Source organism: Lampetra fluviatilis, chromosome 27, assembly GCF_964198595.1.
Source record: "Lampetra fluviatilis chromosome 27, kcLamFluv1.1, whole genome shotgun sequence".
Lineage (NCBI taxonomy): Eukaryota > Metazoa > Chordata > Hyperoartia > Petromyzontiformes > Petromyzontidae > Lampetra > Lampetra fluviatilis.
The window spans coordinates 5458715-5602893 of NC_136301.1; the positions used below are offsets into that span (position 1 = coordinate 5458715).

Here is a 144179-nt window from a genome sequence, read left to right on the forward strand (position 1 = left end):
GTTTTTTTATGTTATTTAATTTTGTCATGCGCATGGGTAAATCAACTTTTTCTCCGCAGTTATTATTCAGTTAAAAACATAAACCTTAATCTAAAATATTGATTGAGTATTCTTACTTCACCGATTCCGTCTACAATCGATCACTGTCCGGTGGCAAAGTGGAAATGAAAAACAATGCATCACCTAAAAGGTGAAGTTTATTTATAAAAAAAAATTTAAGTCGATTAAGTAAAGGTCAAGTAGCTCAGGGGGAACGTTACTGACATGCTTATTTATAGATTAACTTTTTTTAGTCAAACACTTGGGGGGGGGGGGTTTAGTTTCGGCAATGTCAACATTCCGTGACGTCAGAGCGTGGCCTGATCTCCCCACGTGACTCCTCCCCCACGGCCCAACCGCCCCCTTGACAAAATGTCGCCACGCCCTCACGGCGCATGCGCAGAAGTTGCCACATCCGGGACAACACGGGGCTGTGAAATGGCGGACGCAACCCCCCCCTCCCGCCCCACTGCGCATGCGCACAGCAAGCCACAATTGGGGGCTTGTTTACAATTGTGAGGAATACAAACCCGTTGAGCTATAAAGCTCTTTTGGTCATAGATGTGGGGGGGGGCATGTCAGAAACGATACAATACAAACCAATAGGAATGCAAAGTACAGGAAAGGTAAACAAGTCGTTTAAAAAGATATTTAAATAAAACATTTTTTTTATCTAACCAGGTACGGCCCACTGAGCTATTGACCTATTATTTAGAAGTGACCTGGCCACAAATGATAGCTCAACGAAGTGGCTCATCACGTGGAAATGTATAGCAGCAAAATTATCTAGACGCGTGTTTTTAATATGCTATACCCGTACCACGTTTAATTACGGCCACCAATAAAAATACATTTAACCATTGGGAAGCCTACATCATAAAAAACACAATTTTCTACAGCACTTTCATCCAATAAGTCCAACTTGTCAGACAAGACTGAATTTTAATTGGCGAACGTTCATTTTGGGATAACATTATTGAAAGAGATTAAAACAGATTGAGAAATTTCCCAGTGACCATCACTTTTAAGATAGATCTAAGCAAATCCATGCCTGGCAAACCAATGCAGCTAAACCCATGGCATACAATAACACATTACCCATGGGTAAATCTTGATACATGTACCCCCTTTGTAAATCCATTGCTAATGGGGGGTTGCCTGACCATACTTCACCACTCTGGTCAGTGCTGGAGTTCGTTAAGGCCGTTTTTTCCCTTTACATTTTCATAATCACATATCCTGACAATCCTTACAAAAAACACTAAAGTCGAAACTGCGTTCCCCCACCCAGCCATTCGTGCCTAGATAGTCATAACCACCGCATACCGGTTTCTGTAGTGCTGTGAAATGCGGTTTTAGTCGAGACATACAATTCCACATTGTTATCGCAACGACTCAGAAACCCTATGACTCAAGAGAGAACCATATACGCACACCCCCATACAATGACCCATGTCCATATTTGGGATCCATACCTACATAGGGTGACAATACAATCGACTTGAGACCCACAGAACACCTATTATAATACAAGTAGGAACGTCTACACGCAATACTAATCTAAATCAACATTGCAACACAAGCGGTGTTTTTTACAGCCGTGCTTTTAACAACGATGCAATGTCAGAAGATTTCGTTGGGCCACTGGCTCATGAGCTTTCTTTAGAGCCTAGTCTCCAACAATGTCAGACCAGAGGACGCCACAAGGCCAACAGCACCAAGACAATGCACCATCAGGACGATGAGAGCTCAAGGTGAGCAGCTATTTCAAGTTTCATTTATTTCAAGTTTAATTTATTAGGTATAGCCCTGTGAGCCATTCAGACTCTTGAATCGGGTGCAACCGCAACAAACAAAAAACTAAAACATGAACAAGAAAACATCTTAAAGTGACTATGTGCAAACAGATAATCCAAGAAAAGGCAGAAAAATATTGCAGAAAAGCACTGTACATCAACGCTGTGTGCAAAAATCCCAGTGGGATTCAAGTCAAACAACAACAACCACAAGACAACTTAGATTAAGGCCATCAATCGAACTCTGTACTACAACAAACAAACATGGCCAAACCAAAAAACTTTTCGAAAATCACCATTATTTGAACACTATACTCTTTGCACTTATATAAGTGCACAACTTTGTCTATCTGTGATGAACGCTGCGCTTTTCGTCGTCTCCATGCAGGGGGCGCTGCTAACCTACGCGCCACTGCATTAACAATGGAGGCGCAGGGACAGACGTTCGATCACGTTGGAATCGATCAGCAAGACGGCGGTCTTCTCGCACGGCTAGCAGCTCTGTCGCCTTATCGATCCCCGCGATCCCAACCTGGTGATAGCCCGCATCGAACCGAACACCTCCAAGCAAGGCCATCTACTTAACGACGAGAAAATCTTCTTGTTTCTTTCGGTAAAAGCCACGTACAAGGGAATTAATTAAATAATAATCTAACTAATAATAAAATATCTATTTTGAAAATAACATAAAAATGAAACAATAAAATAAAAAAGATATTTTATTTAAATGTAATTTTTATTATTTTATTATGGTTTAATAATAAATTAATAATAAACCATAGGACATTTTGATTTTTGATTTTATTTCCCTTCTACGTGACTTTAGCGAAAGAACCAAGAAGGTGAATCCTGCAGTCACGAAAGCTTTAAATCGAGACGAGAGAAAATTCACACGAAATGTCGTCTTCAATTAAGTCTTCCAGATGTAAAATGAAAGAAGCTTTTAATTAAGAAATCAAATTCTCTTTCAAAACATCACACAATTCAAAGATGTTTCATTTTAAAACAAGTAAGCTCGTCAACAGCGCTCAAAAGTATTCTGGAGTTAAAATCCTGCTAAGGCGGTTGTCTCAGCCCATCATCTCTTCGGGGGGTAAATTAAGTACCACTTAGTAGGGAAGTCAACACGTGGCTGACTTGATTACTACGTGAGGTCAAGTTATTAATAGAGGAAACGCATTTCATTGGGCTGGTCAATAACTATACGTATTTAGTTAGTACCACCAGCATTGACGAATTAGTACCAATTAATCATTATTAATGCTGTATTTGTAATGGGGCTAGTTAGTGTAAATATCATGTGTATCGAGTGAGTGCCGTACGTCGGTGCTGATTGTACAAAGGGAAAAAAAATCTCAAGCCATTATTTTTAGATTAAAAACGTGGAAACCTTTAAAAAAACCACCTACACTGTAAAGGGATAACATTGACTGTAAAGGGATAACATTGTTTCCCATAAAGTAGATTACAATTCATATACAACTCGAATCTTTCACAGATTCTGTTCCGGACCAGGATGGTGAAGTTTAAAAAACAATCAACATCGAGTGTGTTGAGGTTTCTTTCATCAAGTTGGGGAGGGGGGGGTGCCAAAAGGGTTTCTACAAATGTGTTGTCTATCAGCTGTAAAAGGGGAAAATCAGTTAAATAATAAGAGTTTACACTACACACTGTCAGTACAAAGTCCTACACACACCACCCCCCCCGTGTTAAACATTAAAGAAGTCCCACGTTTGACCAAAAGGACAAGACTAAAACTTTTGGACTACAAACATTAATACAATTACACACAAGTTCTTTCGGCGCCAAATGCAACAACACAATGTAAGCCTTTACACTACGAGACCTCCTTTACCAGTGGCAAAATAGTGATAATATGCACTGTGCATATCATTATCAGAGTTGTTTATTTGTCTGCTTGTGTCGTGGTTATTGCAAACATGATCCTTTGTATAAAGGTGTCAGTTTTAGTACCAGTTGAAAGGGTAAAAACCTACTACAATGTAAGCCATCAAGATACCCTGTCAATAGGGGTTAGGGCCTTTGTACATCATTTAAACCTTTTAATTCAAACATTTAATTTGCATTTTTTTTGTTCTTTGCCGTGGTACTTTAAAAGCGACTGACTCTGCAAGCTGAACGTTTACGTGAATTAAACGTCGCTTGTTAAAACCCATAAAAATAACATATTGATGTAGGTAGAGACATGTTTGCTTATTGCTGGATATGTAGATCAACCAAGCTGACATTTTTACTTTGTAGATGATAAAGTTATTCGCCCAGGAATTAGTCAAAACGTTAGATAAAAAAAATTGGTGTCTTAAAATGCAAGTTAGTGTACTTCAATTAACTACGTAAACAATTAACAATTATAAAAATAGCAACGCTCATCGATGGCTGCGCTTGTTTTGTTTACACCGTCAATTTAATAAAAAAAAGTCACAACAATGTTCGCCTATCTCCTACTAATAAGTAGTAACTATAAGTGCATTTAATGTTGCGTTAATTCCCGTATAGCATCGACATCCGCCCCCGACTACACAACACGGGCGCCAAAAGCAGTTCGCAACAAAGACTCCAGCTTCTCAAAAACAATTTTAAACCACACACGCAGACGTATTTAGCAGAGGAGACAGCTTAAAACATTTTAAGTAACTGTGAGGCAATCGCAATCCTCAACATCGGGTCAAGAACGACAACAAGCGGAGTACCGAAGCAGAATAAACAAAGGCACAATGGCGACCCAACAACCACCACCACCACCACGTCGACGGGTTATCGAAACAAAAAATAATAAAAACGTCTCCTCACAACTCACCTCTCCTCTGGCCCTTGCAACCTTGTCAAGCCGACGGACTTCGCAAGCTACACACAAACGCCTACTAAAACACGACAACGACGACTTAAGATTGCGTTGACGAGTCCACGACTTGAGGCGGCGACCACCGCGGAGTCGACTTCCGCGGCCACCTCACGACGACTACGCCGAAGAGGCGCGCGACGGCGTCTTTTATAGAATCCACCGCGTTTTTTTTCTGACAGTGGCGTCTTCCGGAAGACGATGACCGCATAGGTTAACGGAGCCCCCCCCTCCCCCTCTGCCCCGGAACTTCTACCTCGTCCGGAAGATTCTACCTCTTCCGGAAGACGCTACCGCCACTGAGTGTTTTTTTTTACGGTAGAGTCTTCCGGAAGACGGTGACCGCATAGGTTAACGGAGCCCCCTCCTCCCCTCGGCCCCGGGACGTCTACCTCGTCCGCAAGATTCTACCTCTTCCAGAAGACGCTACCACCACTGAGTGTTTGTTTTACGGTAGCGTCTTCCGGAAGACGATGACCGTGTAAGTGAATGGAGCCCCACTCCCCGCCCACCTTGGCTTCTACCTCTTCCAGAAGACGCCACAGCCACTGCGTGTACGGTATAGTCTTCCGGAAGACGATGACCGTGTAAGTGAATGGAGCCCCCCCTCTCCCCGCCGTGGCTTTTACCTTTTCCAGAAGACGCTACCGCCACTGAGTGTTTTTTTTACTGGTAGCGTCTTCCGGAAGACAATGACCGTGTTAGTGAATGAAGCCCTCCCCCTCCCCCCGCCGTGGCTTTTACCTCTTCCAGAAGACGTCACCGCCGCTGAGTGTACGGTAGAGACTTCCGGAAGACGATGACCGTGTAAGTGAATGGAGCCCCATCCCCCGCCGTGGCTTCTACCTCTTCCAGAAGATGCTTCGGTTTTTTTTCTCCTCCCCCCACCCCCCGGAGGTCGATCCCCGCCCCCGCACGTACGCCTCATTTGCATAACTCGAGCGCGAATTCCGTCAGGGCGATTGTGATTGGTTGCCGAGAAAGATGAGGGGGGGGGGTGTTGTGAACCGCGGGTTGAGATGCGAATTGTCGCTCGTGATTGGTTGTTGCTAACAAAAAAAATGGAATTAACCAATCAGAGTGCAGGAAACGTTTGCTCCCCGCGCTGTCGTCAGGCGAAGGGGGTTGGCGTCGCGCGTGCTGATTGGCTAATCCCCTGGTCACGCGTCGAAGCTTGAGCTGCATATTGTTATGACGTCGGGCACAGCGAAGGCTCCCTTAAATAACTAAACTCATCTCGATGGGCAATGTTTTTCAACGTTTGTTTTAAATTAAAGTAATGCAAGAGAGCATGAGACTTTGCACATTTAGGGTAGAGGTAGGTTGACATTTTTAATGAAATAATGCATTGACACTCTACTATAGCAGGGAAACGGAGTGTACAATTTGCATTAATACGCTCTGCATGAACTTAAAACAGTGCAAAGCTGCAATTTCGTTAAGTCCAACGTTCGGCTTTAACTCTTAAAATTGTAATTCTACGTGTACATTCCACGGATATTTTCCCCAGACTGGCAACGAACCACGTTGCATAATGACGTACAAACGCAGAGTTATCTTTATAGGTCCTTTTATATGTTTGCAACAATTCTAATTTAGCGAAATACAAAATAAAATGTTTGGTCAATCCGTACGAATATGGCCACAGAATCGTCTTAAGCGTTGCAAATGGTCTCGAAAGGATCTTTGTTTTTTACTTGCACATAGTTAAAAACAATGTTTAAATCTTTGCCATGTAAATGCATCAAATGGTCAATAAAAGCTAATGCAACGTAGTTTATTGCTTTCTTTAAACATAAAAGATGTTTAAAAGGCTCAATGAGCCTTGAATTGCCAAAGACCTTGCGGGGGCGGGGTCACGCGCACAGCCGCCAGCGGGTTGTAAACATCACGTGACGGCGCGCGACCGACCAATGGGCAGCGCGGGACCCTCTGTTGCTACCCGGGCGAAGAAGTCTGCCCCCTGCAAAGACGAACGGCGGGGGCGCAACTGTCATCCGATTGGCTGCAAGGACAAATATTGGCTCCGCCCCCTGCCGGAGGGGTCTCCCCCCCCCACCCACAATTTACACCAATCGGATCGGAGTAGCTGTGATCGCCCCGCCCCCATGTCCATCAGAACCAAAACATTTTTTGTACCAGAGGATTCCGATGAGCTATAAAGCTCTTTTCCCACATATGTCCAGAACCTTACAGCAACAAACGATATAAAAAAAAACATAGGAGTGCAAAAAATATGGGAAAGGTAAACAAATCCCTGAAAGAAAAAAATACGGTCCAAATAAAACTAAATAGTTTTTTCTTACCAAGTAAGGCCCACAAAGCTATTAACTTATTTATCAATAGCGACCTGGCCACAAATGATAGCTCAACGCAGTGGCTTATGTGTAAATTTATAGCAGCCAAATATTCTCTTTTGTTTATGGAGGGGGGGGGGGGAATGTTTTGAGGATATAAATCCGTGCTAACCCATTCAACTGGGACGATACGAACACGAAAAAAAAACAAACCCCAACGTAATATGCTCACATTACGCCACAAAATGCATAAAAGACATATTTTTGTGTCTTAATTTTACCTGACGTCTCCATTTGCAAGAACTCTCAAATGCTAAATTCCACCAAATCGTTCCCCGCTCCATTGCTAAGCTCACCACCAAAACGCCCTCGACCTTCTGCCTAGGTTTTATCCATCAATGGATTGATGATGGCTAAACAATATACATCCAAGAATGGATGGAGATATGAGTTACCGTTATGGGAATGTGGAATTACCTCCCCATTGGCTTCTTGAGAGGCCTAAATGCAAAACAATCATCGTGCTGTACATGAAACGTACACCGAACAAACTCAACTCACTTATTCTTAAATAAGAACTGACAAATGTATAATAGTCATCGTTAAGGGCAATAGTCCTTCATGTTCTATGGCCGTTCATAAGCTATTCAGTCCGGGTCATTGCCCGAAACGTCATTGATTATATATTTGTTTATTTTAAAGCCACAGTGTTACCGACGAATGTGTTGAGTTTTAGTTGCACACCACTTGCCAAAGCATCATCATCACCACCACCACCACAAATTGCATCTAAAAACCCTCGGGCAGTGATTGAAGGTGGTTCAAAATGACGGATTAAAGAAAATAATAAAGTGGTGTAGAGTTCCGATTTGGAAAACCGAATTTCACCATGAAAAAGCAACATACGAATGTGACCTTAAGATACGATGGCATTACTATTTGGTTTTTTCGGTAAAGTCACGTTTATCGAAAAAAGAGTATGAATCCTTGCAGTCACGAAAACTTCAAATCTAGAATTGATACGATGGCATTGTAAGTGGTGCATTTGAATGAGCTGCTATAACGAGGATAAGAATTATAATAATAAACACTGACAAAAACATGTTGGGTAAAGTGTGGAAACAAATCTATTTACTTTGTTTACTTTACAATATACCCTGAATATAGAATATTCATATTCTTGGTTCTTTCGGTAAAGTCACGTAGAAGGGAAATAATAAAATAATAAAAATATAAGAACCAATAATATGAATCCCTGCAGTCACGAAAGCTTTAAATCAAAGTAGCTGCTTCAGAATTATCGCTCTGTTGTGAAAAAAAGGTTAACATTCAAAATAATTACCAAATGCAAAGGGAAATCGCACTTGCCGATGGCAAAACGCTACGTGCAAAGTGCTAATATAGCACAAGGTACGAATTACGAAACGGGAAAGTATTACGACACTAGATTTGAAGTTTTCGTGACTGCAAGGATCCATACTCTTTGTTGTTTTCGGTTAAGTCACGTAGGTAAAAAATATAAAATAAATAAAAATGAAAACAAATAAAATTGTATTTGTTTTCATAAAATTGTATTTGTTTTCATTTAAATAAAAATGAAAACAAATATTAAATAAGAACTGACATAAATATATAAATTTTATTTGTTTTCATTTAACTTATTTTAACTTATTTTATATTTTAACCGAAAAAACTCAAAGAGTATTACGACACTGTTAAAGGTACGTTTTTTTTTAAAGAAAATCTCCTTCTCATTTTCTTGTGGAAATTCCCCAGCGAGGCGTGTGTGCGTGTGTGCATGAGACTTTGCTAAATTTAACCACGGGGGCTTTTGTGTGACGTGGAAGTTACAAAGACAAAGGTCCCCCCTGTAGTCTGGAACAGACTGTTGTTTGGGGGGAGGGGCAAGTGCTGTGAGGGAGCATCAGGGTCAGAATATTGATTGATACTGGAGAAATCCGATGAACTCTAAAGCTCTTTTTCACAGATGTCTAGTCGGCCTGTGATGGCCGGGAAAGGCACACGAGGGGGTGGGTGGCCAGCACCACCCCCGGCCGCCTTTGTCTCCCCACTGGTGATGTTTACACACCGAGTCGACCTAGAGGAGGCCCATGACCGGTTTAGATTCATCGCCGTGAGTGGGAATCGAATTCAGGTCACCGGGTTCGTAGCGCAGTGCGCTAAAGCTAAAACTACAGAACAGACACAGACAAACACTCCCCATCTTTAATCAATTGATTGCTTGATAAGCAACCTCCCCACCACAACGTACGAGTAAATGGGGGTTATTTTACCATACTTCACCACGAAGATCAGTTAATGGTTGGGAGCATAGACGTGTGGGGCCATATTCTTAGATTTTTTCGGTAAAGTCACGTAGGTAAAAATGTAAATTAATAAAAGTAAAATAAAAATAAAATAAAAATCACGACGTTTCGGAGGCAACACAAGCTTCCGTCTTCAGGTGGAACCGTCACAGCACGATAGCTGTATCAAGTGAGAGAGTGTGGGGCCATAGTTCAGTAGTGTAGAATTTATTTTGCTGCTGTAGCAAATGTAGCACGTAGCACTATTGACTACCTATTTTGATTTGAAGGTTTCGTGACTGCAGGAATCCATACTCTTTGGTTCTTTCGGTAAAGTCACGTAGGTATAAAATAAAATAAATCACGACGTTTCGGGCGCAACGCTTCGGGCGCAACGTTGAGTTTCATAAGGGCACCACGGGGTGACCAGCCCCTCCCCACCCAGCCCCTCCCCACCCAGCTCCTCCCCACCCTCCTCACCCAGCCCCTCCCCACCCTCCCCACCCAGCCCCTCCCCACCCTCCTCACCCAGCCCCTCCCCACCCTCCCCACCCAGCCCCTCCCCACCCTCCTCACCCAGCCCCTCCCCACCCTCCTCACCCAGCCCCTCCCCACCCTCCCCACCCAGCCCCTCCCCACCCAGCTCCTCCCCACCCTCCTCACCCAGCCCCTCCCCACCCTCCCCACCCAGCCCCTCCCCACCCTCCTCACCCAGCCCCTCCCCACCCTCCCCACCCAGCCCCTCCCCACCTTCTTCTCCCCACCCAGCCCCTCCCTCCCCACCCAGCCCCTCCCTGCACGACGGACGGACGGACACAATAATCCCCTGTGGGCTGGTGGAACCAGTGGGTTCCTACCAGTATGATGCCTTTAGTCTTCTTCTTCCACGCGTTTGTCCCACTCATGTGCCAACCTTCTCCACGCTGCCCTGTCCTGCACCATGATCCTATCGCACCACATCGCCCCCTCCCCCACGTCTTCTGGCTTCCTATTGATCTCTTTCCTTCCACTTGCATCACTTGACACCTTCTGACCCACATAATGTCTCTCCACATGGCCGAACCACACCAGCCTTTTCTCTCTCATCTTCTCTGTGATTTATACCACTTTGAGTCTTCCTCTCACTTCTACATTTCTCACCCTGTCTTTCTTTGCTAGTTTGTTCTCTAAGCCACGTGTTCCTCTTTCTGTGTCAATTTAAAGCACACATGTTCTCGGAATTACATTCGTGATCAATTATAATTTTAATGAAACATGAAAATAATTCCTCTATATTAATCCTACGTCACACAATACGTCACAACAGACTTTTAACAAATAAATAGTGCTCCATACAACATACAGTGAAGACAATATATACAATATGCACTCAATATACTATACGATAAATGCATAGTTTAACACGTAGGCTTTCGCGACCAATATCATTCATAATATAGTTTATTTGGGTTAGATCGCATAAATATAAACGTGTCGTTAAACCCGCCACCACCACACACAGCCAATTAGTAAGGTTTGTCACGTAAAAAGAGCATGCCAATTCGTTACTAGTACATCAACATTACGTGATTTAACCCAAAAAAACCTATAATATGGATGATAAATACGTATAATATAAGATGCACAGTATACTACACACACTGGATAGATACACTGCTACAAACTACATACAACACACACTACGTCTAAATTACGGTATTAGTTGTATTTAGTTTAACATGAAAACATGTATCAGATGGGCCACTAGTGGACATCTGTGAAAAAGAGCTTTATAGTTCATCGGATTCCTCCAGTATAAATACATATTCATTTTGAGCGGAGGAAATCTTGGATCAATGTCACTTTGATGCTGGAATATGTGCCACTTATGATTTTTTGTCCTTGGTTTAAACAAAATGACCAAAATGTTTAACGTGCATTCTTGGTTCTTTTGGTAAAGTCACGTAGAAGGGAAACAATAAAATAATACAAATATAAAACAATAAAATTCTCACGACGTTTCGACTGCAACACAAGCAATCATCATCAGCTGTGGATTTCAAATTGAATTTTTTTTTATTGCTGTGGATTTCACACCTGATGATGATTGCTTGTGTTGCAGTTGAAACGTCGTGAGAATTTTTATTGTTTAATGTTTTAATTATTTTCTTGTTTCCCTTCTACCTGACTTTCCCGAAAGAACCAAGAATATGAATCCCTGCAGTCACGAAAGCTTTAAATAAAGAATGTTTAACGTGCTTAACGCAATGAGTGGTGGCGCCATCCGGCGGACAAACAATAGCATAGTGCGGTACGTATTGCACATCATGTCCCACAAGCTGTGAAGAAGGGCCATTGTTCGAAACGTCGCCTTTTGTAAATATTTGTTTGATTAATTGACGATAGCGTTACCTCTTTTGTTATTAATTGTGCTTGTGCAAGCACTTGCCAACGCATTGGTTCTTCAAAGTTCCAGTATTGATTCAAGCAAGCCTGGCTGTCGATGAGACACTGAATTTTGAAACCGATCAAAGAGTTTTTCTTGCATGGAACAAACACTGATGACATTATGCACTTGCAGTAGACCGTGCGGCTGATAGAATGCGTAAAAATTACGTGGCCAGACATACTGTGTATGGGAATGAGGCGTATAAACTAAAAACTGGAAATTTTTTGTTCACCGGGAAAGCCCCAGTTAGGGGCCGTCCATAAATGACGTCACGCGATTTTGGACGATTTTTTTACTCCCCCCCCCTTCGTCACACGGCGTCACAAAAAGTCAGACCCCCCCCCCTCAAATATGACATCACAAAGCTCTGCCCCCCCCTCTTAGTCACACGACGTCACAAAAAGTCAGACCCCCCCCTCAAATATGACGTCACAAAGCTCTGCCCCCCCTCCTCTTAGTCACACGACGTCACAAAAAGTCAGACCCCCCCCCCCTCAAATATGACGTCACAAAGCTCTGCCCCCCCCCCTCTTAGTCACACGACGTCACAAAAAGTCAGACCCCCCCCCCCTCAAATATGACATCACAAAGCTCTGCCCCCCCTCCTCTTAGTCACACGACGTCACAAAAAGTCAGACCCCCCCCCCTCAAATATGACATCACAAAGCTCTGCCCCCCCCCTCTTAGTCACACGACGTCACAAAAAGTCAGACCCCCCCCCCTCAAATATGACATCACAAAGCTCTGCCCCCCCCCCTCTTAGTCACACGACGTCACAAAAAGTCAGACCCCCCCCCCCTCAAATATGACGTCACAAAGCTCTGCCCCCCCCCCCCTCTTAGTCACACGACGTCACAAAAAGTCAGACCCCCCCCCCCTCAAATATGACATCACAAAGCTCTGCCCCCCTCCTCTTAGTCACACGACGTCACAAAAAGTCAGACCCCCCCCCCCTCAAATATGACATCACAAAGCTCTGCCCCCCCTCCTCTTAGTCACACGACGTCACAAAAAGTCAGACCCCCCCCCCCTCAAATATGACGTCACAAAGCTCTGCCCCCCCCCCTCTTAGTCACACGACGTCACAAAAAGTCAGACCCCCCCCCCCCTCAAATATGACATCACAAAGCTCTGCCCCCCCCCTCTTGTCACACGACGTCACAAAAAGTCAGACCCCCCCCCCCTCAAATATGACGTCACAAAGCTCTGCCCCCCCCCCTTAGTCACACGACGTCACAAAAAGTCAGACCCCCCCCCTCAAATATAACGTCACAAAGCTCTGCCCCCCCAAATAAAACATGCTTCAAATCGCTTTAAACTATTGTCATTGTAGTGCGCATTTAATGTGGCGCTAAACTCTGATGTTGTAGGAGAAAACAAATTTTCTTGCTGTGAATTTCACACCTGATGATGATTGCTTGTGTTGCAGTCGAAACGTCGTGATAATTTTTATTGTTTTATGTTTGCACTATTTTATTATTTCCCTTCTACGTGACTTTACCGAAAGAACCAAAGAGTTTGTGTCTAAATTATTGATTTGTTCACAAAAGGAAACTCTCTCTGAGGAACCGGATCCCAGGCAAGAAGCCCCTTTTCCGGGATCCGGTTCCGGGCGGCACCCGGTTCCTACCTCACGCACGTGTCGCTTTTAAATTTGTCGCTCACGCTGCGACTGAAATAAAATAAAACATTTCCCTTTCTCAAGCACAGAGTCGCGCTACAAGTCACACACGCGTTCAGTCCTTCTCGCCGCCATGCAGCACGACGACGTAAGTTTTTATTTCATCGTCGAATACTGACCGCGCGGGTGTGGGGTGGGGGGGTGTGTGGCGCGGTGCCTTTGGCCGACCATGGGTCGCCTTCCCCGGCAGAGCCGCTCAGGCGAGGCACGTAGGCTTCGGCCTTGCAACCTCGGGTCTGCCTTGATGGCGACTTTAATTTTAAAATAGGCTAATTTCCTTGCTGTTTTGGTCTCGCAGGTGATCTGGGACATTGTCGGAAACAAGCAGTTCTGCTCCTTCAAAGTCAAGTAAGTTGTATTTGAACGTAGCCCGTTGATCTCGTGGATGAAGGCCTCCCCTACGCCGTGATTGCTCGTCGGGATAGTTGGAGCAGGGGCAGTGCTTCACTTTACCACGTTGGTGAGTGAGGATTAGTGAGGTTCGGTGGGTACATGGCAGGTTCCAGAACATGTTCAAATATCACAGGCTCGCTGATGTGAGCCGTGAAGAAGTTTACTTGCCCAGCCCACTTAACATTACAGCGGAGTGGGCCTTTCAGACAGAGTGGGTCATCCAACTTTTCTGTAAAATACAATTCGTATTAAATTTCGATTTAAAGCTTTCGTGACTGCAGGGATTCATCTTCTTGGTTCTTTCGGTAAAGTCACGTAGAAGGGAAATAAAAATAATAAAAAATACAACATAATACCTTTTTATGTTTTATTTTTATTATTATAAAAAAGAAAACAAAGAAATTAATTATTATTTTTATTTTATTATTTCCCTTCTACGTGACTTTACCGACAGAACCAAGAAGACAATGCGTATTGTTTGCGTCTTTCGGTAAAGTCACGTAGATGGGTTCAAAGAAAATACAATTCGGTTTGGGTTCGTGCAGTATCGAGATGCGACCACATCACCGATGCACGTTTATTTTAGAGCGAGGAACAGGCAGGCAGTCGTGGGCAGAGTAATAATTGGTCTTGAGACTGGACTTGAGGCAGGGAGAAAGGGAATTCTTGACCAGTCCATAATCTTTCTGGACGCTCCGATCACTGTCAACCATTACAGTTTTCGAAATTAAAACTATTCTTGAGTCGTTCTATCTGTGCCAGTTCCGTGGACCACTTTCCATTTGCATTGTTGACCATCAGTAGGCCACAGTCCTCGGGTTGGGAACAGCTGTTTTAGAATCTTGGGGCAGCAGATGCGTTTGAGCCACCTACTTGAGCAAAGAAGGTTGACCGATAGCATACACAAGTTGTACCACATTTTAATGTATCTTGTCTATATGGGACAGACGACTTGAGTTTACCAGAGGTGGCCTTATGTGACCAAGAACTCCAGCTGAAAGGCCACTCAAGTTAGATAAAGCAAAGCGGAATTTACGTGATTTGCCGAGTTATCACACGGGTTTGTCAAGTCGTTCCCAATGTAACTTTCTCAGCCAAAGGTTAGGATGGCACTGTTGCAGAATTAATCGTTGAAAGCGAAATAAATACACGATTAATCAAATGTTGCTGCCACCACTCCAAATTTTTTTCTCGTAATAGTGAAATTTGTATAATTTATGGTTACGTAATTCCACACGGCCTCAATTCTGTCGGAGGGAATTCGGGCTAGCCGGTGAGGCAATATCAGCCAGGGAAATTCGTGCTGCAGCCTATATTCAGGGTCCAAATCGAGTTGACGAAAAATGCGGAAACACTGGATGGCAACTCAAGTTCAAACCCTCGTTTTTGTGGCTCGTGGAAACTCGTTAAGAGGTCGCGTGTTATTGTTTTTTCAGGACCAAGACACAGAACTTTTGCCGCAATGAATACAACACGACGGGCTTGTGCAACAGATCATCGTGTCCCCTGGCCAACAGCCAGTACGCAACGGTGCGGGAGGAGAAGGGTAATATTCGCACAAGCACACTTGCACGCACACCTTTACATATGTACACGTCAATCTTGATTAAAGTATATGTACACGTGTATGGATACATGCCAAAACAAATGTGTAGTCCCGCACTGCCACTGATCATCACACACGCTTGTTCATCTCTTCGTGCATCTGAACCTGTCCTGAACATTTTATCATCACTTAAATGAGTACCTAGTGTGGTGCTTGCACATACAAACAAAAGGTGTTTGATCACAGCACTTGCTCCGTTAGTATACGTAGACTACATGGAAATTGCTTGTCTTAATGTGTGTGTATGTGTGTGTGTGTGCAGGTATTTGCTACCTGTACATGAAGGTAATCGAAAGAGCTGCCTTCCCTGCCCGCATGTGGGAAAAGGTGCGTTCGGGTGCGGGGGTAATTTCCATTGTCCTTTTCATTTGTACATCCATCTTGTATTTTGTGTCCGTACCGTCTCATTTGGACCGCACGCTCGAGCAGTACAACTCCATTGTGACCGTCGGTTTACCCCCCCCCCCCGCGCGCAGGTCAAGCTCAGCAAGTGCTATGAGCGGGCGCTTGAGCAGATCGACGAAGCGCTGCTCTACTGGCCTCGCTTCCTGAGGCACAAGTGCAAACAGCGCCTCACCAAGATCACGCAGTACCTCATTCGCATCCGCAAGCTCACGCTCAAGCGCACGTAAGCGGGGAGCTCCCCTTCGCACGACGACTCGCACGCGGGCTCTGTGGGGGCTGTGACACGTTTCGGTTTTTGTCATAGAAATAAAATTGGTGGAGGATATACGTGGCCCAGCGGTGACGCGTATGTGCCAGTGGTAGCACGTTTTCAGAATCTGAATAGTTATTTATACTGGAGGAGGAATCCGATGCGCTTGAAAGCTGTTTTTCACAGATGTCCAGTAGGGGAAGGGTAAGAACATTAGAACAACAAACAATACAAAAACATGATAGGAGTGCAAAGTATAAGAAGGTAAGCAAATCACAAAAAAAAATTTATTTTACCAGGTAAAGCCCACTGTGCTATTAGTTCAACGGAGTGGCTTATCATGTGGAGATGTATGGCAGCCAGATAATCAAAACGCATGTTTCTAAATGTGGAGGGAAAACCAGAGGACCCGGAGGAAAAAATCCACGTGACCACAGTCCAAATATACAGCAGACGTCAGGGTCTGGATCACATCCCCGACCTCCTGTATACCAGGCGAGGAAGAGGACATATATTAGATTGCGTAACTATAAATGTGTCGTTAAACCTACCACCACCCAAACCCGCCACCACGTTTTGTTTACATGACAAACCTGACTAATTGGCTGTGTCGGGTGGTGGCAGGTTTAACGACGCGTAGTTACTCGATCTAAACCAAAAAACCTATATTATGGATGATATTGGTCGCGAAAGGCAACGTGTTGAGGAAGGTAACATCTCTCCACCGTGGCGTTCTTCACCGCTTGTTGCAGAGGATTGCAGCTCGAATATGGCAACGCACGTCCTGGTTATTACTGTGGGTGTATTCATGAAAACATTATCGTCTGCTTTACATTGTACGTAAAAGAACCCCAGTTTTTATTTGAAACAAGAAGGCAATTGTGTGCCCGCGTCACACTCCCAAGTTTGCCAGAAAAAAAAACTGCCAGCACTTTACTCAGTTTAGCATTCGAATCGCAATATCGCCCCCTGCTACAAAACTCCTGCAGACTATGTTAAACTTAGCGCAAGGCTATCAACGCAGACACTATCAGAATTGCACGAGTAGAAATTTACTCATTTTGCAATGATACCCGACCCCTATCCCTGTGTGTGTCTGGTCTGTTGCAGGAGGAAGCTGGTCCCCTTGAGTCAGAAGGTGGAGCGCAGGGAGAAAAGGAGAGAGGTAAGAACGCCTTGTTAAACCTTGGGTTCTCAATGCAGGGGTGCTGATTGTGGCATGGATACCGTGTAGGAGGACTTTTGAATGTTCGCAGGGAACATCGGTGCCAAGTTGCGGGGACGAAATACATTAATGCACAGCTTGAAACAAGTTCCTTAACTAGGACTGTGTTGATTAGAAACGTGGATATGAGCTCTGTGTATTGTGGCCTTCGTAACCATTCGACTTGTTTGGAGGGTCACCATCATACCAAAAGAGTTGAGAACCACGTTGTTAACTGGGAGACACATTCTGAGGGGACAGTTTTGGAATTTCTTGCACACAGGGAGGGAGGTAAAATGAGGCAGAAGAGGGAGGCAGAAAGGGATTGGGTGAGTGATCTGGTGGGGATGGCTACATCTAGATTGAAAACTAATTTCTTTAGAACTTTGTTTTGTGTTCATTTTATTGTCCTTCCCCCGCACCTCCGATTAGCATGCTTGGCTACGTGCGGTGCGAAAGAAGTTCAACAAACTGAACACAAAAAGCAGTTTGGGATTGATAATTGTTTTTTTTTTACCCTTCTATCTGGCAACAAAACTGACACCTCTTTTTTTTACAAGGAGTCATGTTTGCATAGACCACAATACCTGCAGTCATAATGTTTTTTGTTTGCATTATGACTGCAGGTATTGTGGTCTATGCAAACATGACTCCTTATATATATAAAAAAAAGAGGTGTCAGTTTTGTTGCCAGATAGAAGGGTAAAAAAACCAATTATCAGTTTGGGATTGTTGCATGCATACGTATGGGATTGTTGGCTTCCTGCTAATTAATGTAGTTTTCATCATTAACGTCGTGAAGAGACCTCGCCGATATATAACCCGGTGCTTTGTTCGTGACAGGAAAAGGCCCTGGTCGCCGCTCAGCTGGAGAATGCCATCGAGAAGGAGCTGCTGGAGAGGTTGAAGCAAGGAACGGTACGGGGTGACGCGTGCGCGTACACGCACATGCACGCCACTTTCACCTTCTCCTCCCCCGATCGTCTGGGGTAATGCAAAGGCTCCGGCAGCCAACTGCAAAATGCACATTCTCAAGTTGCTTTGACACTACTGCACCTATACGTAGCAGCTGGGCATAAGTCTCCACCAATCATTCACTGGTCATGCCTTGTCAATTAGTGGCCTTAACCTGGAGGATCTTGACCCTGTTTGCCTTCGGCCAGAACTTAATCGTAATCGGTGTGAAGCCGCCAGCGAGACTACTGCACGCCCCGTGTTCGAAGAACAAAACCCATCCTCGCTTTGAACACTTCCTAAAGAGCTCTAGCTCCATACAGAGTTCCTGAAGCTTGTTGTTAAGCAGCGGTTCGCGCGCTGCGCAAATAACCCAGTGACCCGAGTTCGATTCCTGCCGAGGGCCAACATTGGTGATGAATATATATCTGAACCAGGGACTCCCCTAGGTCGACTCAACCTTCAATGAGTACCTAGTGCGTTGTGTAAACTTTGCCACTTGAGAGACAAAGGCAGCCGGGCGTGGTGCCGGCCACCCACCCCCTCGTGTGCAGTGCGAGCCTTCATAGATGCTCGCTAACAGCGCTTTCCCCAAGGGTCTGTTGTGCCTAAAATGGGGTGCTTTGTTTTGGATCACCATTCACCGAGTGTGTGCGTGACCATGTAAACGTGTGTGTGTGCTACGAACCCAGTGACCCGAGTTCGATTCCTGCTCACGGCCAATACCATTCACGATTATCTGAACTGGTCATGGGCCTCCTGTAGGTCGACTCTGCCTCAAATGAGTACCTGGTGCGATGTGTAAACAAAGGCAGCAGGACGTGGTATTGGCCACCGACCCCCTCGTGTGCCGTGCCATGCTGACCTTCACAGGTGCTTGCTAACAGCACTTTCCCCAAAAGTCTAAGGCTACACGGGGGATCTTTGTTCTTGCAGTATGGGGACATCTACAACTTCCCCGCGCACGCGTTTGACAAGGCGCTGGAGCAGCAGGATGCCGACAGCGCCGAGGAGAGTGAGGAGGAGGAGGAAAACGAAGAGGTGAGCGTCCCCTCGCACACACACGGCACACAGATCACAGACCTTGTCGGGCATTGCACCTATGTGTTCTCAGCGGGAGGTGGCAGAGTTTAGACTTCCATAGACTTACACAGCCAGTTATATACTTTATACCTAGATATCTGCAGGCTTGTATAGTGACCCATAGACACAGAGACCCATAGACTTGTATGTACTTGCAAAGCCCTATAAACTTAATATATACACTGGCTTAGACTTACATAGACTCACAATGCAAAAGACCAAAGGAGTTTATAAAGGGAAACATGGGTTAAATTATTTACATAAAATCAGCAACACATTGCGATGTGGAAACGAAGTATGAAAAATGATGATGATGATGCCATTGATGATGCTGTTTAGATGATGATCTAATTGATGATGATGGTTGCTCATGGTGTGGTTATGTCTGTAAATGCAGGAAGGTGAAAGGGAAGTGGAATACGTTGTTGGGGAAAACTTTGAGGAGAGCGACTTGAGTGACTTTGAGGTGAATCATCAGCCTTCATCGGTCATTCATCACACACGCATGTCTCTGTCACACGTGCAGTACAACTATCATCACACATGTACCGCAAATACATCATCAAACTCAACTAAACTATTTTTGTTTTACCACGTAAGGCCCACTAGCGCTTTCAGAAGCGACCTGGCTACAAATGATAGCTCGATGAAGTGGCTTATTATTTGGATATGTATAGCAGCCAAATGCGCCGAATCACACATGCATGTCTCTGTCACACGTGCAGTACACTTAGAGTTAATCAACTATTTTCTGGCAGGTCACATAATATAGTTGGCGTGTGGTGGGCCGAGTGATTTAATAGCATCATGTGTACAAACGTTATGACGTCGCATGGCTGTGGCAACTTCATAATAACTGGACATGTGACCCACTCCTCTGTACTTGTCTGCAGCTCTCTCACCTCTCATTCATCTCTCATCTTGCTATGCACCACTCACAATCTCCTCTCTATACCAAGGATCAGGCAGGACCATCACTACTCTTTGGTTCTTTCGGTAAAGTCACGGAGGTGAAATAAAATAAAAAGACTAAATTTTATTTTATTTTGTTTTATTTTCACGAAAACTTAAAATCTAGAAAGGACCATCACTGCTCGGCGTCATTTCTCCATGGCAGCCCCTGCCATCTGGAAACCCATCCCATTGCACATTCACAGCATTCAATCACTGACCTACGCACACTTTTATGAGGCACTTGAATGCCCCATATCTTTCGCCTGCCTTTCAAGTAACACTGAGCTCAGCTCCGCGCCTCAGAGTCACGGTCATTTATATCTGTGATATATTGTAGACATTTTTTATTGCAGAATTATTATCATAGCTCGGTGGGCCACTGCAATACCATTTGTCCCACTGGCCACTGCTTGAAGAACCCTTTAGTCTTATTTGGCCCGCAGTAAGGAACCGGTTCCTCACTCCTGGGCTAGGCCATGTATGACGGAACAGTTTGGCGACTGGAGTATAAATAATAATAAGTAATATTTAGAAAAACTTTTTTAAAAACACGCTTTAATGAAATGTACCGTACTATATTCTCAGGTTTTTTCGGTAAAGTCACGTAGGTAAAAACATTAAAATTAATGAAAGTAAAATAAAACAAAACAAAAATAAAATTCACGACGTTTCGGAGGCAACACAAGTCTCCGTCATCAGGTGGGACCGTCACAGCCGAATTAGCTGCATCAAGTGAAGCAATGATTCAAGATGTAATCCCTTATAAGCAAGTTGAAGGGAGGTGGAGAGGGGGGGGGAGAGCTTATCAGGCTGTGGTAGCCAATGAATGGAAACGTATCGGGAGGGAGGAGGAGCGGTGATCAAAGACTGCACGCAGTGCTCAACACAATGAATGGAGACGTGTCGGGACGGAGGGCGAGCGGCGATCAAAGACTGCACGCAGTGCTCAACACAATGAATGGAGACGCGCCGGGACGGAGGGCGAGCGGTGATCAAAGACATCACGTAGTGCTCAACACAATGAATGGAAACGTGGCGAGCGGTGATCAAAGAACAATGAAGAGATTACTGTTAAACACTGTGGATGTTAACACTCGGTGAAGTAAATTAAAATAGTGCCTGTCAGATAAGATGGTCCAAAAAGTGTAATTAAGTCTTTTTTGCGTGGTTAATAACATCTTTCCAGTGATTACTGAGTTTGTACCCATCATCACGGTTGAAATTATGTCTGTGTTTGTATATTTGTATGGCTTCGCGTACAAACCTTTGATGGTAGCCCGGAGGTTTGCAGAGAACCTTGATCTCGGAAAAGACAATTTCATGAGAGCCCGCCGAGTTGTAGCAATGATCGGCAACGGCCGAAGAATCAGTTCTGCCGTGTTTCAGATCTGACTTGTGCTCGCGGACACGATCAGCAACATGACGTTTTGTTTCTCCAATGTAGCAATCACCACAAATGCAACTCAATTTGTAGACTCCAGGATACTGTAAGTCAGGAACGACATTCTTCACAGATGGAATCAGATCACGGATTTTATGCACTGTACTGAATCGGACTTGGATCTTATGTTTGTTTAGAATTTTGGAGATCTTTTTGGTCACGCCTGCTATGTATGGTAACGTGATAGTTTTGGTCAGAGTTTCATGTGGTTGTTTCTGTGTGGTGGGAGAGACAGCTTGGCGGATAGTGCGGTCAGAGTATCCGTTCATCCTGAGGGCCCGATGTACATGTCTTAATTCATCAGTCAGGTGGTGTTGGTCAGAAATGCCATGGGCTCTGTGGTATAGCGTTTTGATGAGAGAATTCTTTTGAGATGGGTGGTGGTGGGAATCCGGTTTCAAGTAGGAATTTGTGTGGGTGGCTTTCCTGTAGACAGAATGTCCCAAGGATCCGTCAAGCCTCTTAAACAGAATATCCAAGAATGGTAGTTTACCGTCTTTCTCCACTTCCATGGTGAATCTGATAGATGGGTGTCTAGAATTGATGTGGTCCAAGAAGTGGTTCAATGCTGGGAGGCCATGTGGCCAGATGACGAAAGTGTCATCCACATATCTCTTCCACAGGGAAGGACGCAGGGTGGATGTCTGGATGGCGTCTGATTCAAACTTTTCCATGAACATGTTGGCTATAACTGGTGACAAGGGGGAGCCCACATTCCAATTTCTGACAATCTAAAAACGGTACTGGCCAAAGGACTAAATTTCGCCGTCACCCCTAAATATATACCAGTAGAGGATATGATTTCTCAGATTGATGTAGCCCTCAGAGGCATAGGACACATCCATGCGAATGTAGCAAGAGCTGAAATAGCTACTATTCTTAAGAATGCTAAGAAACCCACTAGTAACATCAGCAAAAACGAACGCTCTGAACTCGCGAATTTAAAAAAGAGAGATAATATAGTCATCCTCTCGGCAGACAAGGGCAATGCCACGGTCATCATGGATAAAGATTCATACAACAACAAAATCCTGGACCTGCTTAATGATGGGAGTTACTCCAAAATTAAAAACGATCCCACTAAAAGCCTAACGACAAAAACCAACAGTATCATCACGAGTTCGACTTCCCTAATCGAACCAAGCAAACGTCCCTCTCTAAAACCATCGGCGGCAAGACCTCCCAGACTCTATGGTCTTCCCAAAATCCATAAAGAAGGCACCCCGCTACGACCCATCGTGTCGACGATAAACTCTCCGACGTACAAACTAGCCCGTTTTCTATCAGATACTCTGCTCCCCTTCACAGGCAAGACCTCTTCGGCAGTACTCAACTCAACCCAATTAGTATCTATGGTTAAGGACATGGTACTATCTCCTGATGACATCCTCGTCAGCTTTGATGTAGTATCTTTGTTTACCAAAGTCCCAGTACCGGACACCCTAACAATAATTGAGGACTTAGTCCAACATGGATTGAATTCTGATGTACCTGCGCTGGTTAGGCATTGCCTCACCAACACCTATTTTACCTGGAATGGCACCTTCTACAAACAGAATGAGGGTACCCCTATGGGCTCCCCCTTGTCACCAGTTATAGCCAACATGTTCATGGAAAAGTTTGAATCAGACGCCATCCAGACATCCACCCTGCGTCCTTCCCAGCATTGAACCACTTCTTGGACCACATCAATTCTAGACACCCATCTATCAGAGTCACCATGGAAGTGGAGAAAGACGGTAAACTACCATTCTTGGATATTCTGTTTAAGAGGAGGCTTGACGGATCCTTGGGACATTCTGTCTACAGGAAAGCCACCCACACAAATTCCTACTTGAAACCGGATTCCCACCACCACCCATCTCAAAAGAATTCTCTCATCAAAACGCTATACCACAGAGCCCATGGCATTTCTGACCAACACCACCTGACTGATGAATTAAGACATGTACATCGGGCCCTCAGGATGAACGGATACTCTGACCGCACTATCCGCCAAGCTGTCTCTCCCACCACACAGAAACAACCACATGAAACTCTGACCAAAACTATCACGTTACCATACATAGCAGGCGTGACCAAAAAGATCTCCAAAATTCTAAACAAACATAAGATCCAAGTCCGATTCAGTACAGTGCATAAAATCCGTGATCTGATTCCATCTGTGAAGGATGTCGTTCCTGACTTACAGTATCCTGGAGTCTACAAATTGAGTTGCATTTGTGGTGATTGCTACATTGGAGAAACAAAACGTCATGTTGCTGATCGTGTCCGCGAGCACAAGTCAGATCTGAAACACGGCAGAACTGATTCTTCGGCCGTTGCCGATCATTGCTACAACTCGGCGGGCTCTCATGAAATTGTCTTTTCCGAGATCAAGGTTCTCTGCAAACCTCCGGGCTACCATCAAAGGTTTGTACGCGAAGCCATACAAATATACAAACACAGACATAATTTCAACCGTGATGATGGGTACAAACTCAGTAATCACTGGAAAGATGTTATTAACCACGCAAAAAAGACTTAATTACACTTTTTGGACCATCTTATCTGACAGGCACTATTTTAATTTACTTCACCGAGTGTTAACATCCACAGTGTTTAACAGTAATCTCTTCATTGTTCTTTGATCACCGCTCGCCACGTTTCCATTCATTGTGTTGAGCACTACGTGATGTCTTTGATCACCGCTCGCCCTCCGTCCCGGCGCGTCTCCATTCATTGTGTTGAGCACTGCGTGCAGTCTTTGATCGCCGCTCGCCCTCCGTCCCGACACGTCTCCATTCATTGTGTTGAGCACTGCGTGCAGTCTTTGATCACCGCTCCTCCTCCCTCCCGATACGTTTCCATTCATTGGCTACCACAGCCTGATAAGCTCTCCCCCCCCCTCTCCACCTCCCTTCAACTTGCTTATAAGGGATTACATCTTGAATCATTGCTTCACTTGATGCAGCTAATTCGGCTGTGACGGTCCCACCTGATGACGGAGACTTGTGTTGCCTCCGAAACGTCGTGAATTTTATTTTTGTTTTGTTTTATTTTACTTTCATTAATTTTAATGTTTTTACCTACGTGACTTTACCGAAAAAACCTGAGAATATGAATCATTGCAGTCACGAAAGCTTCAAATCTAGAATTGTACCGTACTAGTAATGGCAGAACTCCACGACTCCAGGAAGTGGCCCCGAAGCTTGCCATAACGTAAGGGACCGTGGTGATTTACAGCCCAACGTGAGTTGAGCGTGGACAATTAGACCCAAGCCGAAACATAACATGTAAAAAATAATGTTAAAAAAATATATACATATTTTTATTCATCAGTATGACATAAGTATACCAAGTTTGCAGTCGATACCACATTGGGAAGTGGGTAAAAATTGAGTTACAAGATTTGAGGATACGACAACGACAACAACAGACAGAGTGAGTTAATAAAAAACGTGTAAAAACAACATAACTCAAGAGAGGCCTCGTCTTCCACAGGAGATGGATCGACTGGATGAGGTGGAAAAGGAGGGTGAGGAGGTGGCGACAACGTCACTAGCAAAGAGCGAGGGGATCATGCGCCTCAAGCGACCGCACGTCGACATCGAGTACGAGATGGAGATGGAGACGCAGGGACCTCGACAAACATCCTCGTCGCGCTGAGATTTGTCCTGACACATCGATACGGTGGTGGTGGGGGGGGGGGCAGAGATATATAGAGACATGGCGGGGGGGGGGGTGCAAAGAGACACGGTAACACGGGGAGAACTCAGACATGGAGACAAGGGCAGAACAGAGAAACGCAGTTGGTATTGTACGGTGCGATAGAAGTTCAATATACATGGAGACACGAGAACAGACACGGGGGGGGGGGGGTAGGCAGACGGGGACACAACGGGGGAACGCGGAGCAATGTTTAAAGACAGGACCCAGGATCAGAAAGACACCGAGCGAAAGGTGGACAGACACACAAAGACATTGGGGGTGGGGGGGGGGGGGTAGACACCCTTGGACACCCTTTTTAGTATTGTTGTAACTTTCTGACCTGCCTCTATTGGACATATTTGAAAAAGAGCTTCAAGACTGATCGGATTCCTCCAGGAAAAAAAAAAGTTTCTGATTGTGTGTCCCGAGACATGGGGCAGACTGACACAGGGAGCCGGAGTCAAGTAGACAGAGACACAGGGACAGATACGCCTGTTGCCGAATCCCCTTAGACACCAAGACCGAGGTGTACACAGATGCCATTATCTCTGGGTCATTTCAATATCACCAGTAGTCAAACTCAATTCATCTCAGATGTGGCCTTTTCAGGTTTACCTAACTTCTCAAGATGTAAATTGGAGACTGATGTCCATTGCACGTATTGGTCGATTTTGGTAAACCTTGGAAAGCTGTGAGTGCAATGAATGGTGTTTGACGATGCTTGCTGTCAAGTCTGGATTGTGGTGTTTCAGAACATTTTTGGAACGCTCGCTCCTAATAAAAAATGTTTATCTCGTGTCCCCGTGACCTCTTGTCTCATTTATACCCTTTTACTGCCAACTTAGTCTGGAATTCACTTTTCTCAGCCATCTGTGCCATCAACAGGGAGTCGCCAGCATCGAAGCAGCGACAGCACGGGCGGAGGTCCACACACGCTCGACCGGGCCACAACGAGACCAGATGTTGCGTTTGTCGGTACCACCTGAGGAGGTGGCTTAACTTCCGCGGTTCCGATTTATTTATGTGGCCGAGAACAGTTAATTGTGTGATCGTCACTTGAAATTAGTTATTCAAATAAGTTAATCGGTGATACTAATGCTGTGCCACTAGGCGGCACCGATTTCTGCTCTGGCCCTTGAATAACGCAGTACAGGAGGCATGAAACAAGATTCCATCTTACTGCATCGGCAACGTTGCGTGTTAAGTCCAGCAGAGGGCGCAGTACTTTGTGATTGCCAAGTTTTTTTGTTACACTTTCCAACTCAGGATAACAACATGAACTCTATAACAAGAGACATTTAAAGAACAGGCCATCATGTCAATATTTCTTGTGCGCTGTGTCGCTGTCAGGTCACCGTTTGAATTTTGAGAGTTTCAGGGGATGGGTCGAGCATCTGAGAAAGCACGTGGTCCACATGAGGCATTTTGACATTCGTCTGTGTCTGAAGTTAAAACTCATAGAAACATTCCAATGTGAATGCAATTTTAATATAAGGGGCTGTCCAAAATAATGTCGCGATTTTGGACGATTTCTGACCCCCCCCCCCCTCGTCACATGGTGTCACAAAGAAAGCCCCCCCCCCCTCAAATATGACGTCACAAAGCTCTGCCCCCCCCCAAAAATAAAACACGCTTCAAATCGATTAACTATTGTCATTGTAGTGTGTATTTAATGTGGCGCTGCACTGATGTAGGAGAAAACATTTATTAAAAAGTCTTAATTAAGTAGAACGTGTTGTCTATATTTATTTAAAGTTGCGCATTTTGATGTGACGTCACATTTCTCAACCCCCCCCCCCCCTCGTCATACATCGTCACAAATGTCTGACCCCCCTCCCTAGGTGCGTGACGTCATTTATGGACGGCCCCTAAATGTATATTGCCTTGAAGGGACTTATCCTGTAGAATCCTGGCCAAATTAACGAGGCTTGCCTAAAAATATCCAGAAGCCTTCCGGCTCCGTGAGGTTTTTCACCAGACATGGATTACCACCGATCCATGTGTGATTTTTCGGGTCAGGCCACGTACTAGTTTATGTAAAAAAATTATTGTTTTCTCACCACTCGACAAAGATTGTCACGTTTACAAAGATATTCTTGGTTCTTTCGGTAAAGTCACGTAGAAGGGAAATAATAAAATAATATACATATTAAACAATACAAATCAGAGGTGTGGACTCGAGTCATGTGACTTGGACTCGAGTCAGACTCGAGTCATGAATTTGATGACTTGCGACTCGACTTGGACTTGCATAACAATGACTTTGTCCCGCCTATGAGATGTGGACTCGAGTCATGTGACTTGGACTCGAGTCAGACTCGAGTCATGAATTTGATGACTTGCGACTCGACTTGGACTTGCATAACAATGACTTTGTCCCACCTCTGATACAAATTCTCACGACGTTTCGACTGCAACACAAGCAATCATCATCAGGTGTGAAATCCACAGAAAGATGTATTTATATTTTTTTGTGGATTTCACACCTGATGATTGCTTGTGTTGCAGTCGAAACGTCGTGAGAATTTTCTTGTTTTATATTCATATTATTTTATTATTTCCCTTCTACGTGACTTTACCGAAAGAACCAAGAATATGAATCCCTGCAGTCACGAAAGCTTTAAATCAAAAAAGTTTACAAAGATGTTTTATTATTCATACGTGGCCAATGTATCGGAAAAAATTCTGACCGCTAAAGCGCCTCTCTCACGGGTGCCTTAAGGCTTTTCAATACTGAATTTAACGAGGGCCTAACCACGACGTTTTGCTCAAATTGCTTCAAGTTTCAGGCAGTGAGCTCGGAAATCGAGTGGCGCTGCATCAGCTGACTTGGTGCTTTAGGACCTTGGCGTGACATCCCCAGATGCAGTTGCAGGTTTGAATGGGCCAATGCCATTCATTAAAGATTATTTCTGACCTGCACTCACTGAACATCTGTGAAAAAAAGCTTGATAGCTCATCGGATTCCTCTAGCATAAATATGCTATTTTGTGACTGCGTTAACAGTGGTGTATGGATACAAAAATTAACCCGTAAAAACAAAGTTTTTCACTATACATCCTTTATATGCGTGGCATCGGTTTTATTTTATTATTCATTTCTGTTTTTCTTGAGTAAGAGTTTCATTTTTATCACATTGGTATTTTAAATAAAATATGAAAAAAAAAATTTCCTAAAAAGTGGAACATTTTGGAAAAATGTTTTCACGAAAATAAATTGTCACGCACAACGAGTCTGTGTGCCAAAATGTCAGCTCGATTGGATCACGGGAAGTGGGTTAAAAAACGACCGAAAGATTTGCACGGTCGTAAGCGTGCAAGCAAGCAAGTGAACTTAATATAAAGGATTTAAAAAATAACTAAACACGTTCGTCAAAAACTAAACTATAAACATTTTAATCTTGATTTGAAGCTTTCGTACGTCCCACTGAGCTGTATCGCTCAACGAAGTGGCTTAACATGATCGTGTGGAAATGTAAAGCAGCCAAATACTCTAAACGCGTGATGTCGATTTTAAATGTGGAGGGGAAAACCGGAGGACCCGGAGAAAAAATCCACACGACCACACAAAGAGAAGCACGCAAACTCCAAATATAATAATAGGCGACGTTCGCAATGATCCTTCTTCATTGACCAGAGAGGTAGAGTCGCTCTCGTCACTCCCATCTCTCAACTACTATCCTGAACTTTTTTATTTTAAGGTAGTTTTAACACATTTCTGCGGAGGGAGATGGTAGGAACGTTGGGTTGCTCGGTCAATGGCCAGGGTCAACGGCGGCGTGGTGTATTCCGCAAATATGCCCGACTGTGAGGGCGGGCACAAGCCGACGTGAGTCGGTTAAATGTTGAGTTTTATAAGGGCACCACGGGGTGACCAGCCCCTTTCCACCCGGCCCCACCCCTCCCACCCCCCACCCAGCCCCACCCTCCCCACCCAGCCCCACCCTCACCACCCAGCCCCTCCCCACCCTCCTCTCCCCTCCCAGCCCCTCCCCACCCAGCCCCTCCCCACCCTCCCCTCTCCACCCAGCCCCACCCCTCCCATTTTTGGATTCACGATGGACGGACGGACACAATAATCCCCTGTGGGCTGGTGGAACCAGGTGGTTCCTACCAATATTAACTTTACTTTAATCCTTGCTACTTTTAATATACTTCAAAGAAATACATTTCAATGGACATGAATAATAAAAGTCCCATGTGCTATACCTGTACAAATATTTATTTTTAGTTTATTAAAAAAAAATGTCAAAGTAAATTTTTTATACGATTCACATTCCCGACTACTGCCCGGCTCAGCTCAGGCGACTCACACCCGCAGCACGCTCCGCGGGTGTGAGGGCGGGGCGGACTGCAGTCGTTTCTCCCCGCAACGATAAAGCGATGGAAGAAAAAGTAGTGCCTTGTGCGCCTGCGCGCTGAGCAAAGTAATCCCCCGCCCCTTGTACACCCCCCCCCCCACCGGGCCGTGTTTATAAAAGGAAGAGGCCGCCGCTGTTGGTGAGGCAGTTGCGGCACTGCGTTCTGGCGGTGAGTGTGTGGTGGTGAGTGTGTGGTGGTGAGTGTGTAGTTGTGGTGGTGAGTGTGTGGTGGTGGTGAATGTGTGGTGTTGGTGAATGTGTGGTGGTGGTGAGTGTGTGGTGGTGAGTGTGTGGTGGTGAGTGTGTGGTGGTGGTGAGTGTGTGGTGGTGGTGAATGTGTGGTGGTGAGTGTGTGGTGGTGAGTGTGTGGTGGTGAGTGGTGGTCGTGGGGAGAGTGTGGTGGTGAGTGTGTGGTGGTGGTGAGTGTGTGGTGGTGGTGAGTGTGTGGTGGTGGTGGCGAGTGTGTGGTGAGTGTGTGTGCAGTGAGAATGGTGAGTGCCGGTAGCGGTGGGTGGTGTTGTGAATTTTGTGAGTGGTTATCGTCATTGTGCGGTGTTTGACATGTATTTCACAGCACTGTACAAGCGCTTCACTGTGATAATTACGAGAGGGTAAAGATGGTTATTCGGTGTTATTATAATTAATATACAGGACTGTCGGTTGCGTGTTGTGTCTGTCCACCTTTATCACGACGTAAGCTTGAACATATTCGCTCCATGTCAGCCGGAATTGTTGAGGCACGCTGTGCCTGCCATTATTTTTCTTCCCCCCCCCCTCCCCACTTTTCTCTCAGCATTGATCATTCAATAATAACACCATTAGTACGTGTGTGTGTGTCTCTCAGTGCCTTACGCCGGTAATTCACAACGCCACCAAAATGCCTCTTTAGCCACGTTAATTGAAGCCGTGACGACGACGACCCGAAAAAAAAGAGGCTCTTCTTATGTGCCCAGATGGAGAGAGAGGGGGTGGGAGGAAATACAACAAAGAGGAATTTGCTACCGGTTTGACGAAACTGTCCGCGGGTTACTTTAACCACACGCGGGGAGCGCCGATTCACGATTGCGGATGTGTCGGTGCCTCTCTAAACATGCCGGGCACACGATTGCTATAGCGCAGCAGGGGTAGGGAACGTCCGGCCCGCGGGCCGTATGAGGCCCACGAAATCATTTGGTGTGGCCCTGCCAATTTGGTGTGGCCCTGCCAAGGCAACCGCAGGCGGGACTCGAAATTCAATACATCTAGGAGCAACATCATCAATACCAGCTAACATCACACGCCTCGCCAAAGAGTAGCAGTTCCAACCATCGCATTAGGGGCGAGTTAATGAAATGGTTGGCCAAATATAGCAGGCAAATTTTGAAGTTGATAATTTTGTATGGCCCGCGAATGATGTTATAAATATCCAAATGGCCCTTGACAGAAAAAAGGTTCCCTGCCCCTCCAGTATCGAGCAAACCCACGGGAAGGGCAACGGGGGGGGGGGGGGGGGTAACGATTGCTTGTACGGAACCTCGCGATCAAATGTGTAAATGTGTCCACGGTCGAGAGTGGTTGGATCGGCCACTGAACGTGGCACGGGGAGGGCTTCTCTCTCTCGTTGCTTGTCCACGCCCGTAACCCCGTTTAACACGCGCCGAGGGGAGGAGGGGGGGATGCGTGCCTGGAAACGAGAGCGCTGTGTGAATCGGCGCTATACGAGGCCGTTACAGCACAGGCCCTATGGAGATGTGTTCCCGAAAATCGTAATTTATCACCGGCGACCAATACGTTAGGGGTTCATTAGAACAATAATACAGATGATTAAGATGATTTATAAATACTGTTCATGGTACAAAACATTTAAATAAGATAGTGTACTCACAAGTGCATGGTGCGACGCTGATATGGTGAACTTTGCAGCGCCAGGAGACGAGATGGGAGTTCCAGCGTGTGCCTGTATATGTGTGTGTGGAACATCGGCCAGTCGACCCGTGGCACCTGGGTCTGCCCGTGACCTCGTGCCAGCGGGCGTTCGACACTTCACGTGGCCTCAATGTGCACATAGCCTGGCACAAGCGTCGTGGTGACGTCACCGGCACTTGGTGTCGAATGGTGGTTGTTGTGTGTATGTTGAATTTATTTTGCACCTTGCGTGGGCAACTGTTCTGGACAACAGATACTTTTCAGGGAAACTGGTTATTTAGCTTGCAAACAGGTTATTTTCTACGAATCGAATAATACAGCGGCACAACTGAGACTTTGCGAAGCATTTGCCACGGCGAATTCTCTGATGGTGTGAGGTTTCGGGATGTGACTTTGAGTTCCTCTATGGATTTGCATGGATGTGCCAGTGAGTTTTAAGCTGTGATAGTGTTAGAGATAGTGTGTAACAAGTCATCACACCGCCACCACTGTTGATTCAAATATCACAATTCCAGGCCACGAGTCGATTCACTGACGTGGAATCGTGCTGCTGAAATTATGCACACCTAGAAAGAAAAAAAAACTAATTACGCGGAGAGGCGGATATATGAAGGAGAAATAAAGTACACGATGCCGATTGATATTTCAATTCTTGGAAGACTAATTTGCATAAGTCCAAAATTATGCTCGCATGCAGAATTCAATATACCGTAGAGTACACGTGTATTGTAAGCTGAAGAGGTTGCGTCTTCCGATATGGAACGTGCGTGAGACGACATTTGTTTTAACTTTACTCACACTGGGCACAACTTGGGGGTGTGCCTAACCGGAAAGTCTTAATAATCCAGAGAATACAGCAACAGTTGAATGCCCGAGCGTATTCGGGGTTTGGGGGTCAACGGGTCAGGTGGAGCAAATAACACGTGCGATGTTGGAGGTAGGGATGGAGGGAAGTGATGAACTTGAAAGTTGTGGAATTTGAACAGCAAATTTCTAGCTTTAGTGGGTTCACGTTACTAAATGGGCTCGTAATGACTTAAACTCATCCCAGTGGGACCAGTTGCATAACACCGCTTAAGTGACCCACTGGGATATTGTTATGGAAAGCGGTTATGGTTTTTTTTTACGTGTAACATGAATTTCACGGTGAAATTGGTACTGACGTTTTGTGGACAGCTGCTCCATTTTAGGAGAATGTACGATTTTTGGTTTCACATGGGCCTCCTCTGTGCCTTACGTAATTACTATTCTAATTAATGCACTGTACTCTCATTTTTGTTTACACAATGGAATAGTTTCACCACTCATGAGAGATGGCTGCGGATAGTGGAGGCCCTTCATCCGGCAGTGGATTGACCTTGGCCGATGTCGAGACTGTAAAATGTACTCCTTATGTCACGTAATTTTAATTAACTGACCTTTGACAATCCATTGTTGGATCATGGTCGCGTGCTCATTTGGGTTGTTTTGAAACCAATATAAAATCATTGGGCCTCACCTACTCGAAGAATTAGCTACAGTAGATAATGGCCCTGTGGTTGGATGCTTTCTCAGCACACTGCCTAATTTAACTGTCGCCTCTTGGTCATAGTTTCGTGTTGTTTAATAATTACGGTGTACATGAGTGTACTTTGATAAATTTTCTCATTGCAGTATGGTACAATTTACCCTCTAGAGCATGTGGTTTTTAACCTGGGGTGCACATAACCTCCTGGGGGTGCGAGACTTGGGCCAGATTTATTTGGAAGGTAAATCATCAAAAACACAAATTAAGCATGGGCACGTAAGTGCAACTACTTTGTTTCATTAAACCCCTATGTATTTCTTAACATACTTTTTTTTACAAATGAGAACCAAAGGGGTACAAGGCTGCAGTAAAGGTTAAGCACCACTGATCTAGAGAGTAAATTGCTTATTTATGCCACTGTTGGGGGAAGGGCTTCCACGAGTATTTGGCCTACCTACTCTTTTGCTTCTTTGTCATTATTTACCCGCATGAAATGCCTAGATCGAGTGCGTGGTTGGGCAAGTGTCGTGTTTTCATTGTAAAAGTATGATAACAAATATTTCTGGCCAGCTAGGAAGAGTAGGCCAAATTCCCTCCAGAGTGCCTCTGAAAAGTGAAAAAAAACGTTCCTACCTGGTGGACGGACGCCTTAATGCAAAGCAGTAGCATAAGCATAAAAGTTGCATTACATTTCGGAATGTAAAATTATCGATTTCAAATTTGCTGGAATGTGTCCGTTTGGCCTGTGGTGTGGGTGGTTAACGCTGCGATTGTTAACGTGTATATAGGTACACTTAAGACCACATCAAATCAAGATAAATTTCTGCCTACTCTCGCACGCTACCGGTGCCATCTGGTATTCGAGCTTGACCTAGGACACTTCAACCTAACATGAGCAGTGTTTGTTATGGTGCTGGTGTCGTTGTGAAGGTTAGCACTGGAGAGACAAAGGTAGCCAAATGTAAAATATTATTGACACCACCACCACCAACCCTTGATAGAATTCAACGTAAAGCAGTCGGTTGATGATTGTGCACTCGCCAATTGACTCCAGTCACTCGCTCACCGGTGGTCAGTCGCCTCCTCATCACTCTTCTTATCACTACGACCACGATTATCGTTCCCATGAACGTCAGTCATTGATTCCTCCACCAATGTTGAGGGCTTGGTCTACCAGACTGACTCTTTCAACTCCTCCACGCCGTGTTCAACCGCCACCAAGCAGGTCCCAGCGATACACTTACTCGTTCACCCATTCTCACCTGCCCACTCATCCCCAAGCTCTTTTAATAACCTTGTTCAATTCAAGAAATGTGCTGACTACCATACTATCGTTTCTAACTTTGACAGTGCTGTTTGTTGCGGGGCGTATGGAGTTTTGGGCCTTTTGGGACTGAGCTCAGAAATTGTATTTAAGAGAAAAAGAAATATGCTGCAGCTTAATGGGATCTCACAAGTAATATGTACAAACGAATCTCTTCATGCTAAAGAGGGTCCTTTTTGTTTGTTAGTTTTGTATGCTAGCTTTGCACTGTTGTACAATATCGCTTGGTGGTTAACCTGTCAAGGTTTCAAGGCGGAAGAGTACAGCGAGGGGTGCTTGACAGCGTATGAATGAGAATGTGTTTGTGATGCACGTGTGATAGGAGCCTGGTTAGGTACTGCGAAGTGGGTGCACTCATTTGATGTATATTGTGTGGCATGCGGGTTTGAATTATGTTGTACGGAGTTGGCTAGAATGTGGTCTTGGGCTGTGCTATCTTGAGAGTGTGTTGTGGGTCATGTGTGGTATAGGGTCTCTGTTATATCTGATAAACAAAAATAAATGTGTGTGGTGGTGAACTTGTCATGTATGCGAAGCGGTCGTGTAGCAGTTTGCACAATGTACTACAACCCAGCCACCTATTCCTTCTCGCGGCCAACAGTGACAAATGTCTGAAGCAGTCCTGAGCCACCGCTAGATTGACTCAGCCTAAATTATAGATGAGGGTGACAAAGGCGACCGGCGTGGTGCTGGCCACCCACCCGTTCATGTGCTGAGCTGGCTGTCATAGGTGCTTGCTCATCGCTTTTAGGGGCTCTGTTATATCTGATAAACAAAAATAAATGTGTGTGGTGGTGAACTTGTCGTCTATGGGAAGCGGTCGTGTAGCAGTTTGCACGATGTACTACAAACCCAGCGTCCCAAGTTTTATTCCTTCTCGCGGCCAACAGTGACGAATGTCTGAAGCAGTCCTGAGCCACCGCTAGATTGACTCAGCCTAAATTATAGATTAGCGTGGTGCTGGCCACCCACCCGTTCATGTGCTGAGCTGGCTGTCATAGTCGCTTGCTCATCGCACTTTCCCCACCAGGCTGTAAGTCTTTGGCTTTTTGGGTGGACTTTTTGGGCAGGTGTCTGGCATAGGTGAACTTAGGATTGTGTGTCTGGTTATGGTGTGGGTGGGTGTACGTGTAATATATGTGGGCAGTCTTTTTTAGTTGCTGTCGATTGGTTTGCTGTGGATGGACTGAGTGATGTGGTAAATTCTATATCCCCTTACCCTTTGACACAGATACCAGACACCTGATCCTACTCGAAGCTGAGTGGGACACCACGTGACCCTTTAGCGTGGTTTAGTCTCGGCCATAATAATAATTAGCACACGTGACCTTCAGAAAGAATCCTTGCAATCACATCCTATATCTTAAAACGTACAAGCTAAAATAGGCATACAATGTAACTGGTATTAACCAAACAACCCGATGCTGTACCTGCAAATCAGTCAATTGGGATTACACGTGGCAACAACGATTCCTTCTGGGAACCTTTGGTTTAGGACCCTCCTTAAAAGAGTGTTAAGACCAAGGTGATTTGCTGTTCCTGCGTGAACGATCCTTATGAAAAAATATTTGTTTAATCGTTACTTGTGTGTCTCTCGACGTGGTGTGATAGAGTGTTTGACTCGCAGTCTGCAGGTTGTAATTTTACACCACATTCCAGGGCATGACTGCTAATAATTTAGCCAGGTTCACTAAAATAAGTACCACCTTGTGAAAAGGCATAAGTGGTTGTCCTGTTCAGAATTGAACCCACGTTGTGCGCAATTATACGAGTAGCATGCTTGACTTGTTTAGGTTTAGGGTGTTTCAAATCGCAACAGAGCCTCACCTTGTCACATCTAGAAATAGACTTGGAAATGGTGCCCAAGATGAACTTCGATAAGAGATATTTTCAATTTTCTGCTCTGAAAGTAACACTCGAGGCTGCTTTGTTTACCCTCTGTAAAGAATGGCTGATTATCATGCATCCTAGAAGTAAAATGTAGTTGCATGGTATGCACTGATACGAAGAACACTGAATTAATTCTTAACACCCAGAACATATTTCTTTGCAAAGCTACTGGTTTTTAATTCGGTGCAACTGCGTTGGAATGGGCTTTGGAGCTAAAACGTTTGTGAAAATTCCACATTACTACGATGACATGAGCCAGCCTTTTTTTATAGGACAACCACTGGTAATGACTATGCACTCAAAAAAGATGATAAATGGAATCAATCATTGACTTGGTTTTGAAAGCTTCATTGTGAGTAAAAGCAATATGGCTTCTGTAGATGTACATGCCACTTGTTCTTGGTGTTCTGCAGATATAGATGCCACCACCGGCATCTATTGCACGGCGGTTGAACTTACGACTTTCGGTCCGAACACACAATTGGATATGAGGGCAGGTTTGTTCGTACCTCTGAAAATTCGTAAGTTGAATGTTCATAGGTGTAGAGGTTTGCCTGGATTGATGTCCGTTGACTCTGCCTTGTTGCTGTGTTCTCGCACCACGGATTTCCCGTGTAAAATGCTGGCTAAATGGGATCATCCGTGTCACAAATAAAACACATTCCTGCGGAGGGAGCTGGTAGGAACGTTGGGTTGCTCGGTCAATGGCCAGGGTCAACGGCGGCGTGGTGTATTTCGCAAATATGCCCGACTGTGAGGGCGGGCACAAGCCGGCGTGAGTAGGTTAAACGTTGAGTTTTATAAGGGCACCACGGGGTGACCAGCCCCTCCCCACCCAGCCCCACCCCTCCCACCCTCCCCACCCAGGCCCTCCCCACCCTCCCCACCCAGCCCCCCCTCCCCACCCTCTCCTCCCGACCTAGCCCCTCTCCACCCTCCCCTCTCCACCCAGCCCCACCCCTCCCATTTTTGGATGCACGACGGACGGACGGACACAATAATCCCCTGTGGGCTGGTGTAACCAGGAGGTTCCTACCAGTAAAAAACTAAAACTATACCTCCGACACGAAGGGGTGGGGGGGGGAGAAGGAGGCGGGAGCTGCTTCTGCTGCCCAGAGCAGTGACCCCTCACCCAGTTTGAGTGAACACATGAAGTTGCCAAACCCTGCGGGGCTTGAGTAACGGTGATCAAGGATGGCCGTTGTGCCATTGGGCTCGAGCTGCCAGTGTGCTTATTGTCAAACGAGATGGGGTGTTGCATACCGCAAAGGTGGATATTGTGTCTGTTAAGAGTTGTGATGAATTTCAATATTGATTGTTTTTTTTACTCTTAGCCTATTTTCTCTAATCATTCTTATTTTGCAGTACGATTAAATATAAACACCCCTTTAATTACTGCCTTTCAAACAATGGTCAATGTTTTTTTATTCTTCTCCTTCTCGATTGTCTCCATGCTCGCGTCAAGTGTGGGCAGCAGTTGCGTTCGTTGAGCTCATGGAGGAAATCCCCGCGTTGCTACAGGAGGGATGTTGGGCTGAGATTACTCCCACCCAGGATTTGAATAAGCATTGTAACACTGGCATCGGTGTTTATTCTACTTGTCATTGTCTGCTGATGTAAGCGCCCATTACTTGGCCGGTAACATCTTAATACAGAGGATGGCAGAGCTTGGATGTAATTGTTGGCACCAGGGCCCTACCTGCTAGTCTGTGGTTCCTCGTGCCTCTTCGTTTCCTCCTATTATAGAGTGAATCCTGTGTGCGTTACAAGTTGAAATTATTATCATAATGTACCGAATGTTAATTTGCCGTTTCGGACTAATCTTCTGCAGGACTATACATTAAAAAAACATCTTATGACAAATTGGAGTGTGGGTCGTCCCTGCTTAATGGAAACGTTCCTCATAACGTCCGCAAGTAAATAAATAAAACTTCCAGGACACGGGAATCTTTTAGGATTGTTTTAACCAATCAGATAAATCATTCACAGACAAGGCCGTGGGTTTGGTGTTTCGCCGCACCTGGCTTGCGGATGAATTCTAGTGTGCAATATTGTCAATCATTTACATTCACACACACAGATCCGTGGCAAGTTGAACACTGTGATTACCGCATGGGGTGATCCATTGGTTTTGCCACAAAGCGTCACCAGGAAAGTGCTTTTAATAATTTAAAAGCAAATGACACGTGGTCCACCTACGTGCAGCTCGAGTGATTGGCCCTTGGGGTAGGTTTGGTCACCTACAGAGGAGGGCCCCGATTGGTTGAGAATAAGTTAAGTAGCCTCTCCTGATCCCTCGGGTGGATTGTACTCTGACCCAGCTGCCCCAATCCCACTCAACGGTAGCGTAAAATATTAACCTCTCATGGATAGTGAAGCAGCTGCTGGCAGGTATTTACAATTGGTGACGCAATTCCACAAACCCATCAATTTACGATGCCCGAACTCTCTATGAAACATGAATTACAGCGATGAAAGTGGTGATGACCATCATTGTCATCCATCCATGACTCGGTGTTATTGTGATTGTCATCATCATCGTTTGTCATCTCCATCGTCTGCTTCACTTATAAAACATGTTTGGCAGAACAGAACATATGGCTGTGCCAAAATGTTCCGTTAAGAATCGTAATGTTCTGCTCTGTGGTCATGCACTTAACTACTTGATAATTTCAGATTATACAATTGGTTGTTACTGCAGGTGCGATTGGAGGACAAAAGAGGCGGTTTAATTCTAGATTTGAAGCTTTCGTGACTGCAAGGATTCATACTCTTAGGTTTTTTCGGTAAAGTCACGTAGGTAAAAAAATTCAATTAAAATTAATAAAAGTAATAATAGAAATAAAATAATAAAGCAAATAAAAAAAAGTACTTTATTTCTATTATTACTTTTATTAATTGTATTTTTTTACCTACGTGACTTTACCGAAACAACCTAAGAGTAAGAACCTGTTTGGTAGTTAATGAAGAGTTTATCGTGCAACAAGTATCACTTTGTTGTGGAAGCTGCACGTTGGCGACTCATCCCTGCGATGAGAATGTGGAATTGTCACCACTGGCTCAGGGCTGTTGTAAACTGGACATGAGCAGGAAAGCGATTTGACTCTCTTGTTTACTTCACCATTCAAACCCCCCTTGACAAGTTGAAATTTAAATGTCACTTAATTGATTTGAAAACAGCAATTTCAGTTTGTGATTGGTCACGCAACAATTTTTTGAGCATCCACTATTGCATATTAATAGCTGTCCACCACGCTGTCTTGGGTATCTTGTGTAACCTGCAACATTGGTTGTGGAGTGCTGATGGTGGCTAAAAGATTGTGTAGCATTCTGTTAAGTTGTGAGATATAAATACAATTCCAGCGAGCATTTGAACCCTGTAACCTTTTGCGAGCGGCTCACTCGACAGCTGAGCCACCCGGCCAGTGATATCGAATGAAAATCTTTTACTTGGTGGTTTGGCATTGCATTGGCTGCAGCTTAGAAGTTTTAAGTGGAAACTATTTAAGTTAAAAAGCACTCGTTTGGGAATTTAACACGGAGGCTTAACACTCCATTTGTGGTTACAACTGGTATTATTATAGAATTGGCTTTGCAGCCATTTGTTTCACCACAACACAGCCCAGCCCTGTCTCCCTCCAGGCTCTGTGTGTTTGATGGCTCGTGGAAGGATCTTATCTATTTGCGTTGAACATAAGTGTTGTCATCATGGGCACGGAGCCAGTTTGCTTGAACTCGAGCATGCATTTGCTCTCGAGCTCCCAATACATTTCTTGTAAATATAATCATTAAAAAAAGTTGACATTTTCTGTTAAACTTTATGTTAAAAATCACATTGTCCGAATCGCAACGGTGTGGCCCAATGTGCTGATGTCATGTAACTATGGACTTTATAGTAAACCACTTTTGTCTGCACTTATTTAAGCGAGCATGAGAAAAACGACATGGGCTCTATCCTGAAGCCCCATGATGGCTAGCAGACCTCAACATTGGTGGGCTCCTGAACCGATTGCCATTCACAAGAATAGAGTGGAAGACTATATAGCCTGCTGGCATTATGGCAGAGTGCCACATTTGCAATCGGGAGGTAAGCGAATTTAAATCCATTCGTGGTCAACTCAACCAATTGATACTTTGGTGGTCGATGCAATAAGTGCCCCTGTAGAAAGTCCTGCAATGGTTGTGCTGTTAGAGAATAGTCTCCTTTGGAAAGGTTGATTTTTAATCGGAGAGTACGTCCATCAAGGATACGAAGCGATGAATTCACCGCTTGTGCTGGGTGAGATTATGCATCACAGGATCATAGGATATGATGGTGGCTTGGAGAGGCCTTCATCCAGCAGTGGATTGACCATGCCTTGTGATGATGACTGTGGACACCCATGTCTGCCCCATGCCCTACATCGCCTGTGTTATTGAATCCGGTCGTATCATATCTACGCACCACTGAATGACGCTCGTTTCTGGCTTGTGTTTCATTTGCCTTTTTTCACTTGAAAAAGTAAACCAATTAGGGCAACCGTTTTGACAAAACAGTCCATGTGCAAAATATTAAAATGATTTATTTCTCAACGCATGACAAAAATGATAACCCACTTCGAATGAAATCAATGTGTTTTCTTCGAATGGCTCTTGTTATGAAAACAATTGTGAACAAAATATTTAATTTAACAATGGCTGGTGGCTTGGGCTTAAAATGTCTTGTCATTGAAGTCGGTGCGATTTGAGTTGGCGAAGGTGCTGTGTGATGATCAGTGCTGTGATGGGTGTGTGTGTGCTCGTGTGGGTGATGTCTATTTCAAGATACGAGGGTGTGTGGTGTATGTGTGACGTTGGCAACTGTCTTGGGCAGTATTTGAAGGATGACATTTTTGAAGTCTGAAGTTGTGTTGTGCATGTAGGTAGGTTTGTGTGTGTGGTTGGGGATGGTAGTTTAGTGGTCAGCGCACTGCACTATAAACCCAGCGACCCGAGTTCAATTCCCACCCACAGCCAACATCGGTCACTATAATCTGAAGCGGTTCTGGGCCACCCCCAGGTCAACTTAGCCTTATAGGAGTACTCAGCTGATTGTGTAACCATCAGCACTGGGGAGACATGGCAGCCGGACTTGGTGCTGGTCACACTGCCCTGGCGGCCACGGTGGCAGCCTTAATAGAGGGCAGGGGTGGGAGGGGATTTGCCTTTCTCTACATGAATGTTGAACTTCTTTTCCACCGTACATAGCCAACCGTGCTAATCGGAGGTGCGGGGGAAGGACGACAAATTAATCGCACAAAGCAGTTTCTAAAGAAATTAATTTTCAACCTAGGTTCAAAAGTGCATCACTCCCAGTGGCTTCTTAATATTGGAAGGGAGGGCATTCCAGACGGCCGCAGAAACGCATCTGAATTTGCCACGATGCGGTGATCATGTGTTAGTAGCCATGGAGGTGTGCCGAGTACAGCTGTAGTTGACGGTAGATGAATGGTTATTTTGTGAGCCAGACTGGTTTGCAGTTAGTAGGTGAATGGTTATTTATGTGACCCAGACTTACGTGAGCAGTCGAGTGCAAGCAAGCGAGCGAGCTGCGAGCATGTGCTTGTTTGGAGAGAGGCCAGCACTATGGTGACGTGGATAACTGGGTGAGGGGTCAATGCTGCAGTGGGAGGGGGGGAACGCGCCGTGTCATGTGTTTCCACAGAGGAAACATTCTCTTCTGTGTGTGTGTGGCCACGTGCTCGTTCAACGTTTGTCCACGTGCATCCCTGCAAGTCTTTGTATCCGAAATGTGTGTATTGTGTTTGCGTGTACGCAAGCGGGTCATCATGTGCTTGCCTGCCTGCCCACGCGCGTGCGTGTCGCACAGTGTACTTGTGAAAGTCTTCTTGGTTCTTTCGGTAAAGTCACGTAGAAGGGAAATAATAAAATAAAAAGAAACATAATAAAATACAATTCTCACGACTTTGTGGCCGAAACGTCGTGAGAATTGTATTTTATTATGTTTATATTTTTTATTATTTTATTATTTCCCTTCTACGTGACTTTACCGAAAGAACCAAGAAGATGAATCCCTGCAGTCACGAAAGCTTTAAATCGAAATTTATTCGTGAAAGCTTTTGGTCTGTGTGTCATATAATACGGGCGCTCGTCTGTTTACAACCCTCGGCAAGTGGTGGAAATTCCACATTGCTGCCGTGGGGGCGAAGAAAATATCCATAGAACAATCACTATCCTCTTAGTTCTTTCGGTAAAGTCACGTAGGTAAAAAATGAAATCTAAATTAATAAAAATAAAACAATGAAAATCACGACGTTTCGGAGGCAACACAAGTCTCCGTCATCCTTGCAGTCACGAAAGCTTCAAATCTAGAAAGAACAATCACTCTTGAACTTCACCAGAAGATATGGTACTCGTTGTATTAACCCAGAAGGGATGAGCCGAGTCAAACCACCGACCAGCATTTGAACTTTGCAACCTTACCATTGCGAGCCGCTTGCTCCACCTCCGAGTCACCTGGCAGGTGGGCAGAGGTGATGCATTCGGTGCCGGATTATCCAAGTAGCAAAAGTAGCAAATGCCACCGGTCCCGCACTTTCAAGGGCCCCGCGCTAAATGCTCTCAAGCTATCAATTCCGGTTCAGTGATTATGCACTTGCTCTATTACTATAGTACTATACCGCCTTCAACTTTTATGAACGACTAGGTGTTTAAGGTTAGCGATTTGTCGTATTATCTGGTTGTATAGCAAATAAAAAAATACAATTACTTTACTATGCAAGTACAAAATGTGTGTGTTTGAATATTTGCGTGTTTTTTTATTTATTCATGGCCCCTTTATAACATATGCTACATGCCCTGCACTAGCTTAATCCGGCACTGGGTACAGTATGCGAGTTGGTTTAGTGGATTAAGATGCCTGTGTGTGTGTGGTATTTGGGGGGCTGTAGTGCAGTGGTTAGCGCACTGCAGTACGAACCCAGCCACCCGAGTTAAATTCCTGCTCAACATCATTCACGAATACATGTCAGTGCGCTGGTCCTTGTGACCTGCGTTTTAATTTCTGGTCATGCACATCATTCAAAGTTGTATCCGGACCTGTGCTTGGCTCTCCAGTGGATTCAATCGGTCTTAATGAACACTAGGCCATTTATAAATAACTGCTGTGGTGCAGCACATAGCGCACTCGGATACGATTCCTTCAAACAGGGGTTGGAGTTTATGGTGCTGTTGGAGTCGACAGAGCTGGCAAGTGGCATCTGAACCCAGGGCAGTAACCACGTTGGTGCCCTGGGGTAATAGGGGGGGCCCCCTGTTAGAAATCAAACGTCCCCTGCTGAAATCTTGCCATGCCAACTCTATACAGTGTTTGTTTCGGAAGGCATCAAATGTGCACGTGTAAAATAGAATTGGCGCGTTTCTGCACGTCTGGTGTTCAGCGTTGCGGGTTTGTGTGCGTGTTCTGGGGTTTTTGCGCGTGCCCCCCCCCACACCCTGCTTTGGTCATGCTTGTGTGCCCGACCCACTTGGTTTTCTGTGGTTGTTTGTTGCCTGTTTTCACGAAGTATTTTGATCCTCGGGGGTTTTTTTTTTTGGAAATGTTCTCTACGTAATTGCGTGTTTTGTGGCAACCGGACACCATGAATGGTTTGCATGCCCATGCGTCACACACGGGCCTGACGTGAGTGACGCATGGCGTCCTACAAATGTCCTTGGCCCTCTTCAGCCCAATAAATGTGCTTGGCCTGTCCAGCACAGCAGGCTTATGCCACCATGACCTTTGTAATCTCGTGTGTGCTTAGATGTGTTCAATTTCAGCAAAGGCGCTGCTGCAGCCGCATGCGTCACAATTGTATCTAAAAAGTAAGACGTGTGGCAAATAAGTAATATTTAAAAAATACTTTTTAAAAAACACGCTTTAATGAAATGTACCGTACTAGTAATGGCAGAACTCCACGATTCCAGGAAGTGGCCCCGAAGCTTGCCATAACGTAAGGGACCGTGGCCAATTACAGCCAACGTCAGTTGAGCGTGGACAATTAGACCCAAGCCGAAACATGACGTATAAAAAATAATGTTAAAAAATATATATCTATTTTTCATGATAGAATATAGTATTGTCATCAGTATGACATAAGTATGCCAAGTTTGCAGTCGATACCACATTGTGAAGTGGGTAAAAATTGAGTTTCAAGATTTGAGGATACAACAACGACAACAGACCGAGTGAGTTAAATGAAAGCGTGTAAAATCACACGGCCGCTGTTGTGTACCGAGTTGCTGGATCATTCATCGGCGCTAGGGTCATAGGTGGAGTTTGACTTCTTTATTTGGGGAGGGGGTGGGGGATGCTTTGTCCCTTACAGTAGGAATCGCATATAATTCATTAATTCATATTTCATCTTTATTGTAAACTACTGAAAATAAGGTGTCCAGTTTGGTAGGGGCGTTGCCCCCCCCCCCCGCAAACTTCGTCCATGGCTCAGGTGATGTTTGATATGTGACGGTTTAGATCCATAAAAGTTTTTTTTGGGTTAGATCTATTATTGAAAATATTGGTCACGAAAGCTTACGCGTTAAACTGGTCCACTTCACTTAAAATTTAATTTAAACAAAAATCTTGATTCGCTTCTCTTAACCTGGCTGCTGACTGCAGGGCAAGGTGCTACAAAGCATGACGTGTTGTAAATTCCACGGCATGCACCGAACCCCACGTGTTTGAACACTACCACCGCCCCCCCTGCTCCCACAGTGCACCGCAGCTTTGTGACATTGCTGAGAGGGGGTTACGAGGCGGTGGTTGACCTTGTTGGTGGAGGTGCACGGACTCCAGATGCGGAAGGAGATAACCACAGGCTCTTAATCACTTTTGCCATGGATGTGCACGGATGTCTCGACTGTGCAAGCAACGTTGGTGCAATAATAGCCAACGACAATTGCTCTTATCAGCCCCCCCACCCTACCCCTTCTCCATTTATCAATAACAATGCGATATCGAATTCATCTTCACTTCCCGACGATGTCCCCGTGAAAATAAGAATCATTAGCATCGTCTTGGAGAACATAAGTAACAAAATATTTTAGCGGCCTATATGGTTTCTTTGATGTGTTTCTCCACGAATGAATATAAAAGTGTTTTAAAATATTAAATACCCAAGCGACTAGTATTCAGATTGAAGGGCGTGCATCATTACTTTATCATGTAACGACCTTGCTTATGCACTTCCCTATTGTGCGTTCTTTTGTTCAAATTTTCTCAACTTGCTCCTCTGCCCATCCTATTCACTGTGTGTAATGGATACATTTCAGAGGGCGCCCCGCACCTCAGGAGATGCTTGTACAAGGGCCAGCTCGGCCTCGTTTGTCGCAGCCCAAATGCATCCAAATGCATTTGTCTTGCTCGGTAAGGCATGCAGGCGCTGGAGGGCCACGTGCTTCTAAAAACAGAAGTAGGGGAGAGGGCATGGGGGAGTTTGAGGTCCCTCCTCCCTGCTTCCCTCACTCTCCTTCCGCCCTCCTCTCTCCCTCCTACAGCTCTCTCATTCACCCCTCCCATGTTGCAGTCTCGTCCTTGACCAATCAATCCCCTGGCATATAATTCTGCATGTTTCATTTTTTTTCTGGGGGTGGAATTAGAGCCCTCGCCATTCACGAAAACGTTCGTCTCCGGCACCATTTTTTTTGTATTACAATAAAAGCAATCTGCTTGAGTGTTTTACGTGACATTGAGACATTGCTTTTGGCCATTTGTTGTAATCCCGATATGGTAAACACGCCCGTCCTCTTTGATGTGATTGTGTCTGGATAAAATAGCAAATACCCTTTGCTAGCCTCCAATTCAAATTCTTATAGCTCACCGATAAGTCGAGGAGCAGTTCTCACAGTCAAATAAATGTAGAAAGTATTAATCCTGAATTTTTTTGTGAGAATTGTTCTTTACATCATGTTAATGTGTGCCACCTTTTGTCTATCTCTCTGGAAGGCGGGAATTGTAATTGCTGTTTACGTGTTTATTTCGTATCAACTTACCTCTGACTGTGACATACATGGGCAAGTCGATGATAATCGCATGGCAAGGTCTTTCGCATCGCTGAGATAGATTCTCGCCGACCACATCTCGACGTTCTCTTATCGAGCCTCTTCACCGCGTTCTTCGCCGCTTGTGTCAGCTCGATACGGGGTGCAGCCAATACCAACACCCGCCATTCGCCGCCAAGTGACGATGACTTCCCCACGGCGCCTGTGCCAGGCCACGTGCACTTCGAGGCTACGTGAAGTATCGAAGGCTCGCTGACATCAGGGGACCGACCCAGGTGCCATGGGTTGGCTGACTGAGATGACTGATAGATGCACCAGCTGTACCCCCCTACTGTGCCAGCTTGCTGCTTTTTAGACACCCGGCACTCCGCTCGATGTTTTGAATGTCGCTCCTCTGCCCTCCGTTGTTGCTGGAGGGCGACTGCCTCCAACCAGAGGTCGCAACCGGGTACCCGATACCCGTACCCTACCCGATACCCGGCTACCCGTACCTGGCCGGGTACGGGTACCCGTTTGCGACCCTGGTGCGGCCGGGTAGGGTACGGGTACGGCCGGGTACGGGTACCCGTTTGCGACCCTGGTGCGGCCGGGTACGGGTAAGGAATCAAAACCCGTTTGCGACTTCTGCCTCCAACTGCCCAGTAGCAGCGTCCTATGTAACTTTGGCGCCCCCTGTCGTGCCAAAGTTACATAGCCGTTAAATTATGTGGTCAAATAATGATTTGATGTTTTCGTGACTGCAGGAATCCATACTCTTTGGTTCTTTCGGTAAAGTCACGTGGGTATAAAATAAAATAAATCACGACGTTTCGATCGCAACACAAGCAGTCGTCCTCAGGCGGTAAACATATAATCCAGCAGTGGAACTGCTGACTTTACCGAAAGAACCAAATAGTATATTCTTGGTTCTTTCGGTAAAGTTACGTAGAAGGGAAATAATAAAATAAAAAATATAACAATAAAATTCTCACGACGTTTCGACTGCAAAACAAGCAATCATCATCTGGTGTGAAATCCACAGCAAGAATTAATTTTTTCAAATTTTCTTGCTGTGGATTTCACACCTGATGATGATTGCTTGTGTTGCAGTCGAAACGTCGTGATAATTTTTATTGTTTTATATTTTATTATTTCCCTTCTACGTGACTACCGAAAGAACCAAGAATATGAATCCCTGCAGTCACGAAAGCTTTAAATCAAAACCAAACAGTAGGTAAAATCATATTTACCTATGTTAGTAACGTAAGTTTCGCACAAATGCGCCTCATGATGATTAGTTTATAGACTATGATGTACAGGGCTGCTGAAATGGAGTTAATATTTGACTTAAAAACTAAAATTGTAAAAATATTTTACCCGGATAATCTATTGACATCAGATGGCTTATCTCCTTTGCAAGTAATCAATGTATTGCAAACCCGTAATTTTCGCTTATATTAACATTTTATAATCCACAACTTAATCTAGTATAAATTAATACAATCTACTGAGACAATCACGGGATTTAGAATGATCAGTATGCAAAAAACATTGCTGGCTGAAATTGTCGTGGGAAAGTCAAGATCAGATGGCTGTCTGAAGATATTTTGAAACGAATTTCTGTGAGAATCTCTGCCCAATGCTAATATTTACACACCACATTGCGTTCCTATTTAAGCAAATTATTTGGAAAATACGAAAAAGTGCTTTGCAAAAGAGCCCTTTCCCAGAACATAACCTCTTTTATATATATACTTTTCAGAGCAATGGGTTGCTGACGAACATCTTGTTGTTGAGCGTTTTGTTAATTATTTAAGGCCGAATTAACCTAGACGAGTTCTAGTACAGATTCAAGTGCCGCTTGCTGCTGATTTTACTGGTAGGAACCTCCTGGTTACACCAGCCCACAGGGGATTATTGTGTCCATATTCTTAGGTTTTTTCGGTAAAGTCACGTAGGTAAAACGTCAAAATTAATAAAAATAAAATAAAAATCACGACGTCGTGATTTTTATTTTATTTTATTTTTATTAATTTTGACGTTTTACCTACGTGACTTTACCGAAAAAACCTAAGAATATGAATCCTTGCAGTCACGAAAGCTTCAAATCTAGGATTATTGTGTCCGTCCGTCGTGCAGGGAGGGGCTGGGTGGGGAGGGGCTGGGTGGGGAGGGGCTGGGTGGGGTGGGGAGAGTGGGGAGGGGCTGGGTGGGAAGGGTGGGGAGGGGCTGGGTGGGGAGGGGCTGGGTGGGAGGGGTGGGCCTGGGTGGGGAGGGGCTGGGTGGGAGGGGTGGGGCTGGGCGGGGAGGGGCTGGTCACCCCGTGGTGCCCTTATACAACTCAACGTTTAACCTACTCACGCCGGCTTGTGCCCGCCCTCAGTCGGAATACACCACGCCTCCGTTAACCCTGGCCATTGACCGAGCAACTCAACGTTCCTACCAGCTCCCTCCGCAGGAATGTGTTAATTATGGAATGGAATCTGATTTGGGTCACTGGGTTCATAGTGCAGTGCACGAACCACTGCGCTACCGCACCCCAAAATGCACACGTGTGAGGTCAGTGTTATGACTTTCCTTTCTGAGGAGGCCGACTTGCGAATAAATGAAGCTGATAAAAATGTGCACTGTTTGAGCAAATATTTGCGCGAAAAAATACACAGTGCGGTACGTATGACATCTTAGTTGAAATAAGCTTTGGTGTTAACGGCGTTCATTGTTAGCAAGTTTTGGTTTTGTTTGTAATTTTGTGGTTTCAAACTGAATATGTAGAGTATGGAACTTGTCTGAAGATGTCTACCAAGGCGATGGAGCGATGAAATCTGTTCACGTGCTGGTGCTTGGTCGATTAATACAGTGCAAGATTTGTGAGAGGAGTTGGCAGCTTGGAGAGGCCTTTATCTAGCAGTCGGTTGACCATGGCTAATGGTGTAAAGCAGTGGTTCTTAACCTCGGGTGTACGCACCCCCTGGGGGTGAGAGATGCCCTTTCTGGGGGTGCGAGACGTGCCAGACTTTGTTTAGAAGGTAAATCATCGAATTAAGCACGGACACGTAAGTACGTAACTACTTTGTTTCATCAAACCTATGTATTTATTAATTAGCTGTACAATTTTAACGATTGTGTTTTTTATTCCACAGAAGGAAATTCAGCTGCCAACTCAGCCTGACCACATCTACATTTAAAGAGTCGCAATCAACAAACATAACAAAAAAATACAACTTTTATACCATCGAAGACCAATATCTAACAAAATATATAATATATCTCTAGGAAAACTCCTTTACGTACAACAGAAGCACAAACTTTACAAGTCAAAACAATAGTTCATTGTTTAGTTGCGTGGGGTGAGCCGCGGTCATGGCAGAAGCCCATCAGGCTGTGGCCTTCCAGTTCACGGTGACCCCGGATGGCATCGACTTGCGGCTTTGCCATGAGGCGCTCAAGCAGGTGTGGCTGTCGGGGGCTCGCAACTGGAGACGCCGCGTCACCTCCATCAAGGTACCTCCTCCATCCTCTGCCTTCCCTGTCTGCACCAGTAAACGTATGGCAGCTCCTGCGTTTGCTGTGCCCTAGACCTGCCTTTGCTTCACATTGTCATCGTAATCATTCCAATGCCCAGCTGCACTTTTTTTTTAGCCTAGGGGAGTCCCTGATGGCAGCTGTCCCTGTGTGGCGCAAGGTTGACGTGGCACTGGCCTGCGGGCGTGCATTAGCCTTGTCAGCAGGGGGGTGATGTGTCTCGCGATCGGCATGTCTTCTCCGAAGATGTCACTATGGGCACCTTCAGGAGTTGAATTGGATTACAAGCCGTTGATAAAACTTTTGTGTTAAGCGTGGGGCGATGTTGAGATTTATTATTTCAAATAAGTAATCTGTAATTTTACAAACACGGGAAATTTAGACCATGACGCAGGCACACTTAGCCTCTACTTTTTTTGAAAAAGTGACGGAATTTTTTTTTTTTACACATCCGCTGTGATGCAGACGGTGAATATTTATTCTCGATACAAATGCAGTATTAACAAGTGCAGCTTGGAGAATGAACCACAAACCTTTGCGGCAATCGACAAACGCGCTGCCACTGGGCCGTATCCTGTTTCGCTCTCCTCTTTCTATTTCTCAGTTTATACTGGTAGGAACGAAGTGGACCAGACCACCAATAGATTATATCGTTCGTCCGTCCGTCCGTGTATCAACATCGCCCCCTACTGCAAACACTTGGCAGGACCCTACAAAAACCTTTTGACTCAGTGGGGCTTTCCTGGCTTAACAAGTGTAATAATACATTATGTTTATATTCTTTGGTTATTCGTTCCTACCAGCCCACCCCGCAGGGTCCTGTTCTCGTCCTTATCGTGCCTAATCTGCCCTGTCACATTTCCAAAATATTCTCTTTCCTTGCTAGGTCTTACCACTTTGTCCTCTGCACTGTTTTTCCACCTCGCACTCTACCACATCCACCGTGATCACTGTTATCTCTTGGTTATCCCTGGGTGGATTGTCAAGATTGTGCTTGTGAAATAAGCAAATGAATATTTCCCCACGCAAGCTCGTGTAACTATTTATTACTTGATCCTCGCTCGCTAATTACTCGGTCCACATGACCATAAACACGCCGGCAATTAAACTCTTCACGTCAGGGAAAAAACAATCTATCGCGCCTTCTGCGTTTTCACCTACCGCTCTGTTGGTAAATGATGAATGCGATTTTATAGCCTAATTTACAATTGTTTGCATAATCCATGTTTTTTTTCCTGTGAACTTCACTCTTTGATTCCGCCTCCCATATTGAGGACTCGGTCTACCAGACGGCCTATTTCGTCTCGTCTATACTGTGTTCAACCATCGTGCTGCAGGTCACAATGCTCTTCTGATTCTTCCCTCGCACTGCTCGACTTTGGAATTCCTTCCCTTCGTCTTTCCCCCCCCCCCCCCCCGAGTTCCTTTGCCTTGCTCAATTCAAAAAGCTTGTCAACTCTCATCTACAAATTTAGTTATACTGTTTGTTGCTGGCTGAGCGGCGTTTTGGGAAATTTGGCCTGTACTTGGCAGCTTTGCTTTACATATAAACATGTGGGACAGATTATCGAGAGTTGACTATACATTATACTTTTCCCTGCCCGGTTCTACCCCAAAATGCTGCCCTGTTCTGCCTTGCCCTTATTTGTATCCGATCTCGCACGCCTTGTCAAATGCAACTGTTTCAATTTATACAATCGTGTCTAAATGCAAGACATTTCGCAGACTTTTAATATACATTGGGGCAGATTTGAGGCGGGTTGGGGGGGGCGGGGCAGGAGTCGGGGCAGGGAAACATGGGAGGAGAAAAACGTAATGGCACAGCCTTGAAGAAGCAATCGGGGCCTAGCACCTCCAACAACAAAAACAATGAGCCCCAGGGTCCACTGGAGTAGCCAAGGTAGCACCAACTTGCCCCTGAGGGAGGGTTGGCATACTATGGAGTGCTAGGACCCCATACTCTTAGGTTTTTTCGGTAAAGTCACGTAGGTAAAAAATAAAATTAATAAAAGTACTTGATACAGCTGTCGTGGCTGTAACGGTTCCACCCTGAAGACGGAGGCTTGTGTTGCTTCCGAAACGTCGTGAATTTTTTAATTTGTTTTATTTTACTTTTATTAATTAAAAATTTTTTTTACCTATGTGACTTTACCGAAAAAAGCTAAGAGTATGAATCCTTGCAGTCACGAAAGCTTCAAATCTAGAATTAGTGCTAGGACCCTTCACCAGAGAGTCGCAGGGAATTCTTGGGGGTGTCGTTCACCAATAAGTCGCAGGGATCGTCTCAGTCGGAGGCCGAGGCCCTTCTGCAATGAATCCCAGGCGAAGGCAAGGGAAGCACCATCGACAAGTTCCAGGGGGTCCTGGTGGTAGACGATGCCCGGAACAAGAGGTGACAGGGTTGAGGAGCGATGATGTGGAGGAGAGGTCTGGAATGGGTAGGGAGCAAGTGTGGGAGTTGGTCCGAGCAATAGGGAAACGGAGGGGAGGAGCCGAGAGAGTTGGGTTTGGGCAGCGGCAACACCATTGGTGGGACAGCCGTGTCAACCCAAGAAACCGGAGGTCGGCAGCTGGAAGGCCTTACCCACGCTTCTACATTGTTGTCTGATTACCCTCAAACATGTTGAATACGCATGTGTGTGTGTGTGTGCTCCCGTGGGCCACAGAATACCGTGTTGACAGGGCTGTACCCTGTGCACCCATCGAGCTGGATGGTGGTCGCCGTCGGCACGATGGGAAGTGTGTACCTGCGCGTGGACCCCTCGATGGGACTCATCGCCCGGATCCGAGATGCCCTCCCCAACGGGTACAACCTCTAAACCACACACACCGGTCTAACATCCAGGTCCACACCCGAGCGATCAGTTATGCAACCAAATCGCTTTCAAAATCGCCTGTAACTTATCGTCACCAGGCTTGAATTATTACAGGCCTACTGTGCACGCTCGCCTCTGTTTGCATTCGTGTTTGTGTTTGTTTGCCCTGTGTGTTGCGTACATGCTTTGTGTGCCTGCCTGTGCACAGTGGCCTCATCTCGCCACACAACAAGGAGATGCTGAGCGCGGTGCTGTTTGCTTCGGGCCTGTGGGGAGCCATCATCCTCACCATGCGCTACACACTCAAGGGTCTGCTCACGTACCATGGCTGGATGTTCCAGCCCCACGGACGCATCTCCCACGCCACCAAACTGTGGATTGTGAGGCTCGCCGAGACCACTTCTTTCGCACTCCCACGGAAACTCGACCAATGAACGAGTGCCGCGCATGGCGCGATCGGCCATTACACACAACGTAATGTTGAACTTTATAATCTTCCTGATTTGGAATCGCTTAACACTCTCTGCCGGAAGTTGATAACTGTGGCTTGGGCCTCATGATGCGCCCCCTTGTCAGAGGTATTGAGTCTATACTGCCGATGATGCCAAATTCAAATCCTCTGGTACTCGATGTCGACGGCCCTCTCTGGCCTTCAATTTTCATGGAATAATAATAATAATGACATTTATAGCGTGCCAGATTTTGACCAGACAGATAGGCCTTTAGATGTTCCTTAAAAGTCAGTGCATTTATCCCCTTTGCATATCTGCAACATCAGAGTTCCACACCGAGGGGGCGACAGCAGAGAACCGGCGTGAGAACTAAATGCTCTAACGGTACACATCTCTCCGCTTGCACTCGTCCAATCGGGGTCTCTCCCGTTCGCCTGTTCTTATATACACGCTGCGGAGAGTTTGTTAATGTTTGCATGCTTTGGTGTAAGTTTTGGTGTAATCATGGCCCCTTTGTCTGCGTGCTTCCTGCAGCTGATGGTGAAGATCTTCTCCGGTCGCAACCCTCACCTTTACAGTTTCCAGTCGTCGCTGCCCAGGCTGTCCGTGCCGTCTGTCCACGACACCATGAGTCGCGTACGTGTTACGCTTTGGTTTGACCATTCACAGCCGAGTACCCAAGTACGCCCGTGGATGTGTGTAAATACTTGTGCGAATGCATGTGGGGAGCAATGTCACCGTGGTTAGCACGTTGCGCTATGAACCCGTCAACCCAGAGTTCAGTTCCCGCTCATGGCAAACTTAAGTGGTGAATATCTGAACTGGTCCCGAGCCTTCCTGAGGTCAACTCGACCATCAATGAGTACCTGGTGTGGTGTATTATACATAAGTGCTGGGGAGCCAAAGTCGGCCAGGTGTGGTGCTGGCGTGGCCGCGACCACCCTCGTTCGTGCACTGCCGGTGAAATCCAGCGATGAAGAATGAGTCTCTTAGGCCAACGTGATGATGTCACACACTCCCCCCCCGTGACGTCATTGCATGTGATGTCATCCCCACATACGTCATTACTTGTGATGTCGCGCGTAATGCGCCCCCCTTCTGGTAACATGAGATGGCATCCTGTATTTTTAGCGGGAATTTTCAACTGCTCACAATCTGAGGGGATTGCCAGTGTCCTACCTGAAGTGAAATTCACTTTATGTTGTTGACATCCTTTGCACATTTTTGTAAATATCCTGCGAACTTTTTTCTGTTTATGAAGACGTTTTGGCCATTATATATGAAGTCATTGGCGTATTGTGTAATCTATAACCTTACTCAATTCATGAACCTTGTTAACTCTTAATATTGCAGCAGTTATAATGCCGTTGCTGCTGGCGTAGGCCTTTGGGCCTGTGCTCAGCAACTGTGTTTACATTTCTAAAAATAAATACCTGGTATGTATGCATGCATAATACTCGGAGCAATGCGTAGTACTCGGATAATACGTCGACAAACCAACTGAATAGCTAAATCGCTTCGAGCTGAATCTCCAATTGTACCTCCTTCATTGGCCGTGCAAAATCACAATTTGGAGCACACTCGTCCGGAGCGTTTCTGTAGCGCTCGAAAGTGACCGCCGGGTCTACTTTGCGCACCACACAGTACCTGGAGTCGGTGCAGCCCCTCTTGGACGACAAGAAATTCCAGCGCATGGAGGGACTTGCGCGTGACTTTGAGAAGAACCTGGGCCCCAAGCTGCAGTGGTACCTGAAGCTTAAGTCATGGTGGGCCTCAAACTACGTGAGTCGTTTTATTTATTTTGTTGCCGTCCACCTCAACCGTCGCGCAAACGTTTTGCCGCAACTTTGAAAATCTTCTTGGTTCTTTCGGTAAAGTCGCGTAGAATGGAAATAATAAAAATAAAACAATTCTCACGACGTTTCGGCCACAGGTCTGTCCAGAAGACAGAGTCTGACTCTGTCTTCTGGACAGACCTGTTCTTCACCTGAGGACGGCTGCTTGCGTTGTGGCCGAGACGTCGTGAGAATTGTTTTATTATGTTTTATTTTTATTATTTTATTATTTCCCTTCTACGTGACTTTACCGAAAGAACCAAGAAGATGAATCCCTGCAGTCACGAAAGCTTTAAATCGAAATTTAACTTTGAAAATATATCAAAGGGTTAAAGTGCAGCACTGCAATTGCTTTTTTCTCGCGCTGCTGCTCGTGTATAAGGGCCTCTGCTTGCGGGAGTTTGAGAGGGCACCTAGAGCGAGTATTTGACCTACTTGATACAGCAATTATGCTGTGACGGTTTCACCTGAAGACGGAAGCTTGTGTTGCCTCCGAAACGTCGTGATTTAATTTAGTTGTTTTCTTTTTTAACCTACGTGACTTTACCGATATAACCAAGAAGATGAATCCCTGCAGTCACGAAAGCTTCAAATCTAGAATTATTTTACCTACTCTTTTACGCTGGCTGGATGTCTTTTGAATAGGTGGGAAAATACACACTTTGCCCATTTGACTATTTATGTATGTATATATATACAGGTAGTCCTCTACTTATGATGGAGATGCGTTACGACGACCCCATCGTAAGTCGAAAATATCGTAAGTCGAAGATGGCCTCGCCTACCCGGGAGTGGTTAAAGAATGGTGATAATTTAGCAAAACAGAGCAATTTACAGTACCGTACTGTATAAACTATATACTGTATGTATTTATTAATTACAATACTGTATTGCACAGTAAAATGTATTTAAAAAAAACAAGGTAAATTCTTAGCCTACCTATATGAACTGCAATTTAATAGAAAGTTTTTTTCAGGAAACAATCCTATCTGCTATAAAAAACTTTTAACGTGCATTGAACGTATCGTATCGTGGTAACCTTAAAATGAAATCGCCAAAGCTACGTATTATACATGCATTGAACGTAACGTATCATATTGTACTGTGCTCACCAAGATTCTGTCCGTCGTCTGCATACTTGAACGATGTTAGGTTGTTGATGGCAATTTTGTCGTATTGCCATCGTAAGATTGAAATATCATAACTCGGGGACTACCTGTATATTGAACTTCTTTTGCACCGTACGTAGTCAACCGTGCACATGCTCCTTAAAATATTTCTGTAAGTTGTCTATAAAAGCAAAGTATACAAAACAGGGCTCAGAGATCGTGGTTTTGACTGGAATATCATGGGGCAAGGTTTAGTAAATCGGAGCTATTTACATATCTAGATCCAAATCAAAGATAATAAACCCCAAGTTTAATATTAGTATTACTTTTATTTAGCCAGGAATGGCCCTCACTGAGTCTCAAGACTCTTCTTCAGGAGGGTCCTGCCGCGTATGTGCAGTAGGAGTTGACGTTGCTGTGTGTAATCCCAAGATTGAGTATTTTAAGGTGATATTGCAGTATTGGGACGTTTAGCCAACACCAGTCACATTCTGTGTGCGAATACCCTGTGGGAAACCATGTTAGAACAAAGGGAGAACTCTCAAACTCCCCACAGAATGGGGCACCTAAGTCGGAAATCAAACCCATGCCCTTCTTGCTGCGAGGCGTAAGTGTTACCACTGCGTCCATCCTGCCCCCCCACCCCCCTTGAAAAAATCACACGTATGTGTTTTGTTTTGCGTGTAACGCTGTTTCTTGCCACAGGTCAGCGATTGGTGGGAAGAGTACATCTACCTGCGTGGGCGCGGACCCATCATGGTCAACAGCAACTACTACGCCACGGTAAAGATGCGTTGGAACCACAGACATCCAAGATCGTAGATTTGAAGTTTTCGTGACTGCAAGGATTCATACTCTTTGGTTTTGAACTGCAGTCGTTGCTCGGGGTACACAACGCGACCTCCCAGCCCACACCCCTCCCCCCATCCCCCCACGACTATATAAATTACTCGTCACAGCCACCTCTGAGACACACTTAAGCGGTTGTGCTTTCGCCAAGTTGTCCCCACCTGAAGAAGGACGCTTGTGTTGCGCCCGAAACGTCGTGATTTATTTAATTTTTTGACCTACGTGACTTTACCGAAAAAACCAAAGAGTATACATCCAAGATCCTTTGTTTCACACAATTGCAGTATATGGGACATGCCCCGTGACCGGGGGAGGCTCTCCTCACATCATTACACCGTCTTCACGAGCTTTTGCTGTAAAGGACAATTTGCATATCATATCCTGTACTTGCAGTTTATGAAAGGAAGCCAGCGGCACTCTTAACATGAGCGCACGCAAGGCTTTTTCACACTAAAAATTGTGGATTGAGGCAGTGTTTCCCCTTGTGAGCCACCTTTTCTGCATCATCCACGTTATTTTTGTTGTTTAATCATTGAGAGGTTAGCCAAAATGTATTCCACCATTTTTGGCAACCGTTCATAACTCATCAGATTAAAGTAGTGTTCTGTGTATGAATGGTGTTGGTGTGTGGATTGTAACATGTGGCTGTGTGTGCGTGCTTGGATGTGTGCGCGCGAGTGTAGCGGTTAGCACGCTGCGCTACGAACCTGGCAACCCGGGTTTGATTCTCGTTCATGGCCAACAGCAGTGACGATTATATGAACCAGTCCTGGGCCTCCCCCGAGTCGACTCGGCCTCAAAAATGTAGTACCTGCTACGGTGTGTAAACATTGGTGGCTGGGTGTGGTGTTGGCCACCCACCCCCCTCGTGTGCCGTGCTGACCTTCATAGGTGTTTGCTAACAGTATGTGCTCTTACGGTTTGTTAAGGCTATACGGGGGGGGGGGGATCTTTTGTGCTCGTGCACAGGATTTTCTCTACGTGAAGCCCACGACCGTGCAAGCTGCCCGCGCGGCAAACGTCATTCACGCCATGATGCTGTACCGCAGGATGCTGGACCGTGAGGAGGTTAAGCCGGTAAGAGGCTGGGTGGTAGCGGCGGCGGCTTCGAGATTCTCATAAAACACGTCACAGGGCACACATTTACAAGCTTACGTTTATACTCGCAGACATATAACCAGCGTGCTTTATTTCGGACAGAAAACTCCTGAACGCTCTTCCAGGATTCATATTTTCATGCCTTGACAATCTGGCCTCATTTTGTCCCATCTAATGTTTTTTTAATAGACCTGTTCATAGGATTTTAGGAATATAGGTTACAATAATATAGGGTTATTATGGGCAGGCGGGCCTTGGGCTTCAGTGGTAGTTTGTGCCTTACATCGCTAATCGCTGCTGCAAACCAGCCTAGCAGTGTTAAAAAAAACAACAACTATAGAGTAGGAAATGAAGCCGTTGAGTATAACTGAACATATGATTGCACACATTAACACGTGCCCGTACGCTAATCGTGGCAAAAAAAGTCTGTGTAGCCATTTATAGAACGCAAGGCAGGATGTGTACAAGTACATTTTTTACGAGCGAATTGCCGAGCATGAATGTGCAAAGTTCAAGCGTGATGGTTGAGTCACTGACGGGTGTTGTCATTGCGATCGATGATGCAGATGATGGTGCAAGGAGCCATTCCAATGTGCTCGGCACAGTACGAGCGCATGTTCAACACGACACGGATACCTGGCATTGAGACAGGTGTGTGTGTGTGCACGCGCGCTTGGAAGCGGTAACATCGTGGTTGGTGTGCTGTTCTGTAAACTCGGCTACCTCGGTTCGATTCCCGGCTAAGGCCAACGTTAGTAGCGAATATCCGAACTGTTCTTGGGCCTCCCCTAGATCCGCTCTGCTTTAAATGAGTACCAGGTACTATGTGTAATGGAATTTCCACCGCTGATTCGGAGCTGTGAAAAACGGGTGACGAGCACCGCCTCAATGATCATTCGAGCAGGAAATCACTCGGACTTCATATTCTTAGGTTTTTTCGGTAAAGTCACGTAGGTAAAACATAAAAATTAATAAAAGTAATTTTAATGTTTTACCTACGTGACTTTACCGAAAAAACCTAATAATATTAATAAAAGTAATTTTAATGTTTTACCTACGTGACTTTACCGAAAAAACCTAAGAATATGAATCCTTGCAGTCACGAAAGCTCGGACTTGTTTTTTGACTATCCTCGTCCTTTGAGTTGTCGCCTGGTTAAACAAATCAACTCAATTTCTTTCGCACCTTCCAGACGTGCTCGAGCACAGGAACGACAGCAAGCACATGTGCGTGTACCACGCTGGCCGCTTCTACAAGGTCTGGCTCTACTTGGGCGGGCAGCTGCTGGGCCCGCGCGCTCTGCAGGAGATGCTGCAGCGCATTCTGGACGACCCCTCGCCTCCGCAGCCCGGAGAGCTGCACCTGGCCGCCCTCACCGCAGGAGAACGGTTAGCAAAACCCCCTGACCCAAGCCCTCCCATCACGCCTTCCATCCCCTGACACCTGTATATTTGGAGTTGTTCTCCCCGTGGTCGTGTGGATTTTTCTTCGGCCCTCCAGTTTTTCCCTCCACGTTTCGAAACGTGTTTGGAGCATTTGGCTGTTATGAATCTCCACAAAATAAGCCGCTTAATTGGGCGATCATTTGTGGCCAGGTCGCTTCTGAAAAAGAGCTTTTGTAGCTCAGTGGGCCTTACCTGGTAAAATTAAAAATAGTTAAATTTGTATCGTTTCTTAGCGCCACGTTCTCTATCCCCCATGATGTTGGAGCTGTTCGTGCCGTTCCTGTGTCCGGGCACACGCGTTTGCAGTATCCCGTGGGCAAAGGCTCGCTCAAGCTACTTTTCAGAGGGCCGCAACTTCACGGCGCTGCAAGCGGTGGAGAAAGCGGCCTTCTTCATCTCGCTGGACGACACGGAACAGGGTTACCGGGGTGACAACTCAGGGTCGCTTGACGACTACTGCAAGTCACTGCTGCATGGAAAATGCTACGACCGGTGAGTACAAGGGAGTGAGCTGTCAGAATAAATTGTATCATTATTAATGTTCACATTCATCTCCATCTGTCGTATCCAGTCTGTTCGGGAATTGAGTGTTATCTCGCACGCATGGACTTTCTCCAGTTAGTTTGGTTTCCTTCCACGTGTATACACACGGAATAAGGAGTATAAACCATTACACAAACTCCGGTAATGCTCGCAGCGGCTTTTGGCTAGCCATCGGACACAAAGAGGGTCGGTCACCGCATCGTGCACTTTCAGATGCGCTTTTGCGGCCGTCTGGAACGCTCTTCCTTCCGATATTAGGAAGCCACTGGAGCTATGCACTTTTGCATGTAGAGTAAAACCTTGGATTGCGAGCATAATTCGTTCCGGAAACGTGTTTGTAATCCAAAGCACTCGTATATAAAAGCACTCGTATATCAGTTGTGATCACGTGACGCTCGGCAGACAAAGCGTATGCACGTACTACTCGTATTGCAAGACCTCGCTCGTTTATCAAATTAATATTTACTTAAAATTTTTGCTCGTCTTGCAAAACACTCGCAGACCACGTTACTCGCAATCCAAGGTTTTACTGTATATTAAAAACTAATTTCTTTAGAACTGCTTTTTGTGTTTAGTTTGTTGTCCTTCCCCCGAACCTCCGATGAATGGAGTTGTGGGGCCACCGGTTCTGGCTGCCTTCCTGCTTATCCGGTTTCCCCAAGCCATTACGAACAAATTGGCGTGAGAAAAATCATTGTATTTATTTTACAGGTGGTTTGACAAGTCCTTCACGGTCATCGTGTTCAAGAACGGCCGCATTGGGCTCAACGCAGAGCACTCGTGGGCCGACGCCCCCATCATGGGCCACCTCTGGGAGGTGAGTGGTCATCGCAACCCGTGTGTGTGTGTATGGAGGAGGGTAAATAAAATGTGTGTCGTGAACCCTCCTCCACCCGACACGGCCAATCGAAGAGAGTTGTCACGTGATGAACAAATGCAGCCAATTTGATAATTGTTTTTTTACCCTTTTATCTGGTAACAAAACTGACACCCAGATGACGCCTTTTGGCGTCATCTGGTCCAACACCATGTGAGACTAGGCTCTAAGGAAAGCTGTCTCGGGTGTGGACCAATCAACTTCAAGGACAGTGCATACATTATCAGAGTTATGTTTTTTGTTTGCATTATGACTGCAGGTATTGTGGTCTATGCAAACATGACTCCTTGTAAAAAAGGTGTCAGTTTTGTTGCCAGATAAAAGGGTAAAAAAAACAATTATCATATTTTTTACTGGCAAATGAGGTTCCAATGGTGCAGCCAATTTATTACTGCTTCAGCAGCAACACCGGTGTGTTGTTGCGGAGCAATCTGACAACAAGGAAATGGGCACGGAATTTAGTTGTTAGTTACAACCAGCATCATCAGGTAGCAGCCAGTAGCCGGATTGTGACTATGCACCTGTTCTAAAAGCCATTGTGATGCTTCATGCTTCTCCAGAAAGGCTGCCTCGCCTTGACACTGCCTGCGTGTGCATGTCCCAGTATGTGCTCGCCACAGACACGTTCAAGTTGGGCTATACGGAGGAAGGGAACTGCCGAGGGGAGGTGGGATCCCTGCCGCCCGTACAGCGCTTGCAGTGGGACATAACAGCTGAGGTTTGTTGTTGTGTGCACCACTCTGCGTTGCAGTCACGAAATCGTTGTCAGCCGTGGTCAATCCACTGCTGGGGCAAAGGCCTCCCCAATCTGCCGCCACCTCTCATGATCCTGCGACCTAATCGTCCTGCGCACGGATTGATTTCAATTTCTCCATCTCCTTTGGACATCCTCTTGAACACGTTCGATTCCTTGGCTGCCGCTCTGTTTTTATTTTTGGCCATCAACCGTACGTTTTGTTGACATTTCCTGCCCAAGCCTGCTTACTGTTCCTAATAGTTTGGAAGATTCCGTTAACCTCGGTGTGTCGCAGCGATATAGCGGGCAGCATAGATGGTTCATCTGCCAATCATCTTGGTCCGTTAACCTATAACGCCCTTCGTCTGTCCAGTGATCTGCCAGCGAGTCGTTGACACTTCATGTCCACCGAGATTTAGCCAAGTACCATATCACCTATTCATATTCTTAGGTTTTTTCGGTAAAGTCACGTAGGTAAAAAAATTAATAAAAGTAAAAAAAATATCACCGTCACTTCTTAGCGAACGGTGGCTGTTGTTATTGTTGTGCCTGTGGCTTTGTGCTTGCGTTGAATGCTGCTTGCTCACACGTGTGTGTGCATATGAATGCAGTGCACTACGAACCCGGCGACCCGAGTTCCATTCCTGCTCACAGCCAACACCAGTGACGATTATCTGAACTGGTCCTGGGCCTCCCGTAGGTCAAAATGTAGTACCTGGTGCGATGTGTAAACATTGCCACTGGGGAGACAAAGGCGACCGGACGTGGTGCTGGCCACCCCCACCCCCCTTCGTGTGCCGTACCGGCCTTCATAGGTGGCTCCTCGCTTGCAGTATTTGCCCGAACAGTCTGTTAAAAGGCTATACGGGGGATCTTTGTCTTTGTTTTTGCAGTGCCAGACGGTGATAGAAAACTCGCTGGCGGTGGCACAAGCGCTTGCGGATGATGTCGACTTCCACATGTTTCCATTCCACGATTTTGGCAAAGGCCTCATCAAGAAGTGCCGCACGAGCCCCGACGCCTTCATCCAGCTGGCGCTGCAGCTGGCGCACTTCCGGGTGAGATGCCCTTAGATTTGAAGCTTTCGTGACTGCAAGGATTCATATTCTTAGTGTTTTTTTCCGGTAAAGTCATGTAGGTAAAAAATTTTTTTCTTTTACTTTCATTAATTTACATTTTTTACCTACGTGACTTTACCGGAAAAAAACTAAGAATATGAGATGCCCTTACACTGAGATGAGGAACGCTCTGCTCACACGATTTACCCAGGACCACCATACACCGAGTCTATTGAGGCTTTTTCAGCAGTCTCCTGCATTGAAGTGTGAGGCCAACACGAGTTTAAATGTAGTTTTTTTGTTTTTGTTTTTAGCTATGGGAGAAAACTGTAGCACCTGGAGGGAATCCATACAGAACAGCGGGACGAACTTAGAAACGCCACACAGAGAGGAGCCAGAATCGGGAGTTGAACTCAGGTTCTTCTCTCTGTTAGGCACGAGTGTTGCCACTGCCGCCACCCTGCCGTGCATGCCTTATGGACATCGGTGGATTTGGATGCAGTAGAGTTGTGAAATGAATTCCTATACCGCCTGGGATATTAGGTGGACAGAATATGGCTGTGCATCAATCGGGTTTGTGAACTGTGTCCTTGAAATGCGTTCGCAATTAGATGCTACGTAAAGTACACACTTTAATGGTATTAATTGTATTGTATCTTAGAGTTTATCCTCTTGCATATGTAGGGTTTCTTCGGATCCTCCTCACTTCTGGCGCACACGACAAAATCAGAATCAGGACATATACTGGAGGAAACTGATGAGCTTTTAAGCTCACAATAATTTTTTTTTTGGTTTAGATCGCGTTATTTATAAATGTGTCGTAACCCTCCACCACCCGACACGGCCAATCAGCAAAAAAGTGTCACGTTGACAAAAGACAAATAGTTCACTGCTTTAGCCCACCGGTGTGTTGAAGCATGAAACCACAACATTTACCATTTTTGAGTACGACGTTTCGCTGGTAATTGCATCCAGCATCATCGGGCAATTCTCCCGAATGTAAATGTTGTGGTTTCACTCTTCAACACACCGGTGGGCTAAAGTAGTGAACTATTTGTCTTTTGTCAACGTGACACTTTTTTTGCCGATTGGCCGTGTCGGGTGGTGGAGGGTTACGACACATTTATAAATAACGCGATCTAAACCCAAAAACTTTATTATGATTAATATTGGTCGCGAAAGCCTGCTATGTGTTAAACGGAGCTTTTAAGCTATTTTTAAATCCTTTATATTAAGTTCGCTTGCTTGCTTAGGACCGTGCAAATCTTTCGGTCGTTTTTTAACCCACTTCCCGTGATCCAATCGAGCTGACATTTTCCACACAGACTCGTCGTGCGTGACAATTAATGTTCGTGAAAATTTTTTTCCAAAATTTTACACTTTTTAGGACAAAAATATTATATTTAATTACCAATTGCTTAATGGTGGCAGGCAATCATCTGACCCATAGGTGGCAGCCATCTCAAGCCAGAGGACGAGAGGACTCTAGCCGCCACGCATATAAAGGATTTATAGTGAAACACTTTGTTTTTACGGGTTATACTTATTCACGATACTTTTTAACGTCGCTTGTTGTTTCATCAGTCCTCCGTGTGTGTCTGTGTGTATTCGCAGGACAAGGGCTGCTTCTGCCTGACGTACGAGGCGTCCATGACGCGCCTCTTCAAGGAGGGCCGCACGGAGACTGTGCGCTCGTGCACGGTGGAGTCCACCAAGTTTGCCCGCGCCATGCAGGACCCCTCTTGCACGGTGCGCCAGAATGTGCCCCCTGCCTCACCCACTCCACCCTGCACTACTATTCTATCCTGCCTCATCCCGCCACCCATCCTTACCCAGCCTGACCCATTCTGCCCTATCCTGGCTGATCCTGACCCAACTTGACCAATCCTGACCCATCCTGAACCAACCCCTGCCACATCCTGCCCCATCCCAAACGATGCTGACTTATCCCACCCAATGCTGACTCATCTCACATGATACATGCTGACCCATCCTGACTCATCCTCACCCAACCTGACCCATCCTGACCCATCCTCACCCACCCTCACCCAACCTGATACATCCTGACCCATCCTCACCCAACCTGATATATCCTGACCTAATCTGCCCTATTCTGACCCATCATCCCCAAGCCAGTCAGTCAGTGATTTCTTGTCGGCCGACCTTACGGTGCAGCTTTTGCCACACAGGGACAGCTGCCAATGGGGGGGGGATCTCCTTAGCTAGATTGAAGCATTCCTTGGGGATTGTTGAGATGAGATATCGTGTAAGTCAGTTTTCAGTTGCCGAGGTATTTTCCTTATCCCATCTTCGCTCCTGTTGCTTAATTCTGCCCCCTTGTCCTTCTCTTGCCAATGGTATCAGTTTAGTTAAATATGCTTACAACTCAAAAAATTAAGTAGCACATTGATTTTTCGATTTAAAGCTTTCGTGACTGCAGGGATTCATCTTCTTGGTTCTTTCGGTAAAGTCACGTAGAAGGGAAATAATAAAATAATAAAAAAATGTTTTATTTTTATTAATTTATTATTTCCCTTCTACGTGACTTTACCGAAAGAACCAAGAAGATAGTACATTGATGTTCAAGATTAAAAAGCTCTTAAAAAATCAAGCATGATCTGACATGAAAAGAACAGGCAAAAACCTTTTCTCGCATTGCCAATGGAGGCATTGAATTTGGAGATTTAAGGGTGGCGATGTTTAACCACCTCATCTGGTATACAGGAGGTCGTGGGTTCGATCTCGACCCTGACGCCTGTTTGTTTGGAGTTTGCGTGTCACTCTTCCCCGTGGTTGCATGGATTTTTCTTCGGGTCCTCCGGTTTTTCCCTCCACATTTTAGAAACATGCGATTAGAGTGTTTGGCTGTCATCAATTTCCACGTGATCAGCCACTTCGTTGAGCTATCATTTTTGGCCGAGTCGTTTCTGAAAAAGAGCTACATAGCTCAGTGGGCCTTACCGGGTAAGATCAATTTCAAGGACAGTGCATACATTATCAGAGTGTGATTTTTGTTTGCATTCTGACCACAGGTATTGCGGTTAATGCAAACACGATTCCTTGTAAAAAGGTTTCAGTTTTGTTGCCAGAAAAAAGGGGAAAAAACCTATTATCAAGATGAAATATAGTTTGGTTTTAGTTTAGAATGCGTGTCTATACCATTTGCCACCACGAGAGGTCACTATTAGTGCATGGTTCGCCACAAAGCTGGTGCTTTCGCGGTTATGGGCGGAGCCTTCGTTCTGCTTTGACTTCAAGAACCAATCGAGAGTGAGCTTTGTGCGCGCACTGTGCCCTTGCTGTGCACATGTTCGTGCTGACAAGACCTTGCCAAAGGCGCTGCCGAAGCTGCTGGCATTAAATAATTGTGACGGTTATAATAATCCTTTACAGCCAGGAGTCTCGGAGTGCTTTGCACACGATAAGCGAATTGCATCGCATCTCATCTCGATATTAGGAAGCCATTGCAGCTATGCGTTTTTAAATCTAAATAGGAAACGAATTTCTTTCGAAATGCTTGTTGTTGTGGTTAGTTGTCCTTCCTTCCCCCGCACCTCCGATTAGCACAGTTTGCTACGTACGGTGCGAAATAAGATCTACATATATATTTTAAACAACTTTAGAAGGACCAACCCTAATGTCAGCTGTCACTATGTGGCATAATATTGACTCTGGCCTGCAAGCGGGCCATTAGTATGGGGGGCTATGATTGCTGCTACGTGTATTCCCAATTGTGTAATTTGCGAGTATTTTTTTTTCGAATGAAAATTTTTTTTATTGTGACGGGCTACTCGATTTAAAATGACATCGGGGGGGTGATCTTTAATGTCCAGTGTGAAGCAGACGGAGTGGATTTTTCAGGGTTTACGAATCCTAAATTATAATTTTTTTCAATTTAGTTATTTTCACCAGGTGAGGCCCCACACTTATATAGTATTTATTTTTCAGAAGTGACCTGGCTATCACAAATGATAGCTCAAAGAAGTGGGCTTATCACAGTGAAAATTTATAGCAGCCAAATACTCTAAAATTTTACGTTTCGAAATGTGGAGGACCTGGAGAAAAATCCACGTGACCACTGGGAGAGCATGCAAACTCCAAGTACAGGCGTCAGGGTCAGGATTGCACCAACAACCTCCTGTGTACCACTGTAATGAAGGTCGTGGAAGCGACTTCTGGAATCCGGTCTTTATTTCTCTTTTGTTCACAACACTCCCATCTTACTCCTTCACGCTGCTGACAGACAGCGTGAGAGGGATAGAGAGAGACACGCGCGGCCACGTGGCAGCCTGGACCCCGCTCCAGCGTGGCCTCACCCTCCGTTCGTTCCAGATCTGACCACGTGTTGTCCGTCTCCACCCCTTTTATTACCCGGGTCACGTGGTACCTTTCCACCAATCCTGGTTAACCTCTATGGAATCTTCTAGACTCCATCGTACGCTCCCGGGACCGCGCCCCTGACTCGTCCCCCCATTGGCTGTGGCTAAAGCCAGCAGAACCAATCATCTACTTACAGATGTCACCTTCCCATTACGTCAGGGCCACGCCCCTAGACTTCCCCCCATTGGCTATGGGCCAGGACCGGCAGAGCCAATTATCGTAACGAGGTGTGATCCATCAGCAACCCGGATATATCCTCACATTACACCACAATAGACGTTGACGGAGATGGTGGTGTGTGCCTGTAGAAGGAGGACCGCCTGGCTCTCTTCCGTCACGGATCCGAGAAGCATCAGAGCATGTACCGGCTCGCTATGACGGGCGGCGGCATCGACCGCCACCTCTTCTGCCTCTACCTCGTCTCCAAGTACCTCGGGCAGGACTCTCCCTTCCTCAAGGAGGTACCTCCAAGATCCTCGCTCTAATACCGGGAAGGCGGCACAAGCTGCCCGTGTCTGGAGCACTTCACCAACACTGTTGTAATTATGACATTTACTTGCCCGGGAACCCCTCGGTAAGTTTTTACGGCAGGGGATGACCATTACTACATATTTTTTCATTTAAATTTATGAGAACGTAATCTATTTTGCATTTGGAAATTCCGGACCATTACGCCAGCTCATGTCGCCGACAATTTTATTTTTATTACATCACAGGATCCCTTATGTCAGCTGCAAAGCAGACGCGGAAGTATATTTATGGCTAATACACCCGCAGTATTAACCAGGGCGGCCGTGGGCTCGAACCGCAAACCTCTGCAACAATCGGCAAATGCGCCACCCCCGGGGCGATGTTGCCACCCTTTTCTGAAGTCTTGGGTTTTAATTTGGCCAGACACCAAAGATTTAACCACATTAAAAAAGTTTTTGTTTTTGCGGTTCTTGTGAATAATTTTATCCCCAATATGGAATTTTCCACGACGTTCAGCTCTTCGATGCAGCAATGTAGAGAAATGTATTCAAATTGGACAAAAAAACAATGCACAACTCGTTTTCCTAATGGTGAAATTATGTAAGAATAAAATAATAACGCGGAAGGGACAATGCAGTGTTGATGCACTTGACGAAGTCATTGAGGATGCCTGTTGGGATATAATTGATGCTTTTGGCAATGGCAGTTCAAGATGGTGTCATCAAAGTTAGGGTTCACGAAAACCCATTTGCTGTTCTGCCATCTGGACGCACCTTGTCAGCCCAGCAGATTTGGTCACGTCAGGCACCTACGTGGTCCACCAACCCTTGCTTCCAAAGAACTGAAACTTCTGGTGTGCGTTGTAACCTCATGTGCATGTCCGTCTGTCTGTGTGCCTGTGTGCAGGTTCTGTCGGAGCCGTGGCGCCTTTCCACCAGTCAGACGCCACAGCAGCAGATGGAGCTGTTTGACCTCAACAAGTTCCCTGACCACGTGTCATCTGGGGGAGGTTTTGGACCCGTGAGTCCTCCTACGCACATGAACGGAAACCCACAAAAACCGCCGCCTTTGACCACGAAGTGATCGTGCGACGTCACTGCTGCGCTTTCTTGTACAAGTCTCGGTGCTCTTTGAGGCCACGTGAAGTGTCAGTCTCCCTAGCGGGTCACTAGACGGGATTAAGTACACCACCTGCGCTTGCCACTGCGCTTGTTGACTTTGTTTTAGCTGCCCCAGTGCTCTGCTCGTTGTTGTTGAGCATCTTCCCCCTCCTCTTCCCCATTGTGTAGCATATTTCATGAGCCCCCTCCATCGTAGGCCAATCTTGACACCGTTGTGGTACCAGTAGAAATGCCACGGAGTACCCGGCTCTGTTTTTGAAACCATATATGGCGGTAGGGTTGGCACAGTGGTGTGACACCTGTGTGTCGCATCAAAAAGGGCCTGTTGTGGATGCCATAACCAGAGGACCTTGCCGACTGGATATACAGGTAGTCCCCGAGTTACGATGGTCCGACTTACGATATTTTGATCTTACGATGGCGATAGCGATACGACAAAATTGTAAAATATTTTACATTTCGCGCGGCAGGCAAACGCAGCAGCAAACGATACGTTCAATGCATGTATGATACGTAGCTTTAGCGATTTCATTTTAGGGTTGCCACGATACGATACGTTCAATGCATGTTTAAAGTTTTTATAGCAGATAGGATTGTTTCCTGAAAAAACTTTCTATTAAATTGCAGTTCATATAGGTAGGCTAAGATTTTACCTTGGTTTTTTTACTTTACATTTTACTGTGCAATACAGTATTGTAATTAATAAATACATACAGTATATAGTTTATACAGTACGGTACTGTAAATTGCTCTGTTTTGCTAAATTATCACCATTCTTTAAGACTCCTGGGTAGGCTAGGCCATCTTCGACTTACGATATTTTCGACTTACGATGGGGTCGTCGTAACGCATCTCCATCCTAAGTAGAGGACTACCTGTATGTGAAAAAGAGTTTCATAGCTCCGTATAAAAACATATTCTGATTCTGCCGTGTGGAGTTTGTCTCTCCGGCAGTTCTGCATGGCTTTCCTCCGGCTTCTTCAGTTTTCTCCCATAGTTAACAAAAATATACAGTTGGAACTAGTATCGGCAAAAACACCTTTCATTTTGAAATATTAGCCTGAAGATGACAACTTGAATTACATTTTACATCGCCCTCCTGAGGTTTTCCTGGGTAGACAAGCGGAATAATAATATGAATAAACAATTTAATTAGTGTTTACTGGGTATATTTATTCAAACATAAAATACACCACTGATTTTCCTGATGCCTTGTCATCTTTGGGGGGGAAAAAACAACCCAGTTTTGCGTGGCTCTGTTTTTGACGTTTTGTATCGTTTGTTTTGGCGTTTTCGAGGTGGCGAATGATGGTTATGGCGTGTCGTACATCATCCTCGGCGAGAACCTCATCAACTTCCACATCTCCAGCAAAAAATCCAGCCCTGAGACGGTGAGCTTATGAGCTGCACTTCTATTAAACCGAGTGGTTAATTAATAATAACAAAAAAAATTCACTTAAACATTTCCCATTCCGATGATGTACGCGTACGTCATCGGTTTTTACTTCCGATCGTGTTCCGAACTGGAATCGGAAGAAAAACTAAAATAAAATTACTTCATCGGTATCGAGGCTCCCACAATGCCGTGCGGGAGGGCATGTGGCACAGTTTGGCAGCGGCTATCGTAAAGTGCGATCGTGTCGCGACAGTTCTCTACGGTGAGGACAATGTCTTTAAAAACAACGGCGCTACACCTCTATATAAAATGAACGCTGACCGCTTGCGCGTTCCGAGATTCAGTGGTGAACGGGACACCCACCCTGCAACTTGCAGACTTCTCGGGTTAAGTGGGATAACAGCAAAGTGGTCAGAATGGGGAGGAACCAACGGGGTATGGATTGGGAGTTGGGGTGGCGGGTGGTGGCACCAGTTCAAAAAAAGTTATCAACCACTTCCTCAATTGTTTATCTTGGTGCAAATTTGAGGCCCGTTTATGACACCCCCTGTAGTTCATTCACAGCCCCTTTGGGGTTACTGTGATCCGCGCTGGAGGCAATCCTGTTGGAAAGAATGCCGACTTTGAAATGTCGCCGTTACCAATTTTGAACGCCATTTTCTTCCCAGGACTCTCATCGTTTTGGGGGGGCCATCAAGCAGGCGATGCTCGACATCCTGGCGCTGTTTGGGCTGGAGAAGAACATTTCCAACCACAACCAGAACAACCACGTCAAGAGCTGAGCTGCCCCGCCACTGCTGCTGTGGTAGCAAGGGCTGCGAAAGGAGAAGAGAGATGAGAGGGGGTGGGGGGGGGCGTTGGTTGGGTGTTATGGTGGTGACGTGAAGCTTAATGTATTCTGTAATGGTCACTTGGTGTGGCACACATCTCGCCGCGGTGGCGAGATGTTAACTACCTCGCCTGGTATGCAGGAGGTCGTGAGTTTGATCCCGATCCTGACGCGGTGGCGAGATGTTAACTACCTCGCCTGGTATGCAGGAGGTCGTGAGTTTGATCCCGGTCCTGACGCCTGCTGTATATTTGGAGTTGGCATGTTCTCCCCGTGGTCGTGTAAATTTTTCTTCGGGTCCTCCGGATTTTCCCTCCACATTTAAAAACATGCGTTTTCAATATTTGGCTGCTGTAAATGTCCACATGATAAGCCGCTTCGTTGAGCTATCATTTGTGGCCAGGTCACTTCTAAAATATACCTATATAGCTCAGTGGGCCTTGCTTAGTAAAATAAAAAAGTCTTTTTTTTTTATCTCAAGTTTCATAGTTTTCATTGTAATAATGGGGCATGCTACCGGGGATTCCTACATGCCCCCACCACAAGGTTATATCCAATATTTAAATGATGCACTTATCAATCTGACTCTGTGTACGAGTGCATTTGAAGTGAGAAATACTCTAACGTGCACCATACGCTTGAACATAAATGGGGGAAAAACAATATGGGATAGTGTTCCTAGATCTCTCTTTGTTAACAGATACTTGGTGTTGCCTCTGGTTTTATCACCACCTACCCTTATAATGCTCCAATCTGTAAATGCAGTCTTGAAGATCACCATCTTCTCCAGATCATTAAACTCTGGAAAGTAAAGACGCACCCCAAACTTTGTGGAGTCCTTTTGAAATCTAGTTATTTTTTTCTTCCAGAAAATACATCGTCTCTGGAAGCCGAAAACAAGGGTGTAAAATATAACGTTATAATATAGAGTGTGCACTGCGGAAAACTGTTTAATAATCAGGAGAAAACAGTATTGCCATTGAGAGCCGCCCTTCCACGAGATGGTTATGAATGTGCTGCTCTAAAATGGGGAGAGATGTCTTCTGGGAGATGTCTCCTGTCCTCTGGGTGGTCACGCATTGCTGTGGCGGAACATCTTCTAGATGATGATTCTGAACAACTTGTTTAAAACACTTCCTCCAGGAGAACACTGAACAACAATGCATGATCTGGGTTATGAGATGCATCCTTGGATTTCGCTTTAAGATACGGGGGGAGGGGGGGGGGAAAGTGCATCCTGTAATCCTCCTGTTTCTAGTGAGCATCACTGCCCATGAGTGTGCTACCACGGCCTTCATGAGCAAGAAATACCACACCAAGCCTGGGCGCAGGCCTCGGTTAGCGAGTGTTTGCCTCGAACACAACTGCTGGAAAACTCTATTCCCTCCAACTCCGACAACCTGTGAAATGTGATTATTATTCGTGAACTTTTGGTAAAATGTGAAGGCTGCATTCTGCAGGCCTGTTGCAGTCCCTGTGTCTTCACTTGATGAGTGGTGGTGGAAGTTTTGAGGTGGTGGAAAGGTGGGGAATTGGGATTTGACTTGCCTTTAATATTTGAAGATGATGCCAATTTAAAACAATCCTGTTGTTAGCTGTACACTCAAGTTGTGTGGCAACCTTTACTTGACATCCCGATTTCGGAGGCTTTAGAGTCGTTCAGAATCCTACTAATTTAGGAGGGGAGACGCGCCTTATCAAAATCTCCTGCGTGCGGAGACGTTTCGTGTTATTGTTGTTGTTAGCTTATGGTGATGGTGCCAATTTATCCACAGTTTGTCCTGACATTTTTCTCTTTTCACGTTGTGTTGCAGTCGAGGTGCTGCATCCGCTTTGTCGTGTTGTGGGTGTATTTGAGAAGCGGAACGGAAGGGACGTGAGAACATTTATAACTAGCACCAGCTCGCTGCACCGTAGGTATGCTAGTGTGCACGTTCTGAGCAATTTGATGAAGAGCTGTCGCTTGCAAACATTTAAACTAAAAACGATTGATTGGAATTTTATGAAGGAATACATTTATATATAAGTGTTACGTATGCTAATATCACATTTTTAATGGTTTGATTTTCATAGGGACTTGAGTTTTGTGTGTTTTTTCGGTTGTGGAGTTTTAACAGGAGAGGGATCGTTGTGGTGGGAGAAGTTATTCTGTGCGCTTGTGTGCGCGTGTGTGTGTGCATTGCCTTATTTAAGAAGAGTGAGACCGTGACTGGACATTGTTGCATTCGTTGACAAACTTTGTGAAGTTCGTATAACTCCTGCTCACTTGGGTTGCAATCCTCATGGGCTCGAACCACCCAAACTGCTTGCTTTTTACCCGAGTCTCCTTGAGTCGGCGATGTGATATGGGAAAGTGGCACTGAATTGAAGGCTTTCCAAGGAATTGGGGTTCAGAGAGAAGCCCAATGTCATAAGTTTTCTGTTTAAGAAGAACCAGCTGCATTTTAAGTCCGAGTTCATGTTGAAGATATTGTATTTAACTCCATTTGGATATTATAATTCCTGGGAATTTTCATATTAACAAAACCATTTGTTCATATCTTTTTTTTTTATATATTGAGATGTATCTGAAACGGCATGTTTAAGTATAGCCTCGCATGTGAAATTAAATAGCCAATTGAAAATAATATCCCATATCCATTGGATTGCATGAGGAAAATTTCGTGTAAAAAAAAAAAATCAGATGTCTTTGACTATTCCTTTGTGATCTAATTGCATTCAAAGAGCCCAAAAGAATATTGCTTGTTCGAATGGATTGAAAAGATTACATGTTTGTAAGACTAATTCTAGCCAGTCGAGTTGCGCATTAAAGACCAGCCCCAAGATGAATTATTGCGTGATGGAACACGAGTTTGATGAAATCGGATTGCTAGTGCAACAGGCTTAGGGGATGGTGTAAAATTATTATATGCCAATAAAGTAGATCCCCTAATTCTAGATTTGAAGCTTTCGTGACTGCAAGGATTCATACTCTTAGGGTTTTTTCGGTAAAGTCACGTAGGTAAAAAATAATAGAAGAAATTATATAAATAGAATAGTAAATCACGACGTTTCGGAGGCAACACAACACAAGAAGACGGAAGCTTGTGTTGCCTCCGAAACGTCGTGATTTACTATTTCATTTCTATTATTTCTTCTATAATTTGTATTATTTATTTTTTACCTACGTGACTTTACCGAATAAACCTAAGAGTGTAGATCCCCTAACCTAGCGTGTCTCAACCTGTGGGTGGTGTTCAAAGGCTTTTCAGGGGCCGTGCCGCCCGCGGCACGGTTACAGTGCAGAATAAATTCCTAACGAATGACTCGGCAGGTTCCTGTGGGCTAATGATGTGTCACGAGACCACATCCTACACTCGACCGAGACTGAGCCGCTTATGAAGTGGGGGACATCAGAGGGACATCCCAACGCGTGTGTGGTCCTGGACACTTTCGAATAATGCCCTTAACAGCTGCCACCATGCAACGTTTAACCTGCGGATCGTTTTTGGTTCCTCCAGACGATGTCGAACTCGCTTCGCGCCGTACGTAGCCAACCCTGCTAATCGCTGGTGCACAGGGGGTGCCCTACTACTTCCCGAACATGATTTTGTACTTCCCTTCAAGCTGGGATAATGGGCATTAAGGAACGTTTAGTATTGAATGGTCAGTCAAGCAAGTGGGCGTATCCAGAACATGTGGCCGGAATGAATGATTGTCGGTGATCAAGAATAACGACAGGGTTGGCAGCCAAAGGGGGTGAAGTGTCCGCTGCTGTTGATAACTTAAGAGAAAATCGTTCACCTAAATAAAGATGTTTTATGTGCCATGAGTGGGACGAGGGGGGAGTGGGGAAGCCGGGACCAATGGTGTTTGATGACCCACTGTCCGAACGCCGGCAAGACGAACCTAAGCCTCACGACCTGGATGGGATAAACCAACGCCGATTTTAGTTTTTGACGTTTAGTCGCGTTTAATTCTTCCATCCCCATTACGCAGAGCTGCAAAAAAAAGTGAATGTGCTATTAGTCTACGTTATAGCATTTCCCCTTTGGCGACAACACCCAGTCTGATCTTGAGACCCGAGTCTTTGACGTGGCGGTAAATTGCAACTTGTGGCTGGTATTGAAATGGGCATGGGCGACACGTGCGAATGGCGGTGTTACGCAGTGCCGGAGGCGAGGCAAGTTGCTACGGGGGGGGGACACGGCAGGCGTGTGGTGGGATTGTTCTCATTGGGCATGGCAGGCACATGGCAGGGGGGAGTGGTTGGATGTTGGGGAGCGGTGGCACAACTGGGCATTATTCAGGGCATGACGCAGCGAGGCGGGACACCGACGGTGTTGGGAGACTTTTGAGGTTTCATGACGGTGCTTGCAACGTGTATATTTCTTGACCATGTGGCAATAATAATAATCGACACTTATGCTGCTTCGTTTTAATCGCCAATGCAATGTGGGTACGGCAGGTTTGTTTGTATTGATTTTGTGTGTGTGTAATTCTCTCGGTGTGTCCTCGGCACTTTTAAAGTCCGGACAGAATTTTTGTTTTTTCTTCTTGCAGAGATGAGGAAACATCGCTATGTAGCGTATTCACTTGAATGATGAAATAAAGGTGTTGTGGTTGTGAATGAAAATTGTGGGAGTTTTTTGTCTGTCCCTCGATGCTTATTGGTGTGCTTGAGATTTGAAAACGTGCTTTTAAACGTTATCACTTCTTTGTGATCAGTTTTTGGCGATGGGCCACCGGCAAAAAAAATGCTACACATTTATCAATAACACAGCCTTAATAGCAGTGGCGGCTCCTGCAAAATCTCTCAGGGGGGGCAAATGTCTGGATGATTGATAAGGATAAGGTCCACCCATGCAAAGGATAAATTAACAGCTTAAGCATGTAAAGGCAACTTCACTTCTTTAATATTAATGAAAAATAAAGTGACTCTTACAATACATCTTGTTTGTTTCTATACTCACTTAATACAATCCACTCATGTTTCTTTTATTAAAGATTCCACTAGGTGGCGACAAATAATTTTGTTGGATGAAACGTGCTTACGTATGATGACGTAAGCACGTATGATGACGTAAGCAAGTTAGGGCGAGCCCTCCCGGAAGCCATAGAGAATGCATTGCAGCGCCCCCGTTTGAAAAAAAACATCTTTGAATGTAAGTCTATGGGGCCACTCGGGGCGATTCTCAGCTGGAGGGAAATCGTCCAAAAAGAGGCGGTACTCCACAGAACGTAGCATGACGCTGATTGGACTTTATCCAGAGGCACAGTGACGGCTAGCGTGACTCTGTGGTTGAATGACATTGGTGGTGCGTCGCCCAATCGCCCTAATGAAGAAACCGCCCCTGCTTAATAGAATATACAATATAATGTATGTATGTTGAACTTAGTTCTCACCGCATGTAGCCAATCGTGCTAATCGGAGGTGCGGGGGAGGCTATATCAGGAGGCGGTGACGCCTGTGCGTGACTGTAAGAAGGCCTTGGGTTCGATTCCCGACCTGGAACCTCCGTGTGGAGTGTGCGTGTTCTGCTCCTGTTTATCGTGGGGGGTTTTTGGTTTTCTTTCCGGGTTATCCGGGGGAGCCTACCGGGTTCAAACTAGGGCTGAACGTCTTCTTGGTTCTCTCGGTAAAGTCACGTAGAATGGAAATAATAAAATAATAAAAATAATAAAATAAATTCTCACGACGTTTCGGCCACAACGCAAGCAGCCGTCCTCAGGTGGAGAACAGGTCTGTCGAGAAGACAGCGTCTGTTCTCCACCTGAGGACGGCTGCTTGCGTTGTGGCCGAAACGTGAGAATTTATTTTGCTATGTTTTATTTTTATTATTTTAATATTTCCATTCTACGTGACTTTACCGAAAGAACCAAGAAGATGAATCCCTGCAGTCACGAAAGCTTTAAATCGAAATTTAAGGCTGAACGATTTGGGGAAAATATCTAATTGCGATTTTTCTGACAGATATTGGCGATTTGATTTGCGATTGCATTTTTTTTTAAGTGAAGCTTCGGTTCAATCTTCACTGTGTAATAGATTTAAAACATGTGATGGAGCATTACCACATTATACCATCAAAATATGAACTTCTTTATATATTCTAATACAAGGATGAGAACTTAAAAGATATGAATTGTTTCCAACATGTATTTTTTTAAATGTTTTAATTGCAATAGAACGATCAAACATATAACAATTGTTAAGTTAAATAAAGTTATAATAATAAAAAATAAAACAATTCCAAAACGAAAGTAATTGGACTTTTCAAATCACAAAATCGCAGCTTTTACGATTTGCTGATCGCATTGTTTCAAATTGCGATTAATCGATTTGAAATCGATTAATCGTTCAGCCCTTAAGTAAAAAATCCCGCGGACCTCTGCAACGAGCAGCGAACACCTGGGCCGCGGCATTTGCTCCGAGGCTGTGGCGTTGATGACCGCAGCGGTGGCATCGTGGGTCTTTGTGTTCACATTCACGCCGAAATAACCCCGGGGGGGGAGGGAGCGGTGGCGCTTCCAATTCACGGCTGCCACCACCCCAAAGTGGGAGTCGGCAATGGCGACAAATGCCAGAGGACAGAACAAATGTTGCGAGTTAAAATCCCGACTTGGGTATTTTTCTCGGCCCATCATCCCTCCTGGGGGGTGGTCGATACAATTAGTACCACTTTGCGGGGAAGTCGACAGCGGGTGTTTTGTGGAGAGTCTCCAACCCGGGCACGGGAATGTGGACTTTCCACCACTGACTCGGCTGCTGTAAATAGACGAGCACCAATGTCTTAAATGCTAATTATAAAGCAACACATCACATGCCACTTGATTTGTCTCGGTTTACTTCGACTTTGTGGATTTGATTACTAAGCGCGCATTCATCTCTGCGCAATATCCTTCTGTCCCGTCGAGACACTGAATTGTTTCTTCGAAATACCCCCTGCTGCACATCGTAACGGTGACGTACACGCCTAAAAAAAACGAGCCGGTTTTTTTGAAAACTCATGTTTTGTAACTGGTAAGCGCTTAATCATTAAATGAGCCCATTTCTTGACAAATACATGGACGGGGGGTTGACTCAACTTGACTCATTCCTAACCCTCGACCCGTGTGGCACACAGCCATCACCCTCAAATTCCGTGTGGGGGTTTTTTTTTTAACCGCTCCCGAGGGCAGGGCTTGACATTCAACTTTGAAGGTTCTTTATATATTCTTAAGGTCATATTACGGAGGTCCTATTGGACCTGTCAAGTGTTGTGTGAACGTTCTCAGAAATTACTCTGTCAGTCTGCTGGCTAAATGACCCCCAACGACAACATCTGAACACCAACGGAAAAATAAGAAAATTCAAAACTGGTTCCCATTTCTTTTTGGATGGGAATGGCAGCTGTACGAATTTTTCGGGAGTTGCGGGTGGCGTTTACATGGCCAGGTTGGTAGCAGAGTTGCCGTTTCGGATTTTGACATTTGGGAGTTGTAAATTTCAAGGACAATTTCACGGATCATCTTCCGATGTTCGGACGTATTTAAATTACACGGACTAATGTCAAATATTCTTCGTGGGAACAGTTCTGATGTCCACAACCAATGCCACGTGTCTAAACTGTTGGCGGGAAAGAAAAAAAGCGTGCGCGTGGCGGTTTGTTCGTGAAACAATCTCAACGCGGCGACTTCCATCCCGACCAAGTAGTCAAAATTCCACAGCTTCACAATGTGGCAGGGCTACATTTCAAGCGGAGCTGTCCGGGACTGATCTCCAGAAAATATATTAGTTTCCCCCCCCCCCCCCTCTGCATTCGGTGCGTTGGAGTTTTGGAGTTGAGGGGCCCTTAGACAAAAATATTTTTTTAAATATTTGTTCCAAGAGGAATGAAACCCTGAATGTGGAATCTAAAAGTAGAATAATGGGCATGAGTCGTTACACATTACCAACCGCAATGCGTCTTTGATGGGTTGGCATGTTTTAAGCGGAGACGTTTTGAATCGGCGTCTTGCTGTTGTTGGAAAACAAGTACCGGGCGGGGTGAGTCACCTGTTTTTTGTTGCGTGAAGAGCGTTGGAAAACACAACGCGAAAGATTAATGTTAGCGCAAGATTTGAAGAAGAAAATAAAAAAAACAACCCTCCACACACGGGGTTAAATAAATGTCTCCTAAAGAACACGGGGGTCCCATGGCGCCCCGTGATGTTTTCTCGTCGCCAATATAAAAAAAAAACACATTTTGTCTGCGTGCGTTTGGTCGACGTGACGCGGGGAGCGGTGGCGCAGCGGTTCACGCTGCTCTGCGCGAACCGAACCCGGCGATCTCGAGTTCGACTCACGCTCGTGGCCAACAACACCATCGCTTGACGAATATCTGAACCGGTCCTGGGCCTTGCCCCAACAGTCTGTTCAGGCTACACGGGGGATCTTTGTCTTTGTGTTGGGGAGCGGTAGTGTCGCGGTTAGCGCGCTGCGCATCGAACCTGGCGAGCCGAGTTCGATTTCCACTCACGGCCAACATCAGTGACGATTACCTGAACCGGTTCTGGGCCCTCCCCTAGGTCGCCTCGGCCTCAAATGAGTTAACCCACCTCACCCCCCGGTGCGATGTATAGTAAACGTCGCCACTGGGGAGACAAAGGCGGTCCCGGGCGTGGTGTCGACCACCCAGCCCCATCGTGTGCCACAGTGCCGGTAGCCTTCATGGGTCGCTGCTACTCGCTAACGCCACGTGGCCCTCGAGTCTGTTACAGGCGACACGGGGCGGTGTGTGGGGTGGGTCGGAGTGGGGGGATGTTTGTGTTTGTTGTTGTTGATAATTGGTTTTTTTTTTACCCTTCTATCTGGCGACAAAACTGACACCTTTTTTTACAAGGAGTCATGTTTACATAGACCACAATACCTGCAGTCATAATGCAAACAAAAAACATAACTCTGATAATGTATGCACTGTCCTTGAAGTTGATTGGTCCACACCCGAGACAGCTTTCCGTAAGTGCGCCTTTTGGCGTCATCTGGTCCAACACCATGTGAGACTGGGCTCTAAGGAAAGCTGTCTCGCGTGTGGACCAATCAACTTCAAGGACAGTGCATACATTATCAGAGTTATGTTTTTTGTTTGCATTATGACTGCAGGTATTGTGGTCTATGTAAGCATGACTCCTTGTAAAAAAAGGTGTCAGTTTTGTTGCCAGATAGAAGGGTAAAAAAACAATTATCATATGTTTTACTGGCAAATGAGGTTCCAATGGTGTTTGTTGTTGTTGTCTCTTGGTCGACGTCCAGTTGACCGCTCGCGGGCGAGCTCGGGGGCGTTCGAGGTCGTGCACCGCACGCGGGAAAAGCTTTGGCAACAAAATAAAAAACAACAATTCGGGGGGGGTGGAGGGAGGAGGCATTCAGATGTTCAGGCGACGCGTGGAGGTGTCGCAGCACTGCGAAGCGGTGAAGTTTGCGTTGACCAAAGACTAAAAAAATACCCCCCCCCCTCTCTCCCTGTGAATAGGCATGCGTTGAGAATACTCGTATCACTCTCACCGTCAATTGCTTCTCGTAATCTTGGTTCTTTCGGTAAAGTCACGTAGAAGGGAAATAATAAAATAATAAAAACAAAACATTATGAAATAATTCTCACGACGTTTCGGCCACAACGCAATCAGCCGTCCTTAGGTGAAGAACAGGTCTGTCGGGAAGACAGCGTCTGAAGTTGTCTTCCCGGCAGACCTGTTCTTCACCTGAGGACGACTGCCTGCGTTGTGGCCGAAACGTCGTGAGAATTATTTTATTATGTTTTGTTTTTATTATTTTATTACTTCCCTTCTACGTGACTTTACCGAAAGAACCAAGAAGATGAATCTCTGCAGTCACGAAAGCTTTAAATCGAAATTTGCTTCTCGTAAATTAGAATAATATCGAAGCTTTCCCTTTCACGATACTGAAATGTCTACTCGTAACGTCACGGGGGTCACGTTAAGGAAGCATTCAATTATTTTGTTGAAAAGTTTTACACTCAAACCAAAACTTCCTGTGATAAGCCGTGACGTTAGGATGTTTAGAAACCAAATACACAGCGTGTATATATTCACGGACACAATTCCTGACTCGTCAGCGGAGATGAGTCATCTGTCTGCTGCTGCTGTTTTATTCCTCGCTTCGATGCTGGCCATGTTTGTTTGTTGTAGTACAGAGTTAGACTGATGGCCTTAATCTAAGTTGTCTTGTGGTTGTTGTTGTTTGACTTGCATCCCACTGGGATTTTTGCACACAGTGTTGGTGTACGGTGCTTTTTCTGCAATATTTTGCTGTCTTTTCTTGGATTTTCTGTTTGCACATAGTCACTTTAAGATGTTTTCTTGTTCATGTTTTTGTTTTTTTGTTTGTTGCGGTTGCACCCGATTCAAGAGCCTAATGGCTCACTGGGCTACACCTAATAAATGAAACTTGAAAACTTGAGGACGCTTCAGCAAACTCTCGTCCCCTTAAATCCTTCAACGCCGCTGTAGGAGCAAGCGCTGATCGCGAGGTGCGCATGTGAAGGTCGGCACGGCAACACGATGTGGTGGGTGGACAGTGCCACGCGCGGCAGCCTTTGTCTCCCGAGTGGCGATGGTTTACATGCCGCATAAGACTGCAGCATTTTTTGAGGCCGAATCGACCTAGGGGAGGAGGGTTTGCGACATACATTTTTACTGACCCAGAACTCTGACCCCCCCCCCAAATAATCAATTATAAAATCCCAAAATATCCTACCATTAACATTCAAAGGTGGCAATAGAGGAATGGCATCAGCACAGGTGTTCCTGATCTGGTATCACGGTGGAATTCCTCCTGCCCCAATTGCTCAAGAAAGCGCTCCTGTGTGAATGCGAATTCTCACCAAAGGCGTCGATTTACGTGCACGAACGCGAATTATGTTGAATCTGCCGTCACTTGTGGGCCACGTGGATGCCAGGATGAGTGACGAACTCTCTTCGAGAACACCTCTGACTCGATGTGGGTGGGGGGGGCTAAGCTCCCTAATGAGTGCGGATAATGAGACGAATCATGCTGCGGCTTCCACAGTGACGACCCTTTCCTGTCCATGCACAACGCAGGATTCATGTTCTGTCACGTCGCGGTTAGAAGAGACGAGGAGGAGATCATGCGGCCAAGTGCAGGACGCCACATACACAAAGCCTATTTACTACTATTTAAAATTCTCAGGTAAGGCCCACAAATGCACTTCTACACAGAGTCAGATTGACGTGTACCATTTAAATATCGGATAACCATGTGGCGGGGGCATGTAGGAATCCCAGGAAGCATGCCCCATTATTACGATTACAACTATTAAACTTGGCTTTTTTTTACTATTAAACACATTCTTATTTTACCAGTTAAGGCCCACTAAGCTGCTACATTGCTCATGTTCAGAAGCCATCGCAAACGATGGCTCAACGGAATGTCTCATCGTCGTGTGGACATTTATAGCAGCGGCCAAATACTCTAAACACACGTGGAGTCTCAATGTGGAGGGATTGAGGTGGCGGTCTCGAGAAGACGGCCCAGGTCAGGGGGTCAGCAACCGATATTCAGTAAATCACTGAATGTTTCAAGAGGCACAATGCCATGTGAATACGAGACGGGGGGGGGGGGGTCCTTAATTAATAACGTCACGAAACAGTCCTTAAAGAGCCGATCCCTGCCCATGGTGAACTGAACTTCCATGGTAAGCTGGACTTCTGTGGTTAACTGGACTTCCATGATGAACTGAACTTACATGGTGAACTGGACTTCCATGGTAAACTGGACTCCCATGATGAACTGGACTTCCATGGTGAACTGGACTCCCATGGTGAACTGGACTTCCATGATGAACTGGACTTCCATGGTGAACTGGACTCCCATGGTGAACTGGACTTCCATGATGAACTGGACTTCCATTGTCAACTGGACTCCCATGGTGAACTGGACTTCCATGGTGAACTGGACTTCTATAGTTAACTGAGCTTCCATGATGAACTGGACTTCCATTGTCAACTGGACTTCCATGGTGAACTGGACTTCCATGGTGAACTGGACTTCCATAGTGAACTGGACTCCCATGGTGAACTGGACTTCCATGGTGAACTGGACTTCTATAGTTAACTGAGCTTCCATGATGAACTGGACTTCCATTGTCAACTGGACTCCCATGGTGAACTGGACTCCCATGGTGAACTGGACTTCCATGGTGAACTGGACTTCCATAGTGAACTGGACTTCCATGGTGAACTGAACTTTCATGGTGAACTGGACTTCCATGGTGAACTGGACTTCCATGGTGAACTGGACTCCCGTGGTGAACTGAATATCCACGGCCAGGGAGTCGGCAACCGATATAACAAGAAGAGCCTTTTCATTTTTTTTCGAATTTCAGAAGCCGGAATGCAGGCCTCGAAGAGCCGCATGCGACTCCGCAGCCGCAGGTTTTGCCGACCCCCTGATCTAGGTGGGATAGCAGGAGGCAAGAACGTCGATACAGGAGACGGATACGGAGATGACGAAAGGAGGAGCAGTGGCAGCAGCAGCGGTGGCAGATCGTGAGGTTGAGACGAGATCACGGCGTGACCGGCGAGTTGCAGCCGAGACACGCGCAGAGCTTCTTCACCTTTTAGTTCTTCTTCCGTATGGCTGATGTAGGATGCGGAGGAGCAACGACTACAGTTGCTGAACGAATGAGCGAATTCATCAATGAACGATTGATGGATATAATCCATGACTATGCGAATGAATGACATAACACTGGTCAACAAAAAAAGAACAGTTTTTTCTGGCTTGGATTTTGCAGCTGTTCTAGACTAATTTCAGGGTGTTGCTTCCAAATCTGATCTCAGATTTTCTCTATCACATCTCATTTTATGCTATCGGCATACCCCATTTTCATTGATTTTACCCGGAATTAACTCTGTCACTTATGATTGCAAGTTGTTGCGAGTCAGTGACTGCTGTAGTGTTAAAATATGGTGCTGTATTTTTAGGATAGTGTGTTTATAATCTAATTTTATGTAGATATCCACATTTATTTAATATTTTTTTTCTGCTGTTTTTATTGAAAATGCAATATTTGATATCTCAAAAACCTGATGTGATAGACAAAAACTGATGCCAGATTTGGAATCAGCACCCAAAACCCACCTTAAAACCGTTGAAATACCTTATGCCAGAAAAAGTGTGTTGACCAGTGTAATCAATGAATAATCCAATGAATAAACGGGTAAAATAAATTAATGGGTGAATGAATCAATGGGTGAGGAATGGAAATGAGTTAATTAATCAATGACGACACGGATGATTGGACGAGTGAATCGATGAATGAAGGAAGGAATCAACAAATAATCGAAGGAAACGAGCCAATGTTTTGCAAGACGGACCCCTTGATTATTGTGGTTCTGATATCGTGGCGACCACACACGCCACGGCTTTAATGCAGGGGAAAGGGTAGCTTCGTGTGCCCTGCACTTGCAACCTTCGCATGTCACGGCATGCTGCACCGTGACACGGCAGGGTGTGGATGGAGGGGAGGGAGCGAGAGAGGGATGGATGGATGGAGAGGGCGATTGAAGGAGGGATTGAAGGAGGACGGAATGGGCGGATGGAGGGATGGACGGATGGATGGATGGAGAGGGCGATTGAAGGAGGGATTGAAGGAGGACGGAATGGGCGGATGGAGGGATGGACGGATGAATGCATGGAGAGAGGGTGGGACATACAACAGAGAACAGAGCAGAGCAAGGGACACGCGGGAGAGGAAGTGAGATTAATGAAACGCGACAGGGGGAGAGAGGGGAGAGCGAACAGGATAGATGAAGCACTGGCCATGTCATCACGTTATTAACAGTTCCATTTAACTCTCAGATTAAAAAATTTAAACGTAAATTCATAACTGCGGTGTACCACGATAATAGCGATTGAACGGTACCTTTGCAAAAAAGGGGACGATAGGATTCAACGAGGACTTTATTTCACACGGTGTACTATACTATGGGGTAAAAAAGTGTGGGCGCATTCCCACTTCTCTCAAGAAGTGTGGCACAGCGTGGAAGAGTAGGCCATCAGACCCTCGAGACGGGGTTGGGTCTCCAGAGCTCCCTCGAGTGGAGGCCCTTCCGACAGCAAGTGGCGCCAGAGAGAAATTGCAGGGCTGCGCCTCTGCGTATCGTAGTTTGGCCATATCGTCATATCGCGGCGAGCCGACATTGCTTCACCGCGGTGGTAAGATGTTAACTACCTCGCCTGGTGTACAGGAGGTCGTGGGTTCAATCCCGATCCTGACGATACCTGCTGCTGTATATTTGAAGTCTGCATCTCTCTCCCCCGTGATCGCGTGGAGTTTTCTCCGGGTCCTCCGGGTTCCCCCCCCTCCCCCTCACATTGAGAATCAACGTCACGGCGTTTCGAGTAATTGACTGCCATACATGTTCACACGACGATGATGTTAAGCCACTTGGTTGAGCTGTCATTTGAAATAAAGCTACACAGCTGAGGACCAAGAGAAGTTTATATTTATTGTACGTGTAACAATAGTTATCTGTTGGATTAAGCTAGTGCAGGGCCTGAAGCATATGTTATGAAGGGGCCCTAAAAAAACACTTTAATATTAAACCACATACATTTTTTACTTGCATAGTAAAGTTATTGTATTTTTTCATTCGCTATACAGCCAGATGATGCGACGAATCGCTAACCTTAAACAGCCTGTCGTTCATAAAATTTGAAGGCGGTATAGTACTATAGTAATAGAGCAAGTGCAGAATCACTGAACCGGAATTGATAGCTTGAAAGCATTTAGCGCGGGGCCCTTGAAAGTGCGGGGCCCGTATCTACTACACGTGTAGTAACTACACGTGTAGTAGCTACTACACGTGTAGCTACTACACACGTAGTAGCTTCTACACACGTAGTAGCTACTACACATGTAGCTACTTTGGCTACTAGGATCATCTGGCACTGCTGTTCGCCACGATGTTTGCCCCAAGGCATTGCGGTTTGCACAGATGCCGATGAACAATGCCAACGGTAACAACAAAACTGTAACGAAACATTCGACAGACACGCACAGACATTCGAGTTTGAACATTTGAATGAATGCACTTATTCTGTTCCCTCTGTCCACGGCATGGAGCTCGCAGTCTGTTGCCGCATGCATCGCTCGCTACGGGGCGATTTGAGACACAGAGAGAGAGAGGAACGCACAAAGAAAAAGATCCCCCGTGTAGCCTTTACAGACTGTTGGGGCAAGTGCTGTTAGCGTGCCCGACAACACGTACACAGATAAGCACAGACAAGTACAGACAAAGATCCCCCGTGTAGCCTTTACAGACTGTTGGGGCAAGTTCTGTTAGCGTGCCCGACAACACGTACACAGACAAGCACAGACAAGTACAGACAAAGATCACCCGTGTAGCCTTTACAGACTGTTGGGACAAGTGCTGTTAGCGTTCCCGACAACACGTACACAGACAAGCACAGACAAGTACAGACAAAGATCACCCGTGTAGCCTTTACAGACTGTTGGGACAAGTGCTGTTAGCGTTCCCGACAACACGTACACAGACAAGCACAGACAAGTACAGACAAAGATCACCCGTGTAGCCTTTACAGACTGTTGGGACAAGTTCTGTTAGCGTGCCCGACAACACGTACACAGACAAGCACAGACAAGTACAGACAAAGATCACCCGTGTAGCCTTTACAGACTGTTGGGACAAGTTCTGTTAGCGTGCCCGACAACACGTACACAGACACGCACAGACAAAGATCCCCCGTGTAGCTTTTACAGACTGTTGGGACAAGTGCTGTTAGCGAGCACCTATGAAGGCCGCCACGGTGGCACACGAGGGGGTGGGTGGCCAGCACCACGCCCGGCCGCCTTTGTCTCCCTAGTGGCGATGTTTGCACATCGCACCAGGTACTCATTTGAGACTGAGTCGACCTAGGGGAGGTCCAGGAACCGGTTCAGATAATCGTCACTGGTGTTGGCCGTGAGCGGAAATCGAACCCGCGTCGTCAGGTTCGCAGCGCTAACCGCTACACCACCGCTCCCCACACATAGACACACACACACAGCCACACACACAGCCACACACACACAGCCACACACACACAGCCACACACACACAGCCACACACACACACAGCCACACACACAGCCACACAACAACAACAACAACCGCCATTCGCCACTAAGTGGCGGTGACGTCACCACGACGCTTGTGCCAGGCCATGTGCACCTTGAGGCCACGTGAAGTGTCGAACGCCCGCTGGCAGGAGGTCACGGGGCAGACCCAGGTGCCACGGGTTGACTGACCGAGATGACCGAGATGACTGGCTGATGCACCACCTGTGCCCCCTACTGTGCCAACTTGCTGTGCTTTAGCCACCCGGCGCTCCGCTCGTTGTTGTGAGCGTCGCTCCTCCGCCCTCCGTTGTTGTTGGAGGGCGACTGCCTCCAACTGCCCAGTAGCGTCCTTCACGAGCCTCCTCCACTGAGGCCGATCTTGACACCGCTGGTACCAGTCATCGGCAAGTCCACTCAGCTCCACGTCCTCCTGTACCACATCACTCCATCTCTTCTCTAGCCCGTGCCGCGCCCGTTTAGCCCCCTCGATCCGGCCGAACAAAAGCTGTTTAGGCATGCGGTGGCTGGGCATGCGGGCTACATGACCCAGCCAACGCAGCCTTGCCTGCCGGAGGAGCTCACTGATGGGACTTTGCCCAGATCTTTCAAGGACTTGTGAGCTCCTCACACAATCCAGCCTGGTCAAACCCAGGATGGATCGTAGGCAGGCCAGCCTAAATGTTTCCAACCGGCGAAGATGCTCCACTAGGGGGGTCCACGTTTCGCAAGCGTAGAGAAGGGAGGGAATGACCGTGGCCGAGAAGACCTGAAGCTTCGTGCGGAGCGACAGACCAGGTAGCTTCCACACAGCGTTACGCAACCGATGAAAAGATATTGCCGCTCGACTGATTCGGAGTGAGACCTCTGCTGATAAACTGGAGCTGGTCATGAGCACACTGCCCAGGTATGGGAAACTCTCTACTCTCTCCACAACTGCCCCATCACCGATTGGGAGTTGTGGGGGCGGAGTGCCCGATGGTACAAAATACCCAGGCAGGTGCTTAGTTTTGGTGGGGCTGATGGTAAGGCCCCACCTCTTAGTGGCACACTCCAGCCTCAGCAGCAGCGTCTCCAACTCCTCTTCTGAATGAGCAGCTATTACCAAATCATCGGCATACATAACGTGGTTGACCAATAGGGAGCCATCCCTTGATCGCACCCGGGCGTCGATCAGCCTCCCATTATATCTGTACCAAATGGTAATTCCCCCGGTACAGCTATTGAAGGCTTCACGAACTACGCAGTCGAAATAGATGTTAAATAATGTGGGAGCCAGAGGACATCCCTGTCGCACCCCAAGGTGTACAGGGAAAGGCTCCGACTCCCGGCCACGTAGTTTTACCCGGGCCCGCTCACCATCATGAAGGTCCTTAATGATCGTGAGCAGAGGGTCAGGGACTCCGAAAGCACGAAGAACAACCCAGAGCCCAGTCCTACTGATGGTATCATAGGCCTTGACCAGGTCAATAAAGCAGAGATGTAGGTCTTTTTGGAATTCCCTACACCTCTGCTGTAGCAGACGGACAGAAAATATGGCATCTGTGCAGGACCGCCCTTTCCTGAAACCACATTGGGGCTCCGCAAGCCTCTCCTCAGCATGCCTAGCAAGGCGATGTTGAATAATCCTTGCCAGGACCTTACCCGGCACACTGAGGAGTGAGATGCCCCTGTAGTTGTTACAGTCTGTGCGGTCCCCCTTCTTAAAGAGGGGGACCACCAGGGCATCCTTCCAGTCCTGCGGAACCCGTCCAGTGGTCCAGACTGTTGTTATGATGTCATATAGGGCAGTCTGTGCACAAACGCCACCCTCCCTCAGCATTTCGCCTGGGAGATCATCTCTGCCCGGTGCCTTCCCTGGTCTCAGACTCCGGATCGCCCTCAGTACTTCCTCAACAGCCGGTACCTCAGCCAGCCACTCACAGGGGGTGACCTCTTCCAATATTTGAGGCACCGCAGCCTCAGCAGGGTTATCCCCACTTTGTGCCATGATGTTTTCCTGGCTGAGAGATTTTCCCTCCCCCAGGACCTCACAGAAATGCTCAGCAAATCTGCAAACCTGTTCCTGGGGGTCGGAGATTGGATCACCGTTTTTTCCTCTAATGATGGTAATAGGTGTGGCGCTGCAGGTTACTTTTTTGATGGAGTTAAATAGTGATTTGTGATCGCGGGCCACTGAGGCAGACTCCATCTCCTCAGCAACCCGCGACCACCACCCATCCTTACAGCGCCTTACGGCTCTCCGAACCTCCGAGCGAAGGCTGCGGTAAACCTCCTCATTCTCTGACGTGGGATGCTGTAGGCGATGAGAGTGGGCCTGTCGCTTTTTCTCAATTAACCTGAACACCTCCTCCGTCAGCCAGGGTTCCCGGGGAGGTCTGGACCGCGTACCCAAAGCAGCCATTGCAGCTGCATGAGTCACAGTCTTAAACCTCGCCCATTTACCCTCGACATCAGGTGGAGTGGGGGACGATGCCAACCCCAGCAGCAAGCGATGATGAAATTCTCGCTTGCAACTTTCATCAGCTAACTTAGACCAGGCCACTTTTGGTTGGAATGGGATCCTGGGTGTACACCCACCACCGGAGTGGAAGAATGGCAGGCGCATCTTACAGATGACTAGTCGATGGTCAGAGGGCAGATCAGCTCCACGGTAGGTCCTGGTGTCAAGGACATGGGCTCGCATCCGCTGGTCCGTCACTACGTAGTCCAGCAGATGTTCTTGCTTGGACCCGGCATGCATCCATGATGTTGTGTGGATGCGCCGATGCCGGAAGAGCGTGTTGGTAATTACAAGCCCATGGGCTGCACAGAAATCTAGCAGCCTCCTACCGTTGTTATTGAGCTGATCTGGCCCATGCCTTCCAATCACTCCAGACCAGGTGCCAGCATCATGACCAACTCGGGCATTGAAGTCACCCAACAAGATGACTCTGTCCCGAGTGGCCACTTTAGCCAGCACCTGTGACAGTAGGTCATAGAAAGCGTCTGACTCATCGGCTTTGCCTGCATCCCTCCACGGATGTTCGTCTTCGGTGGGGGCGTAAGTAACCACGACCACCACTCCTCGCCTCTGGTTGATGGGAAGGCGAGCCCAAAGTATCCTGGGGCTTACAGCTTCCCACACCTCACCGCCACGCTCCCACGCCCCCTTCATTCTTTTGTTCAGAAGAAGAGCCACACCCTGTTGTTTGGCAGTCTCCTGCCCCGAGTAGAGGACTGTCCACCCCTCATGGTGGCAGGAGCCAGAACCGGTCCACCGGACCTCCTGAATGCCACAGAGATCCAGGCGGTACCGGTCCAGCTCCCGACAGAGGAGTGGCAGCCTCTCCTCCGCAGTGAGCGTTCGAACATTCCACGTGGCCATCCGCAATGGTTTTTCGTTGTTACTGGAGGAGCCCCGAGGGTTAAAATTCAATCTCCTGGCTCCGCCAAATGGGGTTTGGCCAGGAGACGTCATAAAAGCCTGACCCCCCGGGGCCTCCGGCACAAGCTTATTAATTACAGGTTTATGTTTAAATCGTAGTTTAGTGGTGGTTAATTGAAGGTGGAGGGGTTACCAGCCCCTCGCACCCGTCCAGAGCCCCCGTTTAGCCACTGTGGTGGTCACAGACGCCATGAGGGGAGAGGCCAATGGGCATTGGCCCTCCCCCCACAGCACTGCCCACGACAGTGTTGCCCGTCCGGCACCGCGAGGAGGTAGGAGGTTGTTTTGCCACACACACACACAGTGACACACACAGCCACACACACACAGCCACACACACACACAGCCACACACACAGCCACACACACAGCCACACACACACAGCCACACACACAGCCACACACACACACACAGTGACACACACACAGCCACACACACACACAGCCACACACACAGCCACACACACACAGCCACACACACACAGCCACACACACAGCCACACACACACACAGTGACACACACACAGCCACACACACACAGCCACACACACACACAGCCACACACACAGCCACACACACACAGCCACACACACACAGCCACACACAGCCACACACACACACAGTGACACACACACAGCCACACACACACACACAGCCACACACACAGCCACACACACACATACAGCCACACACACAGCCACACACACACACAGTGACACACACAGCCACACACACACAGCCACACACACACAGCCACACACAGCCACACACACACACAGTGACACACACACAGCCACACACACACAGCCACACACACACAGCCACACACACAGCCACACACACACACAGTGACACACACAGCCACACACACACAGCCACACACACACAGCCACACACAGCCACACACACACACAGTGACACACACACAGCCACACACACACAGCCACACACACACACAGCCACACACACAGCCACACACACACACAGTGACACACACACAGCCACACACAGCCACACACACACACAGTGACACACACACAGCCACACACACACAGCCACACACACACACAGCCACACACACAGCCACACACACAGCCACACACACACAGCCACACACACAGCCACACACACACACAGTGACACACAAAGCCACACACACACACAGCCACACACACAGCCACACACACACACAGCCACACACAAACACACACACAGTGACACACACACAGTGACACACACACAGCCACACACACACAGCCACACACACACAGCCACACACACACAGCCACACACACACAGCCACACACACACACACAGCCACACACACACAGTGACACACAAACAGCCACACACACACACAGCCACACACACACAGTGACACACACACACACAGCCACACACACACACACAGTGACACACAAAGCCACACACACACACACAGCCACACACACACAGTGACACACACAGCCACACACACACACAGCCACACACACACACAGTGACACACAGCCACACACACGCGCTACACAGAGAGCAGAAGGAAAAGGCGGCTACTGTGACGGAGCTATCAGCTGTCGTAAAACACGCAGACACGGAGACGCGTGGTGATTACCATTTACTCTTCGAGAGTCACCGCTTCCCAGAAAGTTCGTGGAGGAAGGGGGGGGCGGTGATTCACGTGGCGCTCTGCCGAACGTGACGCTCGACCCCCCCCAACCACCACCACCCCTCCCCTCTCTACCCCATCTCATCGCTTCTCCGGGGCCTCCGAGTCCCAGAGAGACCCCCCCCCCCAGCCTCCCAGCCCCCCCCCCCCACCAGGTTTGAGTCACCAAGCCCGCACCACGCGCATTCTCCCCGGTCGCCGCCGTCAAAGTCACCTTTGATTACTGGGACGTCTGTGTGTGTGTGAAACAAGCAAAGCAAACACACACACACACATATACACCGAGCTTCGCAGCTTATCGGATTTTCTCTGCCGGATAAATGCGGGCTCCTGATTGGGATCAGACGTGGGCGGTGCAGCCGTGACGCACGGTGCCGGGTCAAGTGTGTGAGTGAGAGAGTGAGAGAGAGTGCACGGAGCGTCTGTGTGTGAGAGAGAGACTTTGACTTTTAAACAACTTTTATTGCCGCCAGCAGCAGCAAAAGCACTGGAGGCGATTTCAATATGAAATACACAAAGTCACCAGCAAACAAAAGAACACAAACGTTACAAATCCACGCGCTGTGGCGCCGAAAGCACCGCGCACAATACAAAAGAAAAGTCACGTGTAGAGAGAGGGGGTAGAGAGAGGGCGTAGAGAGAGGGGGTAGAGAGAGAGGGGGGGGTAGAGAGAGGGGGTAGAGAGAGGGGGTAGACAGAGAGGGGGGTATAGAGAGAGAGAGGGGGGGTAGAGAGAGAGAGGGGGGGGGTAGAGAGAGAGGGGGGGTAGAGAGAGGGGGTAGAGAGAGAGGGGGGGGGTAAAGAGAGGGGATAGAGAGAGGGGGGTAGACAGAGAGGGGGGTATAGAGAGAGAGAGGGGGGGTAGAGAGAGAGGGGGGGTAGAGAGAGGGGGTAGAGAGAGAGAGGGGGTAGAGAGAGGGGGTAGAGAGAGGGGGTAGAGAGAGATGTAAGGGGTAAGAAGGAGGAGAGCAGAGCGTGAAATCTTTTGTGAAATATTTCATTTAAAAAAAGGGGGGGGGGCACATTAAGCAAAGCATTGAAAAAACCCAAAAACGAAATGATGAACGAAGCAAAGTGCCGACTACGCCGAGCATCTTCTTGTTTCCTCTGGTCGTAAAAAAAGAGAGACAGAGAGAGAGACAACGCGGTTTCCAAATACACAACAACAGGCATCGACAGGGTCCGGGATCGAACCCGCGGGTTCCTGCGTTCCAGGCGATGGAGATAACATCTCGCCACCGCGGCACCCCAAGCACATGGAGGGTCATTTCCCGAAACGTCACTTATTATATGTTGTTTTCTGATAATTGGTTTTTTACCCTTCTATCTGGCAACAAAACTGACACCTTTTTACAAGGAGTCATGTTTGCATAGACCACAATACCTGCAGTCATAATGCAAACAAAAAACATAACTCTGATAATGTATGCACTGTCCTTGAAGTTGATTGGTCCACACCCGGGACAGCTTTCCTTAGAGCCTAGTATCACATGGGTTGGACCAGATGATGCATTATGACTGCAGGTATTGTGGTCTATGCAAACATGACTCCTTGTAAAAAGGTGTCAGTTTTGTTGCCAGATAGAATGGTAAAGAACCAATTATCATATTTTTACTGGCAAATGAGGTTCCCATAGTGTAGATGTTGTTTTCTGTTTAAGGCCGCAGTGTTATCGACGTGTCGGTGTTTGTGCTCTTACGCCGCTGCCAACGCAGCGGCATCAACAGCGTCACCACGTAATTTGTTGATGATGGTGGTGGTGATGGTGATGATGGTGGTGATAATGATGGTGGTTATGATGGTGGTGATGGTGGTGATGATGATGGTGATGATGGTGGTGATGATTTTGGTGGTGATGATGATGGTGGTGATGATTGTGGTGGTGATGGTGGTGGTGATGATGATGATGATGGTTATGATGATGGTGATGATGAGGATGGTGGTGATGATGGTGGTGATGATGATGGTGGTGATGATGATGGTGGTGAATTCGGTGATGATGAAGATGGTGGTGATGATGGTGGTGATGATGATGGTGGTGATGATGATGGTGGTGAATTCGGTGATGATGAGGATGGTGGTGATGATGGTGGTGTTGATGATGGTGATGATGATGGTGGTGGTGATGATGGCGGTGATGATGGTGGTGATGATGATGGTGGTGATGATGATGGTGGTGGTGATGATGGTGATGATGGTGGTGATGATGGTGGTGGTGATGATGATGATGATTGTGGTGGTGATGATGGTGATGATGATGATGGTGGTGATGATGATGATGATGATGGTGGTGATGATGATGATGGTGGTGGTGATGATGGTGGTGGTGATGATGATGATGGTGGTGATGATGATGATGGTGGTGATGATGGTGGTGGTGGTGATGATGATAGTGATGGTGGTGGTGATGATGGTGATAATGATAATGGTGGTGATGATGGTGATGATAATGCTGGTGATGATGGTGATGATGGTGGTGGTGATAATGGTGGTGATGATGGTGATGATGATGGTGATTATGATGATGGTGATGATGATGATACTGGTGCAGTCATGGCCGTAGCTCAGTGTTCTTTACTAATTTTCAGAGTCGGTGGCGGGGGGGGGGGCACTTTAATCGATAAGAAGACACCATCAGTGTGAGGGCCACCACACGTTTGAAACCATTGGGGGGTTTGACAGCAGCAGCAGCACGACGATGATGATGATGGTGTAGATGGTGGTGGTGTTGTCACTCTGCGTCTTTGTCGTCAGGCACCGCACTGAAGTCCACCAGGTGGAGGTGGTGGTGGTGTTGTCACTTTGTGTCTTTGTCGTCAGGCACCGCACTGAAGTCCACCAGGTGGAGGTGGTGGTGGTGTTGTCACTTTGTGTCTTTGTCGTCAGGCACCGCACTGAAGTCCACCAGGTGGAGGTGGTGGTGGTGTTGTCACTCTGCGTCTTTGTCGTCAGTCACCGCACTGAAGTCCACCAGGGGCCGTCAATGGCATCGTGGACCTTGCCATGAAGAACGATGCCGTGGGCTATTTGCCCAGTGGCGTCCCGCGAGGCCATGCCACGGTCACCCAGGTGAGGAGGGGGCACAGCTACCAGCCCCCCACCCCACCTGGGGAAGGGGGGGCCGCTTCTCTCTCAACCCGGGGGCTCTGAGAAGCAAACATAGACACGGATAATGGATTCAGGCAGAGCGAATGATACAGAGAGGGGCAGACAGACAGAGAGAGATAGACAGACAGAGAGAGACAGACAGAGAGAGAGACAGACAGAGAGACAGACAGACAGAGAGAGAGACAGACAGAGAGACAGACAGACAGAGATAGACAGACAGACAGACAGAGAGAGACAGACAGAGAGAGACAGAGAGAGAGACAGAGAGAGAGACAGAGAGAGACATAGAGAGAGACAGACAGACAAACAGACAGAGAGAGACAGACACAGAGAGAGAGACAGACAGAGAGAGAGAGACAGACAGAGAGAGAGACAGACAGAGAGAGAGAGAGACAGACAGACAGAGGGGAAGGCACGGGGAGACACTGTGACGCAGAGACACGCAGAGAGACACGGAGAGAAACGCAGCTCCACGGAGACAGACACGGACACACGGAAAGACAGACACGGAGACACGCAGAGAAACACGGTGCCACCCATTGAGACGAAGACGCTTAGTCAATAAACACAGGGACACGAAAAAAAGCCTGAAGACACGGAGACAGACACAGACCACAAAACTCCCCCACCCCCTTCCCCCAACACCCCCTCCCCTCCCTCCAGAGTGAAAAGTCGCTGGCGGCCTCCGGCTGAATCGTCGGACTCATTCTGTGGCAATCAGCCCCCTGCCCCCCCCCCTGCCCCACCGCCACCACCACCGCCACCACCACCACCGCCGCCACCGCCGCCACCACCACCACCACCGCTGCCATCGCCACCACCATCACCACCACCGCCACCGCCACCACCACCGCCACCACCGCCGCCACCACCACCACCACCGCCACCACCACCGACACCACCACCACCACCGCTGCCACCGCCACCACCGCCGCCGCCACCACCACCGCCACCACCGCCGCCACCACCACCACCACCGCTGCCACCGCCACCACCATCACCACCACCGCCACCGCCACCACCACCACCACCACCGCCGCCACCACCACCACCACCGCCACCACCACCGCCACCACCACCACCGCCGCCACCGCCGCCACCACCACCACCACCGCTGCCATCGCCACCACCATCACCACCACCGCCACCGCCACCACCACCGCCACCACCGCCGCCACCACCACCACCACCGCCACCACCACCGACACCACCACCACCACCGCTGCCACCGCCACCACCGCCGCCGCCACCACCACCGCCACCACCGCCGCCACCACCACCACCGCCGCCGCCACCACCACCGCCACCACCGCTGCCACCGCCACCACCGCCGCCGCCACCACCACCGCCACCACCGCCGCCACCACCACCACCGCTGCCACCGCCACCACCATCACCACCACCGCCACCGCCACCACCACCACCACCACCACCGCCGCCACCACCACCACCACCGCCACCACCACCGACACCACAACCACCACCGCTGCCACCGCCACCACCGCCGCCGCCACCACCACCGCCACCACCACCGACACCACAACCACCACCGTTGCCACCGCCACCACCACCACCGCCACCACCGCCGCCACCACCACCACCACCGCTGCCACCGCCACCACCATCACCACCACCGCCACCACCACCACCACCGCCGCCACCACCACCACGCCACCACCACCACCGCCACCACCGCTGCCACCGCCACCACCATCACCACCACCGCCACCACCACCGCCATCACCGCCACCACCACCACCACCGCCACCACCACCATCACCACCACCGCCACCGCCACCACCACCACCACCACCACCGCCACCACCACCACCACCGCCGCCACCACCACCACCACCGCCACCTCCTCCTCGCCACACGCGGTGAGTTCCGCGCAAGGTCCCCGCTCACCGCCACGGGGATTTGCGCGCAAAAGTCGCTTTACGAGAAATGTTGCGCCTTTTGCCCCCCCCCAACCCCCCCCGCCAACTCCTCCCCCCCCCCCCCCCGTGGACTTGCGAGCGACCTTTCTAGTGAGCCGCACGAAGGATGACGATGTGACAATTCTGGGGTGAACAGGCAACGGCGCAGCAGCGAACGAGCGGATCATCGCGCTCGATTAAAGAGCGTGAGGCCCACTCCGGCACGCGGTGGCGAGGCCCCTGTTCTGTGGGTCTTTCGGTAAAGTCACGTGGATAGGTTGTTTTCTTTTAACCTTGGGGCCGTCCATAAATGACGTCACGCACCTGGGGGGGGGGGTCAGACATTTGTGACGATGTGTGACGAGGGGGGGGGGGGGGGTTTGAGAAATGTGACGTCATATCAAAATGCGCAAATTGAAATAAATATAAACACGTTCTACTGAATTAAATAGACTTTTTAATAAATGTTTTCTTCTACACCATCAGAGTGCAGCGCCACATTAAATACGCACTACAATGACAATAGTTTAAAGCGATTTGAAGTATGTTTCATTTTCAAAATGGAAATAGGGTTTTGTGGTGGGGGGGCAGAGCTTTGTGACGTCATATTTGAGGGGGGGTCTGACTTTTTGTGACGCCGTGCGACGGGGGGGGGGGGGTAAAAAATCGTCCAAAATCGCGTGACGTCATTTATGGACGACCCCTTAATCCCCCCCCCCCCCCCCCGCTCTTTCATAACCACCACCGTTTCATTTCCCTCTTCATATTCTCAATACACGGCTTTCACGCATTCCCCCATTCGTTCAATCAGTCACAATAATCAATTTCGCTTTGGCCGAATTCGCGCATCATCAGAGATTTAACTCCCTGCTACTTCCTCCCGTCTATTTCATTCGCCCTCATCCCCACCATCATTTCCATCCGTGTCGTACCATTCCTAATTATATGTAAGGCGACTTGGATACGGCGATGTATAATACATTATTTTGAGAGAACATAACAGATGACGCGTGGCCAAAAAAGTTTTCTTCTTTACGAAGGTGACACTTTGTGGGCGAACCTCCACGGCTGGTAACGCTTCTGCGGCCGTCTGGAACGCTCTCCCTTTCCGATGATATGAATCCACTGGAGTTTTGCACTTTTAAATCATCGTGGTTTGAAAACTAATTTCTTAAGAACTCCCTTTTGTGTTCAGTTTGTTGTCGTTCTCCGCGCACCTCCGATTAGCACGGTTGCCTACGTACAGTGCGAAATAAGTTCAACATAAAATAATAAAAATAAAACATAATAAAATAATTCTCACGACGTTTCGGCCACAACGCAAGTAGCCGTCTTCAGGTGGAGAACAGGTCTGTCGAGAAGACAGACAGACAGACTCTGTCTTCCCGACAGACCTGTTCTCCACCTGAAGACGGCTGCTTGCGTTGTGGCCGAAACGTCGTGAGAATGATTTTATTATCGAGAAGACAGACAGACAGACTCTGTCTTCCCGACAGACCTGTTCTCCACCTGAAGACGGCTGCTTGCGTTGTGGCCGAAACGTCGTGAGAATGATTTTATTATGTTTTATTTTTATTATTTTATTATTTTTGTTCTACGTGACTTTACCGAAAGAACCAAGAAGATGAATCCCTGCAGTCACGAAAGCTTTAAATCGAAAGTTCAACATAGTACATACACACAATGCGGCTTGGCAGAAAATGAGGGGGAAAAAGAACGCGCCAAAGCAATCAACGAGTGAATGTCAAATTTAATTATCTGGGAAAAGTGTAAGCTCGCCGATGGAAAGTGTGCGTTCTGCGCCGCGCCCCTATGCGAACATACACACGTCTTTGTATCACAACGAGTCGTGACACAGACTTCCCTGCCCTCATTGAAGCCAACACGTGACGAAGACGAAGATGAAGAAAGAGAGAAGAAGATGCACAATGCCTGCAGAGACATTTCCTGCGAAAGAACAGGAGTTTATGAAGTGCATCGGAAAGACCAAATGTACATATCTCCATACAGGCAGTCCTCTACTTACGATGGAGATGCGTTACGACGACCCCATCGTAAGTCGAAAATATCGTAAGTCGAAGATGGCCTAGCCTCCCCAGGAGTCTTAAAGAATGGTGATAATTTAGCAAAACAGAGCAATTCACAGTACCGTACTGTATAAACTATATGCCGTATGTATTTATTAATTACAATACTGTATTGCACAGTAAAATGTAAAGTAAAAACCAAGGTAAATTCTTAGCCTACCTATATGAACTGCAATTTAATAGAAAGTTTTTTCAGGAAACAATCCTATCTGCTATAAAAAAAAAAAAACTTTAAACATGCATTGAACGTATCGTATTGTGGTAACCCTAAAATGAAATCGCTAAAGCTACGTATCATACATGCATTGAACGTATCGTAACGTATTATATTGTACTGTACTCACCAAGATTGTGTCCGTCGTCTGCACACTTGAACGATGTTAGGTTGTTGGTGGCAATGTTGTCGTATCGCCATCGTAAGATCGAAATATTGTAAGTCGGACCATCGTAACTCGGGGACTACCTGTATATATAAAAGGCAAAGTTGTGATTATGTGTGTCTGTTCAAAATGTTTAGCGTACTTCCCGACATGTAACAAACTTGAAATTTGCCATGTGGGTACTTTCTAGAGTATACACCATGCAAAAATTATAAAAATACACTTTAATTTTTTTTATGGGTGGGGAGGGGGGAGCTCAATAATGCAGAGATTTTTTGCACGGCAAATGAGCTGTGACGTCACACCTGTCATGTGACCCGCGCACGTGGAAGCGTAACGCATTGTAGTGTAGTTGATTAGCGCCCTGCGCTACGAACCCGTCGACCCGAGTTCGATTCCCGCTCACGGCCACCACCGGTGACGATGATTTCAATCGCTCCTGGGTCTCCCCTAGGTCGACTCAGCCTCAAACGAGTAACTGCTGTGGTGCGTGAACATCGCCACTGGGGAGACAAAAGCGGCCGTGCGTGGTGAATGCAAGTCGCGGGTCGTCAAGCTAGTCGATAAATCTAGTCGATACATATAGCGAACGGACCTTAAGTGGCTGGCGGGTCGGTGGGGGTGGGCGCTGGGGGGGTGAAATATCACCAAACTTTTAAAGACCGGGCGATTAACCTTCAATTCAACTCTCGCACGCACACACCGCTAAATAAATAAATAAATACAGACGTCATTACACTGCGCGCACGAACCGGTGCGGGTTTTTTTTTTCGGTTTCCTCTCCTCCCCAAACACAAAATGTGCGTGGTTTTTTTTATTTTTATTTAAAGAATGGCCCGGTGGCATTTTGTAACCCCCGATGACGACCGCGTTTCGAGCTGTCGCCTCTCTCCCCGCGCGAACGCCGCATCGCGTCCGGGGACAGCCGTGACCTTTCGCTTGCCCAGCGTCTGCGTGGCGTTGCGCGCCTCCCTCCACGCAGTTGCAAAAGGTGGCCACGCCTCTGCCGCAAGTAATTGGGGTCCTCTCCCCTCGAGCGCGATGGCTTCGCGGACCGCGTGGTGACCTCGTGGGGATGTTGGCGGAGCGGCGGTGTGGGCCGCGCTGCGAACGCGGCGGTCTCCGGGTTCCATTTCTGCGCTCACGGCCATCCAACACCGGGGACGATCGTCTGAACGTGTGCCGGGGCCTCTCGTAGGTCGACTCGGCCTCAAATGAGTATTCTCGTGCGACGTGTAAATATCGTCAGTCGGGAGACAAAGGCGGCCGTGCGTGGTTGTTTTGCGACCCACCCTGTCGTGTGGCGTGAATAGCACCTGCCCTAACAGGCAGTTCCGGCGATACGGGGAGATCTTTGTCTTTGGAGAGGTGGGCACGGATTGTGTGGAGTAAGGGGACGACGCGCAAAGGCGTTACTTTTTTTTGAAGCTGTAACAGCAGCGGCATTTGCAGGAACAACAACAACATTATCACTAAATCTTGACTTAAAGCTTTCGTGACTGCAGGGATTCATATTATTTGGATCTTTCGGTAAAGTCACGTAGATAGGTTCAAATAATAATTAAAAAACTACGACGTTTCGATCACCGAAAGACCCAAAGAATATGAACAATATGAACATTATCACTCGCAATGACCGCTCTGGGTTTAAACATTGTTTGGTGATGGTACTGCGTTTGTGTACTAGAACGCATGAAAACAACTCGAAACATTCGCCAACAACTCTCTGCGTGCCCTGAAGAGGAAGGATATATAATAGGAGACGTTTTGAGCAGTGGTTTTTAAGAAGGAGACGTTTCAGGCAATGCCCCTATATAAAGCAGGGTGATTAAGAAAAAACACTGCAATGTCGCTTGCAAGTATGTATGCATGCTGAACTTATTTCTCACCGTGCGTAGCCAACAGTGCTAATCGGAGGTGCGGGGAAGGGCAATAAACTAAACACAAAAAGCAGTTCCAAAAAATGTGTTTGTCAATCTAGATCACTTAACAGTCCATAGCTCCAGTGGCTTGCTCATTTCAGATTGAAGAGCGTTCCAGACGGCCGCAGAAGCGCATCTGAAAGCGCCGTCGTCTTTGTTCGATGGCTTAGCCAAAAGCCGCTGCTGCTGCTGCTGCTTCCAGGATGATGACGAAATCAAGCCACAGTGCTATTGACGAATGCGATTCGTGGTTTTTTTTCCATTTGTACCGTCGCCATGGGTTTATAATTGGACTCCTTGACAGACGTGCGTAACAATCGAAAATATTAATTTCCGACAGCGGAAATTTTGGTTTGGCCTGATGCGACGAGTCTGGCTTCGATTACGAGCATAATTACATCCCGAAAACCCGAAGCGCTCGCTCCGCGCGGTGCCTTTTTGTTTCGCGCCGAGGTTCACAGAAACGCGATGGGGTCAACACCGCGGGACATCGCAAGTCGCGACGACGCTCAACGTTTGGACCGCGCGCCATGCACATAGGGTTATTGTTATTATTATATTTTTTAAATTTAACAAAAAAATACAGAATTTATTTCAACACGTTTTTAAACTGACCGTCATTAAAATGAACGCATGAATTAATTTTTGTTGAATTAATTTCGAACTTTTTTTTTAGTTAAGATTACAAATGCAGTGTAATATTTAACACGACGGCTTTCGCGAGCAATATCATACATAATATAGTTTTGTTTGGGTGAAATCGCGTAAATATAAATGTGTTGTTAAACCCGCCACCACCCGACACAGCCAATTAGTGAGGTTTGTCACGTAAACAGAACGTGCCAATTCGTTACTAGTACAGCACACAGGTGTGTTGGAGAGTAAATCCACAACATTTACAATCTGGGAGATGTATCAAGGAAAATGCAATGTCATATCATAACATTAATGAATTGTGTTTTGTTGCATCAATTCTTTGCGGGTTCTCGATCGAGTTTTGTTAACACGGAATTTGAAATGACCCTCCATATATTAAATAAAAAGCATGAATGTAAATTATTACAGCCACAAAATATGAACTTAAACAATAATAAAAAAAATCCAATATTTTAATGTCGCTGTTAAAATAAGTAAAACAGTCTGATGTCCGTAGCGCTGCGCTACGAACCTGGCCACCAGAGTTCGATTCCACCCCACGGCCATTGACACCAACGACGATTATCTGAACCGGTCCTGGGCCTTCCCCTCGGTCGACTCAGCCACAAATGACTGTCTGATGCTGCGTGTAAAAATATCGCCACTTGTGAGACAAAAGGCGATCGGGCGTGGCGCTGGCCCAGCCACCCCCTCGTGTGCCGTGCCGGCCTTCATAGGCGCCGCTCGCTAACAGCACTTGCCCCAAACAGTCTGCCAAAGGCCTATACGGGGGATCTTTGGCTTGATTTCGGACGGATCGAACACACGATCAGTCTGCTCCAGCTGTGGGCCGGACCTTACAATTGACGCAATCACCGCCAATTTAAAAGCGTCAGTCGGCCCACCTCTAGCAGCACGTCCGGAGTTTGCTTGAGTCAAGTTGAAGATATTATCTTTATATTTATATAAAAGGGAAATTTGTGAATGTATATATGTAGAACTTCTTTCGCACCGTACGCAGCCAACCGTGCTATAATCGGAGGTGCGGAGGGAAAGAAACAAACTAAACCCAAACAGCAGTTCGAAAGAAACAATTTTTCAACATAGATTGTTTTTTGAAGTGCATGTGGTAGTTCCTGTGGTTTTTTAATATAGGAAAGGAAGAGCGTTCCAGACGGCCGCAGAAGCGCGTCTGGAAGCGCCCCGTCCGATGCGGTGACCGCCGCCGGCTTTGTTTGATGGCCAGCAGACAAAAGCCGCTGCTGCGAGTGTGATCGGAGTTCGCGTGGCTGATGGTTTATCTCCTCCTGGACGAGATCAAAAGATATCGATGCGGTGAACCCGTTCCGCGTCGCTGGGTGGGCAGATGCGGGGATGGATCTTTGAACCGTGCACCGTTGTTTCAGAATCCGCGCCCGGCGAGGCGGAATCGAACCGGTTAGCTTCAGGATTGCAAGTCCATTGTGGGAATAATCACACCGTAGCAAGAGTTAGATACACCACCGAAGTTGTGTCCGGTGAGAGGTGAGCGAGTTCTATGTATCTGCTGAATGATGATTGCCTAGCGAGCAGTGTGTGTGTGTGTAGCTGGGTCGACTCAGCCTTAAATGAGTATCCTGGGGTGGTGTGTAAATATCGGCATTAGGAAGACAAAGGCGGCCGGGCGTGGTGCTTGACCCCCCACCCCCTTCTGTGCCGTGCCGGCCTTCATAGGCGCTCGCTAACAGCACTTGCCCCAACAGTCTGTTAAGGCTACACGTGTGATCTTTGTATTTGTGTCTGGTGAGAGAAGTGGGGAGCGGTGGTCCAGCGGTTAGCGCTACGCTGCGCTACGAACCTGGCGACCCGAATTCGATTCCCGCTCACGGCCAACACCGGTGACGATTATCTGAACCGGTCCTGAGCCTCCTCCTAGGTCGACTCAGTCTAAAAAAATGTGTACCTGGTGCGCTGTGTAAAAACATCGCCACTAGGGAGACAAAGGCGGCCGGGCGTGGTGTGGGCCACCCACCCCCTCGTGTGCCCGTGCCGACCTTCATAGTTGCTACTCGCTAACAGAACTTGCCCCAACAGTCCGTTGAGGCTACGCGTGGGGGGGGGGGGTTCTTTGTCTTTGTGTTCATCTGGTGAGTGGTGAGTGGTGTGAGCTGAGCGGTGAGGTTGAGAAACGCATTGACGCAAACGGCACGGCGTGACGAGTGCGTTCACGGGCGTCAGATCCGTGCGAAGTCCGTGGAACGATGGGACAGCGGTTGGCTTGAGGCATTAGGTTTCCAGGATTTGGTTCATTTTGGCAGCGAGAGTATTTTCAGAGCACGATTTTAATTTTTTTCAGTTTTTTTTTTAACTACCGCTCACATTGAGCCGTGTTTCTGGTTTTTGATGTCTCACCATTCAGCAAACCACCCGCTCCGTGTGTCATTTCCAGTATTAACAAAGCGCTTCTGAGAAGCAGAATATTACTTCGGGGCTTATTATTCCGTCGCTCGCCTCGCCACACGACGCAGACGTAAAAAACAACATGTGAAGAAAATCTCAAAGAGAATGTGGAGCCCACTCACTTCCCGAAAAGAACTCCCAACAACGTACTTAGAGGGCTCCTGTAACAACAACAGATCACACAAATCTCCACCCCCCCCCCCCCAAGTCTTGAGACTAACTCGGGTGCCACACGAGGATTTCCTACACAAATAAACTCGTTTGCCCTGGCGACTCGCACAGCAGTTGCGCGCTCGCTCCCACAATGACACAGAAAGAGAGAAAGAGCGAGAGAGAGAGAGAGCGAGACTTTTAAACAACTTTTCTTGCCGCCAGCAGCAACAGCACTGGAGGCGATTTCGATTCGAAATACACAAAGTCACCAGCAAACAAATGAAATTAAACGCTACAAATCCACGCGCTGTGGCGCTAAATTCTCCGCGCACAATACAAAAGAAAAGTCACGTGGTGGTTGTGGTGGTCATCGCGCACGCCACGGTGACGAGCGAGCGCTTCAGAAGGTGAACACGAGGGTGCCGTCCACGCTGGTACACAAGGATTTTCCGACTCCCCAGCGTTCGAAGAAGACGTGCACATCACCGACATGTGTGTGGTATGCGTGCTCCAGCCGGAGCCGCGCCTTGAGCAGGCCTCTGAACACTGGAAGCACAGAGCAGCCGTCAGAGGAAGTAGAGAGAGAGGGGGGCAGAGAGGGGGGGGTTACATAAAGCAAAGATTTAAAAAAACGAAATGATGAACGAAGCAAAGTGCCGACTACACCGAGCATCTTCTTGTTTCCTCTGATCGTAAAAAAGAAAGAGAGGACTGATTCTCCGGCGGGCTCAAACTTAGGCATCCCACCACGAACTCGAGGGAAGAGACACAGGGAGAGTGACATGGAGAGCATCAGAGAGACATTCTTCCCCGCGTCTCCCACTCCCCCCTCCCCGTCTCCCCCCCGCGTCTCCCACTCCCCCCCCCCGTCTCCCCCTCCCCCACCCCCGCGTCTCCCACTCCCCCCCCGCGTCTCCCACTCCCCCCCCCGTCTCCCCCTCCCCCACCCCCGCGTCTCCCACTCCCCCCCGCGTCTCCCACTCCCCCACCCCGTCTCCCCCTCCCTCACCCCCGCGTCTCCCACTCCCCCCGCGTCTCCCACTCCCCCACCCCCGCGTCTCCCACTCCCCCCCCCGCGCCTCCCACTCCCCCCCCAGTCTCCCACTCCTCACCCCGCGTCTCCCACTCTTCTCGCGTCTCCCCCTCCCCCCCGCGTCTCCCCCTCCCCCCCGCGTCTCCCACTCACCCCCCGCGTCTCCCACTCCCCCCCCCCCCGCGTCTCCCACTCCCCCCCCGCGTCTCCCACTCCCCCCCCCGTCTCCCACTCCCCCCCACGTCTCCCCCCCGCGTCTCCCACTCCCCCCCGCGTCTCCCACTCCTCACCCCGCGTCTCCCACTCCCCCCCCGCGTCTCCCACTCCCCCCCCCCCCGCGTCTCCCACTCCCCCCCCGCGTCTCCCACTCCCCCCCCCCGTCTCCCACTCCTCCCCACGTCTCCCCCCGCGTCTCCCACTCCCCCCCCCCGCGTCTCCCACTCCGCCTGCGTCTCCCACTCCCCCCCCCCCGCGTCTCCCACTCCCCCCCGCGTCTCCCACTCCCCCCGCGTCTCCCACTCCCCCCCCCCCCGTCTCCCACTCCTAACCCCGGGTCTCCCACTCCTCCCGCGTCTCCCCCTCCCCCCCACGTCTCCCCTTCCCCCCCCCCCGCGTCTCCCACTCCCCCCCGCATCTCCCACTCCCCCACACGTCTCGCCCCCGGCGTCTCCCACTCACCCCACGTCTCCCCCCCCCCCCGCGTCTCCCCCTCCCCACCCCACGTCTCCCACTCCCCCCCACGTCTCCCCCCCGCGTCTCCCACTCCCCCCCACGTCTCCCCCCCCCCCGCGTCTCCCACTCCCCCCCGCGTCTCCCCCCCGGCGTCTCCCACTCCCCCCATGTCTCCCCCTCCCCCCCGCGTCTCCCCCTCCCTACCCCGCGTCTCCCACTCCCCCCCGCGTCTCCCCCCCGGCGTCTCCCACTCCCCCCATGTCTCCCCCTCCCCCCCGCGTCTCCCCCTCCCTACCCCGCGTCTCCCACTCCCCCCCGCGTCTCCCCCCCGGCGTCTCCCACTCCCCCCACGTCTCCCCCTCCCCCCCGCGTCTCCCCCTCCCTACCCCGCGTCTCCCACTTCCCCCCACGTCTCCCCCCCCCCCCGCGTCTCCCACTCCCTCCCCCCGCGTCTCCCACTCCCCCCCACGTCTCCCCCCCCCCGCGTCTCCCACTCCCCCCCCCCGCGTCTCCCACTCCCCCCCGCATCTCCCCCTCCCCCCCGCGTCTCCCCCCCGGCGTCTCCCACCCCCCCCCCGCGTCTCCCACTCTCCGCCGCATCTCCCCCTCCCCCCCCGGCGTCTCCCACCCCCCCCGCATCTCCCCCTCCCCCCCGCATCTCCCCCTCCCCCCCCCCGGCGTCTCCCACCCCCCCCGCATCTCCCCCTCCCCCCCGCGTCTCCCCCCCGGCGTCTCCCACCCCCCCCCGCGTCTCCCACTCCCCGCCGCATCTCCCCCTCCCCCCCCGGCGTCTCCCACCCCCCCGCATCTCCCCCTCCCCCCCGCATCTCCCCCTCCCCTCCCCCGGCGTCTCCCACCCCCCCGCATCTCCCCCTCCCCCCCGCGTCTCCCCCTCCCCCCCCGGCGTCTCCCACCCCCCCCGCATCTCCCCCTCCCCCCCGCGTCTCCCACTCCCCCCGCGTCTCCCACTCCCCCCCCCCGCGTCTCCCACTCCCCCCCGCATCTTCCCCTCCCCCCCGCGTCTCCCCCTCCCCCCCCCGGCGTCTCCCACCCCCCCCGCATCTCCCCCTCCCCCCCGCGTCTCCCTCTCCCCCCCCCGCGTCTCCCACTCCCCCCCCCCGGCGTCTCCCACCCCCCCCCGCATCTCCCCCTCCCCCCCCCGGCGTCTCCCACCTCCCCCCCGCGTCTCCCACTCCCCCCCCAGCGTCTCCCATCCCCCCCGCGTCTCCCACTCCCCCCCCGGCGTCTCCCACTCCCCCCCGCGTCTCCCACTCCCCCCCCGGCGTCTCCCATCCCCCCCGCGTCTCCCACTCCCCCCCCCGGCGTCTCCCACTCCCCCCCGCGTCTCCCACTCCCCCCCCGGCGTCTCCCACTCCCCCCCCGGCGTCTCCCACCCCCCCCGCGTCTCCCACTCCCCCCCCGCGTCTCCCACTCCTCACCCCCGGCGTCTCCCACTCCCCCCCCCCCGCGTCTCCCACTCCCCCCCCGGCGTCTCCCACTCCCCCCCCGGCGTCTCCCACCCCCCCCGCGTCTCCCACTCCCCCCCCGCGTCTCCCACTCCTCACCCCCGGCGTCTCCCACTCCCCCCCCCCGCCGTCTCCCACCCCCCCCCCCCGCGTCTCCCACTCCCCCCCCGGCGTCTCCCACCCCCCCCGCGTCTCCCACTCCCCCCCCGCGTCTCCCACTCCCCCCCCCCCGGCGTCTCCCACTCCCCCCCCACGGCGTCTCCCACCCCCCCCCCGCGTCTCCCACTCCCCCCCCGGCGTCTCCCACCCCCCCCGCGTCTCCCACTCCCCCCCCGCGTCTCCCACTCCCCCCCCCCGGCGTCTCCCACTCCCCCTCCCGCGTCTCCCACTCCCCCCCCCCGCGTCTCCCACTCCCCCCCCCGCGTCTCCCACTCCCCCCCCGGCGTCTCCCACCCCCCCCACGTCTCCCACTCCCCCCCCGCGTCTCCCACTCCCCCCCCCCCGTCTCCCACTCCCCCCCCCGCGTCTCCCACTCCCCCCCCCCGGCGTCTCCCACTCCCCCTCCCGCGTCTCCCACTCCCCCCCCCCGCGTCTCCCACTCCCCCCCCCGCGTCTCCCACTCCCCCCCCGGCGTCTCCCACCCCCCCCGCGTCTCCCACTCCCCCCCCGCGTCTCCCACTCCCCCCCCCCGCGTCTCCCACTCCCCCCCCGGCGTCTCCCACCCCCCCCGCGTCTCCCACTCCCCCCCGCGTCTCCCACTCCCCCCCGCGTCTCCCACTCCCCCCCCCCCCCGCGTCTCCCCCTCCCCCCCCGCGTTCTCCCTCCCCCCCGCGTCTCCCACTCCCCCCCCCCCGCGTATCCCCCTCCCAACCGCGTCTCCCACTCTCCTCCTGCGGGCTGCGCGTAACCTCTCCCCGTAAAACATTGGAACGCTTTCTGACATTCTCCGCTGCTGTATTCGATTTTTGCAACAACAAAAAAACCGCACACACGCAGACACAGAACAAAGACCCCCACCCTTGTAAGCTGTAACAGACTGCAAGTGCTGTCAGCGAGCAGCACCACGCCCGGCCGCCTTTGTCTCCCCAGTGACGATGCTTACACACCGCACCGGGTGCTCATTCGAGGCTGAGTCGACCAGGGGGAGGCCCATGACCGTTTCAGATAATCGTCACTGGGTGTTGGCCGTGAGCGCGAATCGAACTCGGGTCTCCGAGGTTCGTAGCGCAGCGTAGCGCTCACCGCTGAAGAGGTCCGGTGAATGGTTCAGATAGTTTCACAGGCTATGCGTCGCCTTCGCGGACCCGATGTCCTTTTAAGGGGCTGGGCCGAGACCAGAGGTCGCAAACGGGTTTTGATTCCTTACCCGTACCCGTACCCGGCCCCACCAGGGTGGCAAACGGATACCCGTACCCTACCCGATACCCGGCTACCCGTACCCGGCCGGGTATCGGGTAGGGTACGGGTACCCGATTGCGACCTCTGGGATGAAGCCATGTTGCAGGCGCGGGTGGGTTGATTCCAGAGGTGTGGACTCGAGTCATGTGACTTGGACTCGAGTCAGACTCGAGTCATGAATTTGATGACTTGCGACTCGACTTGGACTTGCATAACAATGACTTTGTCCCACCTATGAGATGTGGACTCGAGTCATGTGACTTGGACTCGAGTCAGACTCGAGTCATGAATTTGATGACTTGCGACTCGACTTGGACTTGCATAACAATGACTTTGTCCCACCTATGAGATGTGGACTCGAGTCATGTGACTTGGACTCGAGTCAGACTCGAGTCATGAATTTGATGACTTGCGACTCGACTTGGACTTGCATAACAATGACTTTGTCCCACCTCTGGTTGATTCTAGGAACTTGAATTGTGAGAAGAGACAAGACGTTGGGAAATGAGTGACAAACGGTTACTCACCAGTGACTCACGGCCTACCCGTACCCGGCCGCACCAGGGTCGCAAACGGGTACCCGTACCCGTAACCGGCCGGGTATGGGTAGCCGGGTAACGGGTAGGGTACGGGTATCGGGTACTCGATTGCGACCTCTGGGCTCGAGACCCGCACCCTGCCTGGTTCTGGTCAGCATAGCCTCTCCTAGGGCACCCTTAGCCGGACGACTCAGAGCCCGTAGCCTCAGTGATAGGGCACGTCAGCCCGAAGGCCGTACCCCCCCAGGTAGTGGGAGTAAAGAGGGGCTTTCTGTTAAGATTTACAATGAACCGTGTTTGCCTCTAAAGACTACGTCTCCAATCTCCGTGGAACCCACTACACAATCACAACACTGTGGAGTTGTGTGTGCGGAGCGGTGGCGCAACACTTTGCGCACTCCACGACGAATCTGGCAGACCCGAGTTCAATTCCCGCTCAGGGTCACAATGCGGAGCGACGCCCGTCTGAGCCGTAACCGCGGGCCTCTCCTAGGTCGACTCAGCCTCAAGTGAGTACCGTTGTGCGATGTGGAAAGAAAGGCAGCCGGGCGTGGTGCCTTCGTAGATGTTAACAACCTCGCCTGGTGTACAGGAGGTCGTGGGTTCGATCCCGACCCTGACGCCTGCTGTATATTTGGAGTTTGTGTGTCTCTCTCTCATCATCATCACGGTGGCTAGGATATGTTAACTACCTCGCCTGGTGTACAGGAAGTCGTGGGTTCGATCACGACCATCACGGTTGTATGTTTGTAGTTTGCGTGTCTCTCTCTCTCTTATCATCATCACGGTGGCTAGGAGATGTTAACTACCTCGCCTGGTATACAGGAGGTCGTGGGTTCGATCACGACCCTGACGCCTGCTTTGTATTTGGAGTTTTCGTGTCTCTCTCATCATCATCATCATCACGGTGGTCGTGTGAATTTGTCTCTGCGGCCTTCGGGTTTTCTCTCCACATTTAAAAATCAACATCACGCGTTTTAGATTATGTGGCGGCTATACATTTCCACGTGATAAGCCACTTCGCCGTGCAACCATCTGTGGCCAGGTCGCTCCTGATAAAGAGCTGTACAGCTCAGTGTGCCTTACATCGTTTCGTTTAAAGTTTAGTCTAACAGCACTTGCCCCAACAGTCTGTTAGGGCTATCCGGGGTTACGTGTCTTTGGTTTTGTGACTCTACTTTCAGCAGTCGATTTTATATCACGACTCGTAGACAATTCTTTAGAGCTATGTCGAGTCATTTTGTTTTCAGATATGTATATATAATAAGAAGAAGAATGAGGAATAGTACACGTTCACGCATTGCAATAACCACTTTTATTTGTCAATAAATAAATAGTTTTGAGAACATTGATGCAAGAGTGCATGACACTTACAGAGGGCTGCTTACACGCGCGCAAGGTAATGTATATTCATATTGCATCTTGCGCACACTAAAGAGATTCATGCCGCCTGTTCTACACGTACGTGACGGCACATACTCGAAGTCGCTATGGAATCTATCGACCACTTTACATCGTGTGCGGGGAGCGATGTTCGCGAAGGGTGAGCGGAGAGACGGGTTAACGTCCGGTCAGTTGAACACGTAGGCAGGCTTTCGCGACCAATATTATTCACCTTCTTGGTTCTTTCGGTAAAGTCACGTAGAATGGAAATAATAAAATAATAAAAATAAAACATAATAAAATAATTCTCACGACGTTTCAGCCACAACCGAAAGAATTGTGTTTTTTGTTTGCATTATGACTGCAGGTATTGTAGTCTATGCAAACATGACTCCTTGTAAAAAAAGGTGTCAGTTTTGTTGCCAGATAAAAGGATTAAAAAACCAATTATCGTTGTTGTTGTTGTTGTTTTGGCTGTGCTCGCGCGGTACCCACGAAACCCCCGCGTAAAATAGCCGAGCAAACGACTGAACGAGATCATCGGCCGTGTGCGCAAATCAAAATAAACTTACATTTTAAAAACAAAACCGACCATTGGAGGGACTATTGCCCGAACCGTCGGCTAATTACATTCATTTCATTTCGTCAGGCCGCGGTGTTGTTGACGACGCTTTCGAGTTGCATCGACACGACAATAATTGGCTGCGTCGTTGGGTGGTGGAGGGCTTCCCAACAACACACACATTTGGTCAGATCCATTTACGTCGCCGATATCCATCCCTCCCTCCCCCCCCCCCCCCAAATAAAAAATAATATTATACATTTGAAAACATTCAAGTATGTTGCTTTGAATCCGTGGGCCGTTCGTAAACAAAAATGACAACTCTGTTGATACACACACACAACACAAAGACAACGTTTCCCTACCCCCCATCACCACCACCACCCCGTGTGGCATTAACAGGCCGTTTGGGGCAAGTGCTGTTACATATTTGTTTGAGACCAGAGTTGCATAGCTTCGTTGAGAGTGGGGGGAAATAAGAAGGTAAACATTTTAATTCTGAATTGGCGCGTCTAAGTTCTAGATTCGAAGTTTTCGTGACTGCAAGGATTCATGCTCTTTTGTTGATTCGGCGTGAACACCAGTGTGGCGTTTTATTTCTTTATATACTTTATCGCAACGGAGTTCAAGTTGCCCCGGGTTTCTTTTTCTTTTTGAGAAGCACATCCAGTCACGATGACACAACTTTTGGCCGAATGTCATCGGCTTTTTGCCCGCTTGGGTTGAGTGTGCAGAGAAAGCTGCGGGCTGGGGTGATCTTCTGTCGCGATACAACGAGCACGCAGATAAGAGGATTTGTTCAGAAAAAACTGAAAGGAAGCAACTTCGGCGCTATCGCCCGGACGCATCTTCTCAGATTAATATTTCTCAATATTTCACAAGAGTGATCGTCTCCAGAATAAGGCAGCCTCAGACCGGTTTGAACTTAAAACTCTTTAAGCTAGATTTAAAATAAAAAAAAGGATTTTACCGGGAAAGGGCCCACTCAGCTTTGTCGCTTTTTTTTCAGAAGCGACCTGGCCACAAATGATAGCCCAACGAAGTGACTTTATCATCATCGTGTGGAAGTTTATAGCAAACGAATACTCCAACGGCACGTTTCTTAATGTGGATGGAAAACCCGAACGACCCGGGGAGAGAGAGACACGCAAACTCCAAATGTACAGCAGCAGCAGCGGGCCTCAGGGTCGGGATCGAACCCACGACCTCCTGTATACCAGACGAGGTAGTTAACGTCTTAACACCGTGGCTTCTTTAGCGGGACCTGCCAGCCATCTGGAGGCTTCTGTAACAAACGCAGCGGCAGCCGAAGCAATCCATTCACCAAAGTTCTGTTTTTGTTTAAATCGCCCGCGTTGTGAAACTCGCTTTCAGTTTTACAAAGAAAACCCCCTTATTTGCGTTTGATCGGATCGCGCGCCTTTACGAACAATGCTTTAATATCGATGTTATAGTATCGATACAATAAGAACATCGTTATAATATAAACCATGCAACGTTGGACCAGCTGTTGTTGGACATTATTCTGTGTCCCATGTGTTGAAGCTGCAAATGCAACAGAAGACACCGCTTCACAATGTTTATGAATCTTGATTTGAAACTTTCGTGATTCTTTCGGTGAATTCACGTAAGTATTTTATACCTACGTGACGTTACCGAAAGAACCAAAGAGTAATGTTTATGAAACAGCCACGGAATGAATGGTTGGCTCCCCGCATAGGTTTTTTGGTTTGTTAAATATAATGCTTTTAAAATATAAAATACAATACCGACGACTCGTTTGGGGAGCGCACACGCTGAGCGCGTGTCGACGATGAGAGCCGTTTGGTCACGCACGGCGGGTAAGGAGTTCGACATACATAACACACGCACACGTGCATACCAGTCGTCGAAACGAGACACACGTTCACGTCATAAATACAGACAATCAAAGCCGTTGACCATTGTACACATCAACAGCAAGCGGCGGGGACTTCGTCCGCAATTATATACGGCCGAGTTGAGAATGCTGATCTATAAATACCGTCACGTCAAAACGTAATTGCACATAACGTTGCCTTTGCCGTGAAATTCATGAACATGTCGACTCGTGGTCAGAGATGCTGGGACGATGGGGGCGCGGGAGGCGGGGGGGGGGGGAGGCATTGAGATGATTGGCACAAACAAAACTATAAAAACAATACAAAAAATTTGACTTTAAACTCAACTTAACTTCTAAACAATGTTTTTTGCATTTTACCAAGTAAGGCGCACTGAGCTACGTGGCTCTTTTTCAGAAGCTCCCTGGCAATCGACAAATGACAGCTCGAAGCGGTGGCTTAAACGCGTGGAAATGTATCGCAGCCAAAAACAATAAGCCTTAAATTTCGATTTAAAACTTTCGTGACTGCAGGGATTCATCTTCTTGGTTCTTTCGGTAAAGTCACGTAGAAGACCTGTTCTTCACCTGAGGACGGCTGCTTGCGTTGTAGCCGAAACGTCGTGAGAATTATTTTATTATGTTTTATTTTTATTATTTTATTATTTCCCTTCTACGTGACTTTACCGGAAGAACCAAGAAGACCATAAACCTTGTTGACAGACGTCGCTCCTCAGAGCAGGACCCCGCCACCACAAAGACTCTCCCAGCCTCGGCTCTTCTGCTCGACGCTGGGGTAATGGGGCAGAGGAGGCTTCTTAAGCATGGCCCCAAAGATCTGGAATGCCTCGCCGGCGGTGATCCGGCACACTCAACGAGAGCCTCGGCGCGTTTGGAAGGGATTGCAAGACTTGTTACACGTGGCTTTTACTTAAACATGATTTTCATTGTGCTTGATTTTTATTTCATCGTAAAATGTTTTGATACCACCCTATCCCCCCTTGGAGTGGAGGTGATGTTGCATTTAAAATAAATATGGTTTATGGTTTAAATGCGTTGGGAAAACCCGGAGGACCCGGAAAAAAATCCACATGACCACGGGGAGAACACGCAAACTCCAAATATACAGGCGCCACGGTCGGCATTGAAACCCGCGACCGCCCGTATAACAGGCGAGGTAGTTAACATCTCGCCACAAACTACATGGTCTCGATATCGAGCAGCAAACGTAACACGGAACTCTAAAGGACTGATGACAAACATCGTCCGTTGGCTCGCAAGAGGTGGGTCGACCCGCGCCATCCCAGCATGCATTGCGCTCACGAGAAGAGCCTTGTGAGCAATAGATAGGGGCGTGCAAAGCGTTCCGTAAATGCGTTCGTCCCCTTTCTGTTTTGTTTCGGGGTTTGTTTTTGTTTTGTTCCAGAGCAGAAATGGGCAAATGTGAGAAGAGAGAAAAAAAGAAGCGCAACGACTTGGCCCACGAGGTTAAAAACGTTGCAATCACAAGGCAGACGGTTCACAGCCTCGCGAGAACTGCTTTCCGTATAAATGCACCAGTTTTGGTTTTCGTATAAAGTGCGTCAAACAAAAACAAAATCGTCGAGAGGAAATGCCCGGGAATTATCGCAGGAGGATGGGGGCATTTTAGGGAGAATTTTTTGGGGGGAGAGTGGGGGGGGGGTGGAATTGAGATTCCTTCGGCTAAACGGAACAAACGACAATGCAACTGGCGCTGCCGCTTGCATCTGAAGGGCCTCAACTCTTTCGCTGCTCAACTTCGCACGGAGCCACTTTCGAACCAATTGACGATGACTTGATGCACATTTGTTTTCGGGCTGGGCCACGTGGTGCTAATTTGTATGCCAAAATGTTTTGCCACTCACCATCTGCCACTCGGAGGGTAAAATAGAAAATGATCATTATTATTTATACGTTCTAGATGTGAAGCTTTCGTGACTGCAAGGATTCGTTTTTTTTTTTACCTACGTGACTTCACCGAAACAACCTAAGAGTATTATTTATACGTGCCAGCGTCTCGATCAAATTCTGACCGATACAGCTCCTCCTCCTCCTCACCCTCCTCCTCACACCGGTGATGGCTTCAGCCTTGCCTCGAGTGGGTGTTTCACATCAACGTGCGGCGACATTTCGCTCAAACCTGAGCTTTCTGTGCGTACCGAGTGCTGGCTTCCTACAGCTGAAAAGCGTCGCTAAACCCAGAGTCATCGGCAACACCCGAGGCTCAGAGAGGACGGGAAATAATCCTAAAGTCAGACGGTGGAATAATCGAAAAGTGGACCGTGAATGTCAGATGTCCCGGTGTGACATTTTCGCGATCCGGCAGTGGCAACTGCTCGTGCCTCACAGCAAGAAGGGCCTGGGTTCAATTCCCACTGCGGGCACCTTCCTGCGTGGAGTTTGTATGTTCTACACCTGTTGCACAGTGGGTTACCTCCGGGATGTTGGGTTTCTCCCGTGCATAAGTTGCAATGGTTGCACCGTGCTGATTTGGCCTAATGATCCCAATGCTGAGGACTTATTCTTACAAAGTGCCGTATTGGGATGACACAGTATTTGGATTGTCAACCAACATCGGGTAAAACATCAACAAGATGCGCCAATCTTCTTGGTTCTTTCGGTAAAGTCACGTAGAAGAGAAGTAATAAAATAATAAAAATAAAACATAATCAAATAATTCTCACGACGTTTCGGCCACAACGCAAGCAGCCGTCCTCAGGTGAAGACCAGGTCTGTCGGGGAGACAGCGTCTGTCTTACTTCCCTTCTACGTGACTTTACCGAAAGAACCAAGAAGATGAATCCCTAGTCATGAAAGCTTTAAATCGAAATTTAAGATGCGCCAACTGTTCTCTTTTAGCCCCGCCCCCCCCCCCAACACGTTCCACTCATTGGCTTCCACATTCAGATAAGTCCCTCCCCCTTTAAACTTGCATTTAAGAGCTTGTCTCTTGGAATTTTGCCTCACTTGATACAGTAAATCTAGCTGTAACGGTCCCACCCGATGACGGAGACTTGTGTTGCCTCCGAAACGTCGTGATTTATTATTTTATTTCTATTATTATTTCAATTATATTTATTTTTATTTTGTATCTACGTGACTTTACCGAAAAACTTAAGAGTATGGGATCACACAGTTAGCAGCGGCATTACTTCCTGACTAAAGGCAGGAACCCCTGGAAAAATTAGGCTTCCGTGGAGATACAAGCGGAATCAAAATCATTATAATAATAAATTATGAGCATTGCCTATCTTATCAGCTTAAAATTTCCAACATTCCACCGAACTCTTTATTTAGCGATAGAAAACCAAAAAAAGCAATCGTTTAACCTCTCGGCTTAATGCTGGGAGGTGAACTATCGTAAGAGTTACTGAGAGGGCCTTCGAGTGACATCTGACGTTCCGGCAAAGGTCCAACAGCACTGAGACCTCTCGAGACGCGGCGAATGATTTTTTTTTTTGATGGGGAATGCCGAAAGACAGAATCTCCACTGGAGGACGACAGCTTCGTACGAACGAGATCAAGTGGCAACGAAGAAGGAATATTTAATTTGGCATCGCGGCTTTTGGTATTTCCGAGTTTACACGCGCACACACATATACGCTGTTTATATAAATAATAATAATAATAAAACGCACTTCTCCGATTATTACGAGGAGGCCCACGACACGACTCTGATGAAGACGATTAAATAATGACGATGCCTGATTGATGACGACGACGACGACGATGACCACGAGGTTGTCGCTATCGCTTCTTAGCCCGCGACGACGACCACGACTGGCGTGACCAAGCTGGCGCGAAAGAGGTGAGAGCGGCAGAACTGCGGCAGGCGGGGGCAGGCAGCGGGAAAAGCGGTGGCGCTTTCCCGGAAGGGAGGAGGAGGAGGGGGGGAGATCCTCGCTCTTAGGCGCCGTGCTCTCCGCGAAAGTCCGGTGACTCCTCGGACCCGAACGCGTCCTCCCAGGACGACGACGAGGACGACGAGGCGGCGAGGTCACCTGACGGGGCCACCTCGTCCAGACGGAGCGCACCGCCCATCCAGTCGTGGAACGCCGCGCCCGCGGGAAGGCCCCGTCGTGCCGTGTTCAGGTGGCCCATGACGCTCTTGAGCCACAGCTGACGTTGACGCGCGTACAGGTTGTGCGCCTTGTCGTTCATCAGCTGCTTCTCGGTCACCGAGCGACGTCTGCGGAGTAGATTGAGAAGGGGGTGGGGAGTTAATGCGTGAACAAATAATAATGGAGACGATGGGGAAAAAAGTGGAGGGGTGGTGGCGGGGAGGGGGAGAGGGAGTGATCTTGCGAATGTTAAATCCCTCGGCTGGTGTACAGGACGTCTTGGGCACGAATGATAGTTTTTTTTGGGTTAGATCATGTGAATATGAATGCGTCGTTAAACCCGCCACCACCCGACACGGCCAATTGGTAAGGTTTGTCACGGGAACAAAACATGCCAATTCGTTACTAGTACAGCACACCGGTGTGTTGGAGAGTAAACTCACGATGCTTACAATTCCGAGTCCCTCTCAATAAATCAACAAACAGACACCTATTTATTGCCAGGCCAATTCTCATTTTATAATTTCGGTGAGAGGGGGGTCCCAGGCAGAGGTCGCAAACTGGTTTTGATTCCCTACCCGTACCCGTACCATACCCGAAATGAGTGACAAACGGTTACTCACCAGTGACTCACGGCCTACCCGTACCCGTACCCGGCCGCACCAGGGTCGCAAACGGCTACCCGTACCCGGCCGGGTACAGGTAGCCGGGTATCGGGTAGGGTACGGGTATCGGGTACCCGGTTGCGACCTCGGGTACCCGGTTGCGACCTCTGGTCCCAGGGCATTAACGCGTGGACCCATCCCGTTACATCCGAACCCACGTGGGTGCCCCCGCCCGCCTGCACCTTTGCACGCGTCGCACTCCGCTCGCTCGACTGCCTCTGCTGCTGCTCCTGCTGCTGCTGCTGCTCCTGCTGCTGCTGCTGCTTCTCTCCTCCTCCTCCGCCCGCTCGCCAAGCCGCCACATCAGCACGAGGCCCGTCGGATTGAAGGAGACCGGCGCCGACGACGCCGACGACCCGGGGCCGGCCCGGACCAACGACTCGTGCGTGGCGAGTCGAGCCGCCGCCTCCTCCTCCTCCTCGATGCCGCAGGGTTCCACGGCGGACCGCGGTCCCGTGACCCCCCTCGGCAAGCGGACGGGGGTCGCGCCGGACAGGTGAGCGACCAGAGACAGCAGCCAGAGCAGGAGGAGCGAGTTGCGTCCCATCTGCGACAACGACGGCGGCAAAAAATTTAAATAAAAAAAGTTGGTTTGTTGTTGACGCCGCCACCGAGCTAGCGGCGACATCCCAACGCACGGTGAGGTTGTTGACGCGGAGAAGAATCCACGCGACCACGGGGAGAGAAAGAGAGAGAGACACAGAGAGAGATAGAGAGACTTTTAAAACAGTTTTATTGCTGCGGCAGCAATTGCTCCGCAGCCACTTTCATTCGAAGTCATCGGCAATAAGTACAGTTTCATCATCGTTGCAAACAAACGTGGCACATACGCCAGAGAGAGACACCGCAAGCTCCAAATATACAGCAGGCGTCAGGGTCGTGATCGAACCCACGACCTCCTGTATACCAGGCGAGGTAGTTAACATCTCCTAGCCACCGTGATGATGATGAGAGAGAGACAGGCAAACTACAAATATACAACGATGAGGGTCGTGATCTAACCCACGACCTCCTGTATACCATGCGAGGTAGTTAACATCTCGTCACACACTTGCGTGACCCTTACGTTGTTGCATCAATGTGTCCCGACACGACCCTTCGAGGTGCGGATGCAAAAGTCAGCACTGCGAGCACGAGTCCCCGCACCCAAAGTATTTAACGAGGAAAAAAAAACCCCCTAACCTACACTTCCACTTTGCTCGCTTTCGGGATGATGGGGACTCAGCCTCTGTCGGCGCTCCACGACTACAACCCTTGCCGGACGAGCTCTCCGAAGAAGGGGCCACGCGAAACGTTGCCCCATGTGTGTGGGGCAGTGATTCGTGCCACGTGGCGAGATTTTTTTTTTGAAGGTGAATCATCGAAAACACAAATTAGGCACGGACACGTAAGTACAACTTACATTGTTTCACTATGAGGCCTCCTTTACCAGTGGCAAAATATAGTAGTAGGGTTTGACCCTTTAAACTGGTACAAAACTGACACCTTTATACAAGGTGCCTTGTATAAAGAAGGTGCCTTGTATAAAGGTGTCAGTTTTGTACCAGTTTAAAGGGTAAAAACCTACTACTATTGCATTGTTTCATCAACCCCCTACGTATTTATTAACATTGCACACTTTTTGTTTACGAGTGAGAATCAAAGGGGGTGGTGCAGGCCGCAGTACAGGTCAAGAACCGCTGCTCTACAGCGCGAGTGCGCGGTCATTAAAGCCGGGGTCCTATACGGTGGAGTGAGACGACACCAATCATCGATAAAGGTTCAGCCCCTGCAAGTGCTTAATCAAACGCTCTCTCTCTCTCTCTCTGTCTCCTGGCATGGAAGCGTATCCGTGAGTTTAGGTCAACTCGGCCTCAAAATGAGTTCCTGGTACGATGTGCAGACGTCGCCGCTTAGGGAGACAAAGGCGGCCGGTGGCGTGGTGCTGGACACAGCCCCCCCCCCCCCGCTCCCTCCCCCGTGTGCCGTGCCCTGGCCTTCATGAAGCGCCGCTCGCTAACGGCGCTCCACTCCGACTGGCTGCACGAAGTCGACACGGGACGGTCGTCGTTGTCGGCGTCTTGGCATTGGCAGGGGCCGCCCCGAGGCGAGGGGTTAGGATGGAGATGGTGGTGGTGATGATGGCGGTGGTGATAGTGTACGTTGAACTTCTTTCGCACCGTACATAGCCAACGGTGCTATGATGGTGATGATGGCGGTGATGATAATTATGGCGGTGATGATGGCGGCGATGACGATGGTGTTAGTGATGATGGAGGTGACGGTGATGATGCTGATGATGGCGGTGATGATAGAGGTGATAGTGATGATGCTGACGATGATGGTGTTGATGATGGCGGTGATGATGGAGGTAATGGTGATGATGCTGACGATGATGGTGTTGATGATGGCGGTGATGATGGAGGCAATAGTGATGATGCTGACGATGATGGAGGTGATGATGGAGGTAATGGTGATGATGCTGACGATGATGGTGTTGATGATGGCGGTGATGATGGAGGTGATGGTGATGATGCTGACGATGATGGAGGTGATGATGGAGGTAATAGTGATGATGCTGACGATGATGGTGTTGATGATGGCGGTGATGATGGAGGTGATGGTGATGATGCTGACGATGATGGTGTTGATGATGGCGGTGATGATGATGGCGGTGATGATGGAGGTAATGGTGATGATGCTGACGATGATGGAGGTGATGATGGAGGTAATAGTGATGATGCTGACGATGATGGTGTTGATGATGGCGGTGATGATGGAGGTGATGGTGATGATGCTGATGATGGTGTTGATGATGGCGGTGATGATGATGGCGGTGATGATGGAGGTGACGGTGATGATGATGGTAGACGCACGATAGAAGTGGGACACGAGGCGACACTCAGTCGGAAATACGCAACACAAATCGTCCTTCACATCAGAAGGTCTATTGCCAGAAACGTCGCCTATTATATAAAGAAATAGTATACAACGTGTGTGTGTGTATATACTATACGCACATATATAAAAGCCTCAACAAGTGATTTCCTGTTCAAGTGAATATTAATCAGGTAGGAGCGCTCAACTCCGATGTGTCGCCCTGAGGCAGTGGTGGAAATTCCACATTTCTTTGGCGGGGGCAACTCTTCCTTGTCACAAAGTGGCGAGGAATATACAGCAGGCTTCGTTCATTGCCCAACAGAGTCGCCAAAGACACGCACACAAAGGGAAAGGTCCCCCGTATAGGCTGTAACAGACTTAGGGGGCAAGTGCTGTTTGCGAGTCGTACCTACGAAGACCGGCACGGCACACGAGAGGGTGGGTGGCCATCACCACGCCCGGCCGCCTTTGTCTCCCAAGCGGCGATGTTTGCACACCGCCCCGTGTACGCATTTGAGGCTAAGTCGACCTAGGGGAGGCCCAGAACCTGCTCAGATAATCGTCGCTGGTGTTGGCCGTGAGCGGGAATCGAACTCGGGACGCCGGCTTCGTAGCGCGGCGTAGCGCTAACCGTTCCACCACCGCTCCCCACTATACATTTTATATATTTACACACGAACGAACGGATACATATTTCTTCTTAGGGAGGACACGAGTTTTAGGGGCAGGGCGCGCGTTTTGAATCTCCGCCTCGAATGAGAAGGGCAACTTTTGCCCGGCTGTACGAGCCGGGCAAAACGAGTAAACACGAGTCATCTGCAGTATGTATGTATGTATGTGCACGCTGAACTTCTTTCGCGCCGTACTGTAAGCCAACCGCGCTATAAGCAGTGCCGAAGCCCATCGACATCGTCACCGTCGCAAAGATGTCATCGTCAAACGGGGCAAAACCCGTCCCTGGCGTTGAACAATGCGGACTTACCTTAAACCGTCACGATTGAAAGTCAGCCGGCTCTCCGATCACGCGAAGAGGTTAAAGTCTGAAACGTCGACTGCTTTGCTCGCCAGCCTCTTAAAGTCGGGGGGGGTGACGGCACCCCCCACCCTCCACCTCCCCATCCGTTCCTCCGCCCCCTCTCCGCCCGTGTGTCCCTCAACTATTGGGTGCCGCGGTGGCTAGGAGACGTTATCTCGCTCGCTGGGTACGCAAGAGTGCGTGGGTTCGATTCCGATCCGGACGACGCCTGCTGTATATTTGTAGTTTGCGTGTCTCTCTCTCTCTCATCATCATCATCATCACGGTGGCTAGGAGATGTTAACTACCTCGCCTGGTATACAGGAAGTCGTGGGTTCGATTCCGAGCCTGACGACGCCTGCTGTATATTTGGAGTTTGCGTGTCTCTCTCTCTCATCATCATCATCACGGTGGTTAGGAGATGTTAACTACCTCGCCTGGTATACAGGAGGTCGTGGGTTCGATTCCGAGCCTGACGACGCCTGCTGTATATTTTTAGTTTGTGTGTCTCTCTCCCTCATGATCATCACGGTGGCTAGGAAATGTTAACTACCTCGCCTGATATACAGGAGGTCGTGGGTTCGATTCCGATCCTGACAACGCCTGCTGTATATTTGGAGTTTGCATGTCTCTCTCTCTCATCATCATCATCACGGTGGTCGTGTGAATTTGTCTGTGGGTCCTTCGATTTTAGTTCCACATTTCAAAATCAACATCACGCGTTTTAGAGTATCTGGTGGCTAAAAATTTCCGCATGATAAGCCACTTCGCCGTGCTATCATCTGTGACCAGGTCGCTTCTGATAAAGAGCTGTACAGCTCAGTGTGCCTGACATCGTTTTCGTTTACAGTTTAGTTTTATCCGAGCTCGCTAACAGCACTTGCCCCAACAGTCTATTAGGACTATCAGGGGTTACGTATCTTTGGTTGCGTGACTGCTGAATATTTGGAGTTTGCGAGTTTCTCAATCTCTCCTCGTGGTTGCGTCGATTTTTCTCTGGGTCCTCCGGTTTTGTCCCCTTCTTTCCATATTTATGAAATGTGCGTCTGGAGAAGTGTTCTTCACTCATTTTCAGAGGGGTGGGTGACATCTTCTTGGTTCTTTCGGTAAAGTCACGTAGAAGGGAAATAATAAAATAATACAAATAAAACATAATAAAATAATTCTCATTATTTTATTATGTTTTATTTTATTATTTCCCTTCTACGTGACTCTTGGTTATTTCGGTAAAGTCACGTAGAAGGGAAATAATAAAATAATAAAATAAAACATAAAATAATTCTCATTATTTTATTATGTTTTATTTTTATAATTATTTTATCATTATTTTATTATGTTTTTATTTTTTTATTTTATTATTTCGCTTCTACGTGACTTTACCGAAAGAACCAAGAAGATGAATCCCTGCAGTCACGGGTGGGTGACACTTTCGCCCACGATAAGACGTTATCAGCGTGAGGGCCGCCACACATTTGAAACCACTGTTGGGGGTTTGGCAGCAGCACGATGTTGATGATGGGGGGGGGGTGTCACTCTTTGTGTCTTGTCGGAGGGGGGGGGGCCGCACTGAAGGCCACCATGGTGGAGAGTTTGGAATCTGATTGATTGATTGCTTCTGTGAACAGGTGTCTTTTATACAGGTAACAAGCTGAGATTAGGAGCACTCCCTTTAAGAGTGTGCTCCTAATCTCAGCTCGTTACCTGTATAAAAGACACCTGGGAGCCACAAATCTTTCTGATTGAGAGGGGGTCAAATACGTATTTCCCTCATTAAAATGCAAATCAATCTATAACATTTTTGACACGCGTTTTTCTGGATTGTTGTTGTTGTTATTCTGTCTCTCACTGTTCAAATAAACCTACCATTAAAAATTATAGACTGATCATTTATTTGTCAGTGGGAAAACGTACAAAATCAGCAGGGGATCAAATACTTTTTTCCCTCACTGTATATAGCTCAGTGGGCCGTGCCTGGAAAAATAAAAATAGTTTAAATAGTTGCATTGCTCATAGCCTGCTGAGTTCCACCCTGGAATGTTTACGATATGATGCATTTCGCTTCCGTTTCGTTCACTTTGCGCGCTGGCCACAGACGATAACCAATGTGTCTAAAGGTCACCACACTTTGACACGGATAGCATTATTACGGGCGTATGCAAATGCCCGTAACATCAAGACACCGATACATTCCATTGAGTCTACCTGTGTGTGCTGGTGTTGAAGAAGGGGCATTGCCCGAAACGTCGCCTGTTATGTATTACTGTGTGAAGTTTCTATATATGTTTCCTTTAAGGCCGCCTTGCTATCGGCGAATGAGTTCACGGTATCTGTTTAATTGTGCGCGTTGTGACCAAAGTATGTATCTGTGTGTACGCATGTTGGAGTTCTTTCGCACCGTACGTAGGCAACCGTGCTAATCGGAGGTGCGGCGTGTGTGTAAGTGCCAAAGCGAGTATCGCCACACACACGCACACACCAAAACCCCCCGACAACCAACACGTGTGTGTGTGTGGCGTTGCGCACTAATGACATTCGGAAGCGTTGCACGTCGCGGCAGACCACACAGAACTGTGGCAACAAACACACAAAAAATAAGTAATATAAAAAAACGAATTTAAACACGCTTTTATGAAATGTACTAGTAATGGTAGAACTCCACGACTCCAGGCAGTGGCCCCGAGGCTTGCCATATCGTCAGGGACCGTGGCCATTTACAGCCAACGTGAGTTGAGCGTGGACAATTAGACCCAAGGCGAAACATAACATATAAAAAAGATTGTTTAAAAATATATAATTTTTATTTTAATGATAGAATATAGTATTGTCATCAGTATGACATAAGTATACCAAGTTTGCAGTCGATAGCACAATGGGAAGTGTGTTAAAATTGAGTTACAAGATTTTTTTAAGGGTCCGACAACGGACAGAGTGAGTTAAATAAAAGCGTGCAATAAAAAATTGCTTCACCGGTCAAAGATCCGTTTTGTGACCTAGACGATTCGTTTTGTTTAACGTCGGTTGGGTTCAGCGTCGAGAAATCGACGAGTCTGAGGTTACCGCAATCGAGATATTTATTTAGTTATTTATTTATTTAAAAACTCCGTGTTCATTCTTCCTCTTTCGCGTGACGATCGAGCGAAAGGAAGCCAGAGGCTGCGCAATCGAGCGCGTTAATGTTGCCAGCCAGTCCAGGGCAGCATTTGGAGGGTAGTGGCTGAGTGGGGCAGTCCCCTCGTTCCACCGGAACACAGCGTGGTTGTATTGGGGCAGCTGAGTGGATTAGACCACTCGCTCCACCAGAGCACCACGTGGTTGTGTTGGGGCAGCTGAGTGGGGCAGTCCTCTCGTTCTACCAGAACACAGCGTGGTTGTGTTGAGGTAGCTGAGTGGATTAGACCACTCGCTCCACCAGAACACCACGTGGTTGTATTGGGGCAGCTGAGTGGAGCAGTCCTCTCGTTCCACCAGAGCACCACGTGGTTGTGTTGAGGTAGCTGAGTGGATTAGACCACTCGCTCCACCAGAGCACCACGTGGTTGTGTTGGGGTAGCTGAGTGGAGCAGTCCTCTCGTTCTACCAGAACACCACGTGGTTGTATTGGGGTAGCTGAGTGGAGTAGTCCTCTCGTTCCACCAGAGCACCACGTGGTTGTGTTGGGGTAGCTGAGTGGATTAGACCACTCGCTCCACCAGAGCACCACGTGGTTGTGTTGGGGTAGCTGAGTGGAGTAGTCCTCTCGTTCCACCAGAGCACCACGTGGTTGTGTTGAGGTAGCTGAGTGGATTAGACCACTCGCTCCACCAGAGCACCACGTGGTTGTATTGGGGCAGCTGAGTGGAGCAGTCCTCTCGTTCCACCAGAGCACCACGTGGTTGTGTTGGGGTAGCTGAGTGGGGTAGTCCTCTTGTTCCACCGGAACACAGCGTGGTTGTGTTGGGTCCATGGGCCCAGACCAAAAAAAATAACTTATTGGTACCACCTGAGGTTGAAAAGCCGAGTAATTATTTTTGTAACCCTCCATGTGTGTGGGACATATTCTGATATGATAACCTTTGCAGAGTGGCAGCTTAGTTGTAGTTACCATGACTTTTATACCCATACCCTGTGACAGGCGTCCGGAACGATGAAATGGGCATTATTACTGAAAGACTACCTCGACCAAAGCCAGTTAGGTCACAAACTGGTCTTGATTGGTCTAAATACACAGTGAAAACACAGGATAATAAGGAATACCATAGAGAGGTAAGGAGCTACTTAAATATTATAAACATTGACCTTCGCATATACTTTGTCAATGATACATGTAATCCCATATATATCGTTAGTGATGAGTATATGTGAAGAAGGTTACATTATTGTTATCAAGCTCTGTGTGCACTTAGATGGTGTTAACAAGGGTAAGCAAGTCCAGAATCACCACACTGTGCATCAATGTATACTACTACCACCACAGTAATACCATCAGAATCACCACGCTGTGTCACTCATCAAACTGCTCGTCTATCTCGTCATCTGATTCCCCGAGTTCAAAGTCAGGTTCTGGATCATCCTGCAGATTTTGGTTGCTGCAGGTCTGTAAGCTGCACGTGTCTGTGGATGTCAGTCCATTTGCCAGGCGCGTGCAGCTTGGCATTGTGCATGAACGCACACACTTGCATGCCAGCAGTTTCAAGACCACATCTGGTGCACATCCAGTAAATGGCCAGCTTTCCATCATCGTCTGTCCATCCATACTCAGTAAGGGCTTGGCACCACAGGGTTAGCCTGCAGACAGCACTTCCAGATTTTTTATAAAATATAAATCGTTAGTTTTTATGAAAGTTTACAATGTATAGAAGCAAAATATAACAAAAATATACAAATTGACAAACTGAACAAAAAAACATTATTTTTGCTTGTAGTTCCTGGCCTCAGCTAATAATCTTAACAGGTACATTCACAATACATTGACGGTAAAGTTAGCACTTTAGATATCTTTACTGAACAGAAATAATACAGAACCACTAGTACTTGCCTCGCCTGCCACTAAGTGATCATGAGCAAACAAGTTGCTAGAAGAAACAGAAGGAAAACAGAGAGCGCCAATCTATTCCAGACTTCACTAAGTCACTGAAATTGGAGAACACGCGTGAATTAATGCAAGCATGTGTATGAAATACATGCCTTGGGGACAAACGTCAATTTAGTAAATTATGTATTGTCTTAATTAACAGCAGAGGTGTTGGAATGTTTTATTCGTAACGTCCGGGCAAATAGGCGTGATTGCGATAGGTGCGAGAAAAATTGGAGAGGTTATCGTGTATTATTTTACTTGTGTCGGTGTAACAAATAAAATGGCACCGTTGAAGTTTTGCTACCTTGGGTGGTAACGATATCTGGTCTGGCCCAAGGACTAATTGGGGTAGTAATGGTTTTACATCAAGGCCGTAATTATAATATATATTTGGGGGGACACACACATCCCACCCAATATTCAAATATGCTCAAAATGTCCCTCTCCCCAATATATTGCTATACAATTGATTTCTGTTTATATGATTGTGGTTATGGTTGTAATTAATTAATCCCTAATCTCTGCCATTGCATACAATGAAACAAGAAAATGTAAAAAAGAAAAAAAACATAGCAATGTAATACAATACACTATTCGACATTATTGTAAAAAAATAATAAAAAGTCCATACTACGTGTTAGTTAATTTTTTTTTTATATTTTAGGCAGGAAAATCGTTTTCAAATTATGATTTTATTTCTGGGGCGATACCCCCAGACCCCCTGGAAGATTTGGTCCCCCCCAATGTTGACTCCATGGCTACGGCCTTGTTTTACATCCACGTGTAAGCGCCTCGACAACGTGAGTTGAACGTTTTTAAATCCTTTATATTAAGTTCACTTGCTTGCTTGCGTGCTTGCGTGCTTGCTTGCTTGCTTACGACCGTGCAAATCTTTCGGTCGTTTTTTAACCCACTTCCCGTGATCCAATCGAGCTGACATTTTGCACACAGACTCGTTGTGCGTGACAATGAATGTTCGTGAAAATTTTACACTTTTTAGGACAAAAATATTATATTTAATTACCAATTGCTTAATGCTGCCATGGAATCATCTGACCCATAGGTGGCAGCCATCTCAAGCCAGAGGACGAGAGGACTCTAGCCGCCACGCATATAAAGGATTTATAGTGAAAAACTTAGTTTTTACGGGTTATACTTGTTTTTTACGTCTGTTTAGCTTGTTGTCCTTCCCCCACATCTCCGATTAGCACGGTTGTATACGTACGGTGCGAAAGAAGTTCAACGTACATCCGTGCAGACACGGACAAGGCGTGAAACTTCAAACCACGTGCTTAAATGTCTGTGGAATGTTGTGCAGTACTGTCTATGCAGAGAAATTGCTTTCTGTTGGGTCATATCGTGTAGGAAATGTTATTACAAAAAAAATACTTATTTGTCGGTATACCTACCGACACGCTCTAATTAAAAATAATCGAATTATGAACTATATTATTAATATTTGTCGTGAAAACTTACGTGTAATATTTAGGAAAGTTATATAGGACCAGTAATTCGAGTTTATATGGGACACGTGTCTATGGATGTATGTATATGTCTATATACACGTATGAATATGCACACATATTAAACTATGTATATGCGCTCGTGTAAATCTGTGAAAAAGATCTCCCCAGATCATCGGATTGCTCGAGTCTAAATAAAGATTCCGAAATAAAGAATCTGATACATGTGGACACGATTACACGGGTACACACATACACACGTACACCATTACAAACGTACATACACACGTACACTATTACATATGTACGTACATACATACACATGCACGTACACCATTATACACGTACTTACACACACCATTACACACCTACACACACACACCATTACACACCTAGACACACACACCATTACACACCTACACACACACCATGACACACCTACACACACACCTACTCACCTACACACACACCATGACACACCTACACACACACACACACCTACACACCTACACACACACACCATGATGCACCTACACACACCATTACACACCTACACACACACACCATTACACACACACACACCATGACACACCTACACACACACCTACACACCTACACACACACACCTACACACCTACACACACCTACACACACACACCTACACACCTACACACACACACCTACACACACACCTACACACACACACCATTACACCCCTACACACACCTACATACACACCTTGATACCCCTACACACACACGCACACAAATGCCGATAAGAGTCGTACAGCGAGGACCTTCTACACGCGCCGCGGGGTCCAACCCCTCCCCCCCCAGCATCATCGCACGCGAACCCAGCCGGTGCGGCGTCGGCACCGCCCCACCACCAACCAACAACCAACAACAACAACAACCAACAACAATCTGTAGCCACCCGTCCGTCGGCCACCCCTTTGGCCCGCGTCTGACAATTCGGACGTCCCCCTCTGCATCTCCCTCTCCTTCGCGAGGGGCACCCCGGGGCGTTTAGCCTCGCGTGCGTGCACAGGTATATAAATGTACACGTGTACGTGTGTGTGTGTGTGTATACAGGTATTTACATACACACGTGTACGTGTGTGTGTGTGTGTACAGGTATTTACATACACACGTGTACGTGTGTGTGTGTGTACAGGTATTTACATACACACGTGTATGTGTGTGTGTGCACAGGTATTTACACACACACACGTGTACGTGTGTGTGTGTGTGTGTACAGGTATTTACACACACACGTGTACGTGTGTGTGTGTGTGTGCACAGGTATTTACATACACACGTGTATGTGTGTGTGTGTGCACAGGTATTTACACACACACACGTGTACGTGTGTGTGTAGGGTGAGCTTCCTTTGCACCGTACGTAGCCAACCGAGCTAATCGGAGGTGCGGGGGAAAGACAGCAAACTGTGGGTCTCTGTGTGAGTCTATGGGTCTCTGTGTGAGTCTATGGGTCTCTGTGTGAGTCTATGGGTCTCTGTGTGAGTCTATGGGTCTCTGTGTGAGTCTATGGGTCTCTGTGTGAGTCTATGAGTCTCTGTGTGAGTCTATGGGTCTCTGTGTGAGTCTATGGGTCTATGTGTGAGTCTATGGGTCTCTGTTTGAGTATATGGGTCTCTGTGTGAGTCTATGGGTCTCTGTGTGAGTCTATGGGTCTCTGTGTGAGTCTATGGGTCTGTGTGAGTCTATGGGTCTCTGTGTGAGTCTATGGGTCTCTGTGTGAGTCTATGGGTCTCTGTGTGAGTCTATGGGTTGCTGTGTGAGTCTATGCGTCTCTGTGTGAGTCTATGGGTCTATGTGTGAGTCTATGGGTCTCTGTGTGAGTCTATGTGTCTCTGGGTGAGTCTATGGGTCTCTGTGCGAGTCTATGGGTCTCTGTGTGAGTCTATGGGTCTCTGTGTGGGTCTATGGGTCTCTGTGTGAGTCTATGGGTCTCTGTGTGAGTCTATGGGTCTCTGTGTGAGTCTAATGGGTCTCTGTGTGAGTATAATGGGTCTCTGTGTGAGTCTATGGGTCTCTGTGTGAGTCTATGGGTCTATGTGTGAGTCTATGGGTCTCTGTGTGAGTCTATGTGTCTCTGGGTGAGTCTATGGGTCTCTGTGCGAGTCTATGGGTCTCTGTGTGAGTCTATGGGTCTCTGTGTGGGTCTATGGGTCTCTGTGTGAGTCTAATGGGTCTCTGGGTGAGTTATGGGTCTCTGTGTGAGTCTATGGGTCTATGTGTGAGTCTATGGGCCTCGGTGTGAGTCTACGTGTGTATGTTGAACTTCTTTCGCACCGTACGTAGCCAACCGAGCTTATCGGAGGTGCGGCAGAATGACAACAAACTAAACTCAAAAAGCAGTTTGAAAGAAATTAGTTTGTAAATCTAGATGATTTAAAAGCGCATAGCTCCAGTAGCTTCCTAATATCGGAAGGAAGAGCGTTCCAGACGGCCGCAGAAGGCGCGTCTGGAAAAGCGCGCGATGCAGTGACCGGCTTTGTTCGATGGTTGTCCAAAAACTGCTGCCCAAATGTTTAAAATATATCAATATTGAACACACACACACGGCGTACGCATACATACTAGTGTTGAAACAGCACCAAGACAACCATCGCAGGTATAGCCCTAACGAACTGTTGGTGTAAGTACTATTATCTAGTAGCAAATATGAAGTCCGGCAAAGTACACGTGGGGGTGGATGGATTGGTGACCAGCACCACGCCCGGCCGCCTTTGTCCCTCCATTGGCGATGTTTACACACCGCACCAGATACTCGTATGAGCCGATCTTGTTATGGGCAATCGTCGCTGATGTTGGGCCGTGAGCAAGAATCGAACTCGCGTAGTAACGCAGCGCGCTAACCGCTGCACTACCGCTTCCACACACAAAGACAGCAAACTCCCCCTTGTAGCCTTGGGGGGGTGGCAAGTGTTGTTACTAAGCCCCTATGCGAACTGGCACGGCACACGAGGAGTTGGGGTGGCCAACACCACGCCCGGCCGCCTTTGTCTCCTGAGTGGCGACGTTTACACACCGCACATGCAAGTGCACTTGTTGCAAATACAACGGTGTGCATTGTATATGCAACGTGTACTAAATTCTAGATTTGAAGTTTTCGTGACTGCAAGGGTCCATACTCTTTGGTTTTTTCGGTAAAGTCACGTAGGTAAAAGAGACAATAAAAATTAATTAAATCACGACGTTTTTTGATACAGTAATTTTGCTGTGAAGGTTCCACCTGAAGACGGAAGCTTGTGTTGCCTCCGAAACGTCGTGAATTAATTTATTTTTATTTTATTTTTTACCTACGTGACTTTAGCGAAAAAAATGTATGTATGTATACTAAATCACCAAACTGCTTTTTTATTATTTTACCAGGTAAGGCCCACTGAGTTGCTTTATAACGTGGATAAAAAAAAAATTCACATACGTCAAAAAACACCGTGGCCTTCAAAGGAATCAAATGTATAATACTTGACGTTTCGGGCAATGTCCCTTTTTCAGAAGCGACCTGACTCTCACAAATGATAGCGCAATGAAGTGGCTTATGAATGATCATCGCGTGGAAATGTAGAGCAGCCACAACACTCTAAACGCGTGATGACGACTCTAAATGTGGAAGGGGGAAAATCCGGAGGACCCGGAGAAAAATCCACGCGACCACGGGGAGAATATACTGCTGCGTTGACTAGTGGTATATATCCTCTTGATATGCAAATTATGTTGTCAAGGCGCTCTTCCCCCTCCAACCCAGCTTAAATATACGCTGCCAAACCTGGTGGTGTTCATTCAGACGCTGTCTTTCCGACAGACCTGTTCTTCACCTGAGGACGGCTGCTTGCGTTGTGGCCGAAACGTCGTGAGAATTATTTTATTATGTTTATTTTTATTATTTTATTATTTCCCTTCTACGTGACTTTACCGAAAGAACCAAGAAGATAGTGGTACAGAAGCACAAATAGCACGCAAAAAGAAACACATTCGTCAAAAACACTGTGGTATTAAAAGGGCCCAACATAATACGCGACGTTTCGGGGGTATGATCCTTCTTATGGTGTGCTATGAAGAATGGACATTGCCTTAAACGTCAAGTATTATACATTCGATTATTTTTAAGGCCACAGTGTTATTGACAAATGTGAGCTTTGTTATTCATGTTATATATATATCATATAAATATTTCATAAAATGGGTTATATATTGAAAATTTGTATTCACAACATTAGAATACTGAAGTGTTCCATTTTGGTCTGTTGTGTACGGATGTGAAAGCTGAACAATAACACAAAGACCCTGCAGAGGAAATTAGACGCAACAGAACCGGCGGCTTTTTAAGGAAGGACGTTATACATTTGACGGACAGGCACAAGATGAGTTAACACGCGAGTTACGGATCGCAGCAGGGTACACAACAAGACACATTCATGGGAATATTTATAGAGAAGGGCAAGGCTGCAGCATTGTTGGACATGAAATGATAATTAATCCATAATAAAGGTTTTTTTGTTGTTAGATCGCGTACATTTAAATGTCGATTTAAACCCACCACCACCCGATACAGCACATTAGTAAGGTTTTTTCACGTAAACCAAACGTGCTAATTAATTTTGTTTCCTTGACAAACCTTACTAATTGGCTGTGTCGGGTGGTGGCGGGTTAAACAACGCATTTAAATTTACGCGATCTAACAAAAAAACACGGCCTTTATTACGGCTTATCATTTCATGTCCAACATTTATATTAACAATCTTGATTTGAAGCTTTGGTGAATGTAGGAATCCATACTCTTTGATCATGTAGGTGACTTTACCGAAAGAACTAAAGAGTATTTATATTAACGTGATCTAACACACACATAAAAACAACTATACTGTGGATAATATTGGCCGCGAAAGCCTGCTCCTGCGTGTTCAACCATTTTAATGAGAAACCAAATGTGATTATGACTGGGAGAATTCTAGGTAACAACGCTGTGTGAGTCGCGTGGAACGCGTGTACACGTGTCACGCGTAGAACACGTGCCCATACACGCACACGCGCTCACACACCGAGATCTCAATCTTAATTCGAATCGGCTCGATTGACCCACGCATCGTTAATTGCTGAGCGCGTCACGTGGCACGTGTTTAGCATTAATCGGGCGCGTGCACCGTGAGACGAGTTAGTTTGCACTTGAAGGTGGAGGTGGAGTACATTGGTAACCGCGGAAAGACGCAGCGTGGTGGTGGTGGTGGTCCCGCGACAACTGGAGATTGGTAAACCCTGCCACAGCCTCACATTGCCCATAGACTAACATTGCCCATAGACTAACATTGCCCATAGCCTCACATTGCCCATAGACTAACATTGCCCATAGCCTCACATTGCCCATAGACTAACATTGCCCATAGCCTCACATTGCCCATAGACTAACATTGCCCATAGACTAACATTGCCCATAGCCTCACATTGCCCATAGACTAAAATTGCCCATAGACTAACATTGCCCATAGACTAACATTGCCCATAGCCTCACATTGCCCATAGACTAACATTGCCCATAGCCTCACATTGCCCATACATTAACATTACCCATAGACTAACATTGCCCATAGACTAACATTGCCCATAGACTAACATTACCCACAGACTAGCATTACCCATAGACTCACATTACTGATAGACTCACATTACTAATAGGCTCACATTACTCATAGACTAACTTTACCCATAGACTCACATTGCCCATAGACTAACTTTACCCATAGACTCACATTGCCCATAGACTAACTTTACCCATAGACTCACATTGCCCATAGACTAACTTCACCCATAGACTAACTTCACCCATAGACTAACATTAACCATAGACTAACATTACCCATAGACTAACTTTACCCAGAGACTAGCATTGCCCATAGACTAACTTCACCCATAGACTAACTTCACCCATAGACTAACTTCACCCATAGACTAACATTAACCATAGACTAACATTAACCATAGACTAACTTCACCCATAGACTCACTTTACCCATAGACTCACTTTACCCATAGACTAACTTCACCCATAGACTAACTTTACCCATAGACTAACTTCACCCATAGACTAACTTTACCCATAGACTCACTTTACCCATAGACTAACTTCACCCATAGACTAACTTTACCCATAGACTAACTTCACCCATAGACTAACTTTACCCATAGACTCACTTTACCCATAGACTAACATTAACCATAGACTAACTTTACCCATAGACTAACTTTACCCATAGACTCACTTTACCCATAGACTAACATTACCCATAGACTAACTTTACCCATAGACTAACTTCACCCATAGACTAACTTCACCCATAGACTAACTTCACCCATAGACTAACTTCACCCATAGACTAACATTAACCATAGACTAACATTAACCATAGACTAACTTCACCCATAGACTCACTTTACCCATAGACTCACTTTACCCATAGACTAACTTCACCCATAGACTAACTTTACCCATAGACTAACTTCACCCATAGACTAACTTCACCCATAGACTAACTTTACCCATAGACTAACATTGCCCATAGACTAACACTACCAATAGACTAACATTGCCCATAGACTAACATTGCCCATAGACTAACTTTACCCATAGACTAACTTTACCCATAGACTAACACTACCCATAGACTAACACTACCCATAGACTAACATTGCCCATAGACTAACTTTACCCATAGACTAACTTTACCCATAGACTAACACTACCCATAGACTAACATTTCCCATAGACTAACACTACCCATAGACTAACACTACCCATAGACTAACACTACCCATAGACTAACATTACCCATAGACTAACTTTACCCATAGACTAACTTTACCCATAGACTAACACTACCCATAGACTAACACTACCCATAGACTAACACTACCCATAGACTAACACTACCCATAGACTAACATTACCCATAGACTAACTTTACCCATAGACTAACACTACCCATAGACTAACACTACCCATAGACTAACAACTACCCATAGACTAACTTTACCCATAGACTAACATTACCCATAGACTAACTTTACCCATAGACTAACTTTACCCATAGACTAACATTACCCATAGACGAACATTACCCATAGACTAACATTGCCCTTAGACAAACAATGCCCAGATACGAACGCATTTTCGAGTAACATCATGGACAAAGCCATCGAGGAAGGAAGACCACACGCACACGACCACACCGCACACGTCTGCGAGAGAGTACGTGACACACACACAGAGAGAGAGACGAGCGAGCCAAGCTGGATGTGCAACCGGTTCGTTACCTTGATGAGTTGTCGCATCGAGAATGGAATTCCAGGCCGAGTCTCGCCTGCTCGGGGCTGGGGCGTGATGGGAGCGAGCCCGAAGCCGGGGGAGGGAATCTGTCGCGGACGCTTTGAGGGGGGGGGGGTCTCGAATCTCTTCGCTGCTCACTCGGGGTGGCGCATTTTATACTTCGTGCTCACACCGCAAATCGGTACCACCCACAGACAGCCTCCAAGCATCACAGCACACTCTTAGCACCCCCACCCCCTCACCACACCCCCCCCACCCTCCACCTTCCCCCATTACCCCCGTATTTTGGCCTCTAACAGACCGTTGGGAGCGAGTGCTGTTATAATCGTTCGAGGTATATTTATTTATTCAGGAAAGCCACTGCTGAGTTGCGTAAGACTCTTGGTTCTGGTTTTTTTCCAGGAGGGTTCTGCTGCTGTTACGTTGGTTTTTTTTCGTGCGAGGGGATGCAGCACCATCAGCAGCAGCAGCATCCCCTCGAACGATCTCAAGAAGGTCTGCAATTATTTAATTAAACATCGTCATCCACGTCTCCAGAAGACACGATCGGTGGGTTATTTTTCTTGGCTGACTTTAACATGACAAAAAAAATCTCGATTTTTTTTTCAACACTTCTGATGCCAAATGTAGTGACTGACTTGGAGACGTTACTTCTTGGAGGCAATTATTAAATTAAACACCGAGCACACTTTGTACACTTTATACAATACACACCCTACACTGTTACACACTCTCTGTCTCTCGCTTATACCTACACACAACGCTAGCCATCTGACACTGACGGCGCTGAACTAGGACAGCCAACTATGTCTAGTAGCGCAATCATCAAGTGGACGACGACAACGACGAAGGCACGAGACGACAGCGGCGATGGTGACGATCTTCAGCAGCAACGATGACGACGGGGATCCCACTCCAAACGACAGCCCCGAGTTCCTGTTCGGGGTCACCTTTTATCCTCCCAGCGTGGCCTCGCTCCGCCCTGACCACGCCCCCCTTCTAGAACCTACTAGCGGGGCTCTCGACGTGTCCCTTCTGTAACCTTTACCCGAGATCCCTCTCGGGTCTATCACGTGGCCTGCTGTCAGTCAGGGCTGCTTCAAGCTGCAGATCCCCTTCCCTGCCAGCAGCCAGCGCTATGCTGCTTAGTGACCAATTCTATGTCACTACACTTGTATTGAGCCAACGCTGCTGAAATGATGCACGCTCTGAGGAGCGGGGGGGGGGCTTCTGGGTTGACGGGAAGTGTAGAAAATACATCCTAATGACTCTCGCGCCTCCAATACGATACCGTACACAATAATACTAATTATTTGCATACCTCGTGAAAACACCCACCCTTTGCAGTTTGCACTAAACTAGGGGTTGGCAAATCTGCGACTCTAGAGCCGCATGCAGCTCTTTAAGGAACCACTTAGTGACGCCTACGCATTAAGGACCACCACCATCTCGTATTCACCGCGTGCATTGTGAGGATTTTGAAGTACCGAGGTATAAAAAAAAAACTATTTTGTTGTTTTACTTGGCAGTCCCTGCACTGAACTCTCAAATGTTCTTCTCTTTGCCTCTGGCCGAGTGGTGGTGGTGGTGGCGTTGGTGGCCCACAATTTTAACCCACCACGATTGGTCGACCTGCCTACCGATCGACCAATCGTGGTGCCGCCACTTCTACCACTGGGTGAGTGGACGGAGGGCCGGATGACACACACGGGGGGTAGGGGGGGGTGTTAGGGGGGGTGGTGAAGATAAAAAAAAGTTCCCAAAGTATTCAGGGCAGAATAAAATACAATCGATTTGCGTGTCTCTTCTCCTGCACGGTGTCCATGCCGCGGCCTGTGCCGCTCATCACGGGTTGAGAAGCGCTCGCCCCGACTTCAATAGTCACCGCACGGTCTGACGTCACGCCGTTGTCACGGACCGGTGGCTATTTATTTGCACCCGGGCAGCTCGCAGGTGAGGCACAGCCCACGTGACCTTTAATGACGAACTTCAAATGTTGCCCTGCTTATTCGCGATGTACGCACGCTCCAGTGATGATGATGTCGACGCGAGGACTGCGTGAAATGTGGGAAGGAATGTCCCACTGAGCCGAAACCGATGTCAATGCATCTACAGTACGTGTATATATGTAATAAAAGACTTGACCACGATCTCTGGCTCAGTGTCCTTTATTCGGCCCGTACTGCGTTCCCACACGGCTGTCTCTCTTATTCTCTCAGTGCTGGTTCCGATGTCACTCCAGTCACCATCAGCAGCCCCGCTGCTGTTCTTGTCGCTCTTGCAGCCCCACAGCAGCTCCGCTGCTGTAATCTCACACAGCTCCCTTGGCTGTTCCTGCTGCAGCTCTGACAGCCTCGTGCTGTCTCGCCTCCTCGTCGCTCCTGCGACTCTTGGCAGCCACCCCGCTGCCCCTCACACACAGCCTTACTGCCTATCTCTATCTGCAGCTTTACACCTCCCAGTAGCTCCCTACTGTTCCCGGGGTTGGCTCCCGCTTCGACGGTGCCCCCTCGGCTCGTACGCCCGCGTGGCCCCACACCTTTCCATTCACACTCCGACTGCCTTCTCTTTCCGGTTTACCCGCTTAAGGACCCCAACCTTTCACCCACGTCACCTGGCTCCGCCTCCTCGTGACGTCACATCCGGAAGGTCGCTTTCGCCCGCATTACATATATACACGCAGACGATGTCAACTTGTGATGCGCACAGGAATTGGCTCGCTCTCGTTGAGTCGGCGCTACCAGCAATCGCCCAAGGCCTGCCGTCCTCTACATATTTAGGAGTTTCGATTTAAAGCTTTCGTGACTGCAGGGATTCATCTTCTTGGTTCTTTCGGTAAAGTCGCGTAGAATGGAAATAATAAAATAATAATATAATAAAACATAATTAAAAAATATAATATAATATTTATTATGTTTTTTTTTCCATTCTACGTGACTTTACCGAAAGAACCAAGAAGATAAAAAAGAAGATATTAAGGAGTTATTAATAACGAGTGTTTTTTTTTTATTGTACGTGGGAAGAGCCCGGAGAAAAGCCTTTAGCGCGAGGTGGGAAACGCTCCATCCCGTGCGCAGACTGAACGGGTGGAGTCCACATCTTTTTTTTTGGGCATGTACCCAATTCTCCCCGGCGAGCCGAGGGCTACGGCCTCCACCCTCGACGCCCACGCGAGAAACGCAATTCCGCAATATTTGTGCGATGATCCACCAATCCCCCCTCTGCCCCCAGCTGCTGCCTACACCAGTGCCGGATTACAGGCTACATCGTGAGCATCCTTAGCACGGCCATTAATAGATGCGCTGATCCGCCGTTGCTATTAACGAAATGCGTCCCGTCATTTGGGGGTTTGTGACACATGAGGCATTCAGAGTGGCCCGTCCGTCGCTTTGTTTCAGAGGTCAAGCGGTCCTTGAGTTTGGACAGGTTCCGTGGAGTTGCCTAGGCGCGCGGTTCGATTCTGACCGGCCGCCCTGGTTATTTAGCCGCGAGTCGCGTTGACCGTGGCCAATGCCCGTCGACTGCTTCGCGGTTAGAACAACAACAACAAGACAATGAAAGAAAAAAATAATTGACGTCTTTCGAAATGAGCAGACCATCGTGTGCCGGCGTGATGGTCCGACATTTGTTTGGAAATGTTTCAAAGATCTTCTTGGTTTTTTCGGTAAAGTCACGTAGAAGGGAAGTAATAAAATAATAAAAATAAAACATAATAAAATAATTCTCACGACGTTTCGGCTACAACGGCTGCTTGCGTTGTAGCCAAAACGTCGTGAGAATTATTTTATTATGTTTTATTTTTATTATTGTATTACTTCCCTTCTACGTGACTTTACCGAAAAACCAAGAAGATGAATCCCTGCAGTCACGAAAGCTTTAAATCGAAATGTTTCAAAGATATTCGCAAATTGCTCAATCGGGATTATGTGCAGCCAAACAATTCTCCCCTACCGGCGGGCGATGTTACCCTTCCTTTGGTGAATAGCAGCGACTTCCATTGTCACAGCGCTTGAGCTGTAGGGACGGGGCAAATAGCAAATATGATTCGAACATTAATCGTCACGATCACCCGGCGTGACGTCAGACTTCGCAGTCACGATTGGAGTCGGGGTGAGCGCTGCTCAACCCGTGATGAGTGTCGCAGGCCGCGGCATGGACACCGTGCAGGTGAACTGACATGCAAATTCAGACGTTCATTCCCCCCCCTCTCCTCCATCCACCATCCATGCAGCACGAATATCTCGAGCAAGTGCGCGAGCAGTGCCAATCATTTTGTTGTCCTTCCCCGCGGCTCCGATTAGCACGGTTGGCTACGTACGGCGCGAAAGAAGTTCAGCGTACAACCATCATCGCTACAATCGCGACGTGCGTACATTTACGTGAGCAAATGCTTCGGTGACGCTGATGCTGTTGCTGCATTGGTGAACAAGCACACCTAATAAACAACAAACAACAACAATGACGGAAAAGTCAACGCATTCGTCAATAAGACTGTGTGTTCTTAAAGATAGAACTATATATATATACAACAGGCGACGTTTCGGACAAGGACCCATCTTCAACACCAGCACACATAGAGGCCATAGAGGCAGAGTCAATCATATTTATTGGTGTCGTGATGTCTGCATATGCTAGGGGAAATGCTATCCATAGTAACACGTGTCATCGCGTGGTGATCTTTAACACGTGGATGTAGTGCACGACCTTGCACGCGTCTTGTAAAGTTGATTTACGATTTATTTACCAGGTGATATTTGCTCTTCGTCAAAGGCGACCTGGCGACCTATGTATGTTGAACTTCTTTCGCATCGTGCGTAGCCAACCGTGCTAATAGAATCAACACATGGTGGTAGCTCATCGAAGTGGCTTATATCATCATCATCATACGTGGGAATTTATAGTCGCAACCGAATAATCTAAACGCATGTTTGTCTAAATTTGGAGGGGGGACAGAGGGGGGGGGGGTAGTGAGTCAGGAAACCCGGAGGAACCTGGAGAACAATTCACGCGACCACCACGGGTGGGCACTTGTCGTCGTAAAAATAAAAACATTACAAATATTACATAGAAAACAGGGGGAACATAGATATAGAGTAGGGAGAGAGGGGGTAGAGAGAGAGGGGAGGGGGTAGAGAGAGGGGGTAGAGAGAGAGGGGGGGTAGAGAGAGGGGGTAGAGAGAGAGGGGGGGTAGAGAGAGGGGGTAGAGAGAGAGGGGGGGGGGGTAGAGAGAGGGGGTAGAGAGAGAGGGGAGGGGGTAGAGAGAGGGGGTAGAGAGAGAGGGGGGGTAGAGAGAGGGGGTAGAGAGAGAGGGGGGGGGGGGTAGAGAGAGGGGGTAGAGAGAGAGAGGGGGGGTAGAGAGAGGGGGTAGAGAGAGAGGGGGGGTAGAGAGAGGGGGTAGAGAGAGAGAGGGGAGGGGTAAGAAAGATGAGAGCAGGGCGTGGAATCTTTCGTGAAATATTTCATTTAAACAGGGGAGGGGGGGGGGCACATAAAGCAAAGCATTGAAAAAAAAACCGAAATGATGAACGAAGCAAAGTGCCGACTACACCGAGCATCTTCTTGTTTCCTCTGATCGTAAAAGAGAGAGAGAAAGAAACACGCAGACTCCACGTATACAACAACAACAGGCATCGCCAGGGTCCGGGATCGAACCCTCGGTACCCTCTGTGAGCAGTTTGCCGGGCGCCACGACTTCGTCGTGAATGTAAAAGGGTCGGCGAGAGGCAACATTGCCACTCGAGTCACGGTTTCTCGACGACTTTGACCGTCGTTCCTTCGTAGCGACGGCGCGCACCTGACAATGCCCACGAACTCGTGTTACCGGATCGAATGACATCGGTAGGCGTGCGTTCTCTCCTCTCATCCAGTTGTTCTGAAGCTTTTTTTTGTTTGGGTTGGCCATCGGTACCCGCCCCCCCATCCCTTGCTTCAACTCCTTGCCTGACCCAACACGGTTCTGAGAAATGAAATGTTACGAATAATGAGCTTAATAACCAGCCTACATTTCGATTTAAAGCTTTCGTGACTGAAGGGATTCATCTTCTTGGTTCTTTCGGTAAAGTCACGTAGAATGGAAATAATAAAATAATAAAAATAAAACATAATAAAATAATTATCACGACGTTTCGGCCACAACGCAAGTAGCCGTCCTCAGGTGGAGATTGCCAGTACACTCACTCCGATTAAGAACCAGGCTACAGTCTACATTCGTGTTTTTTTTAGTTAATTATTTTTACACTTTTATTTTATTTTTTATTTAAAAAATTCACTCTACATTTATTTTAAATCTAGAGTATGAATAATGAAGCGTCAATATTTTAACCAATAGTCAATATTTTAACCAAAATTTGTACCAAACATTTTGCGAGGTATATTTACTAACTAGCTGCTAGTAACTGCAAGCGAATAAAATAAACTAAATAAACGCACTCTCTGGCCCGCGCGACGCAATTTGTTTTGTGCTCACTGGTTGCCGTCGGAAACCGCCTTGTTCACAATCAATGCGTTTAGAGACGTCTTTTTTTTAATCGTCGCAGTTACACTATGAGACCTCCTTTACCAGTGGCAAAATATAGTAGTAGGCTTTTACCCTTTAAACTGGTACAAAACTGACACCTTCAAGGACAGTGCATATCATTACCATTATCAGTTGTTTATTTTTGTTTGCATTTTGACTGCTTGTGTTGCGGTTATTGCAAACGTGATGCCTTGTATAAAGGTGTCAGTTTTGTACCAGTTTAAAGGGTTAAAACCTACTACTATCGTCGCAGTTGTTTCGCGTTTGCGAAAATTCGCACGCGCTTATTCGCGAAACGACTCTCACGCGTTTCCTAAATCGCTGCACGTTGCCACGGCACGTGGACATCACCACGGCGGTTCAGACGCCACAGATGCCCCGAGTCCACGCGGTTCACATGGCCCTCTGCTCTGCACGATCCCAATGTCGATGTGAGACTCACATTTCTTTGTTGTTTCGTGGCAAAAGCCTACGTCGTTGGAATTTGTGCGTGCCCGTTTCTGTCTTCGTAGAATGTTAACGTGGCTCTTGCGTTTCTATAAATGTGTTTGATTGTTACATGTCGACTGCATATATATGTAAAATGTGTGTGTGTCGGCCTTGATTTATAAATATTTCGTTGTTTTATTTTATTCACTCGTGACGTCTTCATGAAATTTTAAGAGGTTTTAAAACATAATTATAGGGTATGATATTCTTGGTTCTTTCGGTAAAGTCACGTAGAAGGGAAGTAATAGAAGGGAAATAATAAAAATAATATAAATATAAAAAATATTTCAAATTTTCTTGCTGTGGATTTCACACCTGATGATGATTGCTTGTGTTGCAGTCGAAACGTCGTGAGAATTGTATTGTTTTATATTTTTTATTATTTTATTATTTCCCTTTTACGTGACTTTACCGAAAGAACCAAGAATATGAATCCCTGCAGTCACGAAAGCTTTAAATCAAAATATAATAATAGGGTTTTCCCCCTTTTTTCTGGCAACAAAACTGAAACCTTTTTACGAGGATTCATGTCTGCATTAACCACAATACTTGCAGGCAAAATGCAAACAAAAACATACTATGATAATATATGCATTGTCCTTGAAACTGATTAGTCCACACCAAAAGGGGAAAAAACCCTATTATTATATTTTGGTACTGGTAAAGGAGGTTTAATGAGGTTTTAAAACGTTTGACGTGTTTGATACTGAAGTGGAAAACAGCTGCTGAGCGTTGTTTTGTCTCTCTCCAAAGTACAGCAGAGTAACTATGGATGACGGACCTATTCGATGTTTATGATTGCATTCGATGTTTATGAACAGAAGCTCGAAGTACAATAAAGTGTGTATGTTTCTTAAGTGGCTTCAATATACAGGGTGCTTCAAAAAAAATGTTAACACTTAGAAGGGACTATAGTTTTTTTATGGAAATAGAACGGCTACTACACTGTAACATGATAACAAATGTGATGTTAATAGCTTCACAAAGTCAAAGAGTCTACACTTGTTCGCCATCATTGTCAACAGATGCCTGGAAT

The 144179-nt window shown here is 47.6% G+C and overlaps 3 protein-coding genes across 3 annotated transcripts in view; 2 read left to right on the forward strand and 1 right to left on the reverse strand.

The window, feature by feature from the left end:
* The window catches only part of LOC144942535 (uncharacterized), an 8395-nt gene extending 3578 nt beyond the window's left edge, over positions 1 to 4817 (reverse strand). The window contains exon 1 of the mRNA XM_078869397.1: positions 4654 to 4817. The gene's annotated coding sequence lies outside the window, so the exon portion shown is untranslated. The remainder of the gene's footprint in view (positions 1 to 4653) is intronic.
* Positions 4818 to 13327: 8510 nt separating this feature from the next.
* On the forward strand, positions 13328 to 25375 carry MAK16 (MAK16 homolog). The gene is made up of 10 exons (XM_078869398.1): positions 13328 to 13495; positions 13706 to 13755; positions 15237 to 15346; positions 15669 to 15733; positions 15883 to 16034; positions 17172 to 17226; positions 18109 to 18183; positions 19156 to 19260; positions 19700 to 19768; positions 25181 to 25375. Exons 1-10 carry the CDS (start codon positions 13481 to 13483, stop codon positions 25343 to 25345), a joined length of 861 nt encoding a protein of 286 aa, XP_078725524.1. The 5' UTR covers positions 13328 to 13480; the 3' UTR covers positions 25346 to 25375.
* A 4477-nt stretch (positions 25376 to 29852) lies between these two features.
* Positions 29853 to 75521, forward strand: LOC144942333 (carnitine O-palmitoyltransferase 1, liver isoform-like). The gene is made up of 19 exons (XM_078869139.1): positions 29853 to 29916; positions 49510 to 49870; positions 52558 to 52697; positions 52916 to 53087; positions 53694 to 53795; positions 54804 to 54941; positions 56809 to 56886; positions 57922 to 58029; positions 58617 to 58701; positions 59243 to 59438; positions 59802 to 59987; positions 60750 to 60855; positions 61520 to 61633; positions 62545 to 62709; positions 64324 to 64458; positions 67398 to 67550; positions 68467 to 68580; positions 69980 to 70072; positions 70746 to 75521. The coding sequence occupies exons 2-19, from the start codon at positions 49730 to 49732 to the stop codon at positions 70857 to 70859; spliced, it is 2340 nt and encodes a 779-aa protein (XP_078725265.1). The 5' UTR covers positions 29853 to 29916; positions 49510 to 49729; the 3' UTR covers positions 70860 to 75521.
* Positions 75522 to 144179: the final 68658 nt, after the last annotated feature.

Bases quoted from the DNA above. Each gene is read 5' to 3' on its own strand.
- LOC144942333 (XM_078869139.1), top strand. From the start codon at position 49,730: ATGGCAGAAGCCCATCAGGCTGTGGCCTTCCAGTTCACGGTGACCCCG. The intron at 49,871-52,557 runs GTACCTCCTCCA...CGTGGGCCACAG, and splicing joins GCCGCGTCACCTCCATCAAG to AATACCGTGTTGACAGGGCT. The intron at 59,439-59,801 runs GTTAGCAAAACC...ACGCGTTTGCAG, and splicing joins GCCCTCACCGCAGGAGAACG to TATCCCGTGGGCAAAGGCTC.
- MAK16 (XM_078869398.1), top strand. The intron at 13,756-15,236 runs GTAAGTTGTATT...TTGTTTTTTCAG, and splicing joins TTCTGCTCCTTCAAAGTCAA to GACCAAGACACAGAACTTTT. The intron at 17,227-18,108 runs GTAAGAACGCCT...TGTTCGTGACAG, and splicing joins GCAGGGAGAAAAGGAGAGAG to GAAAAGGCCCTGGTCGCCGC.